Source organism: Phalacrocorax carbo, chromosome 7 (assembly GCF_963921805.1).
Source record: "Phalacrocorax carbo chromosome 7, bPhaCar2.1, whole genome shotgun sequence".
NCBI classification, from domain to species: Eukaryota; Metazoa; Chordata; class Aves; order Suliformes; family Phalacrocoracidae; genus Phalacrocorax; species Phalacrocorax carbo.
In genome coordinates this window covers 48,912,786-49,045,878 of record NC_087519.1, presented here as the reverse complement: position 1 = coordinate 49,045,878, position 133,093 = coordinate 48,912,786, and the positions used below count along the sequence as shown (strand labels likewise).

The window sequence follows — 133,093 nt, the reverse complement described above, 5'->3', positions numbered from 1 at the left end:
AAGCACTGACAACCGTGTTTCATATTGTTATTTTTAAAATGTCTTTTACCTGATCCTTATAGCTTCCCACTTTTAAAATGATGGACTTCTATTTTCATGTTTGTTCAGGTTTTTCAGTTAGGTGGGTTACTGATGAAAGCATTAGCTTTGCTTCATATGGTGTTCCCCAGAAAGGCTACTGGGGTGAAATGTTGTAGGTTACCTTTGATCGCTAGGAAGTAGTTGGAAACACTCCCTTTTGGTGGCATTTTCTCTGTTAAATTGGTCGATATTGTGGTGGTCTTCAGAGCACTGTCAGATGGCTCGTTTTTGTGGAAAAATGACAGCAGAAGGTTCGAAGGAACAGAGCCACTGGCACCTCTATAGGAATTCCCTGTCCCACATTTGCACTGGGTGGTCTCTGTATAGTGGTTGTTGCATCAGTCCTTAGAGTTTTGAATGTTAAGGATGTTAATATTAAGTGTGGGTTATTTTCAGATATTATGAAGATGTGTGTATATGCAATATTAAGGTGTTGGGTGCCTTAAAAAGAATAGATAACAGAGGGCATAGCACAATATAAAATATTAATAACGCAGTCATATGTCATATGCTGAATCTTTAATGTCCGTTTACTTTTTGTAACATCTTTATTTTTCTACTAGAATTTTCTAAATCTCTCAAGAATATCCTGTATATTCTATGAATTCCGAAGAAATGTTCTAGGTCAGGCAGGGGTTGAATCTCTCCGTATTTGGGAATTCGAACAGATGCTACTAACGGTGGAGGAACATTCCTGTCCATGGCACGTGGCATGGCGTTTTGGCATGTTGTTGTAGCACCGTGCCAGTAAGGGAGGTTCTCTGTAGCAATGAAATTTTGCGGTAGGGCTTGAATAATTTCAGGCAGGAGTCCCTGGATTGTGATAAATCACTGTTGGGCTGGCACAGGCCTGAGACACGGTGCTGCTTGTGATGGCACTGCCATCCCTTCTGCTGGTGGGACCCGGCACCGTTGCCGGTGGGGGCTCCTGTGGCAGTAATTCTAAATAAACAAACAAACAAAACCCAGAAGGTTTAGGAGTCTTTGTCCTACGGGGAGCACCTCATTTGAAGTTAATGACTTTCCCCAAATGTTAAAGTGGCATAAGTAAACTGATTATGGGAAAATGTTTTGGTTTTTTTCTTGCTTTCCTCAGCTTTACTTTGCTTTTCTGGAGCCAATAGCTGGGTTACATGTTAAAGAACTGTAGGAATGTATTAGTTAATATTTTTTTCAGACCATCCTTGTTTAAAATGAAGTCAGTCTATCACAACAGTAACTGTCCTAAACTGAGGTGGGTTTTCCAGAAAGCTACGTAAACCTTTGGTTTTGTACTTGGTCTCTAAGTTATTATATGTGTGTAGATATATATAATGTCCATTATCTGAATAATCCTTGAACTGAAGTCTGACATTGGACTTTGGAGGCTTTGGCTTCAGAAATCAAGGCTAATTAATGGGGTTGGGTTTGTTGTTTGTTTTTTTTTGGTTTTGTTCCATGATTGTTTGGTTTGCTTTTATTCAGAGTATGACTAGAAAGAGGAAAACATTGCAAAGTGAAAATTCTCATCGAGGAATACTTTTTAATAGGACTTTCAAATTTAATTCTTTCTTTTCTTTTCTTTGGAGAATGAAGGAGCTGTGTTCAAAAGAGCATAGCAATTGCCACTCAGGCTTGGAGTTGAAATGTGTTCACTCTGCTGTGTCCTCTCGTTCTTGAGAGTGCCCAGGACTCACAGGAAAACGTAAGAAATTCCCACTAGTGAGATTATGGAGTCAGATGTGGACGGCTGATCTGCTCCACTATTCGCTCTTGCCCTGAGCAATCAGGCACCTGGTCCAGGTAATCAGGTACCGCTGGAGGTGCCGGCCCTGTGTCCACAGGGAGCAGGGGAGTGCTGAGCACTAAGAAATATCGCATTGTAGTGTTTCTGTGAAAGATGAGCTTTAAAAAACCTGGACGTCAGTAATGGATGCTGGCCATTTAAAAGTTTGCCTCTGCGTTCTTTAGAAAACTCACCCAGAGTTCCTCTGGTGCTGTTAAACTGCCATGCAAGGGCACATCTCCTCAGTCTTCATAAAAGCACTGATGAAAAGATGTATTGCTAATGCGTTCTTCTTAATTAGAGAACATCATTTCGTGTGGCATCACTTCTGTTATGTTTTCTTGCAGTGACCCAAAAACCTGGCTGCTTTGGAAAGTGGATAGTATTGGCAAGCAAAGAAATATGGCAAGTAAAGGTATTTTTTAGATCCAGTTTATGTTAGTGTTTTCTTCAAAGAAAGGGCAAGTCATAGCTATTGGCTCGTTGTTTTGCAGCCCTCACTGAGAATTACTAAAGGCACTGACTAAGGCAGAGTGTCAGTCATCGTTCAATCTGTGTTCAATTCTCCCCTTCGGTTTTAGACCAACAAACTAGGAAATGTGGATGTATCTAACTTATATATAAAACTATATATATATATTCCTCTTGTGAGCAAGGAGGGGCCATGATATGACAGCCAGCGATGCTGGTGGAAGGAAAGGCATTGGCATCGCTGGGGGACGGGTTAAGTTGTGACAAGTGGGAGCTGTGCCAAGACTAATAATGCGAACGGCACCTGAAAGTCAAGCGTCTCACTGGGTTAGAGACAGCCAATAACAACATGCAATTCTTGTTGAAACCTCTCTTTTTAGAGCAGGTAAAAAAATATCTCACAAAATCCCATTTTTCCTGCATTTGGCCCAAGTTCTCAGCCAGCCTCCAGATTGTTGGCATTCGCAACTTTGCTTTTACCTATCTGCATGCACAGATATTCGTTTGGCTGACAGTAAGCTTTAACACCTCGGTTTGCACATTGAGCGTGTGCATGAAATGGAGACCAATTGAAAATATGGTTATCTTTGTTGGGTTTTTCTATAGAGTGGTGTTTTGCACCTCAAGACTTCATTCTGTAAGATGTATCGACTGGATTGCCTACCTGTAACTCAGCTTTGTAAGCAGCCTCCCGAGGTTAGCCGTGGTGGTATTACATGCCTTGTGCTTTGCCAGCCCCTACAAGCCAGCCAAAGTCTGTTAAAGCCTCCAGAGCACAAAACACTGATAAGATGGATCTCTAACAGGTATGCATCAGGGACAAAGCGGAGATGCTCCATTTGCAACAAGTTAGAATTAGTTGCTGTTCACTCAAAGCAGTAATAACTGCCTTCCGTGTCATTACTTCTACTGGATCAGGGCGGCTACTGTATGTAATGGAAACAGTGATACTGAGTCCATTACATACAGTATATACACCTATACTGAGTGTGTACATGTGTGTGTATACATGTATATGCTAGCGTGTTGAAGTGTAGGAGTAAATTTTTGGAAAGTTCTGGGAGATTCAGGTATATGGCTTGCTTTGGACTGTTAAAAATATGGACATTTTGGTTACAAAGCTAAAAATAGATACATTAAGACCTACATTCTCAATGTAGGTCAGTGGAGGCACTTCTTAGATATATTAGCATTTTGGACACTTAATCTTAGCAGCGTATTGCATCTCCTAGAATAGGTTAGTCGAGGCAGTGCAGGAGAAATTGCTGCAACTGAAGTCATTCAGAAAGGTTGCCAAGTTTCTCAGGAACCAGAATGGCAGAATAATGAGTATTATATTTAATTCGGGATGGAAAGGCAACCGTGGGGAGTTCAGTAGAGGCAACTCAGATCATCTTGGCTCCGTGGGGGAGGGAGAATTTATAACTATAGCTAGCTAAAAAGAAGCAAGCTGTGTGTGCATTTGTGTGTATATATATATTTATACATATGTATATACAAATCTGTGTATGTGTATATAACACTGCGTGTATATATGTATGTATGTATATGCCTATAATGTATAATATGTGTATCTACAGATATGTATACATTTATATAAATTTATATTTCTCTATATAAATAGTCATGCAACTATGGAAAATAACATTTCAACAGCGTGTCCTTTTCTTTAAAACCTAACAAAAAGCTGCTTCCATTAATATCATATTGGCGCAACTGGCTTAAGTTATCTTTTCTATGTAGAAAGGAGTGTTGCTTAGTGGTTGAGCACAAGCCTGGAAGGTTTTTACTATTCCAGAGGACTCCAAGTCAGTCATTAGCTGCTCCACAGCTGTTCTACATTTGTGAAATAAAGTGATGGCCAAAATGACTCAGGGCTGGTTTTAAAGGCAAAGGAAGGTGGTTGTTGACTGTTTGTGCTTTGGAAATCTCTGTTATGCTCACACAGTTTTGATGGTGAGATAGCTGCACTACTAATTCTTCTGGTTATATCCCAGCTGATGCTAACGGCTTCTGAATGGAGGGGAAAAAGATGAATTTCCTGCTCTAGCGTAAGTTATCTGAAGTCTGATTACTTTGACTCAGTGATGTATGGTTTTCCATTTAGGGTTAGGATGTTAGGCTATAAATCAAGAATCTTAGCTCAGTGAACATCTAGTTCAGGATGTGTCCTTTATGTTATAATTGATTTTGAATAATTTTGCTTCATCATCAGAACAAGCTATACCTTAATTCATGATAAGCTCAAAGAATTTCTCAGCTGGAAACCCATTCATATTGGGGTGAATTTTGCACTTGACTTCGGCGGGGTTGAATCAGATCAGAGTGTTTCATTAAGCGCTGATATTAAAATGATCTTGTAGTTGTGCAACTATTAACTAAAATTGTAATTTTGTAATAAAAGCGAGCCTAAAAATGATTTACTAGTTATGTATTCTATGATTATAGCATCTTTCTATTGACAAGACCTTCATGCAGTTGCTGGGTATGGGCAAGGGTTTTAATTTTGTGCTGCTGATCGTTACTCTGAGATTTGCCCCTGATTTGAGCTGCAGCCGGCCCAGCCCCCAGCATAATGCACCGTAATATGCGGCAGTTCAAAGGAAAAGCTGCAAAGTAATGATCTCCGTGAGCATCCCCTAAGCCTCCTGCCCTGGATGATTGCTGATTGCTGAATTGCCACGTGTTGTGCTGGAATAAATGTAGGTCACGGTAACGTGGATTTTTCATGATGGTTTTGGCTCCCGTGTGGCAGAGCCCTTGTGTCGCTCTGACCGCGTGCGGGGACAGGCACAACCTGCGCGGGGCTGGTGCTGCTACAGAGGAATGCCTTTGTGCCTTCAACACCAAATGGGCCTGTGCTTTCATGGTTACTAGAGCAGTGTGGATCTGTCATGTTGCCAATCTCTCATTGTTCGCAAAGTGTAATGTGATTAGAAAAGAAAAGGGTGAGAATGGATTATTTCCTTCTAAGTCTTTTTGGTTCCTTAAAGGCAGAAGATAAGCAAACACGGAACAATCACAGAAATCAAAACAAATACCCAGCGGTTTAAAACACATGATATTGAGTGAAATATTTCTTTTAAGCCTCTTGATTATGCTTTGCCTCATTATTTCATCTGGAGGAAATAAGCACCTTATGGGAAAGTGCTTCCCCATCTCTTCTGCATAAACGTTAGAGTGAAACTTTGTATGATATAGAGCTGCCTGTTCAAGAAAATAAGTAATTTCCATACAAATGTCATATTTTTATGCAGAAAATATGCTGAATTTATATACTATATTCTGGTTAAAGCAATCAATTTGCTGGTTTTGTGATTTCAGCATATTTGCCTGAATTAAGCAACCGGAAGAGAAGCAGAAAAAAAGGATTATTTTTTTAATTAGCTTATGCAGACCCAATGTCAGGCTAACCACTTGAATACAGTGTCTCTGGGGCACGCACAGGACTGTCATCTTCAAATGGCCAATTTTTTTCAGCGAGATGCCTCAGAGTTTCAGCACAGTGTATCACAAAGCTCAGAGGGCCGCTGCTTTGCTCAGCATCTGGAGACTTTGGGAAATAAGTTTTTCTGATGTAACTTGTTAAAGAAGATGCCTAGATAGCCGTATCCTCAGGGAAGCAGCCATTCACATAAGCAGCCCAGAAACTGAAGCCAGTAAAGGAGTGATGAAGTTTGCAAATCTCCTCATACTCTGTAGCAATCTCTTCCTCCCAGGATGAATTTCATCTATAATGAACCTGGGCTACTGGCACTATTGCTCTAAAGAAACAATAAAGCAACCCTGCCTTCTATAGAGTTGAATTTTGCCATGCCACTTTATATTTAGGAAAGGAGAAGTGTGGTTTGAGGGTCGAACATACAAAATCATGTTGTTGCTATAGATAGGCATCCAAATAAGTTACATGACCTAAAGCACGTCGGTGCCCAAGGCTCCGCTGGCATAAATCATTGCAACTCCATTGCTCTCAGCACAGCAGTGCTCGTATCCCCGCCCTGGGGAGATGATTCAAAGATGTTTGGTACCTGCTGGTGTAGCAGTTTCTCCGGAGGGCTTTCCATGCAGCTATTAGTATTTTGTTAAATAAATTTAAAAATGAAGATGACTAAGCCCAGATTCTCAGCTAGAATGAGCTGGCATCAGCCCAGCAAAGTGCTTGGGCTGCACCACTGCTGGTGGGGAGCTTGACCCTGTATGTGGAAATCTTCTCCCTTTTCACCTAGCTGGTGATTTTCTTCCCATGGGAATACAAAGAGCTGAAGCCATTTCTGTGCAATCATCTTTGGCGGTGCCTGTATTGTCTGGCCTGTAGACAGGCTGTTAACTCACAAGGACAAGGGTTCCCTAGGCTTCTATCCAGCTTATGCACAAGCTTCTACACCCACCTAAAACCTGCTCCTGTCGTTATGTGTTGGAAAAAAAAACCCCAAACCAGGCAAACACAAATTTCCTAAGAAAATGTCCCTTTACCAAATCCTGCTTAAACAAATACTTAAATTGTTAAGTGAAAAGGACAGTGGTATTCTACTAGAATACGCTATGAATCTACAGGAATTAGGCTCCTACAATTTGTGCGAAAGCAAGATGTCTCAAAGGCTGGTTCCAAAGAATAATTATCTGTCGTAAAGCACTTAATGACTGAGCAGCTTTGGAGCTGAGTACTGAAGTTAACAAAAAAGAATTAAAAAAAAAAGGCGTAAGATGTGGCTCTTCAGACTCAGTGGCTGAGCTCGGGAAGCTGCAGTTGTGATGGTTATAGAGGAAGGCAATGAGCAGAGACGGCAGCCATCAGGGAAGCCGTGGCAGTTTTATGGCCAGGACAGAGCACAAAGGTACTCCCGTAACGACTATTGCTGGCATTTAGATGGGAACGTCTGCTTATTCTTTCATGGTGTCTCTCCCGAGCACTTCCTTGCTGTTCAGCCTCTCCCCTCATTTTGCATTCCCTATCCGAGGAGGTCATATTTATGGAAGATGTGTAATCCCGGAGAGCAGCAGCCTTTGGTCTGAAACGCCATCCTGAATCAGCAAAACTCAACTCTTTGTTGAGTGAGATTTACTCACAACTCACTGCTTTATTGCTAAAGCTGTGGCAAATTCCTATAAAAGAAAATTGTATAAAAATAAACAAAATAGAGGTATTTTCACAGTAATAATAATGGTAAAGCTCTATGTAACACATTATATTAACAAATAAGCAAGTACTGACCTCCAAGGTCTTGTCTGGAATATGAGAGACACCTACCAATTTTTCCTCCTCTTCTCTCTGTCAACCATTTTGGTACAGACTCATCCTACATTAAAGAGGTGCCATTTGTTCCTCAAGTAACGTATGGGAAAGGAAAGCGATCTTAAGAGGTTAAAGTCTTAAGCAGAGCAAAAGATTTTCAGGGAGAGGTCTATCCCACCCATTAATCTTACCTGGAGCTTTGGGTTATTGTGTTATATCTAAACATTTAGATATTTAAAAATAATTAAAATTTAACTAAGCTTCTGTTTACAATTTCCTATATCCACCAGGAAGACCGAAAATTTCCTATCTCATAAAAATATTATGAGTACAATTTGAGTTATTAGATGTCTGGATACTCTATTTAATGGAACATTGCATATATATCTATATCTATATAAAATGGAAAAAATATGTTACTAGTATTGCTTTCTGTAATTAAGGGGTTTTAAGAATTATGTAAAAATTAAACAAGAAATTAAATTATTATTATCAAAATTATTAAATTATCAAAATACTGAACAATGGTAATAAATCACTGACAAGTCTGACATTCAGGTGACAGTGTTAGGCTCTCATGGAAAAGGGTTAAGTTCTGAACAGTTAAGATAGTGATTTAGTTGCTGAATATTTTTCAACTTCGAAAGTTTTCCACTGAAAAATATCTGCTTTTAATTGGAAAACAAAATCCTCAAAACTGATTTTTTAAATGATTATTTGGTAACCGAAAAAAATGGGGCTCCTTGAATGTTGCTGCAAACCGAAAATCTTTTCAATGGTTTTCATCTTAAAAAAACACATTTTTTCAGCTTAAGAGAACTCCTTTTTGAAGCATAGAGAGGATTTCTGAAAATAATACTAATTTACAGGAAAATATTTTTTTAACAAGACTTTCTACTAATAGAAGTAGAGCAATTTTGTTTCCTCTCATATTACAAAAGATGCTCTTTTATGTGCTTTGGCCCATGTGAATGTTGTTTGTAGGGAAAAAAAATAGTATCTTTAATCTTGCTGGTATGACAGGGGGGAAAAAGCACTCATGTACATTTATGTTTTGTTATTTGTGCTCAAAAACTTCATATATTTTTTTCTGATGAAAGATATTACATGTTCTATAACTTCAGTAATTGACTACTTTAAGAAAGAAATAAAGAATGGATAATAAATAAAGGAATGAAGTATTGAAGGGAAGAATAACAGGCGTATTGCTGGCAAAGGGCTTAAAGTTCCAAACCCGGGCTTCCATTGCCAAGAAGCGTGGGCGTAATCAAGAGGGGCTTGTGAATGCAAAATCCTTCTGAATGAATATCAGACAATTTACTCACTTCTCGTGTTACATTATTCCAAATGCAAACTATGACTGAGTTCATAATCTTTGTTGCTGTCTAGTTTGTCATTACTAAAAATAATAGTTCTGGGAAAATGAAAGAGTGGGAATAGTAAAACCTTGAGAAAATTGCAGTTACTTGGCTTTTCCAGTGACATGCAACACTAAAATCAAAAGTTATACTACGTGTATCCAAATTAATGAAGTAACAGTGAAATTGAATGACTAATCACAGAGAGAAGGAGGAGAAAAAAGTCCACAAACACGTTTCTTTAGCCAGCATGCTAGCATTCATCTGTGTGGCATCAGGCCCTTGACTGCTGGGACTGGTTAACACCAGAAATAACATGATTTTTCTGAAGCTTCACTCTTTTGCAGATCCTTTTTTGGTGTTTTTCCGCAGGAAGAATGTCACCGCAATATCAGGAGAATGGTCTCAATGACCTAATTTGTTCTAGGTTTTGTGCAGTGTCTATAGTCCTGAATAATATAATGGGCCTCGAAGGAGTGCAGACAAACAGGTTTTCATCTATTTATTTGTGCACGAAACATAGAATGGGGCGTACAGGCTGAAAGTCTGTGTGTGCATAGGACAGGTATGGCAGCATAACATACGTACATAAATGAACACCTGCTGGCAAGGTCATGGTTTAATATGCTCAGACTAGCCACTGCAAAGACAAAGCGTGTGCTGTACACACTTGCAGGTGGGGGTCAGCGTTAAAAGAATGAACATTGTTAAGCTGTTAATGCACTGAATTTCTTTCTTGCCTTCATTACTGGCTGATTTTTAGCATCTATAATTAATGTGCTTGGAGTGGGTGGATCTCTTTACATTTGCCTGTTTCTTTTCACAGCTAAATCAGGGAACAAGAAAAACTTAAAATTACAATTCTCTGCAAAATGTTTTCCAAGTTTCCTGGTGCCGTGGTGGGCTGGGCGGAGGGAGCCAAAACAGGGAAATACTCCACAGGAGATAAATAGATGTTTGAAACAAAGCTGCAATGCTGAAACCTTCCAGATGAAAAATTGCCTGCATTTTGGACTAGTTTCCAATTCTTAATTTTGCAGCTCCTTGTACTATGTAAAGAAAACTCAAACATTCAGGAAGTCCCAGACTCGAGAGCTATGCAGCTGACACCCAGTAAGTCTGGTACCTCTCAGATGGGATTTAACCTTCTAGCTCTGCAATGTTTAGGAGAACTAACACTTGAATTGGATATTGTCTGAGCACGATAATATTTATTCTGTGACGATTCACACATCAGCATCAGCGTTATTTGCAGATGACAGGGAGTTGGTCCTCAAGCATCAGTTGTCTGTATGTGTTTATTTACAGGTAAGTACTCGTAAAGGCAACCTTAACCTCAAATGTATCCTTCTTCAAAGCAATATTTGTTACCATGTCTGATAGAATAACTCCCCATTATCCCTCATGCAGGTTAGCAGTATTAATTTTTACAATGACTGTCTTAAATAACAGTGCCTTTTTTAGTAGCCTAAGCTCAAAAAAGCTTAGAAAGCCAATTCATGGGCCCATGGGTTCATAGCAGGCGTTCATGTCCAATGTCTGAATAAACGCATGTCCCCTCACCATGAAATCAATCCCTCATTATATTTCTCATGTAGGAAACATTCTCAGTGTTTGAAATTGTTGGCTGTTGTGATTGTGCTTGAAGAATGTTGCCTTTGATGGAGTATAGGTGGTTTTGTTTAGTTTGGGTTGAATATTGTGACATTGTTCATTTAAACAATATCCCAAACCTCCCGCAGCTGGTTACTGTTCGCTGTGGACTTTGATTCAGGCCCTCACTGATTGGTATGTCACTCCTGGGCACAGATGCATTTGATAGAGGTGTAAATTCACTGGTTTTCTTGAAATGAAACTGCCAGGTTTAAGATGCAATCTACATTTGTAAAGTGAAATTTCCATCAGGTAAGAGGGGTGGGAAAAAATACCTCCATGCCTGTGTTCTGGATTATGAGGAAGTCACTGGAAATTTTCCCAAGTTCTTAATGACTTCAGAGGATCGGGCCCCTGCTAAATCAACCACAGCATTAATTTAAAAATTTATATTTTTATCGCCATATATTATTACAATGAAAACATCACAAAAATCCTTAAATCTAGTGAATAGAAGTGCCCAAAGCATAAATCAATAGAGAAGAATGTGGCACTGCGAACATAAACCTGGACAGAAGATGACGGGCACTGATTAAACAACACTGCAGAGTGTGAGCGGGCGGGCATAAGGTGAGCAGTGAAGGCACAGCCCTGTTTGTATCGGATGATTTGTTGAATTCTGGAAGAGGGAGATACTGGCAAAATGTAGAGTCATTGCAGGCAGTAGCTGGAGCTGGTCCAAAGAATGGCAGAGCTCTGTGGGTCGGTCAGGATCACCTAAATGAGCACAGTGACTGGACTACAAAAAAAATTTAAACACTGTAATTCAGATTTTAAGGATAAACAAATAAAGCGTATATTTTCAGCAGGCAGCATCTACCTTCCTCAAGGAGAGTTAGTAATATTTTAAGCCTTTTGAGTTCTTTTCTGCCTGAGTGACTGGTGAGTAACTGAAAGCTGAAAGCCAAGTGGTGGCCCATGCGATGCTGGTGGCTGTTCCATTACTTCCTAGCTCATGAAAGACTCTAGCTCTGAAATCACCAGATGTCTTCATCACTTCTTAAGCTGAGTGGCCCAAATCAGATATTTTTGAAAAATATGAACCAAAGTTTCTATTCCTTTTTTGAGTAAACCCCTTAGAAAACATTTTTTTAAATGGAACTGAAAAGAACAAATACTTCTACAACACTATGTGACTAGAAAAGTGGGAGCCCAGCACAGGCTCTCAAAGACTATTCCCTCTTGCATGTAATTAAAAAAAAATAGTGTTTTCTGTCTGCTCCGGAACCCTCACAGTAGCCTGGATGTGCACATAGCAAAGCAATAAGAGGAGATTGCAATTTATTGTGTTTGGGAGAGAGGGTACACCCAAAATCCTCAAGCAAGCAGGATTTTCAGAGGAGGCTGTCAATTACTTTTTGCATCAATTACAAGTTGTTTTCTGAGGAAAAAAAAAATGTTTAATTTGAGAAAAGTGCTAAAGTGGATTAAATACAGGCTCAGGAAGAGCAGGAAAAGAGAAACAGCTATTAGAGAAGTTCTGAAAAAAAAAAAAAAGCATGAATCTATTTCTATTAATTTTGTGGGGTTTTTTTTTGACTCAGAAGAGATATAATATATCTTCAGTAATGAACCTGGCTGATGGCCTCATTTTGGAGGATGGCAGAGAAAATAAATACATTCAAAGTGATGTGCATAGATTGGATTTGATGCCTCTAGGTGATTTCCACACGCTTGGCAAAGGCGGCTAAAGTAATAGGCCGACAATATAAAACTAAGATCAGAAGCCAAGATTCTTAAATGTAACTATCCTGGGAGATGACAAGGTTTTTTGATGGTTAGCTTGGTACACATTTCTGATTATCTGTCTTCTAAAGATCTTGTGAAGTGTGACATATCATCACAAGTCATTAAAGTCAGTTTTGGAAACCGTGGTCAGAAGTTCTCTCTAATTTGGCCATGTATTACAGCTGAAATATGGATGACTGGGGCTGGGAGTATTAAGGGGAGATGTTACTTGTGGAAGATCATATTGCTTTCCTGGTGGATACTGCTACCAGGATAGCAAGTATAGACAACATAATAAATTGCTGCAATGGTTTTCCATTACATAAAAAAGGGTAGACAAGTGCTTGCTGTTGAGCTGGTCAGGTAAGCAAGGAGCCGGCACCTGGGACCCCCAGCCTTCCTCCAGCCCTTGATACTGATTTGCTGTGTGGATTTAGATAAATCCTTTAATATTGTGCTTGTAGTTTACCTCTCTGTAGAATGCTTATCTTTGTACCATGGAGGCATGGTGGAAATATACAGTGCTGCTGTCCATGATGAGAAATATTTTATAATATATTATAGACTGAGCTAATGAAATGCAATGAAATCCCAAAATACATGAGCTCTAGTCTTGTTGTGCACTTGCTGAAAGGTTAGCGCTGAGGAAGGTCTGGGCAATACCTTTACCAAGTACTGATAAGTATTGTAAGCAGCATTGGAGAAGTCACATACAGGTATTTTCACTTCCAGCTGACCTTTTAAACACATCTTCTGTGGCATGGGAAATATTACCATTGCTGGCATTGGCACAGCTCTACAAAGAGGATATTCCCAATGGGCCTCAGGAAGGATCAGAAACTGCAGGATCAGCCCTTGAGTTTCTATAGATTCATGTGAGTGTAATTTAAAGCAGAATTTACCTACAGTGTTTTTCAGAAATTAAAGAGTAGCATTTTAGTTCTGGTTTAAGAGTGAAAATTGATTCCTGTGGTTTCTACAGTTCAGAAACCTGGTGAGGCTTCTTGCTGTGCTAGATGCCTTACGGAGAGAGAGTATGTCATCCTGCAGTGGTTGGTATCCCACATACCTTGATAGACAAGTACACCCTACAAGAAAATATCAGGCTCTTGTTTACTGCTCCTGTTTGGGTTTAAGAGGGCAGTTAGAGAGAATGTTGAGACCAACCTCTGAAACTGGTGAAAAATTTCCCTGGTCGGAGACATGGTGTTCATATTTACAAGTATATGAGACATGTCCACACTTTCATTGGATTAATTAGCTTGGATTACATGGAGCTGCTCCGAGTAGCTTTAATGGAGTCAAGACCAGATATTATTTCATCTAGACAGAGCTCCTACAATGTATTGCAACAGAAGTATCAAAACTATTTTACTGTAGGGTTTTACCTTAAATGTGGGTTTTTTAGCAACAGCAAGAAGTTGAGAGTCTGCAAAGAACCCGTGAACATCGGTCCCCAGTCCCTGATGTAGCTCCTTATCACTGCACCTTGTTGCCAGTAGTCTCAGCACCCTCAGTATAAGTAACCTTACCCCACTGTTGTGTTTATTATGACACTATATATTTCACATTAAGTGTTATTTACTGTAACTCTTCTCATAAACAACTAACAACATTATGGGGAACTGTCCTTTGCATGCCTTATGTCAAACACAGACGCAGATCGCATTTACGACTCAAAACACATGGAATGTGGATTCATAAATTATGAAAGAAACAACACAAGGTAACGAGAGATGTGTCATTTTTAGTTTCTCATTTCAGAGGCAGCAGTGCGGCATGGAAGATTTATTCCTATCCCAGCCACTGGCTTTCTTGTAGTCAGTAGCTCATCACTTTGCTTTAAGTCTGCAAATAGGAATAAAAATGTTTTGCAAGGAGGAAAACAGTAAGACAGCAGCTCGGCCCAAGCTGGGGTGGGGTACTTGAATTTTGGAGATCTAAGTCTCAGCTTATATCAGCCACTTGGAAAAATCCTGTAGCTTTTGTGTGTCTTCCCCTCCTCATCTGTAGAACGCTGGCAACACCTTTTCTTAAAGCAGAAATCAGTGTATGGAAAGCATAACATAAAAGCTAGGAATTAGTCACATCTGCTCTAAAGGGGACACGCTGGTCCCCAAGAGCCAGGTACAGAAATGCTGCGGGCCTGAGTACTGCCAAAGAGCAGAGGTACAGAAACGGGGGGCAGACATGGAGAAGCTCCAGCAGTGACTGGTGACACCGCGGCCACAGAGCTGTGCAGAAATGCTGGGAAACGTCCACCAGCAAAGGCAGCGAGATGGGGGTTTCTACTGAAAACGGCATGCTGCCAGCTGGAGAAGAAATTAAAAAGGGAAGAATGTTTTGGATCTGACTAGTAACTTAGCCTGTCTTTAGAGGTTTGAAATAATGTCTGCATTGTGTTCAAGTGCAATAGTAGGAGATGAAAAATCCCTTTTCTTTAGCCTAAAATGTGAATTGTTTAGTCAATGTGAAAATGATTCCCTCCCACCTTGGGTGAAATTCGTATCTAGGCCAAGGTTTCCACATTAGCTTTCCCACCTGTGAGGTCCCCGATGGGGTGTATCTGTGAAGCAACAGTACGTTCTCTCGGTGCCAAAGGGAAGGGCTAGGGCTAGAGGGGCACCTGCAGTGCCAGGGGCTGGGGGAGCGTGGCTGGCGGGAGCAGCAGCATTGCACATACAGATCCGCACTGCAGCCTGGAGGAGCTGCCGCGGATGATCTGTCCGGCATCGTGGAAACTGCGTGAACATCTTAGGCAGACTGAACAGATTACATCCCTCTAAGTCAAGGCAAATGCATGTCTGCAGGGAGTACTGATAAAACTGCATGCAACATGCATGTTTGGAGGCTAAACTTAGTCCTCAGTTACTGTGAATGTCAGCTTGCATCCTCAGTAAACAGTGAATGAAAATAGGCTAGAAGGTTTTGTGGGTAACCGTGCTTTATTTTAAATATTTTATACAAGCAAATTTGAACTGAAGATTGCAGAATAGTCCTTAAAAGGAACAAACGTGATGCATTTCCTCTTTCTGTCGGTTTGTTTGGGTTTTTTTGAGAAACAATAACCATTTAACAGCAGGGTTACAAGCAGAAAGACATTCTTCATATTATTTCTTTTCTAGGGCATGGTTCCTCGCATGATTTTGTGTGGGCACATCCCTGAGGACGCACAAAGCCCCAGCAAAGTGAAGTCTGACTACTGCATAGCAATTCGTAGAAACAGGATGTAAGAATCCTTTCAATGAAATAAGTTTCCTCACAGCCAGCAAAGCAGTTTGCAACATTCAGAAAAATATCACTGAAATGATTTCCTGGTGGACTTGCTTACCATTTTATCATATCGTGCCAGATTGTGCCTGTTGCTGAAGGAAAAGTAAAAAGCCACAAAAGTTATATAGGCAAAAAATGTTCAAAATTAGTAGCTGTGTTTTAAAAGCTTGCAATCCTAAAGGTCAGGTTTCAGGTTTTTTGTCTCTTTTGTAATAGTATTTAGTATTATTCAATAAAATTTTCCATCTGCAGGGTTGGAAAACCTCGGTAGATGATGTGGATTTTTGTGTGATCAGAATTTCCGATGACGGTAACTAAACAGTCAGAGCGACTGAAAAAACGACGCTGTATTGACCATGAAGGTTATATTTCAGTGACTAGAAGAAAGGATATATTGTAATGCAAAGTATATATTCAACACAAGAATGCATAGACATATACAAAATAGAGAAGAAAAAAACATTAGTTCATGCAAAGTTTACAGATTCGTTAATTTTTTGTCTGAGTTTATAGTAATAATTTGAGAGAATTCAATTGGCTGAAAATTCAGAAGAGTAGAGCTTTCAAGAAAATAATATTTATGTAAAACCTGTAGAGCACTTTGGGAGCATTTGGATGCTCTGCGTAACTGTGTACAGACAGTTACATCCAACTGTGGTGGATGTCACAATTTCTTGCATTATTAATAAAAGTAGTAGCTTTGCATCTTCCTAGTTCTAATTATGTCTCTAAATATCTCCAGGAAATAGAAGTATAAAATAGCAAACATTTAAAAATACCGGGTATCCATCTTTTGGAGAATATGCCTATCAAATCAGTCATGCTTATGTTTACAGTTTTATATTGATCTTCAAATCATAAAATAAGTATGAGAATACAAAATGGCCAAATCAAGGCTGTTACTGTGAGGTCGTGATTATGAGTCAGTAGTATCTTGCTACGTGAGAATCTCCGCTAGTGTCAATGGATAACTCTTGTACTCATTTATTGATGGACTTTTGAAGCTAAACTGGAAAAATATGTAAAGATCATGTGATATTTCAGGAGAAGAAAGCACACAAACTCCAGACCACTTCAGCAGCACCAAAGCAGTTTTCAATCAAATAAATAGTCAGTCACCTCTCAAAATTCACTAGTTTTATATGTGAACTCTGTATCAAAAAACCTAACAATTTTACGTATATGTATGTAACTATAATTATGTATTAAAACGTATATTTTGCAATCATTTTGCAAATGTCCTCGGGACCTCCAAACACCTGTCGGTCTTGAACTCTTCTCCAGAAAGATCAAAATCTGTTAAAAATATAATCTGGCTCACAGTACCCACAGAGAACCGAATTCTGCTCATTGTCTTCTTATAAGGTTTCCCACTATTTCATGGAGTCCCTGACTGGGCATTTTGTCTAACGAAAGACAATACTATATAGCACTGACTAAGCTCTGTGTTATTGTCTTCAGGACCACACTGTGGACTCTCTAAGCACTTCCTTAAAGTGCTGGACTTACTGTAATTTCATTATTTGTTAAATATCATAGTAGGAAAGTAAAACCAACTTCTTGTCCTTTTAAGACAGACATCTTTTGCATCTCCTTAAACATTTCTTTACACTGGATCACGTGTTTTACAACATAATTGTAATACAGTCAATATAAAATTGATAAGTTATTCCATTTTAATTTACAGAGATGCAGGAGACTGCCTTCACTGCAACGCCACCGTAACGAGCTGAATTACTTTGATGTTAATTTTCAGAAGATGTGACTTTGATGCAAAGCACTGAACTGTCAGGAGAGAATTCCCACCGTACAGTCTTGGTTTATAAACAAGCATTTGTTACATCGAATGCTCGCTACATTTACAACCTTGTATTGTTGTTTAACGTTTTTTCTTGGAAATAAACATATGTTCAACTGTGTTTAGCCATAAATAGATATGAGTTAGAAGGAAATCTAATCCCCCGCTTGAAAATTATACTGAGGAAACAGTATACTTAATCTTCTACTGGTGATGTCTCTCTTAAGACAGTATTAGTGCACAGAAAAACCCGAGCCTTTTCTCCACTGTGTGTTTTACCAGTTTTATCACTAGTGGAACTAATTGCAGGTGCCAGGCTTTCAGTGGAGCTCACCCTCATGTCTCCCAGTCATTCCTTTCTTTTTTTGATGGAGACTTCATATATTTTTCAGAGTATGTGGGGTAGAGGCTTACTTTATTATGAACCAAAGGTCAGGAACACATGAAATTTTCCAACTCCATTTTTCCCAAAGGACATGAATGAATTGTTTGTTGTAGCTGGTGAATCAAAAGTGCACAGCAGTTACAATACCAGAGGTCTTTTTACTTCAGTCTTCAGATTGGAATTTTTTGGGTTTTGTTTATTTCCAAATTATTTTTTTCCCTTTCCACTCTTAAGCAAATGACACCCCAAAAGCACCAGTTTTCATGTAAGATAAATATGCCTAGCACATAATAAGTCAGCAGATTTTTAATTAAAAAGTGGTTTTGACACAAACTTAAAATGTGATAGGGATATAGCCTTGAGTTTGGGCACATGGATTTCAAATTTCAAAACACTCCAGTCGTGGAGAATTTATGCAAGTACAGATGGATTGGATTGAGACTGGGGTCTGTATGGGGCTTTTCCAGTTGCAGTGATAACTTTTTGGGTACCCCAAAAGCACACAAAATGCACTGAGCCTATAAGATTTCTATAGTTTCTGGGCCACAACCTCAAACTGAAGATCTGAATCTGGACAGGGAACTGTAAAATGTCAAGACAGGCAGTGAAGTTCTCCAACACTTGAATCTCCAGTGCCTCTCTCAGGGTCGCTGTTGTCTGAAGGGCTTCCTGGCTTTATACATCTTTTTGTTGAAATGGTCTGCTGCGTAGGAAGGACACACTGCAGAGCTCCTTCTGACTTTGGACAATAGCTGACTGATTCTTCCAAGGCTCATGTTGCAAACATTTCAGTACATTTCTTCTTTTCCCTTTTTAATCAGATGTGATATATGTTTGTTTGAAGAGAGAGCAAGAACCTAATCCTTTCTGAACTGACAATATTTTTTTGCTAACACTAGATCCAACTATATGCATTTCGTATCAATTACTTTATTCCTTCTGGCAGGGGCAAACATCCCTAATAGATATTGAAGAGTTATAGTAATTAACAAAATAGATCTCCAGCAATATTCTGCATATTCTTTTCTGAACAGTGAAAGTATATACCTGGAAGATGGAACTACTCATCAGTTATAGCGATAGCTGACCAAGCAGCGACTTATTAAATCAACAGAAATAACTCTAAAACCTTAGGCAATAGTCTGTGCTTATCTGTTTGCATCTGCTGCTTTTCCTTATTTTCAAATGCTTAAAATGCTAACTGAGAAGCAGTCTTGATGTTCCTCCAAGTCTCTAAGCAAAGCTCAGTTACTCATCTTACTACCAACAACAGCTCCTTCAGGGGAAGAAATGGGATCATGTTGCCAACCACATGCACAAGCAGTCAGGGTGAGGAAACTTTTCCTTCTCCAGCAATTGCTGCAATGCCATGAGACCTTCTGGTAGAGCCAGAAGATGTAGCCCCTGCACACCATGACAACAACCATCCTTGAGGAGGTTCTGCCAGCTCTCAGATAGGACAAACAATATTCCTCATCAACCATTCCTCATCAAGGAGCAGAGACCCAATTTAAAGACGTTAGAGTTAACAGCAGAAAGGCAGGTATGGACCTCAAGGATAACAGTCCCGTCCCATCCCACCATACATGTATGACCATGACTGCTTAGGCCAGACCAAGCAGCAATAAAGCTTTGGGCCTGTAAACCCCAAATTGTCCCCTTGCTGCTGCCAGGGAAGAATGATTGGAAAAAACACATGGAGTTCATTTCTCCAGAGCTTGAACTCATTGACAAAAACAACCTAAACAAAGCACCTGTGGCCACACAGTCCTGGATTAAGTGTGTATAAAAGACCAAACCTGACCAAGAGATAACCACTGTACAAGCTGAAACTATGAGCCAGGCCAAGGGAAACACCCATGTAAAAGAAAAACAACTAAGATGGGAACTGCTGAGGAAAAGGTTTGTTACTGTCTCCTGGATGTCATTTCACATGAGAAAAAACAAGAGGCAGTTTTGTCCCGTGACCCCCTGTTGTGGTTCAGCCTCAGCCGGCAACTAAACACCACACAGCCTCTCACTCACTGCCCCCACCTCTGTGGGACTGGGGAGAGAATCAGAAGAGCAAAAGAACTTGTGGGTTGAGATAAGAACAGTTTAATAATTACAATAAAAATAATAATTATAATAATAATGATTATGATAATAACAATAACGATAATATAATAAAATGGAAAAAGAAAAAAAAAACAGAAACACAAACAATAGAACTGCTCACCACCCACCGACCGACGCTGCCCATCCCCGAGCTGCGATTGCTGCCCTCCTCCCCCCCGGCCAGTTCACATACTGGGCATGTCGTTACATGATATGGAATATCCCTTTGGCCAGCTTGAATCCGCTCTCTTAGCTGTGCCCCCTCCCCACCCCCATGATTCTCCACGTCAACTGCTGGTACGTGCAAGGTGAATTCAGGAAATGTATATGGATCAGGCACGCTCGCTCTCCTGTCTGACAGTGCATTTAACCAGCTTTTACTTTCACTCTTGGGGTAGGATTTATTTTAGAAAATTAGAAAAAAGCATCTGTGTTAGTCTTCAGGTAGGAAAAATTACATGTTAAGAATCAACAGTTCATTGTCTAAAAATAATTTGCAATTACTTAATGCTTTCCTCTTTCAGAGCAATATTCATGTTAGTTAGGCCTTTTAACACCTTTTTGGAGTTTAAATTTAGTTTAAGATTGGTCAAAAAGTTGTTCTGGTTCTTTCTCTATGTGACTAGAGTAGTTGGCCTTGGTCAAATACCTCCTGTCCAAGTATCTACAATGTCATTGTCATTTGGAGCTGATACCTTTTGGCAGTGATCACACAGGTTGAAGGTGGAAACAGCACCTGAACTGTCCCTGCATTTCCAAACCAGGCTTCCCAAGGCAGGGCTTAGGCATCTGGTCCCTCTGCTGTGCCTTTTGTCACGTGAGGTTCCAAATCTCAGCCTTCTGGGCTGCTGCAAAATAGCAATAATGGATTTGTTTTTATTTTGTTTGTTTCATTAAAGTAGTTTCAAGACAAAAGATTGAGTATTCAAGCGTTTTAAAACGTTATCGTTTCCCTTTGAATTTATTTGGTTGTGCAGTTCCCCCCAGCAGCCACAGCATTTTGGGAGGGGTGTCGGCAAGACAGGCTACAAACACTTTTTCGCCAAGTGCGATGCACATTGGGGGTTTCAGCTGCGCAAATCACCAGTAAATTTGACGTGCTGATTTCACCTCACCCCGAGCAAGCCAATTTTTCACTTGCTCCTTTGACTCTGGAAGGAAGAAAGGTGCAAGAAAGCAGCAACTAAAGAAAAAGAAAAGATCCATCAGTGTCAGCAGTTCAGGGCCAGGTCATCCAACTCCGGAGCAAGAGCCGTGCCTGCAGGTATGATACTACAAAGTGTGGCTGCTCCCTGGGTGTGTGAAAAGCAGCTTTCTGAAAGCTGTTAGACACCTGAAAGCTCCAATATGAACAGTAAGAGCTGAAGGTATGAGAAATGTCTAAATCCTTACCTGGAGCAAATAGCAAATCTGAAGACAAGGCTAAGCCCTTTTTGTGCAAGAGGTAAGGACGATGACAGGCAGAAGGTTAGTGACACGTCTCATTTAGTTTAGCATCACACCAGAACGTTTCTGACATGGGGTTGTTTCTGTAGAGACTAAGCTGCAGCAGTAAGCCCTTGGCTGCAGAAAGGAGTGACACCAGCGCTGAGATTCAAGAAGCCTTGCGCAGTGTCAGGAGCACCATGCACAAGCGAGGGCACCATAGGCTGGTGGCAGCACAGGTGACAGGAACCACTCACCTTGCCATATTTCCAGGAAGAGGGGATATGTAAGCACAGGTCACCAGAGTGCCTAAGAAATAATCTTATTTGTGATTATGTTGCCAGCTGCTAGGGGCTGCAGCTTCTGGTTCCTAACGTGCAATCCTGGGCAAAACAAGTGACGAAACCAGTCAGTAGTTACAAGTGAATGGAATAATTTCTCCTCCCAATAGTCATTTCAAACATCAACTCAGTAAATAACTAGGTCAGATTAAATACTAAAGATTTCTTTGTGCTTTGTCCTGTTTCTTGTTTAAGCTACACACTTTTGAGGTGAAAGATATCTAGCATAATTGACTTTATATTTTTACTTTTTTTTAAGCTTTCTTTCACCATCTGTACAACACAAGTCTTTTTTTATCCTTATTGCTTACTTCACCTTATTTCATGGCTACCCATATCCCTCAGGGGTTTGGAAAGCACCTCTAAATCTTTCTCCCCATTGCCTCTGATAGCAAAACACGTGGATATGCTTAAACCTCTGTAGGTGCTCGATACATACCTGCCTCTTCTTGGGTGAGCAAAGCTGGAGTGCCTGGCTGTGTGATTCCTTAAAACCACAAGCTTGGCTTGATAACAATCAATCCCCCCAGACCTTGTGTCTGGGCTTCTGGTCTGTAGAAACTGCAGGTCACCAGCAAATTGAAACACACCTGGTTCCCAGCCAATCAGGTTGCACAGTTTGCCTGGCCAGACAATCAGCATGCACATAAACACCCACCAGCAGGGCACGCTCAGTCTTGTTTCCTGGCCAACAGGTGACTGGGGTGAGGTCCTTGAGCTCCAGGTTTCTACTGAAATAAGAAGGTACTGAAGGGGAAGGCACTCAGGTGCTCAGCAGGTTCACGTTGGCCATTCAGCCCAACAGGATCCTTGCTGCTACCTAGATGTTGAAATACAGCTTTGAGTTCTCTACCTGCAGCACGCTGTAGCTTTTCAAGGTCTTAAATCAGAAGATTTCTTTGGATGCTTAGAATACAGCTGCATGAATGCCTTTGAATTATTACATATGCCCTGTGGTTTCACCTATGTTGTTCCTTCCAGTGACCTGTTTCCACTACTGGGCGATGGAAATGCGTGATCATGTCCTCCCTGTGGTGACCCTCACTGGGTCAGATAGCAAAGCCCACCCTTCAACATGGAGGCAGCTGCAGCAACTGAAGATTGTCACAGCCATGGAGTTATGAGCTGTTCCAGCATGACCTTCGCTGCGATGTGAAGGGTACTAATAGTGCTGGTGATTTCAGTGCTCTCCGATAGGTATGTGTTACCTGTATGAAGACTGCTGTTGTATGGGAAAGAATTCTGGCATCCTAGGAACTCATCTTAACAAAACAAACACCTCCAAAACCCAGGAAAGTACAGGGATAGGGCTGGTTTGGTAAGCAGTAAAACTGTCTTCAGACTCTTTTTAAATCACAGGTCACACCTATGACAATAACATCTGGTTGAGTAACTCCCTCTGGGTCTTTGCTGTCAAGGAAAATATTCTCCTATCCCAGTCTTTTAATTGATTTGAAAGGTTAAGGGAGTTGTGGGTTAACTTAATAACCTTTTCCATATATTTGTGATCCAAATCAGAATTTGAATTCTCATTAGAGAATGGGGAGGCTGTGCTGTAATTCATTCCTATTTGGCTATATTATAGCTCTCTCTCATTTAAAGCTATCCTGTATTTGTAGTAAAGGTACCAAAACTCTACCATATATAGCAAGCCCCTCTTTAGAATGATAGTATACCTTGTCCTCGGTTTTTTTCTCCATGTAATTAGGATTTCCCTTCAATCCTATTTGTTTCACTATAACATCTCTCCTCCTGTTTTTCTCATACAATCTGCCTTTCATATGCACCTGAATTTGACAGTTTGGGTATGGGGATTTTAGGTTTACAGCACAGGAGTTAACAGACTGCAATCTTTGTCCCACACTAGTCACCAGTTATGTTTTCCTCAAGATGCTGTTTGCAGTCAAGAAAAACAGGAAACTGAAGGCTTTTGTGTTTAGCTTCCTGGGGCACTGCTAATAGGTAAAGACATAAAATTGTTGATGTATTTCTGTGTTACCAACATGTATAGGCAGAAGAAGTGGCTGTAGCTTCTATACCAAGTGATATCTTAAAAATAACAAAGACTGAATAAAACAGCCAATGACTTGCTGTTACAGAAGTTTCATTTTAAAATATTGGAACATTTTTCTTCTATCTATCCATGGACTTAAAAGTGTGACTTGAAGAGGAGTATGTGTTATGTTTGGCTTTTCTTTTCATGCAAAAAGAGCGCAATTGCTATCTTATTCTGAATAGCACATAAAATCCAATGAAATAATTCTTTTTTTTAAGCAAGGACTGGAATATGTTGTACTGAACAAATACAGGATCTTTTTGGTTATGACTTTCCATTGAGGCCCAAAGCAGAAAACGGCCCCCCCAGAAAGCACCACGTAGCTACAAGTGTCGGCACGCCCTTCATCCTCCTTTTAGTAATAATAAGGGGACAAAATAACTGATATTATAGATCCAATCCATGAAAATAAAAGTAGCAGATCAGAAAGTACAGAAATAGCAGACAAATACAGAAAATGTGCTTGTACAGTGAAGTGTATTTGAAATAGCCAATGCCATTGGGCAAATACACTGATGATATCTTTTCTTTCAGAACACAGTTGATTTTACACTGCTCATGTAAAATCTGCAGCTTAATCAAAGACTCAAACAATATAGAGGACTTCTTTGGTTTTTCTTTCTTTTTTTTTCTTCCTATCCACCATCCGTTTGGAACAAGTACAGTGCTGATGCTATGTAAAAGTGTTCATTCCCATAAATGTGTGCTATGAATCTCCTTTATGGTTTTTTTTTTATTCAGATTGGGAAAAGGGATATCTAAGGATTTCTGTTTAAGGGTTAGGTCTCACTGACTTAATATCAGTTTCATTGTGAATTGAATGAATGAAAATTTGGTCAATGTTTGGTTTTGATAAAGCTATAAATAGGGTAATTTAAATGGTGATTTACTCATTTTTAGTTTTTATGATTTTATTTTAAATCATTGAAACCTTAAGGGCTTCTAGGATACTTAGGAAGTTCTGCTGAAAACAGATAGCAGTTCAAAGGCAAAAAATGAATATATAGTCATACATTTCCTGAACTATAGCCCTTAAGGAATTAGGCAACATTCTAGGACCATTTTACAGAAATATATCTCTCCAGATATTAGCATAATATTTCATTAGTATCTAGCATAAAAACAATCTTTTTGACAAATGCCACAGTAGAAAAAAAGCAATCTGTAATATCCTCAGCTTTCTAAAGGGATCTTGGCTCATATGTTCAAGAGTTATTTATCTGATGGTAGCAAGAGACACTCCACAACAAGATTTACACTAGTAGTAAAGTTACTGCTTCCTTGCAGCACCATTTTCTGAAAGTGTCAGCGATGCATTGTTAAATCTGTAGAGTTAGTAAAAGATTGAATGACACTTTTAAGAAAGTATTGATAAAGAAGCAGTATTAACTGTAACTATAACTAAGTTCCCACGTAGCTTCTCCTAATGCTTTGGTAATTTAAGGGGTATTTCTTAGGGTGCCACTTATACGCTGGTCACTATGAAAGTAGTTGCCAACTCATCTTGGCTCTAGCATAACTCATAGCTTTTCTGTGCACCCAAGGATGTTGCCAACACTCCTCCTTCTGCTGGCAGTGTAGCAACCTTGGCCCCTTATGGGAGTCGCCTAAGCACCTACCATGAAAGTTATCCGGTTCCCAGGAAAACACATTATTGGTATGCTCCATGGACACTTTTGCATCCTGCAGGGGCACCAGTTTTAGAGTCCAAAAAGGATGGGGTGGACTTTTTCCCTCGGTTTGGCCACTTCCCTGCTCCTATCCTTCCATTCTCTCTCCGTGTCGCCTCTGCCTCGTTCTCTCTCAAGGGCCGCTGCCTACTGCTGATCCTGTGGGACGTGTAAGTGTCTGATTCTCCGCAGATTGTGACTCTGTTCAGAGCGTCCTGTGTGCTGTGGGGTCACTCCAGTTGCAAATTCATGTAGCTGCAGGCTAGACTGGGAGCTTTGTTCTCCCAGCAGCCATCAAAGAGGAGAGGATTGCCCTCTCCTAGTAGCTTTCTACCCCAGACTGAATCACTACGGTGTTTTCCTCCCTATTTAGTTACATGAAGTAATGGCAAGAGCTTGAGTCAAGGAATTAGGCGTTAAAATGATGCGTTATGCAAATAATGCAGTTTGGACTCATGGTTTTGTTGGTGGTGTTTAAAGGACAGGAGATGGTATGAGAGAGTGTCTTAGCATGGCTGTAAAGTGGCCACCGGGGGATATACTGGTGCTGGGAGATTTGTCATGTGGAGAGCGTAAACACATCTTAAGAACGAAGTAAAAACCCCAACGTATATTAATGGGGTAGAGCGCAGCAAAAATGTATGGCCCTGCGGTAACAGTGATATTAAAGAACCTTAAATGAGCTGCAAGGTGCATGAGTCTTCTGGCTAAGGTATTATGGTGTTAACACCTCAAAGTGAAGAGGGAAGGAGTGTTTGTGTCTTCCCTGAACATGTCAAAACTGTACCTGCTGATTTTTTTCGAGACGCTTTTAACCATTTTCAGGTACTGTACCTTGACTGAGTTTTAGTGGTGTTTGCTGTACCCATGATGTGACCAGAAATAAACACTGTCAAGAGAGAACGGCGGCCCAGCGAATGCTCCACACCATGTACCTTTGTCCTGTTTGCTGCTTCTGTGTCTGAACACACTTAGGACTCAAGGAAGGACAAGCGTACCTATGGAGCCTGCAGAGGAAGATCCAATGGGCCGAAGAAGAGGATCACATTTTCTAATCTGGACATCTGGAATAGGGAAAACAAGGTGTAACTGTCTACCGAACACAGGAGATCTTCAGTGAGTAGAAAGCAATTCTGTTAAACAAAATCAGTCAATGCATGGAGATTTGCACAGAGGTGCAAGAGGAATCAGAGGTTTCTCTGCATTGGGTGTAAATACAATTCCCCCTATTTGTGTCAATAAAAATATCAGTGGTTTTGTTTTCTTTTTTAAAAAAAGAAAGCTTTCAGCTGTTCATAGAACCATAGAATCACTAAGGTTGGAAAAGACCTCTAAGATCATCAAGTCCAACCATCAGCCCAACACCACCATGCCTCCTAAACCATGTCCTAAAGTGCTACGTCTACATGTTTTTCGAACACAAGCTGTTATGTTTAGAGAGGGAACCTTGAAACAAGTATGTTCAGAATCCTTAAGGATCGGGAATGAATATGTGTGTTTAAAAAAAGAAAAGGCATCTAAGGGGTTTATCTAATATTTCAGGATTTTAATCCTTCACAGTAGTGATACAGTTATTACCACTAGGTGCAAGGCTAGAGTTTAGCAGCAGGTTGACATGGAGGGGACTATGCTAATGGAGATGGCATATGTAGTTGTTCCCCATCTATGCTTTGGAAATTAAATTAGATTAGATCTGTTGTGAGGAAAAGGCAAAGCCAAGTTACTTATTGGAATTTCACATTTCAATTAGTACTGAAACTTCTTCCCTGCAAACTCTTTTCCACAGTAATCTTTCATCTTTTTCTTACGCTTTTGGCATTTATTTTTTGGAATACTATTAAATCTGTTTGTCTAAATATTTAAATTACTAAATTATCATTCATTCCTTTGTGATAAATTTGATTGCCTTATGACTATTTTAATAGGTCTCTTCCTCAGGGATTGTTTAGTGACTTCTTGCAGCTGCCGCCAACAGGAAGGGTCAGGCTCCCCTTAGCTGGGGCTCGGCAGAGGCCTACAGGAGCCATCCCAGAGCGCAGCAGTGTGTGTAGAAGGGGGCCTCAGCTGGATGCGACCACCATTAACCCCCGGGTTTGGCGGTGATGTGCCACAAAGCAGTTTGCCAAGAGGATGGCTTTAAACTAAGTGACAGGGAGCAGGAGGTAGCCGGCAGCCCCTGTGAGGGAGTGACAGACAGCGTGGTCAACAGGCCACGGCCTGGGGTGATGTGACAGGAAGGGAGCACAAAGGCAAGAAAATGGGGTCTCGCTTTGGGCATGTGCCTGAAGACTGGAGAAAAGCAAATGTCACTTCTGTCTTCTGAAAGGGCAAGAAGGAAGACGCAGGGAGCTACGGGCTGGTAAGCCTCACCTCCATCTCTGGGAAGGCAACCGTCCTGTAATTACGTAGATGGGTTAGCAAACGGTACAATGAACTGATAACAGCAAAGCATAAAGCATCGGTTTTGATGTTGAGCTTTACAATCAAGACAGCAGATGAAGGAAGCAGAGGGGCTTTAAGATATGTCATTCCTTCTATTGCATCCAAGTTACTTTCAAAGGCTCATAGTCGACATGCATTGAAGGAATTGAGGAGAGGAACTGCTGGAGTATAATTTCCTCATCGCAAGAACAGGCCTTAAGTTGTATGCTTTTCAATATACAATGTAGTTGCAAACTTTAAATACAATATTCCCTGGGGGAGTAACAATAATAATATTAAAAATGGCAATGAAATTTTATATTAATGGAGAAAATATGAATAACACTGTTATTTATGAAAGCTTATTTATCAGTCACCATCCTGCAAAGTACTTAGTTATCTAACTACTAGCTTTATACTTCTGGGGACTATTGAAGGGCCAGTATTGCTTTTACTCTTCATTCACCCCTGGGGCTGCGAGATTTCCATGATTTGGGGTTCAGGTGGGGTAACAGGTTATACTTCACTGAAGTTGGTGTCAGCAGGGTTGTTCGTCCCACATTTTTTCCTCACACCTCTCTTACAGCTGCTGTACAGTGTTTCCTTTGTAATTTCTTAACTGTTATCACAGAGACACCATCAGCATCGCTGGTGGGCTCACCTTTGGCCAATGGTGCCAGCTGGAAGTGGCTCTGCCCAACACGGGGCATCCCCTGGTCTCCCCTCACCAAAGATGCCCCTGCAGCCTCCTGCTGCAAACGCCTTGATATATAAACCCAATAAAATGTGTGAATGTATTTTGATATGCATCTTAATGAACCAAAATATTATTAATTAACCAGGCATTCTTTGGCTGCTGTAATCACAGTAACTGTTTAGTCCAAAGAGTTTCTGCAATCTGCCTGTAATTATGTATGTACCTGCCATTGGTAGGCTGCTCAACAAGCAATGCAATAACTGATAACAGCAAAGGATAAAGCATCGGTTTGGGTGATCAAAGTTACAATCAAGAGCAGCAGATGAAGGAAGAAGAGGGGCTTTAAGGTATGTCCTTCATTTTATTGCATCCAAGCTTCTGGAGAACTTTACATTTCTCCTGGGTACACATCACACAAGCCCACTTTATATATGTCACATTTATATACATATATAAATTATAAAGCCTTATTTCAAAAGTCTCAGGTTTGAGGGAGACAATGGGAAGGAGAAAACTGAAACGCAACATTATAGCGTGGGAGAAGGGGGGTGGCTGGATAACAAGAACTTACATAAAATTCACGTTTTCAGAAAATTGAACGTTACATTTTAGGACTCCAAGTCAGCATGTATTCAGGGAATGTTAAAGGGAACTCAGGAGAGGAACTGCTGGAATATGATCTCCTCATTGTAAAGAAGAGGCCGTAAGATGAATGGTTTTCAATATACAAGTTAGTTGCAGACTTTAAATACAATATTCCCTGGGGAGTAACAATAATCATAATAATATTAAAAATATTAATGGAGAAAGTATGAACAGCACTATGCTATTTATAAAAGCTTCTTTATTCATCACTGTACCACAAAGCACCTAGTTATCTAAGTACTAGCTTTATTCTTCTGGGGACCGTTGATGGGCCAGTATTGCTTTTCTGCTTCATTCATCCCTGGGGCTGTGGGATTTCCATGATTTGGGGTGAGGGTGGGGTGATAGGTTATACTTGGAAGAAATGGGAAGCAAAAATACACAATAAACTTAAACTGTTATTTCGCACAAACAAAAGCTTGTTCTAAAGTATTTTTCATTCTTTTGGGTCATCATTAAAACATGTGAATGTGTTTTGATATGCCAGTGCACAGCACATGTATTCCCGCACTTTCTTGCTTTGGTTAAAAAGAGCCAATTTCTCTGCATTTTTAAGGCTGTTTTATAAGGTTAACTGTTCTTAACCAAATACACAAAGCAGTAGCTGCTGCCAGAGTCTATTGATCTGGATGCTGGAGCTCAGTTTTGATTCGTTTTATTGCTGGTGAGCCGTTCAACATCAGTGGCGCGGTGCCGTTCTTTGCGCCGGGCTGAGCAGCTGGCCCTGCAGCCAGCACAGCCCTCTTGGCCCAGCACGCCTTCCTCCGCTGTGCCTCACGAGCAAGCAATACTGGGAAGACCACAAGTGTTTAAAACACAGCATTTTAAGGCACTGACTCCACCCACATCCTCTCCCTCCTTTCAGCTGTGATTTCAGCAGCAACCAGTGTGCCTTGTGTGGCAGTTCCTTCTGCTCTCACTGAACTGCAGCCCCTGTGAAATCCCATGGGATGATACGCAAGACATATTCTTCCACTTTGCAAATAAGTAATTTACCCCATTGCCTATGTTTTGCCTTTCCCATGTGTCGCAAGATGCAATCAGAGCTCATTAGAGGTTTTGTCAAGTATGTTTAAGCAGTTAAACTCCTGCTTTATAAACCAGGGTATAGTTTGTGTTTGTTCTAAAGAAGGAAAGAAAACTTGGGAAAAAAAAGAAGAAGGAGGAAAAAAAGGAATGGGGTTTTGTTTGTTTTCTGTTTCAGTAATTTCAGTAACAAGTAAGAAACTCCATAGTTAATCTCAGGAGAAAATTGTTCTTTGTGCGTAAAGTGGTTTGCAGGGAACAAAATACTTTTCTTGGTGATTGCCCACTGGTGTAATAACGCAGTAATCTGTGCTGTGTGAATTAGCCTTAATAAGAGATTTTTTGCACTTAGTCCTCAAGGAGTGTGTTATTTAAACCCTGGGATTAGGGGATATGGTTCAAGACCTGAATTGCTTATAGATTTTTCTAATTTATTAAGTTAATAATGTAATTTATGGAGTTTTCCAAGCTGCTCCCTCTGTTTTCCTTATACCGATGGTGTTTCTCTGGGTGTAGATGAGCAAGAGGAAGTTCAGTGAGCTGGAAATCACGCTGATTGTCCTCTTCTGCCTGGTGGCGATCATAGCCTGTGTCCTCATTGGGCTTTTAGCATCAGGACAATCCGGAGTCAAAACTAGAGGTGAGTGCTTCCCATTGCTGCTGTAGGACCAGAGCAAAAACGCTGAGTGACAACTGCTCTCCTCTGCTTGCTGAGACTGTTGTAGTGCCCCAGAGCTTCAGGTACTAACTGTTGGCCTCATTTCTGTCACTGTTTGATCCAGACTTCTCAGGAAAATGGACATTAAAGTGAGGAGAGAGGAAAACAAAACGTAAAACTCACAAATATTTCTCTGCTGTCCTTTGCAAAATCGATGTTTATGCTGTGTCTCTCAGTGTTACTTTTATTTTTTTTTTATAAACCAAAGGTGTAACACAGTCTTTCCTTCCTACAGATAACATGAATAATATTATGTGCTATAAATGTAAGAAACAAATAACATGTCTAGGATTTTATGGTTATAAGAAACCCTTTTATCCTTTCCTCCAAAGACCTGATTTTTAGTCTGTTTATTTCATATGATCTCAATACTTTTTGAGATGAAAAATACAGCACTGAAAAAATCTCAAGAGATCAGGGAGACTATGTGGAGCAGACATACTGTGTGGAAGATACATTATAAACTTACAAGAACATAGTGTTTCCTGATAATGCGCTGGTACATTAGGAAGCACTTGTTTTACAGGGAGGTGATATAGAGAACCCTCCTTTACATACGGTTCCATTTTGTGTGAATAATTCTATTTGCACATAGGAACTGAAGCAAAAAGCTTGGAGGGGAATATGGCAGTAAAAAAAATAATTGCTAGTACAAAAACATTGTAGTGTTTTAGTAAAACTGCCCATAGAGTCTAATAACTGCATATGTTCTTCCTGTTTCAGTCTTAAGATAAGTATGAGTCTGCCTGGGAAAAAAGTGCAGGTTCGTATATTGCAGATAATGCAAAGAGGTGAGTCCGTGTATTTGTGTGCATCTCAGCCTGAGACAAGATTTTACGCTTCGTAGTTCTTATTCCAAATATGTCCAGTGTTCCAAAATATATGTAAAGTAACTTTCAGTGTTGGGAGAAACCGAAAACAACCTATAACAGACCCTTTTGTCAGCTAAAGCTGCCAAGAGCTCAGTTTAAATGTAGTCTGACAAGCCTGAAATCTAAGGGGTATCTTAATGGAGCTTAAAGCTGCTTTTACCTGATGCTCTAATTCAAGATCCTGCGGAAGAATAGTATTTCAGGGGAAGGAGCATCTGTGAGAACAGCAGCGCAGTACCATTTGAGAAAAAGAAAAATCCTTCCAATATTAATTTGTCATGTATTTTCACAAGAAGAAATGCATATTGAGCTACAGGGCTGGGAATATCCTAAGCCAGAACTCTATGTTAATGCTGGAATGTGTTTGAATTAGACATTTGTTTTTAAAAGTCCAACACTTCTCTTGTTTAAATATGTGCAGATCACTGATCCTAAAACACAAAGGTTTGAAGTCCCCCACGAGCACGTGCAATCTTTCACTGGATCCGCAGCCTCTGATTTAAACTACAAAGTGGACGTGAAGCAGAACCCCTTTGGCATCGCGGTGACCAGAGTGAGCAACGGCAGAGTGCTGTAAGTAACGCTGGTGCTTTTTCTGGATAACACGGATGTCCGTGGTTTTCTCTGACAGCCTGTGTTACCACACAGGCAATGTATGTCCAAGACGCCGTGTGTGAGGTGCCCTCACATTCTGTGATACAGAGAGCTCTGTCTAAAAGCGTTTTGGTCTGGCTCTCTGTTCCCTTTCCTCCAATACTAGGGAAATCTTTGCAGCTGCTTTGTTCTATCAGTTTGGGGAATTTTTATTATCTGAAGGACTCCTTGCCAGTGCTTCAAATTGCATGGGAGCACTCTTCCTTGTGTTGTTTATCATCTTTGTTGCAATCATGCTGAAGGCCTGAATCACCAAAACCAGGTTGCCCTTTACACCTGTGATATCCAAGAATAGCTGGTACAAGCCACCGATCAGCTGGTCGTGGATTGATGTAAGTGAAATATTTGACGGCGTTGTAGATGGAATGCTTTCATCCCATTTAGGTGCTATAAATAAAGGAATAAAGCAAGCCTACAACCCTAACGGCGTGGCTTTAAGACCCATTAGAAGGGGGAAGTGTCAGGATGAACATGCTTATTAAATCAGTCGAAGAATGATTACCTGTCAGAGTGCTAGGCCAGCTGGATTATCAATGCTTCCAGTTTAATTAATTAGCGATTACTTTTGTGCTCTTATTCGTATTGTTTTCTTGCTTAGAATCCTCTATAATGATTGATTTGCCATTATAGAGAGCACAAAAGATGGACTTGGTATTCAGCAGTGCATGACTGATTGAACAGGTCTGTGGAGGGGGAACAAGACATCTAGCCCAATAGAAGCATGTTGGAAGAGTGCTCTGGAAGATTGTCTGTATTTTCCTTGGGCTGTTGCTGAATTTGATAAAAGTGGCTGCATTTTCTGTCTGTAAAGAAAAACATTACAGTGGTGCTTGACTCTGAGCGTGAGCATCTCAAAGAAAGCTGTTGTCAGCTGGGGTAAGGGCAGCCCCTCTGAGAGAAATCCTTGATATGTTTGTTTACACAAGATGAGTGCTTCCCCCCAGCTCTTCAACAACCAGACATAAGGGAGGCCACATCGGAAGTGCGGTTCATCTTGCAGTTCATAACAAAAGTCCTAATTATCCAGACAGTCATAAAGCGTACGACCTTCCATCATCAGTCGTATACTGGAGCCCCCAAATGAGAGACAGTTCTGACTGGCCTATCGCCATCATCGTTTGCAGGCAGCCTGAAAGACTGCCATAGTTTCATTGGAAATATGGACTTTCCCCTCCAAACCAAGCTAGTTGCAATGGAGTTTGTGAGCAGATGGGCAAGATAGTCCTTGGAATCCTTAAAACTGGACAGGAACATGTCAGTTGAGGATTTGACTTACAAAGGCGCTTTCAAGAGTTAGTATCTTTAATTAAAAAAAAAAAAAAAAAGAAATGGGAATATGAGGACATTAAACTTGTAGCAAGCCCCAACTCCCCTGGTTTTGTCTCCTGTTTGTGCAGTCTTTGTAATCACCAACGCACTATGCATTTATTTAATAGTTTAAGGACCCCTTTATGTGTAAAAACATTTACTGATAATGACATACTCATCGTGATAAATGTAGTTATAGTGCACTAATACATCTGTAAAGTCCCTTAAAATTAATGCGGCCGTGTTTGCATAAGTCAAGAGTAAGTTGCGTTGCTCTCCTCTGTATGAACATCGTGAGTGTTAAGTGTCACAAATATCACATGAAAATACAATTGTAAAAAGACTTTCTAATTAAAACTACATAAAGTGAGTAGATAAAAGCATATTCCTTTGGGATTGTGTATGATGTTAATACATGTCGAGGTAGTTTGTCGTCTCACAGTCAGTCATTTTCTCTGCTTTTGGGGAAAGACTGTGTTTCTGCAGATCCCTGTAAGCCCTTGATTTAATGAAGCTGAGGAAAACCTCCAAATCTGAGGATCAGCTTCATTCCAATTGCTCTCTAGTTAAGTCTGGTTTAACTCTAAGATAAACATGACCAAAATCCTGGCATTGATGTTACATGACAGAAAATGGCCACATTTTTGCCGTGTTGTGGGACACACCTGGCAGTAGAAAAAGATCCCTACAGATGGTCCCTTCCATCTGTCAGGAGTGAGGATGCCTGCGACAGCACCATCGGAGACCACAGGTGGGGTCACGACCTGAAGCTTTGCTGGTCAGGGGAGTCTGGAGTGTGGTTCACCGATACAGCTGCAATGGCTCAGCAGAGATAAAGGAAGGAGGGTGAACCAATGAGTCCATTGCCTTGCAGTGAGCTGCTCCATGCACCTCATGGCTGGAATCAGCTGCCTCCCTCTGTACTCTTCCTTGGCATCACTCAGATTTCCCTACCATTTCCCCATCCCTTCCTGTAGAAACAAGGGGTAGGTTTTACTTTAGTATTTAAAGTTTTCATAATCCTTATTTGGAAGAAGGAATGTTTGTCTGTAATGAAAGGGAACCATGAAAGGTGCAAAATTAAATTAACAGAAGAAAGTTTATTCATGAAATTGAGTTTTCCTGTGTGTTTTTCTAATAGATGTAAAGGAGGAATATTGATCTCTGGCTTGTTCTCTTTGTCCAGCTGTATACAATAGTCTCTGTATCTATTTTCAACACCACCAACTTCACATTCCTTAAAAAGCTGAGCAGTTTCTTTATGCAGAATTTATTCCAGGAGATGTGATAGCCATCAAGTGGGATTTGAACCATGTCAAGGATCACATTATCACTTTAATCTGTGGTAAGCTATGCTCTGTTTATTCAATAGCTAGCACATAGCCATAGTCTGCCTTTCCCTGTAGTGACTGGCCTAGCAGGACTCAAGAGCGGGTCTTGTTCATTTTTCTTGGCAAGTAAAAGCTGCAATTGGTTTGCAAAATCTGATGGATTATTTTTGTGTTTCTGTCCACCCCCAGAAGTTTTCCATCTGCCCCATTGCTGTAAGTGGCCACAGAGAGTGGATTCAGAACAACAGATGCAGTGTGGGAAGCTTTGGTGGAAGGCAGGAGTGCAAATGTAGAAATATATCCATAAGCAGTACCGGCATGGTGTTAATTGGAAAACCTGGCCCATGTTCAGCAGAGATATTGGCCCCTCTGGAGTAAGGACTGGTTTTATTATGTTTCATTATTTGCAGATGACGTCTGGAATCCAAGCCTGTTATGCAGTAGACACATTAATAATATCCATTGAGTTTTTCATCAAAGACTTTTCAGGCACTGCCTGTTATTACTAAAAGCTAGATGGTACTGATGAAAGTTCCTTTATTTCTGATTTTTGTGTTGACATGCAGTTGAAAACCAGTTGATAAACATTAACATATGAGAGTCTTCAGATTCTACTGGTAAACAAAATAAATAACAATATGTGCTAATGCATTGCTGTGTGCAGCATTCAGTACAGATGACACATGCTTCTTCAGTTAACATCCTTGTAGCTCGGCAAATGATGGAAAAGGTCTCTTTAACAGCTGTCTCTTTACAAGATAAAATATGTCTGTCAGCAGTTGTTTGTTTCTATAGTCTGTATGGCTGTCTCTTTCCAAAATGATTTCCGGGGCACCCATGTTTCAGTAATTATAAGAGAAGAGTCTTACATCTGCACGGAGACGTCCTTAGGCTTTGATCCAAGTTCTCCTAACAGTTGCACACACAGGTACACGGTAGTGCTCTGTCAGTTCATCACTGCAGTGATTTGCTAACAGAGATATGCTGAGTATATGTGGGTTAAAATCAGATGAGGTGCCGATTCAAAGAATGATACTAATTTTTCTGCTTTTTGCTTTTTCTGACATTGTATTCCCAGAGACAGTCTTTTCTGTACTTTGGGGATGTAAACAATGAAATCTTATTGCTACGTTCACGAATGTCTTTTGCTTTGACTTGCTGAAGCTTGTAAGCATTCACTCATGCTAATGCTATGAAAAAAACATTGAAAACCCTACGTGTCTAGTACATAATCAACACGTTATGGATATTTTGGAGAAAGAAATCAATGTAGAGCATGAATGAAGGAATATTTGTTAATATGAATGTTTTTGGTTTGTTTTTATTGGAGATCCTAAAGTAATTTACTTATAACTGGCTAATGAGCTTGAATAAATACCATTTGTCACTATTACCTCAGCTTCATAAAGCAACAATCAATTTGCTTTACTTCGAGAGAGCACGACAGTGTTTTGCTGAAATAGGAGCTATACTAGCAGAAACTAGGGCACGAGACCACTGCATGTAATTAATTAATAACTTGGAATTCATACATCTTACCTTAAGAGACCTTGTCTAGGACTTTTTTCCTGACTGCAACTTTGGGTTGATGTGTGGCAAGTTGAGTACTGTCTGACTGAGCTCACTGGGGGCAACAATGTTAGTGTTGGACATCATTACGATCTAAGTTGTTAAAATTAATTAAGCTTCTAAAGCTGCAGTTAGATACTTCTGCAAGTGAGCCATGGAGATTTGTATCTTCTTAAGCTGTCCCTCCTGTATTTGTTGCACCTCCCCTGACACCTAGCGAGGAGGGGTCGCAGAAAGGAAGGTCCCAGCTAAGAAAGAGGGAACGTTGGGGCACAACTGTAGGTCGAGTGTAAAAATTGCTGCTCCTCAGCCTCCTCCTCAAGCAGCATGGCTGTTCCCAGCTCTGCTGGTGGGACACTTCAGGGGCTCAACAGGACCTGAGCCTCCTGCTTCTTGTTTAGATCCAGCTGGAGTCATGACAACTGTAATTATATAGCAGCAGCCCTATGTGTCACTGAAATAAACACACACATGCCCCTGCCCTGCTTCGATTTTTCATGTCTTCCAAGTCTTCTACCTTGTCTGTGTTTTGAGTATATTTTTTAATTTTCTTTGCCAACTTGATAGCTGTGGGGGAATTTGACAGGAGAAACCAATTATGCACAGTAATATCTTTATGAATGGTCCGGATGGGGGGATCGACTGCACCCTCAGTAAGTTTGCAGATGACACCAAATTGGGTAGAAGTGTTGATGTGCTCGAGGGCAGGAAGGTTCCGCAGAGGGACCTGGACAGGCTGGATCAATGGGTCAAGGCCAATTGTATGAGGTTTAAAAAGGCCAAGAGCTGGGTCCTGCACTAGAGTCACCAGTTCCAGCTCTTTTCTCTGGCAGGGGACTGCAGCATAAAATCCCCAAGGTTTCTATTCTAGGCTATTCCTGTCACACTTTTATTGCTCTGATTAGAAGCCACCTGCCACTTCGGAGCCTTTGTTGTTCAGTCTTGAGACAATTCCGTTATTCAGCTTAAAGGTTATAGCTTCTCTACTATATATGCATTTCCTGCTGAAATCACGCTCTGCCTCCTTTTTTATGCTGAACAAACTGAGCGGCAAAAACAGGCTCTGCCATTTCCCTGAGGATGTCAGGAAGTTTGCTGTGGTCCTAGTCGAGTCTGAACAAGAGTTCAGACCTGACCAGACCTGTGAACTCTGTTGGCAAAGAGGTTGCAGAGGGCCTTGTCTATTAGTATTAACACAACTCCATTTCCAGTGCAAACACGTTTTTTGCTAGACCCTTAGCATATTTTTTTTCCCTGGGTACATCACATTACTGACTAACGGCTGTTGATGCGTTCCTAGCAAGCCTTGGTTTTGCTGCTTTTTTGCTCGCCCTCCCACCTTCCTTTGTTGATTCCAGCGAGAGAGCCCACAGCATATTTTTATTACTGCCAAAATGGAAAGTCTTGCGCTTTGTGCTATTAAATCCCAGTCGTATTTCCCAGTCCTCTAGGGAGTCAAAGTCGTCTGGTCTGATATTCCGATTCACCTCAACTTTGTATCATCTCTGAATTTCCTTCAGAATCAGCTTCTCTTGCTGCATTTCAGCTTGTCTGTGGTGCAAGGAGAAAACAAAGGGATGGTGGCTTATTCTGTGGCAGAATCTTGTAAATAATGGTTGTTAATGCCAGTAGCGCATATGCCATGGAGAAACACACGACGTTTGTTAAATACGTAAAATGAAAGCAAGAATCTGAAAGACGCCAGCCCAGAAAAATGTGAAAGTAAAGAAGATGGAGAGACGCGTGTGGATACGATCTGAGCCACTGGCTTTGGCGCATTGTGACTTTGGGTTGCATCCAGTGAGCTGCTGCCTTGTAGAGCCGTGATTCTGTTGACTCCCAGTAGCTCTGCAGAAATTGTTCTTAGATTGCTGTCCTCCTTTCTGGACATGATCATAAAAACCACTAAAGAAAACAGCCAAGAGAAGAATCATAGCATCATAGAATCATTAAGGTTGGAAAAGAAGTATCAATGGTTTTCTCAAGGGGAACTTTAGTTTTAGTGGAAAATTTAGTTTCTTCGATTAAGTTGCCTTGAGGTATGAAAGTCGTGTCTTTGTTCACCTTTCAGGGAGTGGATGCAATTCAAGCATATATTCCGGATGCAGTGTGGTACGAGTATGACACAGTAGGTAAATGCAGAGGAAATTATGGGAGATTTTCTAAACGGCTATGTGATGAACTAAGATTGTCAGTCCTGCCTAGGTGACAGAGAGCTAAAGTAAAGGCCCCAGGAAAGAAAATGGTGAGACAAGGGATGAAGGGTGGTGGGTTAAGTGCATGAATCAGCACCTCAGGAAAAAGGCACAGAGGTGTGGAATGTAGCACAGGAGCTGGGAAGAGAGGCTGAGCAAAGACCGTGTGGGAAATAAAGTAGAATAATCCTAGTCATAATACATGAGAGTCTGCAATTATTGGGTACTAACCTCACGTCTGCAAATGAGTTTCCCCTCTGCTGTGGTGGTCCTTTGGATGGGTGTAAAAGGACTTTGTTCCCGTCAGATTCCCATATTCACATCAGACTCCCAACAGGGCTTGCTCTCTGCATTGACTGACCCAAAGCTAAACAATGAGCGATGCTGATTTATGACATTAGATCATATTGATGTGCAGTTGTCTTACCTTTATGTGCTCATTGCACGTCGCTATTTGCATAACTTAAGCCTTTTCTAAAAGGAAACATTAAGTTGAAATGCAGGACTTAAGAAAACTTTCGCAGCAGCGAGTAACACAAGTACCTGTTCTCTTTTACATCCCTGTCAATAAGGGGGCAAAAATGTCAGTGAGAAAACAATGGACCAGTATGCACCTGCCAGCGGACAAACTGGGACTTCACTTGAGAGGAGGCTTTATTTACCCTACTCAGCAGCCAGCTAACACAACCGTTGCAAGGTATGCTTCAAAACCAGATGCTTTTACCATTAGGTAGGAATTTTTTCTTTTTTATTTTTTTTCCCCAAGACTGGGCTGAGGACTTTCAAATCAGCAGCAGCCCATTGCATTTAGAGATTTCACCTTGAAATATGGGAGTAACTGTGAGCCACACCAGACTTCCGCTACTCCTTATATTACAAGTTCAGTGATTAATTACAGGTTTATTTGCATGGCAATTTGTAAACTTGCCATGTATTTTAATCTGTTTACATGAAAAGGAAAGGCAACCAAGGACTGATATCTAAGGCAATTCTCAAAGCATTGCAACCGCACTGAGTGTCATGTTCTGAAGTTGAACATGAAGGATGTATTAAGACTGCTTAGATATTTGTTATACATGTAAGACAGAGAGTCCGTCTTTCTGCAGCCGCAAGAATCCAATGGGACTTATAGTTGCGCTGGATGACAACAATGCAGCTTCTGGGGACTTGTTCTGGGATGACGGAGAATCTGCAGGTGAGCAATTCTCAATAGTGCAATAAGTATGATGGGCAAACCATTAATACTTACAGGTTTCAATCTTCCTGCTGATTTCATGGAGCAAGAGTAAGACATTGTAGTAACACGCTGTGAATACTTGCTCATGTGTCAATAACTTTTCACCAGTTCTAAATGGAAAACTGTGGACCACTATTATTAATGTATTTTTTTTCTTGTTCATGTTTCAGTATAGCCTTCAATACGTAAAGGTTTGGTACATTAGCATGCTGGCTGTTAAACCATGCTGTCAAGACGGATATATGTTCTGGTATATACCCAAATTAGTTTCAACGGGTGCAAGAACGCACATAATTAGTGTTTGACACTAAAAATTGGTAGAAGATGAAAAACTAGCGCTGTTACTGACTCTCTGGAATTATTCAAATTGCTTGTGAAAACAGTAGAAAATTTGGTAACCCAAAAATATGGTATTGGAGGCCACGTTTTTTTGTTGCCATCTGGTTTCCACAGCAGAGTGGTGCGTAAGCATGCAAGTGAGCGTGTAGTGGCTATATTTGTCACGTTGCCAACCTCGCCTTTAGTAAAGCTGCCAGAGAACTTGTTTCCCCCTGGGATAGTCACTACGACTATGCTAAGGCCTGTCAACCTCATCTCTTGTGATTCACTGACATCGATACCAGTTTTTTCTGTTGAACAATTTACAACACACATACCTTTTTTGCTTAGGGTAAGATTAAGGTCACAACTTTATTCAAAGTAAGTTAAAATATTTTAAAAGTCCAACAAAACAAAACAAAACAAACTTTTAATATAAGGTGAAATTTATTTTGGTTTTCAGTAAAGGTAATGCTTTTTGATTACATGCGTATCTAAGGAACCCAGAGTTCATTCCAGAGCCATAGAAAGAGCCTTTCCATTATGTGTAGATATATTCTTCATTTTAATCTTGAGATGAGGGAAATTTTGAAAAATGGAGTGACTTGAACTGTGGGCTTTTCTGTGGGATTTCTGAGGATTTAGTTAGGCATCCTGTTTCCATTAAGCTAAAAGGATTTGGGGTACTTAAATCCTTTAGGCTGCTTTTGCAGCCTTTGTCCTTTACTATATACTCATTAGAAAAGTCAGCAAGCAGTTCAAAGGGTTACTCTGAAATTACTTTTTGAAGAACTTGTACAAAATACTCAAACTTGTATCAAAATCATTTAAGGACTAGTATTTGACAGATATTTTTGTTTTGTTTGCCATGAACCATAACGTTCAGAGCTAAGGACTTTGGTTCTGGCACATGCCCGTTAATACTGTTGCATTTCAAGTAGACCCAACCTTCTCTAATTCATGTCCTGCTGTATCCATAGACTGCTGTCAATGGCAAAAGTGTCAGAGCTTTCTTTAGCTGGAATAAAGTGTAGGTTATAAAATAGGGAAATCTGCAACAGTAAGAATGTGCAGATAAGAATGAGGTTGGAATAACATTACCACAGAAGTAAAATAAGTAACGCTACAAGGTTATGTGCATGTTTATAGTCCTGAAATCAGGTAGATATCCTGCAGACAGTGATTCCTGGTGGTATTTTATAGGCAAGGTGTCTAACTAGGCATTTATGTTTTCAGGAGAGGTCTTTAGATGTTCAGGAGATGACAGAGATTTACTCATGTCAATTAACCTCACCACTGATAAACCTTAAGTGGTCCAGTTTTTCTGGTCATCCTCTAGTTGCTTCATCCTTAGCCACAATCTGTTTGTTTCACTTGTGCAGAGCCCAGGGCTCTGACTGGAATTCCATGAAACCAAGTACTTCTTGGGGTTCAAAATTGCAACCCCCCCTTTCCTAATTGCGTAGCTACCTTGTCCTTTGCACTTGTCCTTTGCAACTCCCTTTTGTTATTTCAAGTATATCAAATATATATATCTCAGAAAAACTTTCAAGTCTCTACTCTTTTAAATTTTGTGGAAGTTTGGGATGTTCCTAAGAAATAGAGCTGTGATTTGGCTGATTATTGCTGCCATAAATATTGAAGGCCTTGGGTGGTTGCTATACGTATGGGTGACAGCCCTGTGTACTCCTTTGTCAAGGCCTGAAATAACAAAGCTATTATTGGGCTCACTTCTGTTGAGAAACAAAACAATAAAACATCTTATGATTTTATTTCCTGCCCAAAACTTACAGGTTGCAGTCTTTTCAGGGAAACCATTTACAATTTGCTTTTGATGACAGTATTTATCTTTTTGTACATGGAAAAAAATGCCAGACTGCTTGACTCAACTTTTGTATTTCTTTTTACCAGTGGTGTGTGATTTCCCCTTTTAAGGTTCCATGGCACAGATTGTTAATATTATTGTTGTCTTTGCATGAAAAGCATTTATTTAGTGTATTTTTAAGGATTAACCTTGAGCCATAGCTCTAAAAGTAAGAGAAGCTAAGAAGGAATAACAGCAAACTAAAACTGTAGTATATTTTAGAAAAGCTTTTTTCAAATAATTTTTTGAAAACTTAAGAAAATTTGGGTCTCCTGGGAGACTGCCCTAAAGAAAAAAGAAGTGTAAGAGAACTGTCAGTTCCTCAGAGAAACAATGGTAAGAGCAGAACTGAAAACTTCCAGATGGAAAATTTAGTGAATGCTTAATGTAGCTAAATCATGAGCTTGTCTTTGGCCTGAAGAAGAGAACATACAGAGAGAGCAAACCAAGTCAAGTTACTATGACATATACACATATATGTTAATACACGTAAATTTATGTGTAATTTACATTCCTTCATTCCTGAGGAAAGTGGTTTTTTTGCCAGAAAATATGTTCTTAGGATTACAGTGCAAAAAGCAATGAGTAATTGTTCCTTTTAACTTTGGTTGGCCTTGGCTAGAGAGACCAATCTGCTTACAGATTTCATTCCTCTGCACAGAATGAGCTAAACAGAAGTCTAGAAGAGAGCTGCAAGAACAGTTACAGGTCTAGAAAAAATGCCTCATTTGAAAAAGTTGAGTTATCTAAAATGCAAGAAAAGAGAGGAAATACTAAAGAGGTTTTGAAAAAGTAAAAGGCTGTTACTGGGAGGCAAATAACCTCCCGCATTCCCGATGAACAGGGAAGAAGAAAGGGCTTTAATTCCTTTCTGTGAGAAATGGGAAATCCTCTATCACAAGGGTAAAGTTAATGAATCTTAAATTCTGAGCTTTAAAAGAATGCAAAATATGAATCAAGACTTGAGAACAAGGTGAAACCAGCAATAAAACTGGAAAAATAACCTAAATATTTGAACTGGCAGCATGTTAAAAATACAAAGTCATTTTTGCCCTCATTGAAATATATAATTTTATATTATTTTGCAGGTTGTACAAAACATGGTCAGTGCAGCCTCTGAACACAGTAATGGTAAATAATAGCTATTCATTGGTCTCTAGCAGTGTCACAGACTGGTTTTTAATGCTGTTCCTTTCTGCACAGCAAGTGTAGCTTCTTTCTTTATCTTTTAGGTACAACTGAGAGTAAAGCCTACATTTACTATGAGTTTACAGTTTCCAATGTAAGTATTTTATTTTAAATGATCTTATTTTCATTTTCAGTTTTTATCAAGAGTATCTTCAAAGGGCATTCTTCTCTCCCTCCTTATTCTCCTGTAATATTTACTGAGAAGCAAGCTATTTGACAAAGTCAAAGAGGAGTCATGTTCAAATTACTGTAATCTGACTGGGATGAAAATCTGCTATTGTCTTTTCTTGTCCCAGTTAATATAAGTATCTAAAAAGCTCCTGTCCCCTTTCATGTGACAAGCTCAACAGCAGTATTTATTGAGCAAGAGAACTATAAAGCATCAGTGGTAGCTAAAACAGAGTGAAAAAGGAGGTGAATGTAGTATTTCAGATTTGATAATACATTTTTGGTATAAATATCAATAAAAGGTTTAAATGTTGTCCCAGTCCCAGTCCAACACAAGAAAAATGTGAACAACTTGGCTGTGTCTGGGAAGTAAGTAGAAATGATTTCTCTAAACTAACGAGACAGAAATTTTCCCAGAATCATAGCTTTCTCTTTACAGATATTACAGTGGGAAAAGCAGTCTGGCAGATTTGTCAGATTTAAATAGAACAGGGGCACAGACATCAGCTGGCCTGTACTAGCAGATTTATTTACCTCACGAAAACTAAAGGAGCTGGCAACCACGTAAGCTCTTCCAAAGTATATCAGAAATTGAGGAAAAAATGTGGTATTTTTTGAAAGATGGAAAGAAGCAATATTAGTGTTTTGAAAAAACAGAATAGACTTGAGGTCAGCATCTTCAGCTTCACTGGCACTGTGGCCTGCAAGGCTTATCCGCTTGTTCTCTCGCCTTCATAGTCACTGAAGCACACTTTAAGTCAAATCCTTGAATCCTCCAGAAATTTTTGATTCATATGTGAACTTAATTGTTTCTATCTGTGTCGAGGAGGTATATCCATACCACAATCCTGACATGCAGTTCTTTACCAGAGCGTTTTATTTATTAATATCTCATGGCATACGAGAGCAGTGTGCCTTGGCAGGGTTGAACTTTAGAGGGTCTCTCCAAATAAATTCCTCCGTGCTCCTCTAAATCTAAATTTTACAGCTTAGACATTCTCTGCTAGCTACTCTTGAACCAGCCACAGCTGAAGTGCTTGATGGACGTCCTGATTCTGTTGAACTATTGGGAATACTTTTTGTAATTCTGGACAGTTGGAAATGGCTTTTGATGTGAAATGGAGCTCTGGTCCTGTTATGGGCTGGGTATGTTTTGAACACTTGCTCCAGTTAAAAGGTGCTTTGAATTTGGTGGTGACAGATGAATAAATACTCATTAGCAATTAAGAAGTGCAGAGCAGACATAGTTTCATTTGAACAACTAGGCACAATTGATAGTACGTATCCAGAGGTGGAAGGGTAATGCATTAACCTACACCAGCTCATCTAACCTCCGAATACCTAGTCTGAGTGTCTATGCTCAGCTGTAGCAGGAAACTGAGAGTAATTCTGATCTTGCTGTCAGGAGACCTTAGATAAATAGGATGTAATTCTCAGTGGATATTTTGAGGATAATTCTTGTGAATAAAGCCATGGGAAAGGTCTCATCTGATGTTGCCTGAATATCTGATTAGTTTGGGGTACATCCATTTATTATCCTCTCATTAGCATTTATCTATACAGGCAAATACTTGAAATACTTAGCTTTCTTAGTTTGGCCTTATTTAAGTACTGGTGTAAAGTAGTACTAATTAGCAATTATTTAGTAATCATTTATTAAAATACTCCTTTCCCTACTTTTGTATTCAGTTATATGTAATAGTTGCTTAGGAATCATCAGGAAGTTAATATTCAGACATGGAACTTTCCCCTCCTCACCCAGTTTATTCTGTATATGGATGATGTGGCAACATGTACAAAGATTGTAGCATGTGCTAAATTAGATATACTCTGTTTATATAGTCTTGGAATTTTCAAAATCTGCAGAAAATTAATATTCTGTGTGTATATTCCTATGGCCAAAACTTTCATCAGTTTGTTTAACATGCCTGAGATACCTCTCTTCTCATCCTAATATCTTCCATTCTTCATTTCAGCCAGCAGTGGAGCTACCTAGAAGAAAAAAAAGCCCAAAGCAGCTCAGGCACGTCTACACCTGCAGGTGCATCCCTAACTGTGTCAGGACAAGCAGGCAAAGTCTTTATTTTGAGTTTAGCAGCTTTAAAACCACTGACCCTGAGCAGACACGATTTTCAAGGTATGTTTTAAAGAGAGTTTCCCCAGTCTGATACGAAAGATAGCTATTGCTCACCTCTCTGGGGAGCAATTCTTGCAATGCCAGTTCTGAGGATTCATCCATATACATGCTAGGTTGTGCAAGCCTAATTGCTGACCTGCATTATGAAATAGGATGGCCACGGTGCTATTTCTCATAGAGTTTAATCTGGATGTAATTACTCGCCATCGAGCGTTTCCTTGTCCCAACGCATTCAAACACAACATGTTGCCTTTTCAGCAGAGATTTCTATTACGAGGCAGCCACCAAGGCCTTCCTGGGGCGATGCTCTGCATTGTGAACGAGAGCAGTCAATCAAAAGGCAGCGCTCGGGTATTCATTCACAAGGCCGAATGGAGAACAGGTCTGAACATTTTGGTCAGCAGCTGGGAACAGTAATTACTCAACGATAATCTCAATAATTACTGTAATTAAAATATAAAATAGTTTTTGTTTCTAGGTTTTGCTGGGATGGCCTGGGCTGCTCCCGGCATTGATATTATTTTTGCCTTCCTCTATACATCTAGTGAGGGAAAATGGATATAGTTTTTTAACACTGTTGGTTTAAGAAGGGCTCAATTATGCCCTCTATTTAAAAGAAATCTAGTAGTAGTGAAAAGGGGAAGCAGTGAGTTTTAAAATGCAACCCGTGTGCACATGCCTTTACCTTTAAGAATTTATTTTCTCGGTTCCGAGGCAAACGTCGTTATCTGTTCCTTCCTGAAGAGTACCCCGGCCTGCTCTAGATAAGGTCTGATCTAATGATAATCTACCCGTGTTGTTTCATTTCCAATTCAACGAGTAAGCAAGGAAAGAGTGTTTCTTTATAGGTCTTAACGACCTTAAAGCCCTTGGTAACTTTGATATTAGCATAAAGAAGGAAAATACCAAGGCTGCTTGAATTTCTGACTGAGCGGGTGTTCCACCTGGCAGCGTGCCATTGCAGCTGCCAGTCAGGGCAGGAGCGAAATTACTGACAGGACAGGAAGGAACGTCTGATACCTCTGCTCATAGAGGTCACGTGCGATTTGGGCATCCCAAGGAGAGAGTAATTTAATGCTAAGAGGAATATTACCATTGCTTCTGTGTATTAAGTATGACCTGAAAGGTAGTGAAATATTTTCTTGTTTTGAGAGGTACCATAACAGAACTGACTATGATAGCTTACACAGCTAATACAGATATTGTTGCACTTGACATTTATAGAAAAATGTGAGTTTTTTAAAAAAATTAAAAAAAAAAAAAAATCAGCTCCCGATTTATTCTTTGGTACTATCTGAAGGAGTAATCATGCAACTGAAGTCATGTTGCAGTAAGAATTTGTTCTAATACTAAGCCACGCAAACAAGAAGATTGTGTGCACACAGAACTTCACAAAAGCCAATAACTTAAAAGTGAACGGCTAGTTTTTTTATGTAACTGTAATTTTAGGTCTCCATTGTTAGGCAGGAAGAGCTTCTGGATATTGGCTGTGGAATAATTGCTGGAGGTGACTTAGAAAAACTTATGTTTTTCTAAAAATTACAGCATTGAAGAAGCTGTCAGGGTGAAATGCAGCTGAAATGTGAGGAATCCATTCCACAGAAGTTCCCTAGTAACCACAGATGTTGGCAATGCCAGGAGAACTTGGCATCCTGACTCTAAGAGGAGTTGTCCAGAGGGTGGAGCGGTGTAGAGGCATCACAGCCAGGCTCTGTGGTAAATGGGACCTCAAGCTGCATATTTGCTACCCTGGGCCAACAGTCTGTCATATTTTTGGCAAAATTCCGTCCTTTTGGAGAACTTTGCTCATTATAATATCATTATAATACCAAAACACATCTCCATCCCAAAAGTTACCTACCTCTAAGGTGCAGCTACCCCTCACTGGGCATGCGCTTTGAATTTCTTCTAGTCTACACCTTTAAAAGTAAAGCAAGGAAATTCTACACTAGTCATAATAAAGGTATGTGTGACTAGAGTCACTCAACCTTCACCTGAAAGATAAAAAATAGTATAAAATGTGTGAAGAGAAAGGATGTTAGGGAAGATACCAGCGCGTACCACTCTGACTTCTGGGACCAGTCGAAAGGCTGAGTCTCTCTTCCCCCCCAATGGGACTGGGACGCCTTTGGGTAAGATTAAAATATTTGGTTATACCAAGTGTTTCCCAGGGAAAACTTAGAAACCTCTCTATAGCTTCACTTTAAATCTCCAATGCTTCATATTTGCTTAACGCACTTGCAGCCTAGCAGTGTTAGTCATTTTCTTACTATTTGTGTGTGTCTTGTAACCAGCAATCTTATCACTGGTAATCCAAAAAACCTGTGTATCTGTTACTTTAATAAATTGTACTATTCATTAACCCAGCTGTGATCATCCTCATTGAACGCAACCGGCCTGGGCAGCTGCCGAATAGTTACTAACAATAAATACTCTGAGTGCTTACTTCTACAACCCTTAGAAAATAAACTGTTGTCCAAGTCCAAGACTAAGACTGCACTTAGACGCCCCTAGACTCCTCTCAGAGGAGTTTAGAAAGAAAGGGGGTCCTGTCTGAACCTAGTGAATCAATGGTAGGGTTTCTCACTAGCCACTCCTCAGACTCCTACCATTAATGCAACATTGGCTTAACACTGTTCTTTCATAATGAGGGTTTTGCATAGACTTGAAAGCCAGAAGCCTTACTAGGGAATACAGGAACTGTTTGGAGGTGAATTCGGGCTTTGTGACATGAGTAATTGCTTTTCTTGGACACAGGTTTGACTTAGTCCTGGAGCAGAGAGCTGGCACCTCGGGTCAGCAGGACACTCGGGCCGTGCTCATCCTTGAGCAGTTCTACGCACAACATGCACTTTCTCTACATTTGAAGTTTTAGCTGCAACTGCCAAAGCATTGCTGAAGTAGGGTAAACCAAGCAGAGGCTGAAAATGTTTGATAGTACGTTACAAAGAAATAAAAGATCCTAGATAACTTACTGTTTGTCTTGGAAGAAATAATTACAGCACATTAGTCTAGTTTAATTGCTACGGTAATTTAAGTGACTTGTGTATTTTTGCTGTAATTATAGTGTCACTAAAGCTGCAAATCCTGTAGAAAAATAAATAAATAGTGCCTTATTGAAGCAGCTGTTTAGGCAATTATTGCAGAGCCAGCATTGGAGAGCGGTGTGCTTTAATCAGTGTAGCTTTCTAACTAGTATTGCGGTTTAGTATTTTGCTGTAATGAGTCACGGTATGTGTGCACGGCTGCAAAGGAATTGTCCTAAGAAAGTGGAGCAGTAATGCCTCCATGCCAGGCACACAGCATAGAGCAACGGCATATGCTGCACAGAAAGGTGCTTGTGTCCTTGGTGGAGCAACTAGGAAGCATAAATTCTCCTCGACTCAGCTAATATTTAAATTTTTTCTCTAAAGCTTACTTGGTTACATGTGCAGGTGCTCTGTGGCAGTGGCCAAGGCTTTATGTAAGAAAATGATTTATATTTTTTTAATTATTTGAGGAATGTGGTTAATTGTTGAATATGTATTATCTCTGTAACCACTAGCATACCAAAGGTTGGAAAATATAATTCATTATTTTTTCCTTTCAGGTATGATGGAGTCCAGTCTCTTTGGAATATCTTATGTAAGCTAATGACTTATTACCTTACATTTAATAATCTCGATGCTGTGCATGAATTTGTAGTATTCCAACTGGATTATTTTTAAACTTTCAGACAGGAGCTGATATCTGTGGCTTCTTCAAAGACTTGGAGTATGAGCTGTGTCTTCGCTGGATGCAGCTGGGCGCATTTTACCCATATTCGAGGAATCACAATGAGAAAGGAACAAGGGTGAGTTGCCAGGTGTTCACAGTTGTTAACGGCTGGGCCTTTGCAGCATGCGTGTAGAGACCAGCCAGGACATTGCACAAACTGGCCTGGCTCAAGCAGAAGTACCTTCCAAGGTGGATGGACAAGAAAAGAGCACGTTTGGCTCTTTATCAAATAAATGTCTGTCTTTATATGCTAGCTCTGCTGTAAGCCTCCCCCTCACCTGGGAGGCCTTCTGCCCACAGAGGGGCTGCTCTGAGATTTGGACCACTTGAAGGAAGCCTATTCTAAGTTTGCTTTGACTGAATCCAACTCCAACATCTTTTCCCCCGTATGCTATTTTTATTTAAACGCACTACAGCAGCCAGACTAAAATAGAGCGCTTTTATGGCAAACGCACTTAAAGGAGCAAAACTGACCTTGGTGCTCTCAGCCCTAATTGCCCATAATTATACAACAACTGAGAAAATGGAACAGTGTAATAAGATTCCGGGGTAAGACCTGGCAATTTCCTTGCTTTGCACATTTGCCACCATCAGATATTATATGTCTTTTAAGAGTAAAGGAAAATAATCGCCTAAATGTAAGGCTGTGCTGGCTAAGGACTATATTGTAGAAAGCTGTAAAAGAAGATAACTGGAAAAATAAAAAAAACAAAAAGAAAGAAACAGCACTTCTCTTCCAGTTAAAGCTTGAGGTCTAGCAGCGTAGAGCTATTTACATGGCATATATCTAATGGATTAAAGTCTCCTTTTCAAAAACGGTGTGATTTATCTTGCAGCGGCACACCTTTTGATAGGAATTTAAAGCCTTTAAAAATGCAGATTGAGGGTTATCAGGTTGCTTCCAGTCTTACCCAATTTGCCAAGGTATTATTCAATACATTTAATAAAGATTGGAAGTGCTCGCTGACATCAGTCATTAGTGCTTCGGTCTCTTCTTGCAAGTCCTGAGTGCTGCCCTGCAGAAAAGAGGGATCATAAATTATGTACGCTGGGATGTGTCACACCCTCGGGACACTTTGCATTAAACATTTTTTACACTACTCCCCCCAGGCTTTCCTCACGTTCCCCTCTTAGGGCTGGAGTGATGGCTACTGATTTCAGCGTCACTTCCTCCTTAATTGAAGAATAAATAAATGAAGGTGCTCCAGTTCTGAGGAGAAACTTCCTCACCTTTGTCTTGCTTTGTTGATTTTTTTCTTGTAAGTTTTCTGAACAGAACAATCCAGCTTGAATAACAACGGTCTCTTCTCTTTCAGAGGCAGGATCCTGTGTCCTGGAACTCAACATTTGAGGAGATTTCCAGGAACGTGCTGAATATAAGATACACCCTGTTACCCTATTTCTACACATTAATGTATGACGCCCATGCCCATGGCAGCACTGTGATCCGCCCCGTACTCCACGAGTAAGTGCAACTCCTTTGCTCTCCCTATCAGGAGTTTCCACTAAAGCTTTTGTAGTTACGACCCTCCTGATAATAAAATTTTCTTTTAGCTACGGCAATTTTCCTTTCAAGAAGACGACACGAGATTGAGAATATGAGTTTTCAATATCAAGCCTCACTTAATCAACACTCTTGAAACTATTAGGTAGTTACTCCTGCAGAACAAGAGTATTTGCAGTAACATCTGATTAATCTGTCCAGCAAAGTATGATCATTTCATTGTAAAAAAATAAAAAGCAAACTGTAAAGTGAGACCACTTCCATAGAAAACTTTTTTGTTTTTTCTTAAATAGGATGAAGATATTGGCTTTAGGGGACAATTCAGGGGACAAAAACTTTTACCAGCTCCTTTGGAGCATATCAACCTCCATATTCGAGGTGGATACATCCTTGCTTGGCAACGACCTGCTAATACAACTTTTTACAGGTAAGATTCAGTGAAAATTTAAGATTCAGTTTTGCACAATTACATATAAATACTACCAGCCCTCAGAGAAGCTACACGCACGATAGCACTGGCTCTTTATGGCTTCCTTTTCTTTTTGGTTTCCTCCTAATGGGCTCCCTTAAATCCAATAGTATGGGCTTAGAAAGACGCCTATGGGACATCAACTGAGTGGCAAACAATGTTTCTTAAAAAAAAGATATTCTGGCATTTGATAGACATGAAATGTGATTGGCTGAGGAAACCGAGGAAACATTGTTCTGTTTTCCATAGCCGAAAGAACCCGATGGGGCTCACCGTCGCTTTGAATGACACTCTGTTTGCCGAAGGACAGCTTTATTGGGATGACGGGGTTCGCATCGGTATGTATGATGCTTCTTGCCCTCATAAGTGCCTTCTTGCTGCAAGGATGGTTGAACACAGCAACAGGTTGCCCAGGGAGGCTGTGGAACCCCGACTCTTGGAGATATTCAAAGCCCAAGTGAAAACGGACAAAGGAAAACCCAAGGGTATGAAGCGGGGAGAGATGAAACAAATTACAGCAGTCCTTGAAAGGCAAAGGATGCTCAGTGCTGACTTCCGAGCTTTTCCCTCTGCAGTTTTTAACAGTAACACAGTTGTCACAGTGGAAACTCCAGGCTGTAAGAAACTGCATGGCTTAGCCAGCGCTTTGGAAAGGAAGTGCTGGTGGTTGCTCCTGCCTTAGAAGTCCTCGGCGCAGCGTGGGGTGTTTGAGGAGGAGCAACAGGAGCCAGTGGAAACGATGGGCTCTGGCCAAAGCAATCGCTTTTCTGGAGGACGTATCTGAACACGCCTTCAGAGGCAAAACGGAAATGAAACCTTCAGATTGGCATTATCGTAAAATGATTTTTCCTGATTTAAACCACATAATGCTGTGATTTATAGAATTAATACGTCGCACAAATGAAATCGCCCCCTGGACCTAAGGCAACAAAGATAACAAAGACGTGTCCTCAACCCTGTGGGAACCATAACCACAGATTACGTGGGAAGCTTTAAGTAATTTCCTCAACATTAATCCTTCTAAATCATCTTCAGATAAGAGATACTTAAATGTCATTTATCCTTCCCATCCAGCCTGTGTTACCCTTGCAAGAACAATCAGCAGTCACCCAAGATCACTGCAAGTATTGCAGAAAACGGTGTTATTTTGCATCACGATGTGCAGGGAAGTTTGCAGGATGCAGTTAGTGATTTGTGAGGTGCTTCACACACCCCACTGCCTGTCAGCACTGGGATTCAGAAATGGTGGCTCTGTTTATGGAAGGCTGATGAGAAATGAGATCAGCATAAATTACAAGGTGCACGGCAGCAGGATGCCTGTGATCCGGTTTTGTCAGTGCAGAAAGGCAAGAACCTACAACGATTATCCGCACTACTCTGAGTGCATTTAGTGCCGAAAAATAGGATCGATAAAATATACAACAGCGATTTCAAAGAAGCTTCAACGTCCACCATTGGTCACGTGTGATTGGACAGCAAACAGAGGCGGGTGTGGGAAACGACTCCCACACCTTCTTCAGTGCAAAACATTTTCCACTTGCAGGTCTCAACATCCTTGATCTTGCTTAATGTGGTTTGTTTGCCTTCTTTTGCATCTTACTTGTAAAATGTTCTTATTTTGTCCTCATTTAAATAGCATGCAGTCCGGTAAGTAACTATTTTATGTCTAAAAGCATATGTCTCCTGGAAATAAAGAAGTTTGTTTATGTACAGATAGACATGCCATATATTTGCGTACAGTGAATGGACACAATTCTTGAACTGAAATGTTGATAATCCTATTTCTAAGGTTTTCAGGATGGGTTTCCATCTGCATGGGTCATGCCTGTCCAGGGCATTTCCCCCTCCCGCCTCCCTGGACAAGCAAGTCAAACACTCCTAAGGGCACCTGAAATTAATGTGTATGGTTGTGTGGCCATTCAAGGCGGCACTCCTATGGAGCGTCCCTCAGATATGAACACAACTGCTGAGGCGTTCAGTCCTGCCCGTTTCCTGGTAGAGGGAGGGTGCTGGACCTCCTCTGTTACTGGGATCTTACCACCCCTCCTTTGAAATGCAGTATTCTGTTACGTCTTAGTTCTTCCTCTCTTTCATGGAAAGCCAGAACTGTATAGGTTTTGGACATAACCAAAAAGATGAGTTAAAAATGTAAAAGAGAATGGAAGCTTTTCATTCTGCTGCTGACTTTTGGATGGAGGAAAAAAGGGAATTCGTATGCACCATTGAATTACAATGTGTTCCAAGCTCTGCTGCCTTTTTACTTTTTTTGTTTTTCTTTCTTTTTTTTTTTAATAAAAGGAACCTCAGACCTAAAAGAGCCTTTGAATGAAGGGAAGGGATCAGAGCCTCATGATGAGAAATCCAAAAATCTATGCTGGTTAAACTATGTTTATAGTGATACAAACACAAAAGCAAAGGAAGATGAATAAAGTCTTGTAACCTAAAATTAGAAGCCAGTGTCTCTACTGTAGATAGATAAATCTGTAGATCTTCAGGGCAGAGTTACTAATTGTTCATTTTGTTTAGGTTTTTTACAGGTCCTGACAATCACCATGGTTCAACCTGAATTAGGCAAAGACTACACTATGCAGTGGAGCTAAACTGCCTGCAAAACAACATTGACCATACCACTGAACTTTCTCATTGTTTTAAAACTATCTTTCAACTTTCATACCGCCTCTTTGGCATCTTAGAATATTTTTTACTATAAAAACATACTAGTACAGTTGGTTCATACTTAGGTATTATGTGTATAAAGCAGCCATATTTCAGTATTGTTGAAGGTTACCAGGTCTCCATGGGGTGCAAAATCTGTTTTTTAAACAGCATGGCATTTCACTGTATCTTTATTTTTCAAAACTGAGACTGAATATGAAACTCTGTGTTTTCTCAGAGAATTTCTGGCTGACATCATGCATGCCAAATTGTGTAAAAAATTATGTTTGTTGTTACCTGCATGGATTTGGGCCGTAATTCTGCCTATAATTTCTTTGTTTCAGGGCCAGTCTCACATTGATTATCAGGCATGTATGATAACTTGGATGATCCGAAGTGGTTCTAAGCTAGAAGGTAATTCTTGCCTTGGTATGTTTTTCTTAAGCATAGCCAAATGTTTTGTCTTTTTTGTGTGCGCCAAACCACAGAAATGTCGTATTATGTATTCAAAGCTCTGAAGACACACAAAATTTTGCTATTAAATACATGTGAATTGAATGAATACAAATTTTGGAAATGTTTGGTTTTGATAAAGCTATAAAGAGGCTAATTTACACAGCAACTTATTCATGTTTCATCTTCATGATTTTATTGTTTTTTAATCTTTGTAACCTGATGGGCTGCCAGTATACTTTGGAAGTTTTCCTGAAAACAGATAGCAGTCCAAAGAAAAATGAGTAGAGAGTCATGTTTCCTGAAATATAGCCCTCCAGGAATTCAGGCAACATTCTAGGACCATTTTAGAGAAATATGTCTCTTTAGATATGATCACAATATTTCATCAGGAGCAGTGTGATACCTGGCATGAAAGCAAGTTTTTTTTGAGTAATACCACCACTCAAACAAAGGATACTGTAATATCCTCCACTTTCTAAAGAGAACTTGGCTCAAATGTTCAAGACTAATTTATCTCATAGTAGCAAGATACGCTACTGTACGCAAACCTATATAACATTCCTGAGCTAGTTTTACCCTTTTCTTATTTGTTGCACAATTTTCTAGACATTACCCCATTCTAATTGCAATAATCACCCAGGCAGTCATACTGATTTGACAATACCTGAAGGTTTTGACTCAGACAAAAAAACTTAAGTTATGCAATATTGTTTTAAAGTGGCAAACGCTTTACTGCTTCAACCTGTAAAAATGCATAAACCAGACAATTATTACATTTTAAATTAGGTGCTCTAAATATAGTAGATATTTCCTAGCAAAAGGGAACTGAAAATTCCCTATATCCATGAGTCATCATTGTCTAACAGTATCTGATTGCCCTTTGCTTTATTATTTTTCCACTTTTTAATGTCATTACATAACCCTCTTCATCAAGTCTTTGAGACATTTATGTCTATATAAGACCTTTTTTTTTGCCACAATATTCTTTTCCTGTTTTTCTCTCTCATATTTATCATCTCTGTTTCTCCACCTGAACACTTGTGGCCACAAATGCTCAGCTCATTTTCAATGATCCTGAGATGTTTTCTTGTGGGTGAATAATAATTTTTCTGTTGATAGAATTACACTAGTTTTGACATTTTACTTATTATTTTGCCATTGAGATTGCCTTCTATTCCCTTTAGACATGTGTCACCAGCTGCTAATTCACACAGAAAAATCTTTCATTTAACAAGGTCTTTATTTAATACTAATTCAGATCTAACAGTCTGTAATGCATATCCCTCCATCACTACTGGGTGTGCATTCCTGTTATAACTACACTGTGATCCAACTGTGGCTGTGTAGTTAAGAGGAGTTTTTATCCACCTTCAACCTCAGTTGTATATATCCTTTCCAGGTGAAATATCGGTAAGGCTACAGAGAGGAGGCATTCCTGACCTTCTAGTCTTTTATAATTGAGGCAGTCTAGACATGAGTTAGTGTTTACAGTGGTAAAACTGTAAGGATTTCTACCACTATTTGTTAATAAACTGTTAACTAACTAGGTACACTTTCATAGGCCCTTGTGCAAACTGATTTTTTAAAGTTATGTAGATTTCTAATAATCTACAGATTATTTGACAGGTAGAAGCATTTTCAATGGATATGATCTGTCTTTTAAAAGTGTTGTCTTAGAGAATTTAGAATTAACACAATTACTCCAAATAGTACTTTCCTTTGGGAGTAGCCTTTCCTTTCTTAGAAGAGTTCCATTTGGAGATCCCTGTTCTCTTTTGGATTGTGTCTGACAGTGTCATGTCAGACAATGGCAAAGCTATTACAGAGCAATGAAATGTCCTGTGTTACAGTCAGGTGTTTGATTTGAGATACGTATTATTGGAATAGAGCTTTGGGTAATAGTGCTGGCCAGTACTTGAACCAGAAGGAGGAGTACTAAAAAGTATATGGAAAGTGACCCCATGTATTCTGAAGACTATACTTTTTTCCTCCATATGTAAAAAGATGTTGAAAAAAAAATTTGCAGAAGACTTGATTTATCCTACACTACACATAGGTATGACCACATACCTATTTTAAAAGACTATACCAATTTTTAAAGAACACCTTATATTTTTTTCCTTCTTATGACACAGCAATACCACTAAACTACTAGACATGACAAAATATAAACACATTAGCATTGGGAAATCTTCTTGGTGATAATCCAGGGAGAAAAATGTCATATTGCGTTCCTAATTTTGAAAATATTTCTGATAATATTTCTCAGCCGTAGGGTCCTTCGTTACAGGAAATAGTGTTTCAATAACAGTTACAAAAAATACCTTCTCTGGATAAAATTACATAAAGTTTCTCCTTTGTGAAAAGATGTCATGTACTGAATTCATTAGCTTTCATATTTTCTTCATTAAAAATTAGGACCACTACGCGAATTTTCATATTACTATAGTAACAACTTCATTTGCTTTAATTTCCCAATTTTGTTATTCATTATATTCATTATATATGTTCACAAAAGTGTATTATCAACTGTAAAGAAATTTTTATTCAAGTCTAGTAAACTTTATAGCGAGTACAAGGTCACGATGGAGGTCAAGCTATTCCTTCCTTGCAGTAAAGCTTTCTGTGAATGTGAGCGATACATTGTTAAATCTGTAGAGTTAGTAAAAGATCATTTCTTTATCAATACTTCCTTAATAACACAGTTCAGTATTAGCTGTAAGGTTAACTATTTATCAAGGCCCTGCAGAGGTGCTGCTAATGTTTTGGTAATTTAAGGGGTATTTCTTAGGGTGCCACTTATACGCTGGTCACTATGAAAGTAGTTGCCAACTCATCTTGGCTCTAGCATAACTCATAGCTTTTCTGTGCACCCAAGGATGTTGCCAACACTCCTCCTTCTGCTGGCAGTGTAGCAACCTTGGCTCCTTATGGGAGTCGCCTAAGCACCTACCATGAAAGTTATCCGGTTCCCAGGAAAACACATTATTGGTATGCTCCATGGACACTTTTGCATCCTGCAGGGGCACCAGTTTTAGAGTCCAAAAAGGATGGGGTGGACTTTTTCCCTCGGTTTGGCCACTTCCCTGCTCCTATCCTTCCATTCTCTCTCCGTGTCGCCTCTGCCTTGTTCTCTCTCAAGGGCCGCTGCCTACTGCTGATCCTGTGGGACGTGTAAGTGTCTGATTCTCCGCAGATTGTGACTCTGTTCAGAGCGTCCTGTGTGCTGTGGGGTCACTCCAGTTGCAAATTCATGTAGCTGCAGGCTAGACTGGGAGCTTTGTTCTCCCAGCAGCCATCAAAGAGGAGAGGATTGCCCTCTCCTAGTAGCTTTCTACCCCAGACTGAATCACTACGGTGTTTTCCTCCCTATTTAGTTACATGAAGTAATGGCAAGAGCTTGAGTCAAGGAATTAGGCGTTAAAACGATGCGTTATGCAAATAATGCAGTTTGGACTCATGGTTTTGTGGTGGTGTTTAAAGGACAGGAGATGGTATGAGAGAGTGTCTTAGCATGGCTGTAAAGTGGCCACCGGGGGATATACTGGTGCTGGGAGATTTGTCATGTGGAGAGCGTAAACACATCTTAAGAACGAAGTAAAAACCCCAACGTATATTAATGGGGTAGAGCGCAGCAAAAATGTATGGCCCTGCGGTAACAGTGATATTAAACAACCTTAAATGAGCTGCAAGGTGCATGAGTCTTCTGGCTAAGGTATTATGGTGTTAACACCTCAAAGTGAAGAGGGAAGGAGTGTTTGTGTCTTCCCTGAACATGTTTTTGAGACGCTTTTAACCATTTTCAGGTACTGTACCTTGACTGAGTTTTAGTAGTGTTTGCTGTACCCATGATGTGACCAGAAATAAACACTGTCAAGAGAGAACGGCGGCCCAGCGAATGCTCCACACCATGTACCTTTGTCCTGTTTGCTGCTTCTGTGTCTGAACACACTTAGGACTCAAGGAAGGACAAGCGTACCTATGGAGCCTGCAGAGGAAGATCCAATGGGCTGAAGAAGAGGATCACATTTTCTAATCTGACACCTGGAATAAGGAAGACAAGGTGTAACTGTCTACCGAACACAGCAGATCTTCAGTGAGTAGAAAGCAATTCTGTTAAACAAAATCAGTCAATGCATGGAGATTTACACAAGAGGAAGGCAGAGGTTTCTCTGCACTGGGTGTAAGTACAACTCCCTCTTTACATTGTTTGTGGAAGGTGTGACCTATGCAGTAATACTGGCAGCATTTCTGGCCCCCAAAGCTTTGTTCAAAGTCTTGCACTGTTTGATATTTTCATTCAGACTCCCACTTGAGATTACAAGTGATAGTGAAAATATCTGTTGTTGTTGTTTTTTTTTTTTTAAATAGCTTCTAGCTGTTTTGTTTAGAGACAAAACGTTGAAACCAGTATGATCAGAATCTTTAAGGATTTTAAGGCGTGTATGTGTAAATCAGGAGCATCTAAGGGGATTATTTAACATTTTGAGATTTTAATGCTTCATCATAGTAATGCAAACATTACCATTAGGTGCAAAGCTGCAGTTCAGTGGTCACTGTGTAGGTTAAATGACATGGAGGGACTATGCTAATGGAGATCACATGTCTTTGAACTTTGAGATTTCCCACATCCTGAATGGTGTAAGTTTGTGTTGATCCACACTGCCTGCATGAGCCCTTGTGTCACTTATGCAGACCAGCCCGCCTGCTGAGTGGTTACTAAATTACCATATAGAAATGGAGGCGTAAGAAAATTAGATTCTTGGCACTGATGTTAAACACGTCTTTCAGTTATTATGACAAATATGTGAATATTAAATATTCACCCTTTTTTAAAACAGCTCCCAAGCCTTTAATCCTTTTATTTTCTTACAGTGAATATCTATGATTCTTACTGGACAAAAATGCAAAGCTGAATAATACACTGTAATAAAATGTCCAACAAAGTAAAAAGCTGGCGAGGAATCAGTCAGTATATAATAATGGTGGCTTTGCTTTGTTTCCTGCTCAGTAGCAGCAAGAAGCACAGGCACTGGCTGGAGGACCATCTGCAGCAAGGACAAGGAAAGTCATAGAAACAGTCAGCAGACAAGCTTTGACAAAAAGAAGCAAAGGGTCAAAACAGTGATTTCATTTAGCAGCTACTTTCAGAATTATCTTTTCCTCACTCCAAAAGCTGGGAGACAATCTGTCATTTCAGCTTTTGTTCAATAATGACCTGAAAAAAATATAATAGCTTAGGAATTGTGGATAATGAAGTTAGGACTTAATAAGGTGTGTTTTGAGTGTTATTTACTAACTGGAGTTTTTTATTGCCCTTAGTTTAATATCAGTATTGCAGCTCCATAAGTTCACCTTAAAATACTAGGTATCTTTTAAAAAAAATTTTCTAATGAAGTGAAGATTTTAACTTTCACTTAAAAAGAATAACTAAAGTTTCTGACCTTCCTGGTTACAAAAAATCGTTAAAAATGTGAGTATGCAACTTCACAAGCCAAGAAAGTTAGAGAGAGTCCCCAGGGGGGTTTTTTGTTTGTTTTTGCTTTTTGTTTTTTAAATAACATTGGAAAATATATCAGTCACTCTTTTGGATCTGCCTGATGAATGACTCAAGAATCCTCAGAGTTGGCAGACTCTTGGGCTTCCTAGTGGTCTGTGCATATGTGTCTTCAAACTGGCACAAGTAGGTAGTCATCCAAGCATTTATTTTATGTTAGTGTGCATTTTGATGGCCTAAATACAGACTGGGGTGATTTGGGCTCTTAAATCTAAGGCTTTGTTTTGCCTATGGTTGAATTATTAGAGTGTATGTGCTTTACTTAAGCACATATGTGAATTTATCAATGTTTAAAAGGCAAAAAACTAATGACATGCTTTGGGAGGTTTAAGAGACAGTTTTTTCCTCTTTGGTAAGGACTCAAAAGACTGGTGGGAAGACTCTCTTTTTAAAGAGTTTTAATGCCCCGAGACATGCATTTTTGTTTCCTGAAGCCAGTTCTTCAATTCTTCCCCGATTAGGTTTCATATGAAGAAATACACTTTTTTTTTTTTTTTTTTTACTCAAAGCAATGATCTGTAACTTGAATGTTAACCTTGATGTGTCCATGTTCAGGAAATGTCTCTGATGTTTCTAGATCTGCTAGCAGGAGTGAAGATTCCTTTCTGCTGTTTCATTTCAGACAGGAAGAAACACACACACACAAAAAAAACCCAAACACATAAAGCTGAAGAACTTGAGAGAGTGAAGACTTGAGAGTAAAACCTGATGGCTGTTCCCAGCAATAAGACTCCAAAATGGGCTTGGTCTGTCAGCTTATGATGTGTCTCATGAACAATTCAGATTTCACACACTGCCAAGTTCCACCCTTCAATAATGCCTTCATTTTCTGAAAAGTCAACATTTCTTGAAAACCCATCTGAGCTCCGTTAAAGTAATTTTGCTAGCTGAGTCGAACTGTGAATTCCGATATCTGAGGAGGAATAAGTACCAGTGAATTAAACTTCTCTCTGTCTGGGTTTTTTCAGGTTTGCTATGATGGGTGTTTTCATCAAACTGCAAATCAAAAATGCCTCTCTGTGATCTGCACGTTGCCTGAAGCAGAGCCCTCAGTAGGCTTCAGCGTGAATGTGCTGCAGCAGCCCAAAACTTCCTTAAGGACATGGACAATGCTATCCCCTTTGGAGCATCCTTGAGATGGCAGAAGAAAGCTGTGAGGATGCATCTGGGAGTTAGTGGTGGTATACTTTTGCATTTTATGTACTATCAAGAGCTAGCAATTAGCTGGAAGCAAATATTAATTCTCCTTTCTGCCCTTTCTTTGTAGGCAGTGAAGTCAATCCTAAAGTTAACATTGTCAGCTACAAATGGCAGGTTCAAATCGCTTGCTTGTAGGACACTACATTTTTTAATACCCCTAATGCTACCTCATTACAGCTTAAAAAATAAAGAAGCAGACAATAGATTTTAATCAAGTAACGCTGTCAAACACATTTTGATATTTCCACATCTTGAAGCATGAATAGCCAAAGAGAAACTATACTTTTTTCAAGCAATCTTGTAATTCCTTTTTCAGCTGAAAGGATAGATAATAAATAGTGGCAATACATAAGATTTGGCTCTACTAAGACCTACCATTTGCTATCTTGAAGAACAACAGTTATTAATTTACAGACATAATCAAGTGATTTAGATTCATGATATTGGTTCAAACCATCATGACACTTGTTCCTTCTACATCAGATTCCTCAGTTCCCGCTTTTTATGTTGACTATAAAAAAAGAATAAGAGGTTTGGGGTTTTTTTTTTTTAGAAGCGTTGTTATAACAGTTTTTTTCTCTGATTTCAGGTCTTAACAACTGAACCATCACAAGCACCTGAGAAACATGTACTGCACTACTTATAGTAAGACTTTCAGCAATGATGGCTGTATTTTAGATATTCACAAGTAGTTTTCTCATTTACGCTAAGAGATGCAAAATTTCTGTATGTTCAGGTGGAATTCTTTGCAATCACTGTCATGGCTTGTACTGATCTTTTACTTGACCTAATGAAAAATCATATATAACATTGGGATTCAATCTTAGACTATGCTCAGCACCTCTGCTAAACTTTGTTGGCTCAAAAGTGTTTTTTTGAATGAGGATAAAGGTCCATGGTTTAGACCCACAGAAACCTATTTGCCTACAGAAGATAGAGTTTATAGAATGTCTAATTGCATTTCTTTTAGAATTACACATACTTTGAAAATGAACTTCAGACATTCTACTTTTCCATTACAATGGCATTATTCAACTGACATTATTTCTGTATCTGGTTAAGAAACAAAATAAAAATCTTTTGGCCTTCAGTTGCTATAAAATTAATATTAATTTTGTCTGAGACCAAGCTCACAGTATCTGATCTTGAATTGTGAGGTGCCGTAGGAAAACGAGACAACTTTGAATGAATTAAAATTAATTCTCTCCAGAGTTTCTTTGGGGCAAAAAAAAATGTTTGCAGTGCATTTGTGTGGCTTTCCTGGTTCTTTGTCTTGCTTGGCCAGATTTGCATTAACCTCAGTTTGATGCCTGAAGGAGGCTCCAGGGCAGGTACGTATTTTTATTCTTTTTTTTCTTTTTTTTTAATGATTTTTCCTGCTCAGTTTCTCCTTAAAATTCATTCACAGTTGTTGGGGATTTTTTCCTAAACATAGGCAAGATCTGTTTCCTCTGCAGCAGCCTATAACATGTTGCAAAACTGAACAACAGCGTGCCTTCATGCTCAGATTTGGAGTTGCGATAAAAATTTCCCAGGGGGCTCAGGTAAGGCTTCTGTCTTTATCCAGGTTTCCATTTAGTCATGTGATTAAAGAAAATAAGGTACAATCTATAAAAAAATTATGGGGAAGAGGTATCAACCTACATTTTCCTTTGCCTCTGTTTAGCAGTGCCAGGTTAGCTTAATAATTCAATGCTACTCAAGCCAGAGAGAACATGCAAAGACTTTAGCTGAAAGGCTAAGATACTCTTTTCCAAATTAAGGAGTCCTACTGTCCAACTTCTGCTTCAGCACTCTGTATTTTATTCTCTGTTTATGTAAAAAGAGAAATAACCCTAAAAGCACCCAGCCTTCTCTCCAGATGAATATAAGAATGGCGAAAGTGTAGTTATAGCTTCTCTTAGCTCTCTCTGGGGGCTGGGACTGCTCTAATGGAGTTTCTAAAACCTGATCTTTTTCAGTAAGAAGAGGAGCTGTGCTTCTGTTTTTGAAAGTTGTTTTTGGTTTTGGTGGTTTTTTTAGTTAGACACTGGAACAAGTCTTCTCTGATTTCAGAGTCAAAGAGGAAGATTTTGGGGACAGGGGTAACATCCATGCGATCTGCTTGTTATTTGATGGTGGAATTTTATCACAGGTTTCCCAGGAGCCATCGAAGAGCTGTGCTGAATTTGGACCAGTTTTCTGCTTGCGTGCATCTGCCTCATTAGTTTGCCAACATGTCCTGAAATTCTTGGGAGCAAATTCATCACCAGTATAAACCAATTTACAGCAGCAGAGTTACAGCAGGAATAGATTGGGTCTCCTGCCAACAACCTATTAAATCATATCATGTAGAATCTGAGACTCTCACCAAAATGTTGATTTGACCCAATTATTTAACTTTTGCACAGCTAGGATATTTGTTTTGTGTCAGGAAAAGTAAGTTATTACTGAATGTGTGCAGGATCTGTAATGTTCAGATATATGCAGATATATTTAGATATAAACTGTAGTACAACTGTGCCCATACAGCCAGGGAGGAACTTGCGCATGGTCCCCTGTCCCCACACATGGGGGAGGAGCCCGAGTGTGGGGGAGCCATGGGGTGCTCCTACCAGAGCAGGTGACGGGACCAGCACCTCAGGTCACAGATCACAAGGCATTTGTTCAGCAGGGCATAGCAGCCAGAAACTTCAGGGGCTGTAAGGCTCCCTGGGGTAACAATCCAGTGACTCCTTGGAGAGGCTGGACCCTCTTCTGTTCTCTAGGTAAAAAGCTTTAGACATCACTAACCAAACCATAATTCACTTAATGTGACCTCACGGTGACATATGTTTTGTTGAGGCCCTGCGATATTCTATTCACACCAGAGTAATGCAAATCTGTTCAGATCTGAACTATGTAAATTGTTAAAGTAGAATCTTCTCACAGCTCTCCCAGAAGCTTTCCCATCTTTGCCTAGTTTTGTCTCAGGTTGTGTCTTGGTGTGAACATTACCCTGCTTTCACACAGTGCCTTTCATCTAAAGACTGTAGAAGCATTCACAGAACTATTTCCATCTTCATTACCCATATGGAAGATCACGAAGCAAGCAGATGATGAGTGCATGATGATCAGCAGCTGACAGTCGGCAAATGAGTAGCTGACCTGGGAGTGGAGCACAGACCTATGGCTCTGTGCACTGAACAGTCACTTGCGCTTTGGTACACAGAAAGGTGATAAGGGCTGATATCTCCTCCTTCTGAAGGGACAAGGGCTGCATCTAGTGTTTCAGAGAAGGAGGAGACCTCAGTTGTCAGCTGCCTTGTCATGAGCTGAAGGTAAATCAAGATAGTTTCTTTTTCCCAGGCTTGAGAGATGAGTCTTTGAGCACAGAGTTCCCTGTTGCTGCCTCTAAAAACTGCTCAGCCTTCTTTCTTCCTTGAATAGAACCATAGCTGCACTGAAGAGCTCCCAATTTGCTGAACTGTGATTGCAGAATGGTTTCAGCCGTGCAAGCATTGCATATGGGGAGTACAGGAGTGGGCTCCTGTTGGATCTGTGATAGATGTCCTTCCATGATGGTTAATGATTATGTTCCTGACTGAACTGGTAATCTGTAAGCTGCTTCTTGCAGGACTTAAAGGTTCCAAAATGTAACTTCAAATAAATATTTTATACCAAAACAGGGGGAAAACAAATCTCGTGAAACTGTAGAAAAAGCGTAAGATATTTCTTTTTCCTAACGTGGTCCCTTAGCTGAAAATTCAGTTATTAGCACAACTATCAGAATGAATAAAACCAGGGAGCTATGACCAGCTAACAAGATTTCAAGTTGTATGTGATGTCATTAAAAATGGCCCAGTTAAACTAAGAGATAAATGTCTCTTTTTAAATTACTACATTTTTAACAGTACCTAATTTCCTAGCCTGTTTTTCTACATGGTTCTCTACAGTCTAGCCTATACTCCTGGGCTTCCAGTAATGCTTCTTACCAGCCTTCAGAAATGAATCTGCTCTTAATTTCTGGAAACCAAAGCAGGACATAGCAGAGACCATGCTGTTCCAGCTCTTGATTTAATAGAGATCTTGGTTGTCTTTATGGTCTCTCAGTGTCCCCAACTGAAAAGCCTTCCCCATTCCTGCTTCTTGGAGTTCAATATCACATCTTGACCTGAAAGCCCTGTTGTTGATATCCTTTGTAGACTAATGAAAATATACTCAGTTAGGAAACCTGCTGGTTAACCCTCTTGTGAGACCTTTTTGTTCAGTGCTTTTATGCTCTCAGGTTGCATAGAAAATGTTCACTAGGTGATTGATAATGTAAGCTTGTAGCACCGTGAATTCAAGAAAGCACTTAAGCAAATAGTTATATTGATGGCAAGGGGACTACAGACATGTTTAACGGAAACACATGGCCTAATGCTTTGCCGAACTGAGTACTTTCCTGGAACAGTTAAATGAAGATATAAACCTTGGAAAACAGATATACATCAGACAAAAAGCCCAGGCCTCCCAAACCATTGATATCTTCATAATCCACGTGAAACCATTATTTCTTTGTATGCACTTAAAAAGCAGCGTATTAGCAATATTGAGAGGGATGTTAGAATTCCATTTCCAGAGCTTACTTGCACACATGCGGACATGCATGACATTACAATGAGACGGAGAGGGTGAGATAGCCAAATACCAGGCTGCGTTTCAAAAACAGAGTCATTGAAAGTGGTGGCACTGATTCGTGTAAAGATGGATGGTTACAGGAGAGCCCCCGTGCTCTTTATGTATGATTGATTTTGTTTCTTTTAAGTGCTGACAAAGGAAAAGAAGACCATTCCCTTTGTGCTCAGAGAGGATCCGTTTTATTCCTGCACTTCACAGTGGGAGGTGAAATATTCAGGAAATTGAATAAATTTGTGAACAGTTAAAAAAATACAAGTGGCACTTCTCAGCCATTTCTGTGTTACTGAAAAATAACTTTTAAATACTGTAATAGTATGAATTAAAAGCACTCCTTTGGAAAATAAAGATCTAATGTTAAGATTCTATCTGTTGTGAGAAATAGACAAAACCCAGTTACATATGAGGGTTTCATATTAAGATTGTGATTGAAGCCTCTTCCCCATAAATTCTTTTCTATGTTAGTCTTTCATCTTTTTCTTCTGCTTTTGACATTTATTGTTAGTATCCCATGAAATCTGTTTATATTAATACTAAAATTACTACTTTATAGTTCATTCCTAAAAAAGTTTTAATGGTCATAAATTCAGTTCTCGCCTGCAACTATTTTAATGGCTCTTTTCCTCCTCTGGGTACATTTAATGACTTTTTGTGGTGCTTAAAGCAGAAATGGTGGACAAAGAATGTGAAGGTTCTATGGAGTTTCTAGTAACAAAGATATGGAAAAAGTAGAGAATAAAAACTGTTTAGTCGTGCAACATGGATGAGCTTATTGGCATTTTATTGCCACTTTTCTCTTACTTGCAGGACCCGATGCATCTTAATGAACCAAAATGTTACTAATTAACCAGGCATTCTTTGGCTGCTGTAATCACAGTAACTGTGTTTAGTCCAAATGGTTTCTGCAATCTGCCTGTAATTATGTATGTACCTGCCATTGGTAGGCTGCTCAACAAGCAATGCAATAACTGATAACAGCAAAGGATAAAGCATCGGTTTGGGTGATCAAAGTTACAATCAAGAGCAGCAGATGAAGGAAGAAGAGGGGCTTTAAGGTATGTCCTTCATTTTATTGCATCCAAGCTTCTGGAGAACTTTACATTTCTCCTGGGTACACATCACACAAGCCCACTTTATATATGTCACATTTATATACATATATAAATTATAAAGCCTTATTTCAAAAGTCTCAGGTTTGAGGGAGACAATGGGAAGGAGAAAACTGAAACGCAACATTATAGCGTGGGAGAAGGGGGGTGGCTGGATAACAAGAACTTACATAAAATTCACGTTTTCAGAAAATTGAACGTTACATTTTAGGACTCCAAGTCAGCATGTATTCAGGGAATGTTAAAGGGAACTCAGGAGAGGAACTGCTGGAATATGATCTCCTCATTGTAAAGAAGAGGCCGTAAGATGTATGGTTTTCAATATACAAGTTAGTTGCAGACTTTAAATACAATATTCCCCGGGGAATAACACTAATCATAATATTAAAAACGGCTATAAATGTTTATATTAATGGAGAAAGTACGAACAGCACTATGCTATTTATAAAAGCTTCTTTATTCATCACTGTACCACAAAGCACCTAGTTATCTAAGTACTAGCTTTATTCTTCTGGGGACCGTTGATGGGCCAGTATTGCTTTTCTGCTTCATTCATCCCTGGGGCTGTGGGATTTCCATGATTTGGGGTGAGGGTGGGGTGATAGGTTATACTTGGAAGAAATGGGAAGCAAAAATACACAATAAACTTAAACTGTTATTTCGCACAAACAAAAGCTTGTTCTAAAGTATTTTTCATTCTTTTGGGTCATCATTAAAACATGTGAATGTGTTTTGATATGCCAGTGCACAGCACATGTATTCCCGCACTTTCTTGCTTTGGTTAAAAAGAGCCAATTTCTCTGCATTTTTAAGGCTGTTTTATAAGGTTAACTGTCTTAACCAAATACACAAAGCAGTAGCTGCTGCCAGAGTCTATTGATCTGGATGCTGGAGCTCAGTTTTGATTCGTTTTATTGCTGGTGAGCCGTTCAACATCAGTGGCGCGGTGCCGTTCTTTGCGCCGGGCTGAGCAGCTGGCCCTGCAGCCAGCACAGCCCTCTTGGCCCAGCACGCCCTCCTCCGCTGTGCCTCACGAGCAAGCAATACTGGGAAGACCACAAGTGTTTAAAACACAGCATTTTAAGGCACTGACTCCACCCACATCCTCTCCCTCCTTTCAGCTGTGATTTCAGCAGCAACCAGTGTGCCTTGTGTGGCAGTTCCTTCTGCTCTCACTGAACTGCAGCCCCTGTGAAATCCCATGGGATGATACGCATGACACATTCTTCCACTTTGCAAATAAGTAATTTACCCCATTGCCTATGTTTTGCCTTTCCCATGTGTCGCAAGATGCAATCAGAGCTCATTAGAGGCTGTGTTGAGTATGTTTAAGCAGTTAAACTCCTGCTTTATAAACCAGGGTATAGTTTGTGTTTGTTCTAAAGAAGGAAAGAAAACTTGGGAAAAAAAAAGAAGAAGGAGGAAAAAAAGGAATGGGGTTTTGTTTGTTTTCTGTTTCAGTAATTTCAGTAACAAGTAAGAAACTCCATAGTTAATCTCAGGAGAAAATTGTTCTTTGTGCATAAAGTGGTTTGCAGGGAACAAAACACTTTTCTTGGTGATTGCCCACTGGTGTAATAACGCAGTAATCTGTGCTGTGTGAATTAGCCTTAATAAGAGATTTTTTGCACTTAGTCCTCAAGGAGTGTGTTATTTAAACCCTGGGATTAGGGGATGTGGTTCAAAACCTGAATCGCTTATAGATTTCTCTAATTTATTAAGTTAATAATGTAATTTATGGAGTTTTCCAAGCTGCTCCCTCTGTTTTCCTTATACCGATGGTGTTTCTCTGGGTGTAGATGAGCAAGAGGAAGTTCAGTGAGCTGGAAATCACGCTGATTGTCCTCTTCTGCCTGGTGGCGATCATAGCCTGTGTCCTCATTGGGCTTTTAGCATCAGGACAATCCGGAGTCAAAACTAGAGGTGAGTGCTTCCCATTGCTGCTGTAGGACCAGAGCAAAAACGCTGAGTGACAGCTGCTCTCCTCTGCTTGCTGAGACTGTTGTAGTGCCCCAGAGCTTCAGGTACTAACTGTTGGCCTCATTTCTGTCACTGTTTGATCCAGACTTCTCAGGAAAATGGACATTTAAGTGATTAAAAAAAAAAAAAGGCACTGTAAATTACTGAGTCTTAGTGTCACTGTTATGTTCTTGTCATGACCAAAAGATGAACCATGGTCAATCCTTCCTAGAGATAACATCAGTAAAGTTACTAGTCATGAACAAAATAAATTGCGTGACTCAGAATTTATTGTACTGAAGAGAACTTCTATCCTTTCCACCCAACACTGGACTTGTTTTATATACATAGAACTGGTATAATTTCAAAATTTTTGAATATAAAAAAGACAACACTGAAAAAAAACAAGGGGTCAGGGAGACTATGTGGGAGCAGCCAAATTGTGTGAAACATACATTATAGCCATAAAAACCTATAGTGTTTCCTACCAATGAAACCACATGTTTTACAGGGAGGTGATATAGAGCACCCTCCTTTACATACGGTTCCATTTTGTGTGAGTAATTCTATTTGCCATAGGGATTGAAGCAAAAACCTTGGAGAGGAATATGGCAGTAAAAATAAAATAATTGCTAGTACAAAACAAACAATTTAATGCTTTAGTAAAACTGCCCATATACTCTAATATCTGCATATTTTCTGCCTGTTTCAGTCACAATATGAGTACAAATCTCCCTGGGCAAAAAAGTGCAAGTGCCTGTATTGCAGATAATGCAATGAGGCGAGTCCATGTATTTGTGTGCATCTCAGCCTGAGACAAGATTTTACGCTTCGTAGTTCTTATTCCAAATATATACAGTGTTCCAAAATATGTCAAGTAAAAAAGAAAACAACAATTCTGTACCCTTTTGTCAGCTAAAACTGCCAAAAGGTCACCTTAAATTCAGTCTGACAAACCTGAAACCTAATGGAGAAACTTTATGGAGCTTTAAGGTGCTTTTACTTGATGCTGTAATTCAAGCTCCTATCGAAGAACAGTATTTCAGAGGAAGGAGCACCTGTGAGAATGGCAGAGCACAGTACCATTTAAGAAAAAGAAATGTCCTTCCCATTTTAATTTAGCATATATTTTCACAAGAAGCAATGCACATTGAACTACAGGACTTTACTTGGATTAATACATACCTTAAGAAATAATTATCAATGTCCCCAATAGGTTCAAAAACTTAAAAATCCCTTTATGTAAAATAGTTTTGTGCCATTTTTCAAAGGTAAGATAAATCGCACTATCAATAATTTGCACTCATTTGAATCTATATTAATGGTTAGAGTATATATTTTGGATATCCTGGTAATAACCCATTAATTTAATTCCCTTACAGAATTTGTGCCACAATGTCCGAACATATTAATAGCAGAGAGAATTGACTGCATCCCGGATCAAGTAGCAACAAAGGTCTGAAACCATTCTAGAAAAAAAATCAGAAAATAAGCTTTATCCCATAAAGCCTCATGCTTCAGTACAAAAATATAACTTCTCTCTGCTGTATCAGTTGTCTTCTCAACATTTTTTAAACTGTAATTGTATGAACGCTTTGCAGGGTAGTGTAACTCCTGTATAACCCATTTCAGCCCATTGACAGAAGGTTTTTCTAGCCACTGTAACAGTTTGCTGTCAAAGTCTGAAAACCAATGCCAAAGTACTCCCCAGTAGTTTTGTTTTGGGGTAGGTGGAAATAAAATTAGTCGGACATCAAGCAGCCAAAGAGGGTCACTCTTTACTTTTAACAGCTTTGCCTGTACAGTTTGTTTTTGTCTGATGGTCAAGTACTACCATTTATAACAGTTCAGGAAGATCAGGTGAGGATGCAATTTACCCAGATGGACAATAATTTTATAATATAAAAGATGTGGTCACAGTTTCCCTTCAGAACCAATTTTAATCTCAGTGTCTTCCTTTCTTGGTTGTGGTGTTTCTTATCTGGGAGATCGCAGAGTTTAGAAATTACATTTGGGCCTAAGAACCTATGAGTTAAGATTCCTAGTGAAAAGTATCATCTTAATTTTTCAGTGCTGTCACATTCAAAACATTTTTGTAGTAGTTGGTCTTGAAAGGCTGTTATTGTTATTTTTATTATCATTATTATTTTTCATCTTTATGGTGGATGTTCTCATTTTCTGATGGAAGCCGGTGGATGCCTGGCATCTTTCTTTGGTTTCGGGGCGGAAGCTTATGAGAAAAAATAGTGAATATATTATGTGTGATGTTTATGTCATTCACAGAGTATAAAAAATGATTAACCAGCTCCCCCAGTCTCTGAGGAAATTCCCAGTCCAATTCCAGAAATGACAGTTGTTAAAGCTTCTGTCATGCCACGGGTTTTGTTATGATATATTGTTCAATAAAGTCCTGCAGGTGAACGGGTTAGTAAAGGCTCAAATCACAGCCTGTTCCTCTGCTCTTTTGGTTCCTGCATCCCCCAGGAGCAAGCACACCACAGTAGGAGCAGTCATGCAGATCACTTTAATCTTTAATTACTACCTTTGAACCAGTCACCCCACATTAAGTGCTGCACTCATCATACAGTGAGGAAAATAATTTTGCCCTGGCTGCAACTGTAAACCTTCTTGTAAGTCTGCCTTTCCTTTTTACCATCACTAATTAGAAAAAATTAAAAATAATAAAATTATAGATACCAGCAGAAAAGTAGGGCCAGATGAAGATTTGAACATTGGGGTACCTGCTCTGGAAATAGAGGTAAAATAAATTATTCCTGAATCTGTTCTTTTCTTAGTGAAGACCAGGGAGCAGATTTCACTGGATTAAAGATAAATATCACCTTTAACCTGTGCCCTGATAAAAGCTGTTAGGTGCATGCCTGACAGAAGCCATAGTCCCACCCCAGTGTGTCCATTTATTCCTGTATAAATTTTCTCCTGGAAGCATTTTGGTTGTCCTTCTTTAGGCTATTCTAACACAGCAACCAGCAGAGCTGTAAAGCTACAGGTACCTGCTTAGAATAACATAACTCTTCTGCAGTGGTTTCCATTAGTGGTTTTCAGAATGAACAGCAGCTGGGAAAATAATTATTTGCCTAAGCTCATATAGCAGGTTAGTGTCTGTCTTGGTTTCTATATTCACTGAAGATGTCCCAGATGAAGCCAGAAAATGAGTAGGATTGCATAGGATAGTATGGAAAGCAAATAGGTATTTATTAACCAGTCACGGGGTTGAAGAAGACAGACATGCTGAAAGAAAGTAGATATTTATTAACTATTCACTGCTGTGGAAAATTGCCAGGAAGTTCGACTAGACAAGAAGAGCGACCAGCCAAAAATGAACCACCACGAGCAGAGCTAATGTAGTCCGTATTGGACTGATACCTCTGAAAGTTTGGGGGAAGGGTGTATTGTTTTTGTTTTGGCTCGTGTATTTTTTTCCCCAAATATCCTGCTGGCAGAGGTTTGTTTGGGTGCACATAGTGGAAACATTTTAGTTCAGCTCACAGGCAAGCTATTCTTTTGATCTTTGCTCAGTTCAATGTTCAGAAGTCATTTCATACTGTACGTTGGTGTAAACTGTTTCCTTGTATCCAGGATTATTTCTAATTAAGCTTTGACTTTCCTTTTGGCTTTATTGTGTATTGGTGTCTATTATGCTGGTTTTATAGCTCAGAGGCTGTGATCAGCTCACATCTTTATTTACACTAAATGATAGCTTTTATAACGTCCTCTCCAGTGTCTTTGGATGAACTCTGCTCCTTTCCCTGTGTCAGGCATAACTGATCTTGCACTTAGGTATTTACTTCCTTATGCAGCAAGCTCAATGTGCCACAAAAACAGAGCTATAGCTTACAAATCCACTAGAATAACATCTAGCTAGAAGAACATCACTGGACTGTAAAGAAACTGCTGCAAATAGTCAACAAGTATTCATGAGAAGTAACTGGGGAAAAAGAAAAGCATGTTTATGAAGTTGGGAACGCAGATGCTTGAACTACCAGGCTTTAGGAAAATCTGTTGTTCAAGCTATTGTGCATTGCATGAGAGAGTCACTGGTCTAGGAAGGGATAAAAGGATGAAGGGAGAAACTCTGTTCTTGTGTATTTAGGATATTACCCTATGTATGAAGTAAATGAAGTAAGGGAGCAAAGCTGTGATCTCTGGAGTCTTGGAAGGGATTGGTGCTTCTTCTCATTTATTCTGAAATAGTTTATAAAATGGGAAATAAGGAAATCTTGTGGTGGGAGTTGGGAAGGTGGAACATGAGCATGGGTTTTTCACAGCCTTAAAAAGTGCATTAATCTGTGGGTTAATTAATTAATTAAGTTAAGTTAATTAATCTGTGGGGGAAAATTAGTCACTATATCTCTCCCCCAGTTGTGTTTTTTTTGCTTGGAACCTAATGAAAATGACAGCAGACATGTTTTCTGATAAGATGAGCCTGTGACAGAGGGATAAACATTTCTCTGTTTGGTGAATCTGGGTTTTATCTGGGGTGGTTTTGCAGAGATTTCTGTGCTATGTGCAATCACTACTGAATAAACCCACTAAGACTTCCCAAGCCAGTGACTCTGTGAGCCCCCTCTGTGCTTTCCTTCAGCACTTGTGTGATTTCTGGGCTGGAGCTGGCTTATCTTTGCTCTGTTCAGAGGCTGAGAGAAGAATTTGACCTTCACCGACCAGGTTGGGCTCTATAACCCAAAACCAAGTGCCACCAATCTCTACAGCAGTAGAGATTTTGGACCATCTCCAGCTGTTTCAAGCTGCAGAATATTTTAAATAAACATGGCACAAACACCAAAAACACTTGAGCACAATCAGATGAAGGCAGAAACAGCTTTTGTTGGTGGGCAGGTGGAGGGAAAGGTCTTGAAGATCTGCATACTGGATTTGGATACCTGAGATCACTTATGGACACTGCCCTTTGTCCTCAGTGAAGCTTGTGTTAATACTGGCCTTTGCCCTAAGTAATGAGTTGGGGTTTTAATGTGAGAAAATGTGTGGAAGCTTAGTGATGTATTACCCAAATCTTATCTTCAAACATAACTCATGCAAACAGCATGTGAATAAGTTAATTCCTAACAGAAAAGCTTGTAAGACTACTGAAATATAGTGTAAAGGTTGGTGCCACTACACTGAAATACATACTTTAAACAATAGGTTTATTTGCTTGGGGATTTAAAAATAAAAAAAAAAAAAAGAAAGAACAAACAGTTGATTTATGGCTGATTTATGGTTGATTGATGGTTCTGCAGAAGCAATCTGAACATTTCTGGTCCTGGAAAATTACATTAAAATGTAGGTACTACATATGATGATCAATTATGAGTATGTAGATGTTTAACCAGATGTTTACCAGATGTTAAGCTAACTATAACTTTTACCCCCTTTCCAGTGTGCGACTTTTGCTCAGACTATACCGCAGCTGTCACAGCTCAAATGCTTCAGTAATTCTTTTCAAACTTTCTTTTTGCCTGCGGATCTTGTAGTTTTAAGAAAGAATGAATGTCTAATAAGCAAGTTTCCAATCTGAATCCAGAAAAAAATCATTTCTATTTAGCGTATTCTGTGCCACTGGATTCACTCAATAGAGATTCAGAGGAGGAGTTGATCTGGTTGCATATATTATTAAGGTTTCTGGTGTTTGGGGTAAAATATGTTCCATGTGCATTTTAACTGTTTTAGTACAGAGGATTTGTTTATGTAAAATCAACTCATTTGTGCCCCTCATGTCCTTGAATCAGAGAACCTGCACCTTGCGTGGCTGCTGCTGGAGTCCTGAGAGCAGTACCAGTGTGCCCTGGTGTTTTTTCCCTTCAAATCATGGGTATAAAGTGGATGGTTCAACAAGATCAACTCAGGCAGGTAAGTTGCAGGCTGACCTCTCCAATTTATGCATGTGCTGATGTCCAGTTCAACACAATCACATTGCAACATCTTTTTCCCAAGGATTTGAGACTACATTAACAAGGCTGCCATCACCTTCCCTCTTCGGAAATGATATCAACACTGTCCTCCTCACAGGAGAGTATCAGACACCAAATCGCTTCCGGTTCAAGGTTAATCTTTTTTTCTATGCTGTTTTAAGGTTCATGTCCTGTGCAAGATTTTAGGCTGGCTATTACTGTGCAGTGAGGTCAGGAGGGCTGGATTAATCCCTCTAATACAATCTCATGACTCCCACTGAAGTGCTCGGCACCTCCTTTCTTTGTCCTCTCTGCTGTTGCAATGCATCAGGTTAATGAGGGTTTAGCACAGTGGGATTTCGGCATGAAAAATTACTGAGACTTTGAAAAGCTCAGCTTTTATATTATCTACCTTTTTCCTCATCATAGGAAAATTTTGGGAATAAATGTATTTACTTATTTCTTATTTATGGCCTGGATATGTCTCTCAATCATTTTGACAGACAACATTAGCTCTTCCAGTGATTTCTGTTTTCTGTGGAAAATTCAACAGTCTGTGCCATGAATGTTGGGTATTCATGGGTTCATGGGTTGAGCAGGGCTTCTTCTGTGGGAGACTTTCCTCTTGCGATGGGTTCCTGCCGAGCCAGGGAAATACAGGGTCAAGTATTATGAGGCAAGTGACTCACACAATCATAGAATAGGTTGGGTTGGAAGGGACCTTTAGACGCCACCTAGTCCAACACCTCTGCAAAGAGCAGGGACATGTCCAATTAGATCAGGTTGCTCAGAGCCCCATCCAACCTGACCTTGAAAGTGTTCAGGGATGGGGCATCAACTACCTCTCTGGGCAACCTGTTGCAATGTTTCACCACCCTCATTGTGAAAATTTTCTTCCTTACACCTAGTCTAAATCTACCCTCTTCTAGTTTAAAACCATTACCCCTTGTCCTATCGCAACAGGCCTTGCTAAAAAAGTTTGTCCCCTTCTTTCTTATAAGCCCCCTTTAAGCACTGAAGGCTGTAATAAGGTGTCCCCGGTGCCTTCTCTTCTGCAGGCTGAACAACCCCAACTCTCTCAGCCTTTACTCACAGGGGATGTGTTCCATCCCTAGGATCATTTTTGTGGCCTCCTCTGGACCTGCTCCAACAGGTCCCTGTCTTTCCTGTGCTGAGGGCTCCAGAGCTGGACACAGCACCGCAGGGGGTTCTCACAGGAGCAGAGCAGAGGGGCAGAATCCTCTCCTTCGACCTGCTGGCCACGCTTCTTCTGATGCAGCCCAGGAAATGGCTGGCCATCTGGGCTGTGAGAGCACATCACCAGTTCATGTCCAGCATTTCATCCACCAGTACCCCCATGTCCTTCTCTGCAGGATGCTTTCAATCCCTTCATCCCACAGCCTGTGCTGATACCGGGAGTTGTCGTGACGCATGTGCAGGACCCTGCACTTGGCCTGTTGAGCCTCATGAGGCCCACATGGGCCCACTTCTCAAGCTTGTACAGGTCCCTCTGGATGGCATCCAACCCTCAGGTGTGTCAACTGCACCACTCAGCTTGGTGTCATCAGGAAACTTGCTGAGGGTGCACTCGATCCCACTAAGTCATTGATGAAGATATTAAACAGTGCTGGCCCCAGTACAAATGCCTTGGAGACACCACTTTTCACCAATCTCCATCTGGACATTCAGATGTGGACCGCTACCCTCTGGATGTGACCATCCAACCAATTCCTCATCCACTCAACAGTCTATCCATCAAATCCATATCTCTCAAATTTTCAGTAGCTGAAAATGATTGATGAAAGTTAGAAATTAATAACAATGAAGGCAGAAAGGGAGACTGAGATAGGGCTGGGAATATCCTAAGCCAGAACTCTATGTTAATGCTGGAATGTGTTTGAATTAGACATTTGTTTTTAAAAGTCCAACACTTCTCTTGTTTAAATATGTGCAGATCACTGATCCTAAAACACAAAGATTTGAAGTCCCCCACGAGCACGTGCAATCTTTCACTGGATCCGCAGCCTCCGATTTAAACTACAAAGTGGACGTGAAGCAGAACCCCTTTGGCATCGCGGTGACCAGAGTGAGCAACGGCAGAGTGCTGTAAGTAACGCTGGTGCTTTTTCTGGATAACACGGATGTCCGTGGTTTTCTCTGACAGCCTGTGTTACCACACAGGCAATGTATGTCCAAGACGCCGTGTGTGAGGTGCCCTCACATTCTGTGATACAGAGAGCTCTGTCTAAAAGCGTTTTGGTCTGGCTCTCTGTTCCCTTTCCTCCAATACTAGGGAAATCTTTGCAGCTGCTTTGTTCTATCAGTTTGGGGAATTTTTATTATCTGAAGGACTCCTTGCCAGTGCTTCAAATTGCATGGGAGCACTCTTCCTTGTGTTGTTTATCATCTTTGTTGCAATCATGCTGAAGGCCTGAATCACCAAAACCAGGTTGCCCTTTACACCTGTGATATCCAAGAATAGCCGGTACAAGCCACCGATCAGCTGGTCGTGGATTGCTGTAAGTGAAATATTTGACGGCGTTGTAGATGGAATGCTTTCATCCCATTTAGGTGCTATAAATAAAGGAATAAAGCAAGCCTACAACCCTAACGGCGTGGCTTTAAGACCCATTAGAAGGGGGAAGTGTCAGGATGAACATGCTTATTAAATCAGTCGAAGAATGATTACCTGTCAGAGTGCTAGGCCAGCTGGATTATCAATGCTTCCAGTTTAATTAATTAGCGATTACTTTTGTGCTCTTATTCGTATTGTTTTCTTGCTTAGAATCCTCTATAATGATTGATTTGCCATTATAGAGAGCACAAAAGATGGACTTGGTATTCAGCAGTGCATGACTGATTGAACAGGTCTGTGGAGGGGGAACAAGACATCTAGCCCAATAGAAGCATGTTGGAAGAGTGCTCTGGAAGATTGTCTGTATTTTCCTTGGGCTGTTGCTGAATTTGATAAAAGTGGCTGCATTTTCTGTCTGTAAAGAAAAACATTACAGTGGTGCTTGACTCTGAGCGTGAGCATCTCAAAGAAAGCTGTTGTCAGCTGGGGTAAGGGCAGCCCCTCTGAGAGAAATCCTTGATATGTTTGTTTACACAAGATGAGTGCTTCCCCCCAGCTCTTCAACAACCAGACATAAGGGAGGCCACATCGGAAGTGCGGTTCATCTTGCAGTTCATAACAAAAGTCCTAATTATCCAGACAGTCATAAAGCGTACGGCCTTCCATCATCAGTCGTATACTGGAGCCCCCAAATGAGAGACAGTTCTGACTGGCCTATCGCCATCATCGTTTGCAGGCAGCCTGAAAGACTGCCATAGTTTCATTGGAAATATGGACTTTCCCCTCCAAACCAAGCTAGTTGCAATGGAGTTTGTGAGCAGACGGGCAAGATAGTCCTTGGAATCCTTAAAACTGGACAGGAACATGTCAGTTGAGGATTTGACTTACAAAGGCGCTTTCAAGAGTTAGTATCTTTAATTAAAAAAAAAAAAAAAAAAGAAACGGGAATATGAGGACATTAAACTTGTAGCAAGCCCCAACTCCCCTGGTTTTGTCTCCTGTTTGTGCAGTCTTTGTAATCACCAACGCACTGTGCATTTATTTAATAGTTTAAGGACCCCTTTATGCGTAAAAACATTTACTGATAATGACATACTCATCGTGATAAATGTAGTTATAGTGCACTAATACATCTGTAAAGCCCCTTAAAATTAATGCGGCCGTGTTTGCATAAGTCAAGAGAAAGTTGCGTTGCTCTCCTCTGTATGAACATCGTGAGTGTTAAGTGTCACAAATATCACATGAAAATACAATTGTAAAAAGACTTTCTAATTAAAACTACATAAAGTGAGTAGATAAAAGCATATTCCTTTGGGATTGTGTATGATGTTAATACATGTCGAGGTAGTTTGTCGTCTCACAGTCAGTCATTTTCTCTGCTTTTGGGGAAAGACTGTGTTTCTGCAGATCCCTGTAAGCCCTTGATTTAATGAAGCTGAGGAAAACCTCCAAATCTGAGGATCAGCTTCATTCCAATTGCTCTCTAGTTAAGTCTGGTTTAACTCTAAGATAAACATGACCAAAATCCTGGCATTGATGTTACATGACAGAAAATGGCCACATTTTTGCTGTGTTGTGGGACACACCTGGCAGTAGAAAAAGATCCCTACAGATGGTCCCTTCCATCTGTCAGGAGTGAGGATGCCTGCGACAGCACCATCGGAGACCACAGGTGGGGTCACGACCTGAAGCTTTGCTGGTCAGGGGAGTCTGGAGTGTGGTTCACCGATACAGCTGCAATGGCTCAGCAGAGATAAAGGAAGGAGGGTGAACCAATGAGTCCATTGCCTTGCAGTACCCCTGACAATAGATGGGCCACTTGTATGAGAGGTTTCAATAGGATCAATAGGCACTCTCATCTCCTCATCTGTGCAAGTGTCACTCTGCTCCGGCCCAGCACTGTCCCACCTCCCTCTCCTTCAGGTCACTGGATGGAGACCTGAACCTGCCATCTAGCTCTAACGAACAGGAGTAGAAACAGTTAGTGCAACGATTCTGCAACGATACTGCAGATACTGCAGATACTGCAACGATAAAAAAGTAAAGTACTTTTTTATTTTTTAACTTTTTTCATCAGGTTTGATACCACCATAGGACCTCTGCAGTATGCTGACCAGTTTTTACAGCTATCAATCAAACTACCTAGCAGCAACATATATGGTGTGGGAGAGCACGTGCATAAGCAGTACCGGCACGATGTTAACTGGAAAACCTGGCCTATGTTCAGCAGAGATATTGGCCCCTCTGGAGTAAGGACTGGTTTTACTATGTTTCATTATTTGCAGATGACATCTGGAATCCAAGCCTGTTATGCAGTAGACACATTAATAATATCCATTGAGTTTTTCATCAAAGACTTTTCAGGCACTGCCTGTTATTACTAAAAGCTAGGTGGTACTGATGAAAGTTCCCTGAGGAATAGGTTTTTATAAATATTTTGATTTTTGTGTTGACATGCAGTTGAAAACCAGTTGATAAAAAATAATATATGAGAGTATTCAGATTCTACTGGTAAATAAATAACAATATGTGCTAATGCATTGCTGTGTGCAGCATTCAGTACAGATGACACATGCTTCTTCAGTTAACATCCTTGTAGCTCGGCAAATGAAGGAAAAGGTCTCTTTAACAGCTGTCTCTTTACAAGATAAAATACGTCTGTCAGCAGTTGTTTGTTTCTATAGTCTGTATGGCTGTCTCTTTCCAAAATGATTTCCGGAGCACCCATTTTTGGAAATTGTGGGACTCTTTCTTGTTATTACCTCAGTTTTATAAAGCAACAACCCACATGCTTTACTTTGAGAGAGCACGGCAGCGTTTTGCTGAAATAGGAGCTATACTAACAGAAACCAGGGGGAGAGACCACTGCATGTAATTAATGAATATTTTGGAATTCGTACCCCTAACCTTGAAAGACCTTCTCACTGTCTTTTCTGGCTGAAGATAGTTCTTACCTGAACGGCTCTAATGAGTGTTGACTCATTAAGTCAACAGTCAACAAGTTAGGCTTATTTCAAATTGCTCAAGTTCTACTTCTCATTAATTTGTTCTGTTTTCTTTTGCAGGGGAATAAGCATAACTATTACGATGATTGTTATCACTTCTAAGGTGTTTGTTGCTAATAATAGTGGGAAAAAAAACATTAGAAAAGAAAAAAAAAAAAAAGCAAGGCACTCTCCTATTTCCATAGATCAGATTAGACACAAAAATGGTTGCCTTGCAGGATGAATATAAATATAGATTACATGTAAAAACTAATCTCTGGTGAAAGGTGATGAAAACACCCTTCCAGTTCTACTGTTCACTTGATGTGACCTGTACTGCAATAGTACTGCAATATATACAGGCTGGCCTGAAGTTCCATCACATCTGCTTGCTTATGTTACGTATATATTTGGGGAAACTTTTGTTTTAATGGAAAATGTTCTCATAAAGGAGAAGAATGCCAGGAAAGAGAAAACAGAACAGTAGGATGGTGTCAGGATTTTTATTGTTGTTTGCAATATTTTGAGAAGTTTCAGATTCTACCCGGGGTACATGTTGAAATATCCCAGAACAGATCATGTTATTAGATTTTAATCAGTTTTTCTCTTTTATCCTTTAAGGCAATGCATAACTTATATGGAGTTCAAACTTTCTTCCTGTGTTTGGAAGACAGCACTGGAGCCTCTTTTGGTGTTTTCCTAATGAATAGCAATGCCATGGGTAAGAAAGCTTTCTCTGTAGCTCTGTGTGTTGCAATTAAATATCTTTTTAAATGATTTGTGGGATTGGGATCAAAACTGTACTGTTTGGCGTATACGGTGTAAGCAGTAAGTAGCGCACAGTTAACATAAAGATTGCTCTGGAAACCGAGGGTAAGAAACCCATCCAAAGCCTGTGCAGATCTGTGCGGATGTGCAGGATGCTAGAATAGGAGCCTAAATTTGGAGTGAGCAAAATACTTGAAAGTAATTGCCCTTTAGTCTCTTCAGATAAGCATGCATATATGTATGCTTTACAGAGCTCTTCAAATCTCTTGAGGCTGGAAAGTTGTACTAAAAATTTAAAGATAAAAGGTTGAGCCGTTGGATTTCTTCTGATTCTCTCCTCTGTAACATGCAAAGTAATGGAAATATAGACATTTAAGAGAGTCATCTGAATACATTTCCTCTTCACTGCCAGTTTAGTTAATGGCTTTGGGTTTCCTAGGTATTTTTGTTTTGGTTTTTGTTTGTTTGTTTTTTTTCTTAAATTTTCTAATCATTTATTATAAAATTACAAAGCTGTTTTAGAATTAGCTAGTGTTCAGAATTGGTTTTGTGCGCTTTTGTCTGGCAGAGTTTGTGGTGCAGCCTGCCCCAGCAGTGACCTACAGAACCATTGGTGGGATCCTTGACTTCTATGTGTTCTTGGGGAACACTCCAGAGCAAGTAGTCCAGGAGTACCTGAAGGTACCTTTAGCCAGAGAGACTATGTATTGAACAGATTTTTAAAAGTGCTTGGGGCTTTTTGAGGGTTTTTGTTTGTCTGGGCTTTTTTGTGTGTGTGTGTGTGTGTGTTGGGTTTTTTTTCCACAGCTTTATATGACAGTGTATCTTCACTCTGTTATCTATTAACTCAAAGTATACTCAGTATATATTTAACTAAGAATAGCTGTTAGTATGTCCCTAATGTGACTGCTGTCATTAGTAGTCACTAGCTGGAGTATAGATGTTTTTAGCCAGCCCACATAGGCATCTGAAACTTAAGCACTACTTTTGCTGGAGATGCAGGAGCACAGGCCATGCATCAGCTCAAGGCCCAAGAATTTTGTAGCTGCTAAATTCATCAGTCTGTCTGGCCTGACTGATTTACACAGCAGTCATTGGAGCTAGAGATGGTCTATATGGAGTAACTTATGCTTCCTTGCTGAGGCTCACTCTTGTTATAAGGACAAATTCCTGTTCATGTCACAATACTTTAGGGTAGATAATGTGCTTATGGGTATGTCATGCTTTTATAGTCATAAGATATCACTGATGTCTTTTGTACTTCTTGAGATCCGCTTACGTTTCAGTGACACCTTAAAGAATGGTCATTATCCCAAAATATTTGTATTTCTTAAAACAAAATAAAACAAAAGAACATATAAAAATATTGCATTTGGGAATGGGCTACTCATTTCACACATGCAAACTTAGTGTGTATTATTCAAAGAGATTTGAGGAATATGGATCTAGGGGAACAGGTGCTGAGGTGACACAGGCAGGTTCCACTGATGGTGCATGGGATTTTTGCTCTCAACTTGCAGCTCGTGGGACTGCCGGCATTGCCCTCCTACTGGAGCCTGGGTTTCCAGCTCAGCCGCTGGAATTATGGGTCTCTGGATGAAGTGAAGAGAGTTGTGGAGAGGAACAGGGCAATTGGACTCCCTTATGTAAGTATGGGGCTTGAGGAAGACAGCACCCCTGTAAAGGTAGAGCTCTGCAGCAGAAATGACCCATAGGTCCTGACCATGGTGTTCTGCAACTGGTCCATTTCACATCAGTTTAAATTAGTAAATTTCTAATATAAATATTTTCTAATATTTGCTGGTGTCAAAGGTATTTATGCATTTTAATGGCAGACCCATTATCCGAATGTGGGACATGACAGGGCTTAATTACAGTAAGTTATACTTCATCACTTTATGATAATACTTCTTCAGTTATATTTTTCAACTATATCCACTTATCTTCCCATGCTACCTAATCCAGGAAATTTTTTTAAAATTGTCCTGTGGACAGTTATGGAACCATATATTATTCTTAATTGACAGCCAAAGGTAAAGTGTATCTGACTTTTAAAATTAGATTTCAGATTACATTAGCCTGATAGCTTAAATACAATAAAAATACCCTAATGTTAAGCTAAGAGTTGAGCAAGGAATGTTTGGATTTAAGGGGATAGCTCTTCAAGTCAGGCAGCTGCAATGAAATAGCCACATCCAGGGGCTGTTAGAAAGGATGCCAATATATACAGTAATTTAAATTCTATTAATGTTAAATGAAGGTCTTTTTAGGCACAAAAGGTGTATCAGTATCATTAATTGGGGCTGTAAAAATGAGATGAGATGCACATTGTTTGCAAGTGGTCCCGACAGCATACTTTCTGCCAGGCTGCAGTAAAGTCCCAGCAGTAAATTCACTAAAGGAGAAAGGGGAATTGTCAGAAGGAATTTTGTTGGACTAATACGCAAAACCTTTACATATCACTTCTCATGTTAAAGCTGAACTCCCTTCTCTTTCAGGATGCTCAGATCACTGATATTGACTACATGGAGGAAAAGAAAGATTTTACCTATGACAAAGTGAAGTTTCGAGATCTCCCTAAATTTGCAGCTTATATGCATGACTATGGACAGAAATATATTATCATATTGGTAAGCATTTAACTATTTCTTTTTCCCTTGTAAATACTATCATTATAACTATTTATATTATTCTTTACCTATTCTATATAATTATTACAATTATTGCCTAACATTTTAGTATTCTATAATAATTTATGACTGTATCCTGGTTTCTTCTTATTTTTTGTTTTCTAATTTTTTTAGGATCCTGCTATTAGCACACAAAATCTAGTTGATGGTAGTCCATATGGAAGCTATGTCAGGGGAGAGAGAAGAAAAGTCTGGGTTAATGAATCAGATGGAGTAACACCATTACTTGGGGAGGTAATTGCATTTTTATGAATTTCAACTTGGTCTGTTGTCACTCTTATGGTTTAATTTAGGTTAGGGGGCTCCTTTTATACTCTCATTTTCTAAATTGCTTCTTTTAGTAAAATTACCTGTCAGTGAGGACTAAGTTTGTAAGGTCTCATTTAGGATATGATACTTCTTAACCTTTCCTCATTTTTTTTTTTCAATTTTTTATGTTAAACAAAAAGGAAAAATAAGGTAGCTTAAAGGCTCAAGGGACAACTCATTAGCCAGCTCTTATTTATTTTCTGTTGTGACTGAAGAGCCAGCTCTCACATTATCTTTTTAATTTATCGTTTTAACTTCTATTGAGAAATTGTTCTGGTTTGTATTGTTCTTTGTATGACTTAAAAGAAAAGCAACTGAAAAATCCAGAGTTAAGAAACTCATACTCTTTCTGCCTTCTATTCTGCAAGCAAGGTATTGTCACTCTAGCAGTTTGTTGTTCAACAGTCTTCATCAGAGCACTAGATTAGCGTTGCCCTCAACAGCTAACGACGGGGAACCTGGTGGACAGCAGGCTGAACACGAGTCAGCAGTTTGCTACTGTAGCAATGATGGCAAATAGGATCCAGGGCTTCATCAACAGGGGCACTGCTAGCAGGGATAAAGATGTGATCATCCCGCTCTACTCTGATTGTCAGGCTGCACCTGGAGTACTCTGTCCTGTTCTAGTCCCCACAGATCAAAAAAGATGCAGACAGACAGACAGACTGGAGAGGATCCAAAGGAGGGCCACAAAGATCATCAGAGGGCGGGAGAACCTGCTCTGTTAGGAAAGACTGAAGGAGTTAGGTCTTTTCTCCCTAGAGAAGAGTCAGGGGGGGCTTCATCACAGGATTCCAGTACTTAAAGGGCAGCTACAAAGAGGACAGAGGCTCTCTCTTCATAAGGAAGCACATGGAGAACACGAGGGGCAATGGGTACAAATTGCACTGGAAATTTTTTACAGTGAGAACAATGAATCAATGGAACGCCCTCCCCAGGGACATGGTAGAATCCCCATCACTGGAGGTTTTCAAGATGCGTTTGGACAGGGTGCTGGATGATCTCATCTGGGTTCTCTTTCCCATGAAAGGCGGGACCAGATGATATTTAAAGGTCCTTTCCAACCTGGACTGTTCTATGATTCTATGAACTCTTTTTAATATCATTAAAAGTTTAATTAATTATCTCCCTTTTAATATTGCAGGTGTGGCCAGGGGAAACTGTATTCCCAGACTTCACCAACCCAGACTGCACTAGCTGGTGGGTGGAAGAATGTAAACAGTTTTATCAGGTAGTGCCGTATGATGGGATCTGGATTGTAAGTAATTCAGAATTTTCATTTTATTTTTATTTTTTAAAATAACCAAGGATAGATGTTTATAAAAACCAATTGGCTTTGAATTTGAAAGGGATGTTTACTGTAACTAGCCTGAAATCAGTGCAGGATGTCTATGTCTTCTGGTGTTGAATTTTAAATTTTAATTTGAATCATTAATCATGGCATTTAAACGATCAGTGTGCTGTTTTCTGGATGTTTAGTGGCACTTTAAAATGCTTCAACTGATAAAGGGAAATGCTATCACACTCCTGTACTCACAGCGGCAATATTTGGAGGTCTGCATACCTGCTCAGTGAATGTGTCCTAAACAGCTCCTGCATACATATAACCTATGTACCTGTGCTTCAGGTAGCTCATGGAATTTCTGGTTATTGAATCTGCAATTGCCATTCCAAATCCGGATTTGGAAAAATCAGGGTCCCTAGACAGGCTTTTTGACAAATGGACTGAAATAGATTCTAGCACAGTGGATTTTAGGTACAGTTCATGGAAATCAGAAGGGATTAAGAAACATTTTGACTGCCAGATTAGTTTTTTAAAGGAACATCCTGTTCCTTTAAAGGAACATCTAAGAATGGGTGCCTGAAGGAAATCTGTACTTAAACTTCTCAATCCCTGTCTCAGGGCCTTCTTCCCTTTATTCTTTTTGTGGTTTTCCTACTTCCTCTTTCTTAAATATTTTGAAAGAAAACAAAAATCTACTGAATATTTTGCCATCCATTTTAAAAAAGCTGTAACAATTTTAAATTAACCTGTATGGCAAAATACAGTCCTTAGGCTGCTATGCGATAGAATGAGTTTTTCCTCACTTATTTTTGCTGACGCGGTGGTCCCATCAAGTCAACCTATGAAGTGTAAGACTGCACAGCTCTCTTACAGTGAGCAAATAATTTGAATGAAGCAAATTCATTACAAGACTACAGTGCTCCTTGATAGATTTGCTCTCTTCTTCCATGCATGCTTTTCTTGCAGCACATTCAGGGATGCACACAGAAGTGCACTTACAGCACTGCCAAATAAAATATTAATGGAAGGAAACAGCAAAGTTTGAAAGTATAATGGCTTGGAAAGTATTATAAAAGAGATGTTTAAACATATCTAGTCACCTGGTGTATTTTGACAGAAAGTCACAGTGTACATTTGCTGGCTTTGCATTTCTCTCCAAATATGTGCTCGAACCCAAACACATTTCCTTGAGACATGTGTGGAGCTGGTCATAGGTAGGGACAATGTATACATGAGCACTTCTTGCAGATTCTTTCTGTGGAGGGATAAGGTGCAGCTCTTGTAACATGATGCTCACCTGCATATAAAAGTCTGTCCAACACCAAGACCTCTATTAATGCAGGAATGGACCAGGTCAGTACCTGAGTTATATGGTTCGTGCCTAACTGTATGGTACTAGTTCTAAGTAATTATTCCTTAAAGGATAAGAGAATAGAACATAAGACTTTGTCAGGAAAATGTACTTGAGGAAACTTTATTACATTCTGCTTCTTATCTTTTCAGGATATGAATGAAGTATCCAACTTCATCAAAGGCTCAAAAAAGGGTTGTGCACAGAATGACTTAAACTATCCTCCGTTCACTCCCAGTAAGTCCATCTACTTTAATGAGAAAGCAAAATATCAAAAACTTTATGAATTACTGTGCAATTGGCTACAAGGATGCAAAGTGATGTTAGCGTAGTTCTTATGGGTGAGGTTTGAACATTACTATTGACAGAAAATACCGGTATACTTTGAGCCTCGTTGAAAGCGTGGTTTATGTAAGTGGCTTTTTTTGGTTTTCAAACTATTACTGAATATTGTCATTGCTTTAATTATGTCTGATAATATAACAATCTTCTTTCACTATCAGTAGTTTTCAAGATGTATACAGAAATAAAATGGAGTTCGTAGTTTATATTAAGTATTAGGTTCAAGTAACCATTGCCAACGTGTTGTCAGACAATGGTTTAGGAATTTAGACCATAGTTCTCAGTTATTCCTTGCATAGGTGCAAAGATCAAAAGTAGAAAAAGTCACAGAGCAAAGGGGAATCAAACAGGCAGCCAAGAGTAGCACTTTGGTTTTGTAGTAATAATCCTGGCTTTAGTGAAAACATTGAAGATAAAAAAGGGCTTGAATGTCATGAATGTGCATTAAAGATTGGAAATATCCATAATAAAAATGTACTTTAAAAGTTATATTTGTATTCCTTTATTGAAGGTATTCTTGATAAGCTCATGTTTTCCAAGACACTTTGTATGGATGCAGTGCAGAACTGGGGGAAACATTATGATGTCCACAGTCTTTATGGATATTCCATGGCCATATCAACACAGAAGTAAGGAATGCATCCTAAAATCTTTACAAAAAGGTTTCAGAGCGGTATGTGGCCTGCATTTTCCAAAATGGCAAAAGATTTCACTTCACAATTTCTAAATTCCTGGAAAATACTGTATTGTATTTAACCCAGTGCAGCTAAGGCAAAATCTCCTCACTAAAGTTGGCAGTAAGTGCCACACATTTGGTTGTCATAGCTGTACAGAAAGATTATTTAAAACTCATGTCTTGAACTTTGCTAAAAGACCCCTGGTTAACTGTAAGGGAGTTTACATCCCTGGGATGAATAATTATTGTAAATCAGTCAGTGTAAATCTCCTTATATAAAACTATTGATGTCCAAGCTGTATTTTTTCCTTTGCATAATTCCAGTCTCATTTCCTTTTAAGAGTCATCAAAGCACTGTTTCCTGGAAAACGAAGCTTCCTTATTTCGAGGTCTACTTTTGCTGGATCAGGAAAGCACACAGGACACTGGCTGGGAGATAATGCAGCAACATGGGATCACTTAAAATGGGCAATACCTGGGATGCTGGACTTTAACCTCTTTGGAATTCCTTATGTATGACATTAGTTTGTGGCATTCTTTCAAAACATATGGATAAACAGTAAATCTACCTCAGTGATAACAGATTATCTCATCAAGCACTATCCAGATAACCATCTCACATTTTCAGCTCCAAATTAATCCCCTTTAGGAATCTCATTTAAACACTTTCTTTTCCCCCCGATTATTGATTTTGGGTTTAGGCCACTTATTTTGATTACTGTGGCTCTGTGTGTATGGTGAGGTTAACATGGGTAACAAACATCTTATATATTCCAAGCTACCTGTTACTTCTCCTAGTTTTTAAACACTAGTGGTCAATGTGAAACACCTTTTCTTATAATTTCAAATTAGAGACATCCATTTATAAAGGAATAACCAAATTCCTTTCCATGGTTTCAATTTGTATGACTCGAGCTATTTTCCTGATTTTTGTATATTAGCACCAAAAAGGAAGGTAGAGGTTTGGAAGAAATGGAATGATGGGTGGTGTTAGCTAGTGATCAGTTTAACACATAGCTGAATTTGGAAGAAGAAAGATACAAATGTGTTGAATGGCTCAGTCATTCTGGCTAGCAAGTAAGGTTGAATTAATCCATCTCTGAACACTAGAAGTTTTGTATAGAGATCAGAGGTGCAGTGTACTGCACACCCAATACATTCTGTTTTTATTTAAAGATTGGAGCAGATATTTGTGGTTTCTTTGACAACACCACAGAAGAACTTTGCAGACGATGGATGCAAGTAGGAGCATTTTACCCATTTTCCAGGAATCACAATTGTGAAGGATTCATGGTAAGTTGTGCTTTCTCTTAAAAAATTGCTGTGTGTCACACTACCACATTCCCTTTAATAGTATCACTAGTAATTACTATCACTGATGATTGTGTAGTTGACCAGTTTGAAAACGTCAGAACCATAAACTCTATGAAATCCTAGATCTGACAGGTTCAGCTTCATAAGGGTTAATGCATATAGGTGAGACTACACTTACCTGGCAACAGTTTCATCATCATTGGTTGTGCCTACAACCAAGGGCAAGCATTCACTGCAGTGTGGCTCTTCAGAATGGCACTTAGGATTCCTTTAGCATATACCTGACTACACACCAGGATGAAGGCCTGGCTAACCCTGATGCACCCTCACTCCAGATGGGCAAGGAGGGAACGCAGTGCAAAACATGGGGAGCCTGCACGAGTAGGACCTCAGGTCGCACCACCCAGAAGGCAAACACCGTGCAGATGTGCACCTTTGAATTGCTACCGCTCTCAAACAGCAGCCACTGTTCACATGTCTGGCAGAGGGTTTTCTGCATGATGAAAATAATAATCATCTGGCATTTGTTTTCAGGCTCAGGATCCGGCTGTGTTTGGACCCAATTCAGTTTTGGTCAAAACCTCCAAGTATTACTTGAACATTCGCTACACTCTGCTGCCCTACCTATACACGCTCTTTTATAAAGCTCACACTCAAGGAGACACGGTTGTACGGCCAGTTTTGCATGAGTAAGTTTCCTGATCAGCCTTTGTGAGAGTTTTATGAGGAATAAAAAAACCAGACACATTAAATGTTGTTAGGGACTTTCTAAACACTGATGTAGCTGTGAAAATGCACATTGGAATATATGCAGGCAACTTCTCAATTCATGAAATACCGTTTTGGAGTAATCAGAAATCATCTGTAACTTCTGCATATTCCCCCATATTATTGTAAGTCAACCCTATGAGTTGTTATGAGATGTTATTGTCAGATAGTCAAAGTATTTTCCACCTATATATATATATATAGCTATATGCATATTAGAATACATGTTTCCTTGCCTGGAAACTCCTGGATAAGCTCTGTCAAGAACACACGCACACCTACATTTTCACACACGCGTAGGAAATACTAACTAAACTAGTGAGACCTTAACATCTCATCTTCAGGTTGACTCAGATTAAAAAAAAAAAAAACCAAAACACAGCACTTTTGTCCTGACACTCTTCAACATTATTTTAGATAATCAGTAATGTGAAATATTGGGATTGCTGATGATGGTGTAGTTCATAGAAACCACTTACTGCTACATCCTTCCCACTCGCTCAGGTTCTACTCTGATGAAGTGACGTGGAGTGTCGATAGGCAGTTCCTGTGGGGGCCTGGGCTGCTTATTTCCCCTGTACTTGACCCGGTAGGTTTGGCTGGTTTGCTGTCTATCTCATAACCACTTCAGGGGGCACAGGGACATGCTGAGTCACCAGTTCCAGCTCTTTTCTCTGGCAGGGGACTGCAGCATAAAATCCCCAAGGTACGCTATTCCTGTCACTCTTTTATTGCTCTGATTAGAAGCCACCTGCCACTTCGGAGCCTTTGTTGTTCAGTCTTGAGACAATTCCGTTATTCAGCTTAAAGGTTATAGCTTCTCTACTATATATGCATTTCCTGCTGAAATCACGCTCTCCCTCCTGTTTTTATGCTGAACAAACTGAGCGGCAAAAACAGGCTCTGCCATTTCCCTGAGGATGTCAGGAAGTTTGCTGTGGTCCTAGTCGAGTCTGAACAAGAGTTCAGACCTGACCAGACCTGTGAACTCTGTTGGCAAAGAGGTTGCAGAGGGCCTTGTCTATTAGTATTACACAACTCCATTTCCAGTGCAAGCACGTTTTTTGCTAGACCCTTAGCATATTTTTTTTTCCCTGGGTACATCACATTACTGACTAACGGCTGTTGATGCATTCCTAGCAAGCCTTGGTTTTGCTGCTTTTTTGCTCGCCCTCCCACCTTCCTTTGTTGATTCCAGCGAGAGAGCCCACAGCATATTTTTATTACTGCCAAAATGGAAAGGCTTGCACTTTGTGCTATTAAATCCCACTCGTATTTCCCAGTCCTCTAGGGAGTCAAAGTCGTCTGGTCTGATATTCCGATTCACCTCAACTTTGTATCATCTCTGAATTTCCTTCAGAATCAGCTTCTCTTGCTGCATTTCAGCTTGTCTGTGGTGCAAGGAGAAAACAAAGGGATGGTGGCTTATTCTGTGGCAGAATCTTGTAAATAATGGTTGTTAATGCCAGTAGCGCATATGCCATGGAGAAACACACGACGTTTGTTAAATACATAAAATGAAAGCAAGAATCTGAAAGACGCCAGCCCAGAAAAATGTGAAAGTAAAGAAGATGGAGAGACGCGTGTGGATACGATCTGAGCCACTGGCTTTGGCGCATTGTGACTTTGGGTTGCATCCAGTGAGCTGCTGCCTTGTAGAGCCGTGATTCTGTTGACTCCCAGTAGCTCTGCAGAAATTGTTCTTAGATTGCTGTCCTCCTTTCTGGACATGATCATAAAAACCACTAAAGAAAACAGCCAAGAGAAGAATCATAGCATCATAGAATCATTAAGGTTGGAAAAGAAGTATCAATGGTTTTCTCAAGGGGAACTTTAGTTTTAGTGGAAAATTTAGTTTCTTCGATTAAGTTGCCTTGAGGTATGAAAGTCGTGTCTTTGTTCACCTTTCAGGGAGTGGATGCAATTCAAGCATATATTCCGGATGCAGTGTGGTACGAGTATGACACAGTAGGTAAATGCAGAGGAAATTATGGGAGATTTTCTAAACGGCTATGTGATGAACTAAGATTGTCAGTCCTGCCTAGGTGACAGAGAGCTAAAGTAAAGGCCCCAGGAAAGAAAATGGTGAGACAAGGGATGAAGGGTGGTGGGTTAAGTGCATGAATCAGCACCTCAGGAAAAAGGCACAGAGGTGTGGAATGTAGCACAGGATCTGGGAAGAGAGGCTGAGCAAAGACCGTGTGGGAAATAAAGTAGAATAATCCTAGTCATAATACACGAGAGTCTGCAATTATTGGGTACTAACCTCACGTCTGCAAATGAGTTTCCCCTCTGCTGTGGTGGTCCTTTGGATGGGTGTAAAAGGACTTTGTTCCCGTCAGATTCCCATATTCACATCAGACTCCCAACAGGGCTTGCTCTCTGCATTGACTGACCCAAAGCTAAACAATGAGCGATGCTGATTTATGACATTAGATCATATTGATGTGTAGTTGTTTTACCTTTATGTGCCCATTGCACGTAGCTATTTGCATAACTTAAGCCTTTTCTAAAAGGAAACATTAAGTTGAAATGCAGGACTTAAGAAAACTTTCGCAGCAGCGAGTAACACAAGTACCTGTTCTCTTTTACATCCCTGTCAATAAGGGGGCAAAAATGTCAGTGAGAAAACAATGGACCAGTATGCACCTGCCAGCGGACAAACTGGGACTTCACTTGAGAGGAGGCTTTATTTACCCTACTCAGCAGCCAGCTAACACAACCGTTGCAAGGTATGCTTCAAAACCAGATGCTTTTACCGTTAGTTAGGAATTTTTTCTTTTTTATTTTTTTTTTCCCAAGACTGGGCTGAGGACTTTCAAATCAGCAGCAGCCCTTTGCATTTAGAGATTTCACCCTGAAATATGGGAGTAACTGTGAGCCACACCAGACTTCCGCTACTCCTTATATTACAAGTTCAGTGATTAATTACAGGTTTATTTGCATGGCAATTTGTAAACTTGCCATGTATTTTAATCTGTTTACATGAAAAGGAAAGGCAACCAAGGACTGATATCTAAGGCAATTCTCAAAGCGTTGCAACCGCACTGAGTGTCATGTTCTGAAGTTGAACATGAAGGATGTATTAAGACTGCTTAGATATTTGTTATACATGTAAGACAGAGAGTCCGTCTTTCTGCAGCCGCAAGAATCCAATGGGACTTATAGTTGCGCTGGATGACAACAATGCAGCTTCTGGGGACTTGTTCTGGGATGACGGAGAATCTGCAGGTGAGCAATTCTCAATAGTGCAATAACTATGATGGGCAAAGCATTAATACTTACAGGTTTCAATCTTCCTGCTGATTTCATGGAGCAAGAGTAAGACATTGTAGTAACACGCTGTGAATACTTGCTCATGTGTCAATAACTTTTCACCAGTTCTAAATGGAAAACTGTGGAACACTATTATTAATGTATTTTTTTTCTTGTTCATGTTTCAGTATAGCCTTCAATACGTAAAGGTTTGGTACATTAGCATGCTGGCTGTTAAACCATGCTGTCAAGATGGATATATGTTCTGGTATATACCCAAATTAGTTTCAACGGGTGCAAGAACGCACATAATTAGTGTTTGACACTAAAAATTGGTAGAAGATGAAAAACTAGCACTGTTACTGACTCTCTGGAATTATTCAAATTGCTTGTGAAAACAGTAGAAATTTTGGTAACCCAAAAATACGGTATTGGAGACGATGTATTTTTGTTGCATGCATGTTACATGCATGTCTAAGGAACCCAGAGTTCATTCCAGAGCCATAGAAAGAGCCTTTCCATTATGTGTAGATATATTCTTCATTTTAATCTTGAGATGAGGGAAATTTTGAAAAATGGAGTGACTTGAACTGTGGGCTTTTCTGTGGGATTTCTGAGGATTTAGTTAGGCATCCTGTTTCCATTAAGCTAAAAGGATTTGGGGTACTTAAATCCTTTAGGCTGCTTTTGCAGCCTTTGTCCTTTACTATATACTCATTAGAAAAGTCAGCAAGCAGTTCAAAGGGTTACTCTGAAATTACTTTTTGAAGAACTTGTACAAAATACTCAAACTTGTATCAAAATCATTTAAGGACTAGTATTTGACAGATATTTTTGTTTTGTTTGCCATGAACCATAACGTTCAGAGCTAAGGACTTTGGTTCTGGCACATGCCCGTTAATACTGTTGCATTTCAAGTAGACCCAACCTTCTCTAATTCATGTCCTGCTGTATCCATAGACTGCTGTCAATGGCAAAAGTGTCAGAGCTTTCTTTAGCTGGAATAAAGTGTAGGTTATAAAATAGGGAAATCTGCAACAGTAAGAATGTGCAGATAAGAATGAGGTTGGAATAACATTACCACAGAAGTAAAATAAGTAACGCTACAAGATTATGTGCATGTTTAATTTATAGTCCTGAAATCAGGTAGATATCCTGCAGACAGTGATTCCTGGTGGTATTTTATAGGCAAGGTGTCTAACTAGGCATTTATGTTTTCAGGAGAGGTCTTTAGATGTTCAGGAGATGACAGAGATTTACTCATGTCAATTAACATCACCACTGATAAACCTTAAGTGGTCCAGTTTTTCTGGTCATCCTCTAGTTGCTTCATCCTTAGCCACAATCTGTTTGTTTCACTTGTGCAGAGCCCAGGGCTCTGACTGGAATTCCATGAAACCAAGTACTTCTTGGGGTTCAAAATTGCAACCCCCCCTTTCCTAATTGCGTAGCTACCTTGTCCTTTGCACTTGTCCTTTGCAACTCCCTTTTGTTATTTCAAGTATATCAAATATATATATCTCAGAAAAACTTTCAAGTCTCTACTCTTTTAAATTTTGTGGAAGTTTGGGATGTTCCTAAGAAATAGAGCTGTGATTTGGCTGATTATTGCTGCCATAAATATTGAAGGCCTTGGGTGGTTGCTATACGTATGGGTGACAGCCCTGTGTACTCCTTTGTCAAGGCCTAAAATAACAAAGCTATTATTGGGCTCACTTCTGTTGAGAAACAAAACAATAAAACATCTTATGATTTTATTTCCTGCCCAAAACTTACAGGTTGCAGTCTTTTCAGGGAAACCGTTTACAATTTGCTTGTGATGACAGTATTTATCTTTTTGTACATGGAAAAAAATGCCAGACTGCTTGACTCAACTTTTGTATTTCTTTTTACCAGTGGTGTGTGATTTCCCCTTTTAAGGTTCCATGGCACAGATTGTTAATATTATTGTTGTCTTTGCATGAAAAGCATTTATTTAGTGTATTTTTAAGGATTAACCTTGAGCCATAGCTCTAAAAGTAAGAGAAGCTAAGAAGGAATAACAGCAAACTAAAACTGTAGTATATTTTAGAAAAGCTTTTTTCAAATAATTTTTTGAAAACTTAGGAAAAATTGGGTCTCCTGGGAGACTGCCCTAAGGAAAAAAGAATTATAAGAGAACTGTCAGTTCCTCAAAAACAAAGTTAAATATTTGAGTGGCTCAGTGCAGCCTCTGAACACAGGAATGGTAATAATTAGCTATTCATCGGTCTCTAGCAGTGTCACAGACTGGTTTTTAATGCTGTTCCTTTCTGCACAGCAAGTGTAGCTTCTTTCTTTATCTTTTAGGTACAACTGAGAGTAAAGCCTACATTTACTATGAGTTTACAGTTTCCAATGTAAGTATTTTATTTTAAATGATCTTATTTTCATTTTCAGTTTTTATCAAGAGTATCTTCAAAGGGCATTCTTTTCTCTCTCCTTATTCTCCTGTAATATTTACTGAGAAGCAAGCTATTTGACAAAGTCAAAGAGGAGTCATGTTCAAATTACTGTAATCTGACTGGGATGAAAATCTGCTATTGTCTTTTCTTGTCCCACTTAATATAAGTATCTAAAAAGCTCCTGTCCCCTTTCATGTAACAAGCTCAACAGCAGTATTTATTGAGCAAGAGAACTATAAAGCATCAGTGGTAGCTAAAACAGAGTGAGAAAGGAGGTGAATGTAGTATTTGGGACTCAATAACATATTGGAAATTTGAAAAAAGTTTCTGTACACTGCAAAAACATAGCTGAACATTTCCTAAGAGTGACAGGATGACCTATGCCTTGTCTGAACCCACAGAATCTACTTCATGCCATCGTTTTAAGTGGTTTTGTTTTTTGCTGGTTTTTTTTTTTTTTTTTAAACTGCAACTGCCTTGGCAGAGTAAATTTATGACAGTGTAAAGTCCAGATAATGTTCCTATTCAATATTGACCAGAGATATGATGACAAGGATTCCAAGTAATACGATAATATTTTATGTATAATAATATTGGCTAAAGGTATTCTTTCTCTTGCCATGGTGAAACAACAGGGCAACAGCTGAGAGAGAATGCATAGAAACATGGGAGTGGACACAAAGGATTAGAAGGTGGAAGCACTTGTGTTAATTATTTTCATTAATCGTATCTAATCATATAATCATTTGTAGAGGAAGAAAGCTCAGTTCCTATTGGAGTTTGAAACTCTTTTAGGCAAAACATCAGGTGACTGTAATGATGTTAAATTAAATATTACCATAAACTTTCACATGGAGAGTAATAAGGAAGTTATACACTGCCACGTGTGACAGCCGTGGTACAGTTCCACTCCTTGAATAGGAACTGGTATATTTTTATATCAGGAAAAGTGGATATGAACTTTCACTTGTTAGATCCAGGTGAGATCACAGCTGAGTACAGATTACGTGCCCCGTGTCAGACACATGTCAGCCTTTTCTTATTTTTGAAACAAGCAAAAAAGGAAGCTGAACCACAACTATGAAGCATAATGTATATTATATATGTCTTAGAAAACCATTATGGTAAGAACATCAAGCAGTGCAATAATTAACGTGGTAGGAAAAAGGCTTATTTTATGCTACAGTATGAAGATCATGAAGATCTAATTAGAAAAAATTGTTAATTCGGGAGGGGTTTTGGCAGGGTTTTTTTGTAAGAATGTGATCACTATATTGTTTTTCAGAATGTTCTACAAATGAATGCTATAAACAGCAATTATGCTGATCCAAACAACTTGAAATTTGAAGAAATCAAGATATTGGGAGTGCTCCAGGAAATAACGGCAGTTACTGTATCTCAGAACAATGTTGTGGAAAATTCTCCACTTAATATCACCTATTATCCTCTAGAAAAGGTAAAAGAATAACAGAAAAATAGGACGTAAACATCTTTGAAATTGCATCACCTTTACTTTATATGTTGCTAAGAATAATACTCAGTGTTAATGTCATTTCAACAGAACACATTGTGTATTTTACTACAGAACAAAAGTACTATTGCATTCAACTCAGCTGCATAAAAAGTGCATCTAAGTTTTGCTCTCAGACCCTCAGTGCAACAGAAAGTTTAGCTATGCAGAGTTATTCATGTAGAAAATTTAATTTCCAAGAGGAGGAATGGCTTTGTGGTTTTGTTTGATATTGGAGGAGGATACAAAATGTTTATGGTTTAGATGAGCATTGGTGGATTTTTTTATTTCTTTCTTTTTATTAAACAAAAACAAGCGCCCTGTTTAAACTTTTATAACTTTTTACAGAATTTTTCACAGGATGAATACAGGAAAGCAGCAACACAGTGCATTTATGAGCAAAGCAAGTGAATGTGTTGCTGCTAGTGAGAAGTTTTCATGAAAGTGCTTTCCCACACTAAGGATAGTGCTGGCACTGCTTCAAACTTATATTGTACATCCTCTTTAATTATGACAAGCACCTGTTTGTTATCTCAGTTGCTGAATAAAAATAGAAATATTTCTAACATTTTCTTACCTCTGGCATTCGTATTTCAAAAGGTGAAGGAGCTGTGCCTTTACCTTTACTCCTGTTTGCTTCCAAGGAAGCTGCGGGATTGACTCCTTTTTTAGATTCTTAATTTTTCAGCCTTTATCTGCAAGAATATCAGTTGCATGTAATTTGTTATCTGTAAAAGTGTGACTATATCAAATACTACAGGACAGGGGTTTTTTGAGAGTTGTCACATAGCAAGATGTGTTGTTCCTGAGGACCAGCATCGCTGCTGGCTGAAGGAAAGATGAATGTGATGTGAGATTTAATAACTATTTATTGTTTAATATTTATAGGTTGCTCATATAACAGGACTTCAGCTTGAACTGGGAAAATCTTACACGGTAACATGGACTCAACAACTGAGTGTCAATGAAAGGTTTAATTGTTGTCCCAGTCCCAATCCAACACAAGAAAAATGTGAACAACTTGGCTGTGTCTGGGAAGTAAGTAGAAATGATTTCTCTAAACTAACGAGACAGAAATTTTCCCAGAATCATAGCTTTCTCTTTACAGATATTACAGTGGGAAAAGCAGTCTGGCAGATTTGTCAGATTTAAATAGAACAGGGGCACAGACATCAGCTGGCCTGTACTAGCAGATTTATTTACCTCACGAAAACTAAAGGAGCTGGCAACCACGTAAGCTCTTCCAAAGTATATCAGAAATTGAGGAAAAAATGTGGTATTTTTTGAAAGATGGAAAGAAGCAATATTAGTGTTTTGAAAAAATAGAATAGACTTGAGGTCAGCATCTTCAGCTTCACTGGCACTGTGGCCTGCAAGGCTTATCCGCTTGTTCTCTCGCCTTCATAGTCACTGAAGCACACTTTAAGTCAAATCCTTGAATCCTCCAGAAATTTTTGATTCATATGTGAACTTAATTGTTTCTATCTGTGTCGAGGAGGTATATCCATATCACAATCCTGACATGCAGTTCTTTACCAGAGCGTTTTATTTATTAATATCTCATGGCATACGAGAGCAGTGTGCCTTGGCAGGGTTGAACTTTAGAGGGTCTCTCCAAATAAATTCCTCCGTGCTCCTCTAAATCTAAATTTTACAGCTTAGACATTCTCTGCTAGCTACTCTTGAACCAGCCACAGCTGAAGTGCTTGATGGACGTCCTGATTCTGTTGAACTATTGGGAATACTTTTTGTAATTCTGGACAGTTGGAAATGGCTTTTGATGTGAAATGGAGCTCTGGTCCTGTTATGGGCTGGGTATGTTTTGAACACTTGCTCCAGTTAAAAGGTGCTTTGAATTTGGTGGTGACAGATGAATAAATACTCATTAGCAATTAAGAAGTGCGGAGCAGGCATAGTTTCATTTGAACAACTAGGCACAATTGATAGTACGTATCCAGAGGTGGAAGGGTAATGCATTAACCTACACCAGCTCATCTAACCTCCGAATACCTAGTCTGAGTGTCTATGCTCAGCTGTAGCAGGAAACTGAGAGTAATTCTGATCTTGCTGTCAGGAGACCTTAGATAAATAGGATGTAATTCTCAGTGGATATTTTGAGGATAATTCTTGTGAATAAAGCCATGGGAAAGGTCTCATCTGATGTTGCCTGAATATCCGATAAATCTTGTACACTTCCCCTTTTGTGTGCCAGAAACCAGAAAGCAATGGGAATTTAGGAATTTCAACAGGCCAAGACTATGCTGTGTTGTAGGATTGAGCTGAAGATCACAGGCACAGGGAAATTAAATCCGCCTTCATTGTGTAAGGGTTCAGTTTCCTGACTGAACTCTTTATACAGTCTTCACTGGATTGTTTGATTATATCTGATTTAGTGCAGAGATCAATAGATTCTGTATTACTTCTTTATTGTTCACTAGCTGCATTAAGTTTTTCCCAAAATTCTACACCTGACAGACAATAAACATGGGAGTTTTGCATTCCATGCTAATAACTAACAAAAATACAGCAGGCCAGTTTAGCTCACTAACATGTCACTTATTTCTGTTTGCATCAGGTAACATCAAACTCGGATATTCCACACTGCTATTATAGCTCCAACAATGCCTACTCTGTAGACAAAGTAGAATACACCTCATCAGGGTTGGCAGCCAACCTCACCCTAAACAGTGCCAAGACCAAGGCAGATGAGAATTTCACTGCACCAATTAGTACACTACGCTTGGAGGTGAAATATCATCTGAACAACATGCTGCAATTTAAGGTAATGCCATTCCAGAACTTCTACGAGTATGTAATGTCCCATGGTTAAAAAAGGTCTTACTTATGGAAATTATAAGGGCTGTTTACAGTCAATTTGATATTACACAGACAGTAGCACCCTTGCCTAAATATGTTCATCCTTCTAACCAGCTACTTGCTATTGCTCTTAGCTTGCATCTATTTTTGTCCAGTAACTCTGTACTCAGTTTTACAATGAAATTATATTAATCAAAGGCATAATGTCAGTGTATGTGTGTAATGTCAAGCAGAAACTCTGGAACTAAAGTAGTTTTATTTTGGGGGGTTAATTTATCTATAAGCATTATCATGATTGTACAGTTTATTTTTGCATTAATCATTCTACTTCTAAAATTTTTAATACATTATTTTTTAAACTGTAATTTAATACTCTTCATTTAATAACACTGAAAGAAGTGTAATGGCTTAAAATGTCCAAGCATCAAAAACTAACTTCTGTCAGCTTTCAGAATGCAAACAACTTTAAAAAGAATCTCTTATAGGTGGCTAAAAGTTTAATCAGAAAGGTATTTACCATACTTTATAGCTATATTTTAGATATAGGTGTGTGCTTTAAATTCATATATATAAATGATTAGAGCAAGCATTCCTGATCCAAAATAAATCCTTAAGGTTTTTTTTTCCCCAAAAAACCAAATACTGTAAAAGAATTGGTTAAAGAATACAACTTGAAAGAAAACTCTTATATCAGTGTTTTCGATAATTTTCTGTATTCATTTCAACTAATTCAGATTTCTGTCACTGTAGGTAAGTTTTCAAACAACTCATTCATTGAAATGAATCGATTTTTACTTCATAGATATATGATTATCAAAATGCACGATATGAGGTTCCAGTACCACTAAATCTCCCAGGCTCCCCAACGAGCACGGAGGAGGAAAGACTCTATGAAGTATCAGTTCAGAAAAAACCATTTGGGATACAGGTTCGGCGCAAAAGCACAGGAACAGTCATGTAAGCCATAATAATTTTATTTCACTTGTTTTCGTTAGCTCTTTTCAAGCCAAACCATTTTCTTGTGTACTACATTTTAAATACCTCAAGACTGGCTTTTCTATCCTTCCCACAAAATGGCTCTGCCTGCCAAATGCCAGATGCTGCTCCAGAGGACGTGGCTTCGCCATTGCATTGTATGAGAGCCCTGACCAGGGCGAAGACAGAGAAGGTGCCCTGAGCAATATCCTATTTTTTCTCATAATTATCTAAGGTTTTTCCCCAGTCACTTCATAGTCTGACACTTGCTAAGTATCCTCTACAGCATGTTGAAGTGCAAAGGCCATTTCTTGTGTAGTTCCCAAATCTCTGGGAGGCACAACAATTTTCTACACTTCCTAAAATTTTCCTTAGGTGACCACAGCACTGATCATTAAGGACTGATCATTTGGTTCAGTTTGGAGGAATGGCTAGATTTTTTAAAAAAAGAAGAAAATAGTGTCTCAGCTAACATGCAGATGGATTTGGTAACGTGACAGCTAACAAGTCTGACAGGAGCTTCATTTTTTTCCTTGATTAAGCTTAAGTCAGAGATAGAAAACAGAGAACAAAGATGTTAGCTCTTCCATGTGTTCTGTTTCTTATTAAAAAAAAACATTCTTATATCATTTTTTGAAGTACTCAAAACTTAATTGCAAGGTGAATTCCTTTTTGCCAACCAGAGTAATCATTCAAACTGCAATTCAGCCTCCTGGAACAACGTAATTCTTTGGCAGAGCACCATCAGGTTGCAGTTTTGTTTCCAACTGTAAAGATGCCTATTTACAGCAAATAAGACCTATGAATAAAGTTTCAGTGTAATCTGCACAAAAAGTCCAGGGAACTGTAAAAAGCACCTTATTTACTGTATTCCATGTGGCACCAAGGATCAGTCTGGGAGGAAAATATCACCGTACTCTCCTGAAACACATTTTCTCACTAAATTGCCAAAATATGATGCAACTTGCCATGCATGATGCCTGTGCATAATATATATCTCTCTGAGAGACACAGAGGACTTTGTGTCTCTGAACTGTGTACCAAATTCTTAGACATCCCCATTTCATGTCCTTTATATTTTCTCAATAACCATAACAGTTTTATTCCACCTTTACTGAAGAGTGAGATTTTCAGAGAAAAAGAGTAGCCTAAAAAAAAGTGCCTGCCAGCTAAACACTGCACGGAAGACACTATATTATTGTTTTTATGTTCCTCTTTCCATTTTAGCTGGGATTCACAGCTGCCCACCTTCACATTCAGCGACATGTTCATTCAGATTTCTACCCGCTTAGCATCCCAGTATATATATGGATTTGGAGAAACTGAGCACACCACGTTTCGACGCAACATGAGTTGGCACACCTGGGGAACGCTCACAAGAGATCAGCCTCCTACTGTAAGTAGAAGCAAATGGAGCTTTTGGACCAATGAGCCTAAAGTGCCGAGATGTTCAGCAGGACTTTAAAGTCCAGTGGATGTCCACTGGTCCTGGCCACCCTTAATGACTTTGATCCTATTTATCATGCCTTATAATTTGGATGGTGTCTCAATGGAAAGGTCTTCTCTAAACCTATTCTTTGTTTGTGACCGGTGAGACCAATGTGTCAGATGTTGGAAGACAACAAATGTGGCTAACAAATAGCGGCATGGTCCTCCTTTTTTTATTCTTCTCAGCTAACTATTCTGAAAGCTAGACATAAGTCAGGACAACTCCCGCTACTTTGGGATTAAATTAGTACTTACAGAGGTAAATCAGAAATTTTATTGCTATGTGTATATTTGTGTTATTTCCTACGAGATAGCACAACGTTTGTAATTTGCAGGGAATGACCAATGAAATAGCGGTGGTTAATTAAAGGTCTAATTTCCAGTTCAGGTTTCAATATATTTTTGAGTAAATGAAAGATAACAGAATGTCACCGGTATCTCCTGGTCATATAGACACCTGCTACTGTTTGAAAAGAAGGGAAAGTTTTGTCCCGGGGAAGCACTTTCTCATTAGCAAGTTTTAAAGGCAGTAACACCTTTGCTTTCATTCCTGCCTGGTCGTTCTGAACAGGACTGACTCAAATTGTGAAGTTGAAAGTGATCTTCTGTAGGTATGTTCTGTTGGTATGTAGTAGGTGTAAGTATATAATTTAGGAGTTTAATTGTTGTACGTTTGGCAGATGTGTGTCTTGAGTTTTATTAAATTTTTATTAATAAATGTAAAAAAGTTAATGCTTGCAATGTTTCCCTAGTAGAATGTATTTTATTTTGTTTGCAGTACAAGTTGAATTCCTATGGTTATCATCCATTTTACATGGCTCTTGAAGAAGATGGCAATGCTCATGGAGTTCTCTTGCTTAACAGCAATGCAATGGGTAAGAAAACCTTAACTTCATTTTCTCAATGTATTATTTTTTGGTCAGTGTTTTGCAGTAGTGCTGAATCCAGGCATCCTTTTCTCGTTTTACTTCTTCCATTTCCAGACGTGACATTCCAGCCAACGCCTGCCCTGACGTACCGCACCACTGGAGGAATTCTTGACTTCTACATGGTTTTGGGCCCGACACCAGAACTTGTTGTTCAGGAGTACACTGCAGTAGGATTCTTACTCTATTACAAACTAATGCTGGTTTTTGGTTGGTTGGTCGGTTTGGTTTGTTTTCACCTACTCACCTCAAATATTCTTTCGTATTTTCAGCTGATTGGACGACCAGTCATGCCACCCTACTGGTCATTGGGATTCCAGTTATGCCGCTATGGCTACAGGAATGACTCCGAAATCGCCCAGCTGGTGGAGGGCATGAAGGCAGCTGGGATTCCCTATGTACGCTGGCAGCAGTTAATGTTTGACCTCACACCTGAACTTTTGGCTTCGGAGTAGTAATTATGACCATTTAAACACAAAATCAAAAACAAACAAAAAAACCCACCGAACACCATCATGGTAGAGTAGAGCAGACTATGTTTTATGCCAGAGCTGAACATCTCTGCGCACTCTGGGCCATATTAAATGTAGGCATCAGGCTGCTTTATTTTCCTTATCATTCATACCAAAGAAGCACTCAGATGCCTTAGTCAGCCATGGACTCAGGCCATGCTGGCTGTGAAGGAGCAGGGATCAACAAGACAAACAAGCAGGAAAGAAAATGAAGCAGCATCATTTGAATGGAATATTGCTCTGTGTCAAGTCAGCTATGATTTGGCACAGGTTATTGCTGGGAAAGTTGGAATAGCACATAGATCTAATGAAAATGCACTGTAAATTGAATGTGTCTCTTAATTTTAAATGTCATTAACATCACTATTTCAATACAGAACAACTGTTTCCACTGTTTCCTTATAGATATAGTAACATATGTGCAGCTTCTGTGTACATACACATAGGTACAAATCCAGGACTTTTTTCTCTATCAAGTATTAATTTCTATCCTCGGACTAGATGCAGTAGTAAGAGGTTTATTTTGTTTTGGACTTGCTGATAGGTTGTGTAATATCCATTTAATTGCTTTAGCTTAAAGTTACAGCTGCTTCCAATTTTACAGTTCAAAAGTTCAGTAGTTTACTTTTGGCAGATTTTCAATAAATATGTATTTGGCAAAAAAAAAGAAAAATAATCATTTTATATTACTTGTTTTTGTGAACTGCAGGATGTCCAATATGTAGATATTGACCATATGGAAAGGCGACTGGACTTCACCATTGGCACACACTTTGCTGGATTACCAGCTCTCATTAACAGAATAAAAGAAGAAGGAATGAGATTTATCATTATCCTGGTCAGTTTTGAATATTGCTTTTAAATGTCAATAGATCTTTGCAGAATGCAGAACATATTCAACAGAATTTCTAAACTTGTTTTTTGAGCATGAAAGTGTTTTTAATTGTAGGATCCAACCATCTCTGGAAATGAAACCGATTATCCTACCTTCTCAAGAGGTGTGCAGGACAATATCTTCATAAAATGGCCCAATACCAATGACATTATATATTCCAAGGTACTGTTCTTAAAATGTTCATGGTGGAAGAGGCATGCTGTACCCAAGCGAGCAACGTGTCAGCCTAGACTTCAGTGCTAGCCATAGGGGGAAAATCTGCTGATGGTATATTCATGCCTGGCTGTAAATGACACATTGAATAAATGCTACAAACTGAATTGTCTTCAGTTTGTGTTGTCATTCACATAGTTATCAGGGAGGAATGGTTATATCTATCTGTCTGCTGATGCTCAGTTTATAGTTAGTGTGGTTTGATTATTTTAAAATGGCCAACAAAGGTCTGGCCATTTCTTCCTAATGTACAAGTCAATGAGTCACTGCCTGAGCAAACACGAATACAAGTAAATGTTGACATGGTTTGGTTAGGGACTCCAATACAGACAAAGCAGCACATTGATTAAGGAAAATAGCAGCAAACTTGTTGATAAATCTCATGGGAGGGATAAGGTGCAGAAACTGGCTAGCCTTCCTGACAGCGAAAAAAGTTAGTGAACAAGTGATTTTTTTTTTTTCCCCAATTTTCAATTTTTTAAACAAATTCCAACATTTTAACAGCGGGATGCTTTCAATCCTGTATCTGTTTTGTTTTCCTACTATTTTTACAGATCGATGGAACACACGTTGCTTTCCCAGACTTCTTCCGCAATTCCACAGTGGGGTGGTGGAAGAGAGAAATCCTGGAGTTCTACAATAATCCCACCAACCCCTTGAGAAGCGTCAAGTTTGATGGCCTGTGGATAGTAAGTGTAGAAATGGAATTGATTACTGGATTATTTTTTTTTCTGTGCCAGACACTAGCAGAGAGGGCCACTTTTCACCGTATATGTACTGCAGTTGAAGCTCAGAGGGTATCTGGTTTTAAATTGCCATTAAGTGAAATTAAAAAAATAGGCTGGAAGGAAAGCAAGCAGAGCACCAGGCAGAACATGAGCCCCCAGCCAAAGGCACCACGTTGGCTCTAGGTTGTACACTTGCACTGCCTTGGTATGTCGTGACTTTCTTCCTCTGCTATGACACTGTTTGCACAGGGGAAACAGAGCCCAGACTCACTCTTCTTCCCTTGAAACACTTTGTGGCTTCCTGTCCCTGCACCATGTGAACGTGTCAAGAAAACATGGAACAGCAGTCTGAGACTGCAGCTGCTAGGGCTCCTGAGGACTTCTACTATGCTGCTTGTTTGTAATTTAGAATTTTGTCTGTTTTTCAAGTTTGAAGCAGATACAATCAGGTTTTGCTCTATGCTTTTAGGACATGAATGAATCAGCAGCTTTTCTGAATGGCACCATTGATGGTTGTAGAAATGACCTCCTAAATATGCCACCAAATATACCTCGTAAGTCTGATCACTCCTTAAAACAGTTTTAGGTCATTCTAGTTACTGTGTAATTTCTTATATGGTATATGTGGCCTAAATGCCTAAAGTTAGGTATGTAAAACCACAGCCTGTAACTGAAAGTGGCCCTTTTTTCCTGAGATTATGGGCACACTTCAACCCCATCTGTTTCAGTGGGAGCAGTAATTCAAAGGCACTTTTTAAAAATAAAGTTGTTTCCAGCTACATGCCTGTATATGGATTTTGATATCCATTTTATATCTACATGCTTTGCTTTAGGCATGGTAGAGAATGTAGTTTTCTGTTTTGCAGTTTTCTCAGATGAATAATGCAATTAATTAAAAATTTAGAAAATATACTTGTGTCTCCTCTCATTACCATTTATCTATACAGTCAAATATTGGAAATACTTAGCTTTCTTAGCTTGGCTTTACTGAAGTACTGGTGTAAACAAGTACTAATTAGTAATTATTTATTAATAGTTTATTAGCATAATCCTGTTGCTTTCAATTGTCTTCGGTTATTAGGAATAGTTTCTCAGGAATTGTCAGGAAGTTAATATTCAGACACAGACCATACCCCCTGCCCCACCATTTTTCTGTTTATATGGAAGATGTGACAATGTTTACAAAGATTTGCAATATCTTCTGAATCTGGATATACTCTGTTTACTCTTTGAGCCTTTTCAGTAAAAGCATATGTAACTGCGCCATTAACACACTTACAGACCCAGATCCCTACTTAGGAATATTAGAAATATTCCATTTCAGAAAACTGGAAAAGATATTTTTAGAATTATAAATAAATAAATGAGAGTATACATGCCTAAAAGAGAATGAATGCCAAAGAGAGTATGAAAACTAAGAAAAAGCAACACGAATCATTATTGAATGTTCATCATTAAAGTATAAATATTTTTTCTCCCTTTCCACTAGATTTGGGATACCGGTCAGATGGATTAACTGTCAAAACTCCATGCATGGAAGTACAACAATATCTTCCAGACGGAACCCCTGTGAGACACTACGATGTCCACAGTCTTTATGGATGGTCACAAACAAAACCTACCCTAGAGTAAGTGAAGTTTGCATACTTTTGTCTGTCTGCAAAATCTGCAGAAAATGAATAGTCTGTGTGTATATTGCTATGGCCAAAACTTTCATCAGTTTATTTAACATGCCTGAGATACTTCTCTTCACATCTTCAGTTCCTCAATTCAGCCAGCAGTGCAGTTCTGACGCTCAGAAGTATGAGCAGCAGTGCTGTAGCTCTTGCAGTTGGTATAATTTCAGTGACGTTACTGCTCAGCACAGTGATCTCGCATGTGGTGCAAGAGAGGGTGGTACAAGCCTGACCTGCTGGAAGGACATGCAAGGGAAGGTGAGGTGGGTCTGCACAGGTCTGAGCTGAAGCTGTGCTTCCACGGTTTCACTGCCATAAATACCTTGTGCAACTGGAGCTACCTAGAAGAAAAAAGCCCAAAGCAGCTCAGGCACGTCTACACCTGCAGGTGCATCCCTGACTGTGTCAGGACAAGCAGGCAAAGTCTTTGAGTTTAGCAGCTTTAAAACCACTGACCCTGAGCAGACACGATTTTCAAGGTATGTTTTAAAGAGAGTTTCCCCAGCCTGATACGAAAGATAGCTATTGCTCACCTCTCTGGGGAGCAATTCTTGCAATGCCAGTTCTGAGGATTCATCCATATACATGCTAGGTTGTGCAAGCCTAATTGCTGACCTGCATTATGAAATAGGATGGCCACGGTGCTATTTCTCATAGAGTTTAATCTGGATGTAATTACTCGCCATCGAGCGTTTCCTTGTCCCAACGCATTCAAACACAACATGTTGCCTTTTCAGCAGAGATTTCTATTACGAGGCAGCCACCAAGGCCTTCCTGGGGCGATGCTCTGCATTGTGAACGAGAGCAGTCAATCAAAAGGCAGCGCTCGGGTATTCATTCACAAGGCCGAATGGAGAACAGGTCTGAACATTTTGGTCAGCAGCTGGGAACAGTAATTACTCAACGATAATCTCAATAATTACTGTAATTAAAATATAAAATAGTTTTTGTTTCTAGGTTTTGCTGGGATGGCCCGGGTTGCTCCTGGCGTTGATATTATTTTTGCCTTCCTCTATACATCTAGTGAGGGAAAATGAATATAGTTTTTTAACACTGTTGGTTTAAGAAGGGCTCAATTATGCCCTCTATTTAAAAGAAATCTAGAGTAGTGAAAAGGGGAAGCAGTGAGTTTTAAAATGCAACCCGTGTGCACATGCCTTTACTTTTAAGAATTTATTCTCTCGGTTCCGAGGCAAACGTCGTTATCTGTTCCTTCCTGAAGAGTACCCCAGCCTGCTCTAGATAAGGTCTGATCTAATGATAATCTACCCGTGTTGTTTCATTTCCAATTCAACGAGTAAGCAAGGAAAGAGTGTTTCTTTATAGGCCTTAACGACCTTAAAGCCCTTGGTAACTTTGATATTAGCATAAAGAAGGAAAATATCAAGGCTGCTTGAATTTCTGACTGAGCGGGTGTTCCACCTGGCAGCGTGCCATTGCAGCTGCCAGTCAGGGCAGGAGCGAAATTACTGACAGGACAGGAAGGAACGTCTGATACCTCTGCTCATAGAGGTCACGTGCGATTTGGGCATCCCAAGGAGAGAGTAATTTACTGCTAAGAGGAATATTACCATTGCTTCTGTGTATTAAGTATGACCAGAAAGGCAGTGATATATTTTCTTCTGTTTTGACAGAATCGGCTATAACTTACACAGCTTATACAGATATTCTCGCACTTGACATTTATAGAAAAATGTGAGGTTTGTTTTTTTTAAAATATCTCAGCTCCCGATTTATTCTTTGGTACTATCTGAAGGAGTAATCATGCAACTGAAGTCATGTTGCAGTAAGAATTTGTTCTAATACTAAGCCACGCAAACAAGAAGATTGTGTGCACGCAGAACTTCACAAAAGCCAATAACTTAAAAGTGAACAGCAATTTTTTATGTAACTGTAATTTCCGTTCTCCATTGTTAGGCAGGAGGAGCTTCTGGATATTGGCTTAACACTGTTCTTTCATAATGAGGGTTTTGCATAGACTTGAAAGCCAGAAGCCTTACTAGGGAATACAGGAACTGTTTGGAGGTGAATTCGGGCTTTGTGACATGAGTAATTGCTTTTCTTGGACACAGGTTTGACTTAGTCCTGGAGCAGAGAGCTGGCACCTCGGGTCAGCAGGACACTCGGGCCGTGCTCATCCTTGAGCAGTTCTACGCACAACATGCACTTTCTCTACATTTGAAGTTTTAGCTGCAACTGCCAAAGCATTGCTGAAGTAGGGTAAACCAAGCAGAGGCTGAAAATGTTTGATAGTACGTTACAAAGAAATAAAAGATCCTAGATAACTTACTGTTTGTCTTGGAAGAAATAATTACAGCACATTAGTCTAGTTTAATTGCTATGGTAATTTAAGTGACTTGTGTATTTTTGCTGTAATTATAGTGTCACTAAAGCTGCAAATCCTGTAGAAAAATAAATAAATAGTGCCTTATTGAAGCAGCTGTTTAGGCAATTATTGCAGAGCCAGCATTGGAGAGCGGTGTGCTTTAATCAGTGTTGCTTTCTAACTAGTACTGCGGTTTAGTATTTTGCTGTAATGAGTCACGGTATGTGTGCACGGCTGCAAAGGAATTGTCCTAAGAAAGTGGAGCAGTAATGCCTCCATGCCAGGCACACAGCATAGAGCAACGGCATATGCTGCACAGAAAGGTGCTTGTGTCCTTGGTGGAGCAACTAGGAAGCATAAATTCTCCTCAACTCAGCTAATATTTAAATTTTTTCTCTAAAGCTTACATGTGCAGGTGCTCTGTGGCAGTGGCCAAGGCCTTATTTAAGATATTTTTTTTTTAATATTTGACGTAATGTGATTAATTGGTGAATTGTTTCTCCATCCAGCTCGTTCACACCCACATTTCCAGGGCCTCGGGAGCTCTTCTGAGTCTTTGGCAAGCTGCAGTCTCCCCTGACAGTAGCAATGATCCTAAGCAAGGCCATAGGGTTTTAGTGCCAGAGCATGTTGAAAAGTCCATGACAGTCCTTGTATGGTGCTAGTTGTTTCCTTCTATCCCCCAAATCCAAGCATCTGTATGTTTTCTGCCCTGTATGTTTTTGTCTCTACTTTGGGAAAGGGAAAGAAGTCCTACCATCCTCAAAAGGTTACTAACTTCTGCTTGAAATCTATTTTGCTTATGAAGAAGCCAAATGTGGTCAGACCAAGAGGTCAGCCAAGTTAGTCACACACATTGGTAGTCACTCCTTAGCTGTAAGGCCTCTTACCTGCCCCAAGCAGAAAAAGCTTGTTTAATACTTTTGCTTCTAGACAAAGCCATGGTGGTCATTTCATATTGAGATCATGTCATCTTGGCATTTCTACACCAAAGATGTTTGACTACAGATCCATGACTTTTTTTTTTTTTGTTCCAATACCCTTTTGGCAACTGGTGTTATACTGACAGTTCCAATATTTCTGGCACCTCTATTTTCCCCCTTTTTTGTGTCAGTTTTGTTAAACTATTTTCAGTTGTTGCAGCAAGTTTCCAGGTACTTTAAGAAGAGAATAATGTGCCCTGGAACATATTGTGGAGCCCTTAGAAAATGTGCAATTTGAGATACATTCATATTTTCCCACAGATTAATTAGCCTGAGCTGAAAATCTGTATTTTAACACATCCTTGTTTTGCCAGTTCTCTTTCCAGCTACAGGTTGGCTGACACTGCTGTTTCTGTGTATGTGTGAATCACAGTGAATTGCCATAAAAAGCACATCTGGGTTGGATGTATGCATATTCATGCATGCAACGATGCTGCTTTTGCTATGCAAATATAAGCCCTTCTGTTTATTTTCAAAGAGGATCTTATGTAATAAATTGTCATGTAATATTTCTCATATAATTTAGGTTTTTTTCCTGTTTTCAATGTCAGTGGTTTGCAGAGTGCGACCAAGGAGCGTGGGATTGTTATAACCCGTTCCACATATCCCAGTAGCGGAAGATGGGCAGGACACTGGCTCAGTGATAACACTGCAGCTTGGGACCAGCTAGCTAAATCTGTTATTGGTATGTAGAAAGAAAAGGATCTGTGTTCAATTAACTGTGTGCAGCAATTTCTTTGCCTTCATCTACTTGCTTTTAGTATTCATGTGGTTGTAGCTGAAATAAGCCCTTGAGTTCAGCAAGTAGAATTCATGGTCAAGTCCTTTTTTACTTTGCTCCTGCTCTGGGTGCTGGGAGCTCTTTTATTCCCTTGGGACTGGCCACAATCCTGTCCTGGCCCTGCCACTCATTTCTTTACTCCTGACCAACCAGCCTCCATCTATTTCTGTACCAGAAAACCATGGCACGTTAAAGAAATCTTGGAGTTTGTGTTTTGATTTTTTCTTCTCATTCAGCATTAGTATTACAGTACGTATTATCTACATGACCAATAGCATACAAACAGGGGGGAAAACCCAGCTAGTAATGTTGAATTATTTTTCCTTTCAGGTATGATGGAGTTCAGTCTCTTTGGAATATCTTATGTAAGCTAATGACTTATTACCTTACATTTAATAATCTCGATGCTGTGCATGAATTTGTAGTATTCCAACTGGATTATTTTTAAACTTTCAGACAGGAGCTGATATCTGTGGCTTCTTCAAAAACTCGGAGTATGAGCTGTGTCTTCGCTGGATGCAGCTGGGCGCATTTTACCCATATTCGAGGAATCACAATGAGAAAGGAACAAGGGTGAGTTGCCAGGTGTTCACAGTTGTTAATGGCTGGGCCTTTGCAGCACGCGTGTAGAGACCAGCCAGGACATTGCACAAACTGGCCTGGCTCAAGCAGAAGTACCTTCCAAGGTGGATGGACAAGAAAAGAGCACGTTTGGCTCTTTATCAAATAAATGTCTGTCTTTATATGCTAGCTCTGCTGTAAGCCTCCCCCTCACCTGGGAGGCCTTCTGCCCACAGAGGGGCTGCTCGGGGATTTAGACCACTTGAAGGAAGCCTATTCTAAGTTTGCTTTGACTGAATCCAACTCCGACATCTTTTCCCCCGTATGCTATTTTTATTTAAACGCACTACAGCAGCCAGACTAAAATAGAGCGCTTTTATGGCAAACGCACTTAAAGGAGCAAAACTGACCTTGGTGCTCTCAGCCCTAATTGCCCATAATTATACAACAACTGAGAAAATGGAACAGTGTAATAAGATTCCGGGGTAAGACCTGGCAATTTCCTTGCTTTGCACATTTGCCACCATCAGATATTATATGTCTTTTAAGAGTAAAGGAAAATAATCGCCTAAATGTAAGGCTGTGCTGGCTAAGGACTATATTGTAGAAAGCTGTAAAAGAAGATAACTGGAAAAATAAAAAAAACAAAAAGAAAGAAACAGCACTTCTCTTCCAGTTAAAGCTTGAGGTCTAGCAGCGTAGAGCTATTTACATGGCATATATCTAATGGATTAAAGTCTCCTTTTCAAAAACGGTGTGATTTATCTTGCAGCGGCACACCTTTTGATAGGAATTTAAAGCCTTTAAAAATGCAGATTGAGGGTTATCAGGTTGCTTCCAGTCTTACCCAATTTGCCAAGGTATTATTCAATACATTTAATAAAGATTGGAAGTGCTCGCTGACATCAGTCATTAGTGCTTTGGTCTCTTCTTGCAAGTCCTGAGTGCTGCCCTGCAGAAAAGAGGGATCATAAATTATGTACGCTGGGATGTGTCACACCCTCGGGACACTTTGCATTAAACATTTTTTACACTACTTCCCCCAGGCTTTCCTCACGTTCCCCTCTTAGGGCTGGAGTGATGGCTACTGATTTCAGCGTCACTTCCTCCTTAATTGAAGAATAAATAAATGAAGGTGCTCCAGTTCTGAGGAGAAACTTCCTCACCTTTGTCTTGCTTTGTTGATTTTTTCTTGTAAGTTTTCTGAACAGAACAATCCAGCTTGAATAACAACGGTCTCTTCTCTTTCAGAGGCAGGATCCTGTGTCCTGGAACTCAACATTTGAGGAGATTTCCAGGAACGTGCTGAATATAAGATACACCCTGTTACCCTATTTCTACACATTAATGTATGACGCCCATGCCCATGGCAGCACTGTGATCCGCCCCGTACTCCACGAGTAAGTGCAACTCCTTTGCTCTCCCTATCAGGAGTTTCCACTAAAGCTTTTGTAGTTACGACCCTCCTGATAATAAAATTTTCTTTTAGCTACGGCAATTTTCCTTTCAAGAAGACGACACGAGATTGAGAATATGAGTTTTCAATATCAAGCCCTACTTGAACAGCACTAGTTCTCCATTATTCACTATGCAGAATTGAACATTTACTTATCTAGGAGTAATATTTAAAATTTAAATCTCACCTTTAACCTTATTAGAGGAAGCAATGTAGAATCAAAAAAACCAGATGTTGCATAAAGAGCCGGAGAAAAACTTTAAGCAAAAAAGAGGGAATTCTGCTACAAATCATGAAGACTTTGTAGGGAAAAATGGCTTTTTTTGTGCATGTCCAAACTGATATAGATAATTTTTTTTAAATATATTGTTAGACACACAAAGCATTCTCTGCTTTTGTTGGGCTGGCCAGTGCCTGCAAAAGCTTTAACTCCTGTTGTCCAGTTAGATGTGGTCTAGAGTCTACGTGTGTGTGTTGGCTGAGGAACACTGAATTGTTTACATGTACTGACTTGTTTTTTTCTAAGCACCTGTCTAAGAAAAAAGTGGTGCAAATTAGAAAGTAGTTCCCAGTCTGCCCACTACCTAATCTTATTGTTATTGCTAAAACTGGCCAAGCACAACAGATCTTCTGAGTATTGTGATCTAAATATACTGAAAAGCTAATGCAAAGAAATGGCAAAAAAAGAAAGCTAAGTTAATAGCTTGCATTTGTGTAATGTTTCACATTAGGATCTTTATGCATTCATGGCAAGCATTAATTGATCTATGAATAAGTAATACTAGAATAAAGGTGAAGAAATAGTACATACTAGGAATAGTAGATTCAATTACTGACAAAAATGTCTTAAAGACGGAACACTTTGGAAAAGCTCAGCACCCAATGTCTAATCGTTATTCTCTTAACTTGCAGGTTTGTGGAAGACAGAACAACCTGGGAAATATATGAGCAGTTCCTTTGGGGACCCGCACTGCTCATCAGCCCTGTGATGCAACAGGTGTGTTTTTAAGCACTTATGAAAAATTTAAAGTCACTTTATCTAAACTTCACTTTTTACTTTTTAATTTAAGGTACCTAAAACACATATGTTTAATTACAGAATGCTGTAGCAGTGAATGCTTACTTACCCAATGCCCGCTGGTATGATTACTACACAGTAAGTCCCTTTAAAAGCTACATTTTATACGTCTTCTTCAAAGTGCTGTTCAGACTGCAGCAGGGTGTGCTGAGAGTGGTTGTGAGATGTGAACCCTCTCTCTCCCTTTTACAAGCTTGCATTCAGTATCAGTTCTTAGCAATGTAACATCTACTTAGCTGATAAAAAATTCCTTGATTCCTGTACAACGATGTATAATAATATGTCCAGAATTAGGGTAAATTAAACGGTGTAATAATAGCTTTAATCTGAAGTCCTTCTATTGACTTCTTTTAACCCTCAAATGATATACATAGTGTCTTTTTAAGGAATGCTGGAATAGAGAAAGGCAAAACAGGTTTAGCCACATCATCTTTCACAGAAAATAAGGTTTGGTAAAAGGAAGTGCAGGCATCAAAAATCACTTCGTTAATCACAAGTTCATATTTCATCTGACTGGCTCCTTTGGTACAGCTGAAGTCACTTAACGTCAAGCCAGTCTTTTATAGATATAGAATTTCAGAATTTCTCTTAAAAGCATTATGAAGTTACTCCTGCAGTAACAACTCTTAACTATTCTGTCCAGTGAAAAATGACCATTTCATTCTAAAAAGAAAAAAAAAAAAAAAAGGCCAAAACTGTAAAATGAGACCAATTCAGTAGAAAACTTTTTTGGTTTTTTCTTAAATAGGATGAAGATATTGGCTTTAGGGGACAATTCAAACTTTTACCAGCTCCTTTGGAGCATATCAACCTCCATATTCGAGGTGGATACATCCTTGCTTGGCAACGACCTGCTAATACAACTTTTTACAGGTAAGATTCAGTGAAAATTTAAGATTCAGTTTTGCACAATTACATATAAATACTACCAGCCCTCAGAGAAGCTACACGCACGATAGCACTGGCTCTTTATGGCTTCCTTTTCTTTTTGGTTTCCTCCTAATGGGCTCCCTTAAATCCAATAGTATGGGCTTAGAAAGACGCCTATGGGACATCAACTGAGTGGCAAACAATGTTTCTTAAAAAAAAGATATTCTGGCATTTGATAGACATGAAATGTGATTGGCTGAGGAAACCGAGGAAACATTGTTCTGTTTTCCATAGCCGAAAGAACCCGATGGGGCTCACCGTCGCTTTGAATGACACTCTGTTTGCTGAAGGACAGCTTTATTGGGATGACGGGGTTCGCATCGGTATGTATGATGCTTCTTGCCCTCATAAGTGCCTTCTTGCTGCAAGGATGGTTGAACACAGCAACAGGTTGCCCAGGGAGGCTGTGGAACCCCGACTCTTGGAGATATTCAAAGCCCAAGTGAAAACGGACAAAGGAAAACCCAAGGGTATGAAGCGGGGAGAGATGAAACAAATTACAGCAGTCCTTGAAAGGCAAAGGATGCTCAGTGCTGACTTCCGAGCTTTTCCCTCTGCAGTTTTTAACAGTAACACAGTTGTCACAGTGGAAACTCCAGGCTGTAAGAAACTGCATGGCTTAGCCAGCGCTTTGGAAAGGAAGTGCTGGTGGTTGCTCCTGCCTTAGAAGTCCTCGGCGCAGCGTCGGGTGTTTGAGGAGGAGCAACAGGAGCCAGTGGAAACGATGGGCTCTGGCCAAAGCAATCGCTTTTCTGGAGGACGTATCTGAACACGCCTTCAGAGGCAAAACAGAAATGAAACCTTCAGATTGGCATTATCGTAAAATGATTTTTCCTGATTTAAACCACATAATGCTGTGATTTATAGAATTAATACGTCGCACAAATGAAATTGCCCCCTGGACCTAAGGCAACAAAGATAACAAAGACGTGTCCTCAACCCTGTGGGAACCATAACCACAGATTACGTGGGAAGCTTTAAGTAATTTCCTCAACATTAATCCTTCTAAATCATCTTCAGATAAGAGATACTTAAATGTCATTTATCCTTCCCATCCAGCCTGTGTTACCCTTGCAAGAACAATCAGCAGTCACCCAAGATCACTGCAAGTATTGCAGAAAACAGTGTTATTTTGCATCACGATGTGCAGGGAAGTTTGCAGGATGCAGATAGTGATTTGTGAGGTGCTTCACACACCCCACTGCCTGTCAGCACTGGGATTCAGAAATGGTGGCTCTGTTTATGGAAGGCTGATGAGAAATGAGATCAGCATAAATTACAAGGTGCACGGCAGCAGGATGCCTGTGATCCGGTTTTGTCAGTGCAGAAAGGCAAGAACCTACAACGATTATCCGCACTACTCTGAGTGCATTTAGTGCCGAAAAATAGGATCGATAAAATATACAACAGCGATTTCAAAGAAGCTTCAACGTCCACCATTGGTCACGTGTAATTGGACAGCAGAGGCGGGTGTGGGAAACGACTCCCACACCTTCTTCAGTGCAAAACATTTTCCACTTGCAGGTCTCAACATCCTTGATCTTGCTTAATGTGGTTTGTTTGCCTTCTTTTGCATCTTACTTGTAAAATGTTCTTATTTTGTCCTCATTTAAATAGCATGCAGTCCGGTAAGTAACTATTTTATGTCTAAAAGCATATGTCTCCTGGAAATAAAGAAGTTTGTTTATGTACAGATAGACATGCCATATATTTGCGTACAGTGAATGGACACAATTCTTGAACTGAAATGTTGATAATGTGTTAACTAAGGTGGATAGCGAATACATTTCATTCTTTCTTTTTAACAGATGCATATGAAGATGGTGTGTATCTGCTAACATCGTTTACTGCCAATCAGGTATGTAATGTTATCTCACAGTTTATGAATGTTCACTTTAAGTGTTTATTATTATATTTTTAACTAAAGGTATTTTAGTTTGGTGCTTCATAATGTCTAGATATCCCACCCTAACATTAATTTGTGCTCATGGTCAAATGGACTGCAAGTAATGTGATTAAACTGTGTTAAGAACAAATTTAAGAACAATTCTAAAGTTACCAATTTCAGCGTATTGTTAAATAGGGTGTATGTTTATGGCATTGTAGTCGCTGCTATAATTGTGAAAGTATAAGTTTATTTCATGAATGATTTCTATAAAGTGAAAGCATATATCGATGCAGGATGTCTGGAGCATGTGGATGGGTCAGAACAGCTGTGCCAGGAAAACCAGCCCTTGCTGGTGAGAAGAAAGCCGAAAGCTACGCACAGGAAACTTTATGGACAAAAGGCTTTGAACCTGGCTTACAGACGCAAAGAAATACCTCTGCCCATCAAAGAATTTGGGTTTCTTCTTAAGGATGAGCACCTAAAGTTGTTCCTGATCCATTTAGCATGTTCAGGGTCCTCCTTGTTGTTCTCTCCCTTGTTGTTCAAGCTAGGTCTCTGTTCCAAGAAAAAAGAAAGAAAAGTTCACAGGGCCAGAAGGAAGGCATCTGTGTTTGTAGTGTATTTGCCCATAGCCACTGTAGAATGTATTTATTTATTGTGTGCAGTCTTAGTTCTGGGAGGAAGCAGCAAGATACACAGTCACTGGCAACCACAAAAGAAATCACTTTTTAAAATGACAAAATGGGGGGAACATGACCTGCCCCATTCGTGAGTCCTGCTCATGCCCTCCTATTGATGGCAAACCAGAGTCGTATTTGTGGTTATGAGTCATAAACTTGCGTCCCGGTCCTAGGATGCGCGCACTGACCCCAGTCAATGTATTCCATTGAGACATCTCGCATCCCGTTGGAGATGGTGGGTTTTGCTGCTGTGGCCATGCCACTTTGCAGAGCCTGCAAGAAGAGGCCTGATGGGAATGCAGAGGAAGCAGCTTAGTCCCAGCACAGCTTTGCACAGTGGCTGGTGCGGAGACGCTGCCTCAGTTCAGGATTGCTTTTTCTCTTTATTCAACACAGAAAATCTGGCATGTATTCCTGGGTAATGAAGTCAATGAACAGGAGTGTTTATTTTAAGTACTGTCATTTCTAGTATGTTGGGTTTCAATTTTTATCATAACAAGTTGAATATCTAGAATTAACTTAGACTGATTATATGGACTTTTGGTTTAAAAGAAATGCTTTTTCTGTTGTAATAGAAAATACACCTCGTTACTTCATTAGTTTTCCAGGGTGCCAGAATGTCTTCTAATCTTATCCACACTGTTCTTTCTTTTCATTTAATTCTGTCTTTTTCAAAAAATTGAATGTTATTTGCTAAGGAACAGAAGTTAGTTTTGCTAATATTCCATATTTGCAGTTGCAAAGGGATTATAAAATAAATGCACGTTTTCCTGCTCTTACAAAAAAGTTCGTAAGGAAAAAACCTGATTAAAGTGGTCTTGAATCAACCAACAATGAAAAATGCTCACACTAAAATAATACCCCCCAAGCATTAAATATGTAGAATTATATCATAGCACATTTGTATGGGATCACACCTGGGCTGTGAGCTAGCAGGCACCACCTCTGGGCTGCTTGACACGGCCTTTGCTCTTTGGAGACCTGCTGGACCTGGTTAAGCCCTAGAGAGACCATGTGCCCATAATCTACTTAAAATGACAGCAACTGGAAATGAGGGGGGGCGTGTGGGTGCTGAGGGAGGAGCGGTTCTGAGAGGGCATAAAGCAGGGAAAGCAGAGCCTGCATCAGGCCTCGTAGAAACCAGGAGACGAGGCACAGCTGCTGTCCCTGAGACAGTGAGGAGGGGTTTGCGGCCCACGTCAGGGGTTAAGAGCATCTGGTTGTTTCGCTCCTCACAACTATCAGCCGAGTGGCAATTAAAGACACAGCAGAGCCCAGGATCTAGCCATATTAACAATGTGAAGAAAACCGAAGCCTTCAAATTTGGAAAATAAATAACAACATATAGGTATTTTAAAATAATTTTAAAAATAAGAAGAGAGGAAAGTAAGCGAAAAGCTCCAGTGGACTTGTACCAGTCTAAGGACAATTTCTGTCATTTATTTTTGTCTTTTCAGAATGTTTTAGATGTCACAGTTTTGCATCACGGTTACACTGATCCAAACAACTTAATGTTTACTGAAATTAAAGTCCTGGGGGTGCCCACCAGTGTTGAGCAGGTGACCGTATTGCAGAACGGCAGGACAATCGCATCGCCTCACACCATGGACTACAATGCCGCCAAGAAGGTGAGATGCTATTTGCAGGGTAATGCCACCTTCACAACTGAATATGTGCTCTTAAACCTTTGGAGATTCAGCTTTCTGCTGAAATGCCATATTTAAAATATAGTTCAAAAAGATACATAAGCTACCATCAGGTACTGATTATATAAGGTACTCCTTAATAGATAGTGAATATTCTGCAGTGTGGAGCTTTTAAGCACAGAAATTACACCTGAGGAGCCCAAACTGCTTCTGACAGTCGAAAAGTGGTGGATTTTGATTTGTGCTTTCTTTCCACTCTTCCTAAGAGCTTACTTGCACCCTATGAGATTTGAAGGAAGGAAAAGCAACTACAAGTATTTCCATAGTCTCTGCATGACCCTGTTGTTGTCAGTCTTGTCTGACAACATTTTCATTTCCCAGCCCTGTTTGCCTACCACCATTTCATAGCCTGTCGTGTCATGTATCACCTGTAGGCATTGCAGCGCTGGGTTCCTACATGTACAAGTCAAATCCCACTTCTTCTAAAGTTAGTGGCATACCTTCCACCAACTTCAGAGCACCAGGGTTTCCATCTGCATGGGTCATGCCCGTCCAGGGCATTTCCCCCTCCCGCCTCCCTGGACAAGCAAGTCAAACACTCCTAAGGGCACCTGAAATTAATGTGTATGGTTGTGTGGCCATTCAAGGCGGCACTCCTATGGAGCGTCCCTCAGATATGAACACAACTGCTGAGGCGTTCAGTCCTGCCCGTTTCCTGGTAGAGGGAGGGTGCTGGACCTCCTCTGTTATTGGGATCTTACCACCCTTCCTTGGAAATGCAGTATTCTGTTACGTCTTAGTTCTTCCTCTCTTTCATGGAAAGCCAGAACTGTATAGGTTTTGGACATAACCAAAAGGATGAGTTAAAAATGTAAAAGAGAATGGAAGCTTTTCATTCTGCTGCTGACTTTTGGGTGGGGGAAAAAAAACAGAATTCGTATGCACCATTGAATTACAATGTGTTCCAAGTTCTGCTGCCTTTTAAAATTTCCTTTCTTTCTTTTTTTAATAAAAGCAACCTCAGACCTAAAAGAGCCTTTGAATGAAGGGAAGGGATCAGAGCCTCATGATGAGAAATCCAAAAATCTATGCTGGTTAAACTATGTTTATAGTGATACAAACACAAAAGCAAAGGAAGAGTAATAAAGTCTTATAAAATGAGAAGCCACTATATTCTCTACCGAACACAGACAAAGCAGTAGATCTTCAGTTACTAATTGTTTGTTTTGTCTGGTTTTTTTACAGCTCCTGACAATCACCAAGCTTCAACTTGAATTAGGCAAAGACTACACTGTGCAGTGGAGCTAAACTGCCTGCAGAATAACACCAGCCATACCACTGAACTTTCTCACTGTTTTAAAATTATTTTTCAGTGTGCCTCTTTGTCACCTTAAAATACTTTTTACTATAAAAACATACTAGTGCAGTCGATTCATATTAAGGCATCATGTGTATAAAGCTGTCATGTTTCGGTATTGTTGAAAGTTAGAAGACGTCTATGGGGTACAAAATCTATTTTGAACAGTATTGCACTTCAGTGTAACTTCGTCTGTCAAAATTGAGACTGAATGTAAAACTCCATGTTTTCTCAGAGTAGAATTTCTGGCTGACTTCATGCATGCCAAACTGCGTAAAAAAGGTACCGTTGGTTTTACCTGCATGGATTTGGGGCCATAATTCTGCCTCTATTTAACTTTCATCTTGATTTAAATTATGCCTATATAAGCCACTATTGCGGAGAAGCTTTTAAGGCCAAACGAAGTAAAAGTAAATATTTTCATATTACTGATTTAGCATGAAATGATGTCCAAATTGTTGATCTATAAATCACTAAGCTACTTGAAAAACTCACTTAAAGTTGAGGGGTTTGGGTGGTTTGTTATTTTTTATTACGACTTTAGCCAGACAGTTGTGTTCCCCAGTGTTTTGATCTGAAGTTGTAAAGTTAAACCTTAGGTTTCAAGGTTAACTAATGAGTGTTGGTCTCCGAGTGTTTATTTCACTGAAGGAAGTGTTGTTGTATGTTTACTATAGTAGTAATTTGTGTAAAAGACACTTTCTCTCCCAGGAATGCAGCATGTGATCTAAACAGATTGGTAAAGCTCGTTTACAATTAAGTTTGATGTGAATAAACTGCTGTCAGAGGTAGTAGTAATCTCTAGTGGCCATGGTTAAGATTCATTTAAAGGATTCCTCTCTGCTTTAAAATTTTGTGGTAAAAGAGCTAAGTAGCCAATACCTCATAGGTGGATCAGTGTAACTATAGAGCTGAATTTATTGAAAGTTCCCTGTAAAGTAATAATGAAATTGGCAATCCAGAGAAAATGATCGTTTAGGGCTAAAGTTACCATTTTGAGAAATATTTTTGTCTGAAGGAACAAACTGCACTGTTTCTCCAGAGCTAGCGATGACCAGCTGCCTAAGTAAGCAGATGAAGGACATGTCCCGTCGCTGCAGAGAGAGGAGGTGCTGGCTGCTGAGCCTTCGACCCATTCCCTGTCACATTATGTCCTACCACTTTGCGCCCTCCCGACTGACGTGTGAAACACTAGGTACAGCCAAAGGCTTCCAAGAGCTGCTTCTCATCATTTTTCTTCTTATTATTTTTATTTGGGGAATCTCATTGTTGTTTTCTCAGCTTTGAGAAGCTCAGCACATCAGCTGAGCTACCTGCATTTCAGGAAGGCTTTTACTGAGTCCCCAAGATAATAATTCATGAGGAACTCGCACAGACTGAGACATCACAGCTTCAAACACGCACCGGGCACCTGAGGGAGGTGTTCCCTGCCGTGTCTCTTCCAGCGGGCCTGGGGAATGAGCATCCCCTCCCGCAGTTTGTACCAGCACGTGCAGCCCAGCAGAGCCTGGCCCGCAGCTCACTTCTGAAATATCTGTGCAGCATCGCGGTCCTTTGGCGGGGACCAGAGAAGCTGTACGCTGCTGAACCGGGTGGCATTTTCTTCAGGTCAATAGTATTTCTTCATGCGATGCTTCTCTTTGGGTCAGATACGCACAGGTGCTGTGAAACAGCTCCTGCTGCAGGAAGTCCCACTGAAGCCCTTGAGCCGTGCTGAGTCACAGGGCAGTTTTCAACAGAATTAAGTGAGCAGCAACAAACATACTACTCGTGTTGAGGATAGCATTTTTTGGCTATCGCTCTCTGTGTAATCTGGCTTTCTGGTACTTAAAAAATTAGTCATAAGATAACATAACAGCACCCAGCGGTCTGACGCAATCCTGCTGCCCATTGCACCGGAAAATTCTCACTGAAGGCACAGCATCTTCCCTGAAAGCCATGAAGTTCTGCTTTCAATATCCTATTTCTGAACTTTATGGGCTGCTGTCCTGGGCTTTCTTAAAAAAATAAATCCAAAGAAAACAGTACTTGTGAAAAGTTGTAAATTTGTTTTGCATATTAAAATTTTTTGCTAACTTTTCCCTAGTATTAACATACCAGAGTTACATTAGGAGCGGCACGTTGTGGGTTAGCCCTGGTGTAGGCAGCTGAGAAGTGTCAAAGACCCAACAGACTGCTGGAGGCGAGGAGGGTGCACACAAACCACCGCCCCGCACGCGTCCCGTGTGGAACTGGTACGGCCGGGGCAGGATACTGGGTGATGAAGCTCCCTGCACTGAGCCGGTACCGTTTTGCACCTGTGTCAGGGTTTGGATGGATGAACAAAAGGCAAGCTCGCTGCCTAACGAGGCGGTGGTGTTTTTAATTCCTTAGCAAACTGGAAGTTTAACCTTGACCATTTTCAGCAGGGTTCTTCGTGTCATACATACAGCTGAAATCTGCCTGAGGGAGAGAGTATCTTTATACATAGGTATGTAAACACATAACCATTTTATACACACATATATACAGAAATATATATACACACATATCTATTTATCCATGCTATATACATAAACATAATACATGCATATATATACACACACGTGCATATATCTGCATATGTAAATACATATTTCATCATTAATAAGTGGGGTTCCTCTTTACCAAGACATTTTTTTAAATTTTAATTTTTAGCACTTTTTAATTTTTATTTTATTAATTAATTTAATTTTTATTTTAATAACGTTCAGGTTTCAGGGGAACCACACCTGAGAACAGCCAGGTGCAAACAGGACCTTATAAGTATAGGTTTTTTGTCTTGAAACAGTGTTTAAGGTTTAAGTAGCTCATCCCAGAGCTGATCCAAACCTCACGGGAGTCCGTGAATTTCTTTCTATGGGCTTTGTCTCAACTCCTGAAACATTAGGTCTGGTTTTAAAAACCTGTGTCTCCTGCCCCTGGCACAGGTCCCGGCACAGGTCCAGCTTCATTTCCCAGAGCAAAAATGGCCTTTGAACCCAGCTGAAGACCACGACCATGGCTTGGAGATTAAATCAAGGTCAAGTAACAGGTTAATGACCTTTACGAAACTGCCTCCTAGCTGTGTGATTAGGCGCTGAGATTAAACGAAAGCGTTGACATTCCGGTTGCTCTACCCTCGGCATGCAAAGGACTTGGGAAACGTCGTAACGTACAGCAATTGCACGTAAAAGCTAAAGGTGGTTGGGTAGATCCCTCCAGCTTTGGCTAACGTGCTTCTGCGAGATGACCAAATGTGAGTGTTGTCGCTGTGGGAGCGCAGCAGATACAGAGAAACACCTCCAGGTCACAGCTTTTCAAGAACTAGCAGACAATCCCGACTGGTTTACAGAAACTCAACTATTTCTTTACCCACATAAGGAATGGCTAATGTTGCAGTTCTTCACTGCCGCACCAGTGAAGGTGCCGTACAAACCTGAGCGGTGCTCCATCGCCCCGAATTAGCCTGAGCGCAAGGCCGCCAGCCAGCCAGCGATGGGATGGATGGGGGCCAGGTCCCTAACTCCACCACAAATCAAGAGGAAATTACATTTCCAATGACAGATAGCACGACCTCCAATACCTCGCAGTACAGAAGCGTTTTATATCCAATTATTACCAATTCATCAACCAGCCAGGCAACCACTGTGTTTGCCCCTGTGCACCGAGCCCACGCAGCCGACACGAGGGAGAACATGCTCTGAAGAAACGTGGCATGTTTGGGTTGCAAAGGCCAAGGTGGTTCTTTTGGGGCAGGTTCCCACCTGGCTTCTGTTTCCCCTGCTAAGAAAGCTCTGCTTTTGGTCTTAAGGAGCGAGAAAGCAGAGAAACCGTAAAATTGGGGTTTCATTTCACTCCTTTTCCTTCCTATTTCTCAAACAGCAAGTATAGCAAACCTCTCTGCAGTATCCTGCACCATTTAGTAGTTTATCTTTGTATTTTAAATACGGTTACGTGGCTGTAGCAATGTGTAGTATTCAGATCTAATTACCTTTCTCATGCTTGGAAAGCGGAATAATCCCAAAATTCTTCAATAATACAACACACGAAGCACAAGCCTAGAAATAGCTGGGAGCTTTCTAACAACCATGACGTGATGAGCACTATCGCGGTGACAGCTCTGTAAATTACATCCTTGCCAGCTGAGGAGCTGGAGGACATTTTCAGAGGAGTGCCCTGTAATAGCCAGAGGGTGACTTACCTTAAACAGATTCTGACTCAAAAACCTATGGAAACAATAATGAAATACCAGTGTTTTCAGAATGTTTTTGGGTCAGAACTCAGGTCTGTAAGCTGCAGGGTTAATTCCTGCAGTACCACACCTGCTATTACTGCTACCTGGGAAGATGACAGAAGCTACAGGTTTCACCGTTAGCTTTATTATAGCATATGCTATATAAAAAGTGGATTTTATAAATGTTTCTGGTTCTCGTTGACTAAAAGGTAGTCGGGATGCTTGCATTTTTTGCCTTTTGAGAGCTGCTGCTATGTGATTGTCCTTCCTCCCACCTCATGTTGTGGCTGAGGGATATCAGCAGTGAGCTGTTCAATACAAGAACTCCTCCCTTCGCTTAGCTCTTCCTCCATGAAACTATTGCGTTTTGAAAGCAGCTCTTTCACTGCTAAACCGATGTGCCCACTTACAGCAACTTACCGGAGAACCGCCACTAATTGGTGTGGGAAGGAAATGATGAAGAATCAGCTCACATTTGCCTTGAGTGTGACTCCAAAGGGTTTCCAAATGATGCTCTTACTCCAAAGGACCTCTCTTGGGTACAACGTGTACGAGTGAGTGGATGGGCTGTCTGGGGGTGGCGTATCTCTGTTGAACAGGAGCAGACATCACAGCGCTAAAGAGACATTGATGACCCTGAAATTACTATTCCACTAATGTAAAAGACAAAACCATGTCACGCTTGGCTGTGCTTGTTCTAATGAAGCTGCCACACACGTGCAGTTAATTGGATTTTTCCTTGGAGCCTGGAAGGAACAGCTGGATGGCAACATCTGGCAACACGGCGGGAGCGCGGTGACAAGGGCGCGGTGTTTCACCGCTCCGGATGGCGTGGGGCGGGGGGAACGTTTCCAGAGGTCTTCACTGCTCGGCTGCAAGGAGCTCACGTCTACCTCCCCGTTGGGACGAGGAGTTCTCGCTGCCTTCCTTACATTTTATTTACCTCGAGGCGGTGAGCAAACAAGCATGGCCATATGTTTTAAAGCTTCGCCCAACCCCAGTGATAGGCACGAAGAGAAATATTTTCATTCTCTTTTATAAAAATGCAAGGTTTGGGGTGGTTTGTTTTTTTCTCTCTAACATCAGTTTGTGAAATTTTAGTGTTTTCTTTAGCTAAACTGGGGAATTTTAGTAAGAAGTTACACCAGTAGTGAAGAGTTTGTACGTTTCTCCTTACATTTGCTGAAAATACTAATCATGTATTGTTCTGCGGATTAAGTCAAGCTTGGGGGTGTTCTCACTGCTAATAGTAATACAAAGATATTGCTATATGAACTGTTGTGAATTTCTGAATTAAGATGAATTGAAATTGAAACTTCAAAAATTAATTCAGTGGGATGTAACACTTCAAATTATCCTTTGTGGAAAGGTTAAGTGTTTAAATACACATTTGGTATACGCTACACGTTTATAATTAATAACTGTGTGTATAAGTGTATATACACACACTATATATTTTTTCTTTAAGTTATTAATAAATTCTATTATGTAAAATAAGGGGGGGTTTAACTTATATGGTTATTCTCAAATTCAGAGTCATTTCAGCTGAATTGTTAATGCATATGAGGCATTACGCACATTATAATAATTATGTAATAAGCAATTTAGAAATGCTCTCTGACCAGCGGCTCCCTTTTAACAATCTCATGAGACCTTTCAGGCGGATATAGTGCACCATTTACTCCCACTGATATAAACCCCATATTCAGGGTCAGGCCATAAAGCAGCTGATACTAATATATTCCAGCTATTTTTAAAAATTGAAGCAATTTGCATTGAGCATTCGGTGCAGGAAAGGCAAATAAAAGTGACATTCCTGTGGGGTGCCCTAAAAACATTATTTGCCATAAATTGCCTCTTAAAAATACTATGGGGATGGAGGAGAGCAAAGAATCTAGTCTAGATGAGTCCCTCTGGGTCCATGGATTTCTGCGCTGGCATGGGAAGAGCTGAGCTGGAGGATCTGCTGTGTAACATAGAAAATATTCAGCTTCTGTGTAGATCTGAGTATCCAAGCGTAGGGCTCGTCAGGACACAGCCACGGGAGCTGGAATTAAATCAGATGTGTACAGGCGCTGATGCAACAGCCCTCCAGTTCCCTGGTTTGGGGGATTGTAACTGTACAAGGTGTCAGGAGGACAGTTCAATTCACTTCGAAAACAGCCCGTTGAAAAAAATAACCTCGTATCGGGTTTTGATACTTGGATAAAAATTTAGGACTGAGGCGCGCAATCTGATGTTCTAAGCTGCTGCCTAAAAATTACAGAAAATCTGACGGCCTGTGTTATTTTCTCATGAATATGAATGTAATGGACAGTAACACACTGTGACTTGCGATTGTAATGTTTGCCATGAACCCAGCAAATGGAAATTTGAGAAAGAGTTGGGCTTTTTCCTCAAGCCCAACCATTTCACGTCTTTTGTTTTGTTATTGCTTTCGTTAATATATTTAATTCTGCTGGGTTTTATTTTTAAAAGATTCATAAGAAAATAAATAGCATTTCTTAACAATATTTACACTGGCAGATATATGTTTAATAAATGCTAGCTGACACTTTCTGCCTCCTCTGAAAAGACTGCACAACTCGGTACATTCATTTAAAATAGCAGCTGCAACATCTCTTTTCTCTTCTCTGTTGTCTCTTATTTGATCTACACAATTCCCCGCAACACCCCGACACCTCTATCTTATCATTTGTGTGGGACGTTTGGATTAGAACAGACAGGAAGGAAAAAAAAAAGCTCTGGGAGGATCTGTCCTGTTAGGAAACGCCGTTGGGTTTGCTGTCTGATCCTGCCACCGCTACCCACGGCGCTGGGATTAACGCCCCCCTCCCTCCCCTTCGCCACCTGCGGGGGGTGAGCGACGCCGATCAGGGGCTTGGGCAGCAGCAGCCGACCCAGGCACTACCGGAGGGAAAAGCTAATCAATCAGAGCCAGGTGAAGGGAAAGGTTTGCCTCCTGTATTAACACCAGTAAATAATATCTCCTTGGGTAATAACATGATAACGTTTGCAAAGCCTAGGAGAAATAGAAACCCTCGTTAAAATGATTCTCTAGCAACTCACAGAAACTGCTTTTGATCTGCATAATTTTTTGCTATTTCTTGTGCCTTCTCTCTGTGGTATAGGAAAGGGTGCATGCCTGCGGCACGCCTGGTTCTGTCCTGCCTCTTGGCTTAAGACAGTTTCTGGTTGTTGGCTTTGGATGGCAGCGGACTCTGAATTTCTCAAAACCACAACCTAGGGCTGCAGCATTGGATGCTTTTCTCTGTCACCTACTGACAATCCATTATTTTAAAAAAGGAAAGTGAGCTGTGGGCCACTCTAACTGGAGACCCTTTGCTGGCAAGCAACAGGAGAGCTTTCCCCTCCCCTCCTCCCGTGCCACCTCAGCTTCACCCCGATACCTCTTCTTTCCAATTCCAGTGGCCTCCCGCAGCCCCGCTGCCCTCCCCTCGTCCCGTGGCTGCGTGGTCCCCCGTCGCCCCCACCTCTGAGGCGACCAAGTGAAAGGCTGGTTTGGCAGCTGCCTCATGTTTGGACGCACCGGTCAGCCCCGGCCTCGGGTTGGCAGAAGGACTGATGTCCAAAGGCTAAACCACAGCTAAGAGCTTTCTTACAGCAAGGCATCAGTCAAAGGTTTTTCTGCTGTTTCAATATTATACATTTCCCTTATATTAAATAATGAATGAAAAGAAAATAGAATTTCCTGCACTGCATATACAAGCTCTCAGATTAATTTGTTGCTATCCAATATTCCTGGGTTCATTTTCCGTTGCAGCAGGCACTGATGCTCGGGAAGCATGTTTTGTTATTTTTCATACCAGGCAGCTCTTGCTTCCTCTACAAGTTTCCATCTGATTCCTTTAATGAAATACCTCTCACAATTGAGCTAATCTCCCCCTCAGTTCCTCCTTTTCTCATTTTCACTGCCAGCCTTTGCTTTCTGTTCAGCACTCCGTGCTGCTATCAGGCTTGAGAAAATGCTTTTACGGGGTCTACCTATTCCATCTCTAACTTTAGAAAAACGAAATATTTTCATGCCACCTCTACACACTGCAATTTTAAATGGATCTAATCAGTTCTGCCCTCTACTTTTTATAACTAGAAACATTTTCAAATGAAAATTGAGATATCCCATCCTTCAGTGATAGCGTAATCTCTCACTCTCTTCCCATATAACGTTTCAAGCAATAAAAAAAGTTTGCCTGGCTGAGAACTTACCCACAGCACAAAAGCATTTTCCAAGAGTTTTAGTTGAAGCCAAACATTTATTTAGGTTACAATGTCTTATCTTTGACTAGAATAATTCCTTTTCTTGTATTTAACCTTTGATCAGCTGCCTACCTTTGAACTCTTGGATAACTACCTCCTTCTTGTTATCCTTGTCCCACTTCTCCTGCAGCTCTTGTGTAACTCCACCCTATACATCAAAATAGAATTCTCTTCTGTGAAATAACTTCTTTTTTGTCCCCCACAGGGACGGTTGCAGTCACTTTGTTTGGCCCTTTGTTTTTGAATATAGTCACTATAGAGATCTGGGATATAATACTGTAGGACGTTTGTACAGTTTTACATTAAAGTCAATATTGAAAAACCCCAAACCAACAATGCAGAATCTAACACTGATATTCCAGATTACATCTAGAAAGTCAACTTGTCTATGACGGCCTTTGCCCAGCCTGCTCCATCCTCACTTACTGGATTCACCTCCCTCCTCCACTGCCCCATCGCCCTCGGAGACCGACCGCAACGGGAATGTCAGCCCCCTCGGGCGGGACACGGGCAGGGGCAGGAGGGATCGCTCCCTCTGGGGAGAGCGGAGCGAGCGAGCGTCCTGCTACCACCTCTGCTTTGGGTTATGCCCTCCAGGTGACAGACACCCTGAAGGATGCTCCACTTTCCTGCTAGGATTCAGAAACCTCAGGGTAAAAGAAAACAGCAATAACAACTAAAAAGACATACTGTATAATTTGATTGGCACTTTTTTTTCAGAATTACACCTGCTTATGTCTCCTTTTTCCGCCTCCTTCTGATCATGCAAATGGCTTCTGGTGATGTAGGAGGGAAAGCGGTGACAAGTGGGTTGTTTGGGGTTGCGGCAACCTTCATGTACAAAGCTGAAGCAAGCTTCTCCTACACAAATGACTGGATGACTGCTGTTGCAGAGAGGGCCTGGCTGGAGAAAACAGCTCTTAAATTGCTCAAACGGCTGCTGGAGTAAGGCAACACGCAACCCGGTTTGCCACTTAGTCATCTAACTTTTGATGTAGGCTCCAACCCTAAGCTACCCGTGTCTAGTACTTCCAGAGAGCTTGAGCTAACAAACTTGAAATGTTCTATTTCAGAATATACATACTTGCAAATAGATCATCACGTCCTCCCAAGTTAAGGGTATCACTCAAAAGAACGTGTGGTTACGCAAATCATAATAATTTTTTTAAATTAGCATAAATCAAAAATTAACATGTTAAAAATTGTGGCATGGTCTGAATTTTCTTCCTATCAGCAGTGCATGACTTAGAAGGTTCTAAACTATTAATTACTTGTTTTAAGTGCTTGCATTAAATGATTTCTTGCTTCAGGATAGACGCAGGTAACAATCTTCCTTATTAATACATGTCTCCAAAAGAATTCAGAACAGAGAATTGAATTTCTGTATTCATAATGCACGGACTAGTAAAGCGTTATCAATCCCTTTTTCCCCAAATAGTTTCAAACTATACAGATCTAAGTGATTTATAATTCATGTGGCACTTGCAGACTTGGCGCACAGACAAAGGTTTTCTTTTTTACCTTTTTCTTTTGAAAAATCCTTTTCCATCACACATCCCACCCCACTTCTTTGTCATATCCCAAATGAAGAGTAAATATTTTCTCTACCTAGTGTGCATAGAGAAATAAATAAAAAGCTGATTATAAAATTACTCATGAATCCTTCCATACCGGGCGTGGCCTCTCAGAAAATCAGAGAGCAGAGTTGCACAAAAGGGGAAGATGCCCTGGAAGGGTGAAATGACGTGACATGAAACTACTGACTAGAGTCTTGGTTCACACTGTATTTTGACACGGCGTTTCATACAGGCAAGGCTACATATTTAATTTCAAAGCATCCACCGAATATACCTGGAGGTACCACCATTCTCTTTGTACGTATCTTCCTTTCCCCCCACTTACGTGAACGCGTATCAGCCTATGAAACACTCCCAAGGACAGTTTACCCCGTGCAGTCCATCGTTCATGAGGCGTACTGCAAAGTTTCCAAACTTTGAAATAGGAACAGGGAGGAAAAATTCTGCTACTGAAATCACCCAACACTTTTCGTTCATTTGGAGAACTATTTCTCCATAGATAACCCAATTTTCCCTCTTTTGAGTGGCAAGCTCCTAAGGAAGTGGTAACATTAATGAATGATGGTGATAGAGCCGGCATTAGGTTGAGGTTATTTGCCACCAAGGAAAGCTGAGCTGGTGCCTCAAGATCCCTGAGGATGTTCGGTTTCTTGCAGGCTCTTTTCATCTCAGCGTGTTCTGCATGGCAGCACCTAGCGAATAAAGCCAAAAGGAATGCTTTTAAGAAAATAACCTGAAATTAAATTATTTCTGAAATTGAGGGACATTACCAAGCTGGTCACAAAGAAGGATCATCTCACTGAAACTAAAAATACACGATAAATAATACTGCTGAGAGGGTAAGTGAGGCGAGACTCGGGAGAGTCTGGGACCGCAAAGTTCAGTTAAATCCTTTTTTTGAGCATCTTTGTGCTGGTTCTGTTGTGCATGAAAAACTCGAGAGACTGCTAGTTCACAGGCCTTATTTCACTGGGGCAATACCTCTGTGCTAAGGGATTATTTTACAGCATGCTTTAAATATCAATCAAATATACTAACACTGCTCCAGCGCGGTAGTGCTGGGTGACACTTCAGTCAGAAAAATCTGCCTTGATAACTGAAGGCTGTAAAAAGTGCACGAAAGTGTGAGGAATGTTGATTTGCAGTTATAAAAGTACCCGTAGTTAAAATATTTTACCTGACCCAGTGATTTTTACACTTGCAGATACTCTTTGAAACATGACTTAGCCAGGCTCGTTTTAACTCATTTTAAACAAAATTATGTGTTAAGGTGAACCGGGCTGCGAGCCCCGGTATATTGTTTTGTAACAGGGAGCTCGAAGAATACCTCAGATTTTTTCTGTTATTATCTAAGATGAAAAATAGGCTATTTAACGCTTTTTCTCCCAGCGACGTGCAGGTCCCGGGAACGGGACAGGAGAAGCGCGCTGACCAGGGGGGCCTCCCGTGTCTTTACACCAGAGCCACGTGCCGGCAGGGCCGCGGGCTGGTACCGACAGCCCGGCCGGCGCGTGGAGGGTCACTTATTGCAGGTGCAGCTGAGAGGCGCCCACGGGAGCTGGCGGTGCCGGCGCGTCCCCTCGCCGTGGTGTGCACCGGGAGCATCGCGTGCGGCTCTTTCTTGTATGAGCCGGCCAGACCAGTAAAGATGGTTCTGGTGAGGATCCTCTGACTGTGGATAACTAACTAACCCCAAAATAAACAGCTGCACACAGACATCCAACATATGAGAATAATTTGTGGCACTGGATGTTATGTCCGTGAGAGAAAACAAACATTTGCGTAGTTCAAACTAATGAGACAATCTAAGTCTCAGTGTATTTTATTTTGCTTTGATGGTTCTATTAAAAAACTAATTTGCAAATAATTTTAAAATATTATGCATCTATATACACACACACACACACATCCCACACTGATATACGGCTATATCAGCACTATGAC

General features: G+C 40.0%; 2 protein-coding genes across 3 annotated transcripts; both read left to right on the top strand.

Moving 5' to 3' along the window:
* The first annotated feature begins 35,341 nt into the window (after positions 1–35,341).
* SI (sucrase-isomaltase) lies at positions 35,342–121,679 on the top strand. 2 transcript variants are annotated; one of them, XM_064457925.1, is made up of 47 exons: positions 66,825–66,972; positions 68,826–68,949; positions 70,368–70,441; positions 74,733–74,853; positions 74,938–75,047; positions 76,849–77,000; positions 79,547–79,718; positions 81,075–81,174; positions 81,790–81,902; positions 82,742–82,867; positions 83,720–83,851; positions 84,026–84,145; positions 85,365–85,478; positions 87,009–87,093; positions 87,710–87,827; positions 88,216–88,387; positions 89,051–89,167; positions 89,723–89,877; positions 90,461–90,545; positions 91,868–91,924; positions 92,564–92,688; positions 93,099–93,187; positions 95,540–95,589; positions 96,920–97,090; positions 98,033–98,182; positions 99,720–99,926; positions 100,764–100,918; positions 102,164–102,332; positions 103,203–103,299; positions 103,408–103,520; positions 103,623–103,748; positions 104,572–104,700; positions 104,812–104,919; positions 105,525–105,659; positions 106,168–106,252; positions 107,188–107,326; positions 111,235–111,368; positions 111,795–111,829; positions 111,921–112,037; positions 113,277–113,425; positions 114,394–114,478; positions 114,581–114,637; positions 115,308–115,432; positions 115,724–115,812; positions 117,298–117,347; positions 119,515–119,685; positions 120,949–121,679. In XM_064457925.1, the coding sequence occupies exons 2-47, from the start codon at positions 68,826–68,828 to the stop codon at positions 121,009–121,011; spliced, it is 5,370 nt and encodes a 1,789-aa protein (XP_064313995.1). In that variant the 5' UTR covers positions 66,825–66,972; the 3' UTR covers positions 121,012–121,679. The 2 variants fall into 2 exon arrangements, with proteins under 2 accessions (XP_064313996.1, XP_064313995.1); XM_064457926.1 differs by lacking the exons at positions 66,825–66,972; positions 68,826–68,949; positions 70,368–70,441; ... (2 more) ...; positions 76,849–77,000; positions 79,547–79,718 and adding an exon at positions 35,342–35,380.
* Positions 38,652–47,218, top strand: LOC135314161 (sucrase-isomaltase, intestinal-like). The gene is made up of 5 exons (XM_064455809.1): positions 38,652–38,703; positions 39,343–39,467; positions 39,877–39,965; positions 43,422–43,471; positions 47,132–47,218. The coding sequence occupies exons 2-5, from the start codon at positions 39,352–39,354 to the stop codon at positions 47,216–47,218; spliced, it is 342 nt and encodes a 113-aa protein (XP_064311879.1). The 5' UTR covers positions 38,652–38,703; positions 39,343–39,351.
* Positions 121,680–133,093: the final 11,414 nt, after the last annotated feature.

Bases quoted from the DNA above. Each gene is read 5' to 3' on its own strand.
- LOC135314161 (XM_064455809.1), top strand. From the start codon at position 39,352: ATGTCAGTGAGAAAACAATGGACCAGTATGCACCTGCCAGCGGACAAA. The intron at 39,468-39,876 runs GTATGCTTCAAA...GTCTTTCTGCAG, and splicing joins GCTAACACAACCGTTGCAAG to CCGCAAGAATCCAATGGGAC. The intron at 43,472-47,131 runs GTAAGTATTTTA...CTGTAATTTTAG, and splicing joins ATGAGTTTACAGTTTCCAAT to GTCTCCATTGTTAGGCAGGA.
- SI (XM_064457925.1), top strand. From the start codon at position 68,826: ATGAGCAAGAGGAAGTTCAGTGAGCTGGAAATCACGCTGATTGTCCTC. The intron at 68,950-70,367 runs GTGAGTGCTTCC...ATTCCCTTACAG, and splicing joins ATCCGGAGTCAAAACTAGAG to AATTTGTGCCACAATGTCCG. The intron at 82,868-83,719 runs GTAAGTATGGGG...CTTCTCTTTCAG, and splicing joins GGGCAATTGGACTCCCTTAT to GATGCTCAGATCACTGATAT.